Source organism: Musca domestica, unplaced genomic scaffold (genome assembly GCF_030504385.1).
Source record: "Musca domestica strain aabys unplaced genomic scaffold, Musca_domestica.polishedcontigs.V.1.1 8, whole genome shotgun sequence".
Lineage (NCBI taxonomy): Eukaryota > Metazoa > Arthropoda > Insecta > Diptera > Muscidae > Musca > Musca domestica.
The window spans coordinates 13,647,765-13,787,310 of NW_026712409.1; the positions used below are offsets into that span (position 1 = coordinate 13,647,765).

Below are 139,546 nucleotides of genomic sequence, written 5' to 3' on the forward strand. Positions count from 1 at the left end.
GTTTGGAGTATTTTGCAAGGTTACCACTAAAAATACCAAAGTGTCCTTCTCAAGCAATCGCTTCGCCGGGAATGGGTCAAAATACCGCAGAGCAACATTCGGGCAGCTTGTGACAGTTTCATTGGCCGTTTGAAAGTCATAATTCGTTCCACAGGTGACCAATTCAAACAAATCTAATGCGAATAGATTCCCTATGAGCTCACCTATGGAAATAGGTTCCCCAAGCGGCTTACCTATGGAAATAGGTTCCCCAAGCGGCTTACCTATGGAAATAGGTTCCCCAAGCGGCTTACCTATGGAAATAGGTTCCCCAAGCGGCTTACCTATGGAAATAGGTTCCCCAAGCGGCTTACCTATGGAAATAGGTTCCCCAAGCGGCTTACCTATGGAAATAGGTTCCCCAAGCGGCTTACCTATGGAAATAGGTTCCCCAAGCGGCTTACCTATGGAAATAGGTTCCTCGAGCGGCTCACCTGTTGAAATAGGTTCCCCAAGCGGCTCACCTATTGAAATAGGTTCCCCAAGCGGCTCACCTATTGAAATAGGTTCCCCAAGCGGCTCACCTATTGAAATAGGTTCCCCGAGCGGCTCACCTATTAAAATAGGTTCCCCGAGCGGCTCACCTATTGAAATAGGTTCCCCGAGCGGCTCACCTATTGAAATAGGTTCCCCGAGCGGCTCACCTATTGAAATAGGTTCCCCGAGCGGCTCGCCTATTGAAATAGGTTCCCCGAGCGGCTCACCTATTGAAATAGGTTCCCCGAGCGGCTCACCTATTGAAATAGGTTCCCCGAGCGGCTCACCTATTGAAATAGGTTCCCCGAGCGGCTCACCTATTGAAATAGGTTCCCCGAGCGGCTCACCTATATAGGTTCCTCAACCGGCTCACCTATTGAAATAGGTTCCCAAAGCGGCTCACCTATTGAAATAGGTTCCCCATTGGCTTCCCTATGCGAATAGGTTCCCCAATGGCTCACCTATTGAGATAGGTTCCCCAAGCGGCTCACCTATTGCAATAGGTTCCCCAATCGGCTCACCTATTGCAATAGGTTCCCCGACCGGCCCACCTATTGAAATAGGTTCCCCAATGACTCACCTATGGAAATGGGTTCCCCTATGGAAATAGGTTCCCCTATGGAAATAGGTTCCCCTATGGAAATAGGTTCCCCATGTGTTCCCCTATGGAAATAGGCTCACCTATGGAAATAGGTTCCTCTATGGAAATAGGTTCCCCTATGGAAATAGGTTCCCCTATGGAAATAGGTTCCCCTATGGAAATAGGTTCCCCTATGGAAATAGGTTCCCCTATGGAAATAGGTTCCCCATGTGTTCCCCTATGGAAATAGGCTCACCTATGGAAATAGGTTCCCCTATGGAAATAGGTTCCCCGTGGGTTCCCCTATGGGAATAGGTTCCCCTATGGAAATAGGTTCCCCATGTGTTCCCCTATGGAAATAGGCTCACCTATGGAAATAGGTTCCCCTATGGAAATAGGTTCCCCTATGGAAATAGGTTCCCCATGGGTTCCCCTATGGGAATAGGTTCCCCTATGGAAATAGGTTCCCCTATGGAAATAGGTTCCCCTATGGAAATAGGTTCCCCTATGGAAATAGGTTCCCCTATGGAAATAGGTTCCGCATGGGTTCCCCTATGGAAATAGGCTCACCTATGGAAATAGGTTCCCCTATGACTCACATATTAAAATAGGATCCCCAATGGCTTACCTATAAAAATATTAAAATATATTAGGTTCTCCATGGGCTCACCTATTGAAATAGGTTCCCCAATGGCTCACCTATTGAAATAGGTTCCCCAATGGCTCACCTATTGAAATAGGTTCCCCGACCGGCTCACCTATGGAAATTGGTACCCCGGGGGGTTTCCGATGATTTTTTTAGGGTCCTGCCATAAACAGGATATTCATTAGCAATTTTCTTTTCTTTAACTTCCAAAAGGTTAGATCTTGTTCACTTACTCTCGGACCATTGCAATTCCATTTTTTTTTTTTTTTGAAAATCTCCGAATGATATCTATAATCCATTCACACTTTTACATATTTCTTTTCTCTTGGGTAATTCCTTTAAAACAAAAACTCTTTAATTTAAATAAAATTTTCTCTTTGAACTAACAACACAAATAAAATCGAATTTTCAAAAGGCAACACACATTTTTGTGCCACAGTATTTCATAGAACGTTTATCTCATCGCACACGAAGCACTCTATTGCCGATCTCGTCAATAAATTAGACGAAAATTGTGCTCCCCCAAAACAATAGCAGCATCAGCAGCAACACCAACAACCACTTGCAAGTAAGCAAACATTTTTTCACAATTTTCTTTTTCATCTATCTTCCTATGTGTGTGTGGTTGATTTTTGTTGTTATTGTGGTTGTTGTTTTTGTTGCAATAATTAAACATTTTTTTTTAATGATTTCATCCATGTCTACGTCAAGGTTGCGTTAGTCACACTCCATTCATCGTTCGTTCGTTGCCTCGTCCAGCCGAAATTATGGTCGCCACCACCACAGCCCCTCCGCCCGCCTACTTTGCCGTCGGCCCCAAACCACACGAAGTCTGCTGTCCGTATTGTAAACAAAAGGGTAAAACAATCACGAGACGCTTCCTCCTGAGCTGTTGCATGCGTCGCCAGTATTGCTCTTCGTGTGGCGAATATTTGGGCACCTATAGACGTCCGAAATTGTAGAAGATTTGTTGTGATTGTTTTGTTATTTTTTCGAATGTGAATATTTTATTTTTCTTAAATAAATAAATTAACATTTACTAGCTGATGTCTTTTGTTTGAATACATTTTAATAAATTCCTTAAAAAATTTGGAGAAATTGTATTTTTTTGCAAATACTACTCGGTATGACCAAGAAAAGCATTAGGGCAGCCATATCTGTAGTGGGATTCTCAAACTCTGCCGTTAAATTGTCTTAGAATTATATGCTGATCCTAAGAATATATGTACGACGAATTTTTAAATGTGTTATAAACGGAATTACATATTTTATATACCCTTCTTCCTATAGTGAAGGATATAAAACGCACATTTTAAATCCAGCAATTATGCGAGCTTATGCAAAAATCAAGTACAAAGAGTCATTTTAAAAGGATGACGTTAAACAAAATTATTCTGCATCAAATTTCACTATCACTAGTCACCAAGGAAAAGACCTCTCTACGTCCATTACATATCAAGCAAATTTGAATCAATATTGATAAAAAACAAGTAAGCAAAGGCTACAGTCGAGCGGGGCCGACCGTTGAATACCCTACAACACTATAATAAACCATATTGTTTATATAGGCGAGATACTCGAAAGAATTCCACAAGATATTGTGACAAATAATAAAAGAAAACCATCAGGTTTCGTTCTCTAATTTTCGAATAATAGTAACTTAAACTAATTTAAATGGTCTTCCTAGATCTGGAACCAATATTTCCTAAAGACCCATAATCTCTCAGAAGTGGCAAAAGAATAACATTTATTATTGGTTTTTGACTGAAATGCATCTATATGAGATACAGCCATTTGACTATATTCTTCCACGAAATCAGCGTTAACGAAATAGTCAGAAGTGCGTCTTTCCTGTATTTGTGAATTCTCCAAAGAGTCACTGGAATGGACATTTTCGTATTTTGTCTACAAAAGTTGGCAAACTATTTCACACATTGAATATTTTTGGATGGCCATCCAAAACTGCTTGGCTTTTGCAATTTCCGGTAACCCCCATTCAAATGTGCGTGAGGATCGGGCGATAATTACGACCTGCTGACAATTTTGCAGTTTTTTGGTCCATTTCAACCCCTAAATATATGGCGATCATCTCCAAAAAGAGTAGGCTTCTATTCTGACCCTCATCTTATCCCCATGCAAAATTTTGTAAGGATCGGGCCATAAATGCGATCTGTATATGATATCCTGATATCTCAACTACTTAGTTTTGTTAGCTGTAGAAATATTACCAAATGTTTAATTCAAAATGAAAATATGACAAAATTGAAAAAATATGAGAAAATTTTACAAAATCAATATTTTCATCTTTAGTGAGATATTTTTATGCGATTTTTTAGACGTTTTTTCTTTCCTGTCAAGAGGCCATTCTGAATTAATGAGAACTGTCGAAATCAGTTCAGCCGTTCTCGACATATAAGAGATTATTCAAGCATATCTTCTTTGATAGACATATATATCGCACATATTTTGCTATATATCCGATTTGTTGGATGTTAACATCAATGTAAAGATCAGAAGTAACCTTGTCATGGCTTTGTGATTTCGCCGGGATTTAAAATATTCGCGGTTCAATGAAAAATTTTGAATTTTTTCAACACAAAAGATATGGTCTATTTTACCCGCTAAATATTATCCGATGACCACCCATATTGGTAGGCTTCTTCCCCGCCCTAAATTCTAGCTACATGCGAAATTCCGCGTCGATTGGTCTATAATTGCGACCTGTATAGCTACTGCAAAATCCGACATTTTTTCAGTATTTGGTCCATTTTAACCCCTAAATATTATGCGATCATCTCCAAAAGAAATAGGGTTCTATTCTGACCTAAGCCCCACCTCCATTCTAAATTTGAAGATCGGGCCATAATTGCGACCTGTAGAGTGATTACAAATTAACATGGACAGCTCGGCGAGCTAGGAAGATCCATATATACTTTCGTATATGGGAAACCAATATTTCGAGGTGTTACATAAATTCTGGCCCAATCAAACTTATAATACCCCCAACACATAGTGTTGTAGGGTATAAATAATATCAGAAAATATTTCCTAATTTTTTTCCATCAAATTTTCCCCGGACTTTTCTCGAGTTGATGCATGAAAGTAGCGTAAAATTTCGTTTTAAGCAGAAAGTATCAAAAGAAGAAATATTCTTTACAAAATTTAACTATAAATCTCAGAATAAACCTTATATCTAGGTTCAATAGTTTTTAAGAAAATTACACTCAAAATTCATATATTGCAAATGGTAATTATATGTTGACGGTTTATACTTTTAATTTAAGACTTTTCGATTCTAAGTCAAAATCTCCCATAAAACTCAGTTTTTGGAGGTAAACTTCAAAGGAAGAAATGTTCAAAATCGAATTTCAATATGAGTTTCAGAACAAAACAAATTCTAGGGCCCATGGTAAAATTTTAGGACAAATAATTTTGTAAAATATTTGGATTTGCTATGATGTCGTTTAGAGAAGTTTTTTTACCATATTAAAACAAGTAAGCAAAGGCTACAGTCGAGCGGGGCCGACCGTTGAATACCCTACAACACTATAATATAGGCGAGATACTCGAAAGAATTCCACAAGATATTGTGACAAATAATAAAAGAAAACCATCAGATTTCGTTCTCTAATTTTCGAATAATAGCAACTTAAACTAATTTGCTCGTTTCCAATTTATTGGTAGATGTTGCACGTAAATGGTCTTCCTAGATCTGGAACCAATATTTCCCAAAGACCTATAATCTCTCAGAAGTGGCAAAAGATTAACATTTATTATTGGTTTTTGACTGAAACGCATCTATATGAGATACAGACATTTGACTATATTCTTCAACGAAATCAGCGTTAACGAAATAGTCAGAAGTGCGTCTTTCCTGTTTTTGTAAATTCTCCAAAAAGTCACTGGAATGGACATTTTCGTATTTTGTCTACAAAAGTTGGCAAACTTTTTCGCACATTGAATATTTTTGGATGGCCATCCAAAACTGCTTGGCTTTTGGAATGTCCGGTAACCCCCATAATTACGACTTGCTGACAATTTTGCAGTTTTTTGGTCCATTTCAACCCCTAAATATATGGCGATTATCTCCAAAAAGAATAGGCTTTTATTCTGACCCTCATCTTATCTCCATGCAAAATTTCGTAAGGATCGGGCCATAAATGCGATCTGTATATGATATCCTGATATCCTAACTACTTAGTTTTGTTAGCTGTAGAAATATTATCAAATGTTTAATTCAAAATGAAAATATGCCAAAAATATGAAAAAATTGAAAAAATATGAGAAAATTTTACAAAATCAATATTTTCATCTTTAGAGAGATATTTTTATGCGATTTTTTAGACGTTTTATGTTTTCTGCCAAGAGGCCATTCTGAATTAATGAGAACTGTCGAAATCAGTTCAGCCGTTCTCGACATATAAGAGATTATTCAAGCATATCTTCTTTGATAAACATATATATCGCACATATTTTGCTATATATCCGTTTTGTTGGATGTTAACATCAATGTAAAGATCAGAAGTAACCTTGTCATGGCTTTGTGATTTCGACGGGATATAAAATATTCGCGGTTTAATGAAAATTTTGAATTTTTTCAACAAAAAAGATTAGGTCTATTTTACCCGCTAAATATTATCCGATGACCACCCAAATGGGTAGGCTTCTTGCCAGCCCTAAACTCTAGCTACATGCGAAATTCCGCGTCGATTGGTCTATAATTGCGACCTGTAGAGCAAGTGCAAAATCAGGAATTTTTTCAGTTTTTGGTCCATTTCAACCCCTAAATATTATGCGATCATCACCAAAAGAAATAGGGTTCTATTCTAACCCTAGCCCCACCTCCATTTTAAATTTCGTGAAGATCGGACAATAATTGCGACCTGTAGAGTGATTACAAATTAACATGGACAGACGGACAGACGGACAGACGGACGGACGGACATACATAGCTAGATCGACTCAGCTCGACGAGATAGGAAGATCCATATATACTTTCCTATGTGGGAAATCAATATTTCGTGGTGTTACATAATTTTTGGCCCAATCAAACTTATAATACCCCCAACACATAGTGTTGTAGGGTATAAAAAGAACCAAAAAGACCCCATTGATAACTCGCTTGAGCGTAAAAAATGTTTACCAAAATAATCCGCGTGCTTTTAACTGCAATATTGCCGAAGACACTAAATACCTAACATCAACGGATTCCCAGAATTCCTTATCCAAAATTTTCAAAAAAAAAAAAAAACGCAGAATAGGGGGAGCTTTTCTTTTCTATTTTGCTTACTTTTCAATGTTAGCTCTCAGAACACCGATACACATGTTTTCTATTTTTTAGGTCTAATTTCATAATCGGCTAGATATTCTATGTAATTTTTAATTATGTTGCACAGTGTAATACCTTCATAAATTCGAGCCCCTTGGTAGGTCTTCTATCCATAGAGTCCTCAGAAATTTGGAAGTTTTATTAGAGAAACGGGAACTAAAGGCCTTCTCCCAGCCAACATATATACATACGATTTTTAGTAGGCTAACACCGAACATAGAAATCATAGCTTTGAAAAGTATTTTATCTTAGGAAGACCTCTGACCTCAAAAACCAGATCTATAGAATATTATATATTTACCTACCTATTTTTATACCCTTAGCCATATGGCTAGAGGGTAAATATCATTTGATATGGCCAAACATGTCTCATCGAAATAACGGTTTTAGACCCCAGGACTATTTCGACAAAATCCGTTTCAGGACATTTGTAGTCGATCAGTGAAGTCCGTCCATATGCCTACCTGTCTGTCTGGTGCTCACGATAACTCTTAAAGGGAGTATCCGATTTGGTCCGAACTTGGTACATCGAAATATTATTATCAAACTTAGATCGAGTTCGGACATAGATAATATCGGTCCACCCCTTCTGGTACCCACAAAAGGTCAAAAATTTCAAAGAAAATATTTTACACCAAGTTTGAAAATCCTAATATTGGCATCAGTGCTAGGTCAGGTGTGAAAATGGAAAACATCAGTCTACTCCATCACGTACCTCCCCCACAAAGGGTAAAAATTTTGATTAGCCATGTAGCTCACAAAACGCGAAACGAGCACCCGATTAATTTCAAACTTTGCACATCCCAATATTCCTATAAACACAAGATTAAGTGGGAAGATTCCCCCACAAAAGGTCGACATTTTCAAACAAGGTTTTTTACTGCACAGAAAGAGAAAGAATAATCCGATTTTTCTCCAACTTCCTAATATTCGCATCAGTGCTAGGTCAGGTGCGAATATTTACAATATCGGTCCACTCCATCACATACCTCACAAAGGGTCAAAATTTTGAATAATTATAACTATTATAAAATGTGATGTAGGGGTCCGATTATCTTCGAATTACATATATTCCAATTTTTTATTAACCCAAAGTCTGGTGTGAATAGGGAATATATCCGCTCAATTCTTCTTTTGAATAACCAAAACTATTATAAAATCCAAAATAAGCATTCGGTTCTCTGCATATTTCACACATCCCGTTATTTCTACTAACACAAGATCTTTTGTGGGATGGGATATATCGGTCCACTCCTACTGGTGCCTCCCGCACAAAGGGTCAAAATGTTGAATATCCATGAAGCTCATAAAACGCGAAATTAACATCCGACTCCATTCAGACTTGGCATATCTCAATATATCCATGAACAAAAGGTCTCTTATAAAGATGTTAGAGATTGGACCATTTCTTCTGGTACCTCCTCCACAAAAAGGGTCAAAATTTTGAATATCCAAGGAGCTCATAAAACGCGAAATTAATATCCGATTCCATTCAGACTTGGCACATCTCAATATTTCTATCAGCACCAGATCTTTTACAAAGATGGTAGAGATCGGACCATTTCATCTGGTACCTCTCCCACATAGGCTTTATATCTCATAAAAAGTGAAGGAAGTAACCATTATAGGCCAAACCTGACTGGTAGAAATATTTATTTATTTAGGTCCGATACGAAATTGACAATATAGGCCCATTTCTTCGGAACCCACTTCAAACAGGGTCAATAACTTTAATAATCATTACAAAAGTCAAAATATATTTAATTAATCGAATATTGGCTGAGGGTCTACATCTATCGGCAAAACCGATTGATACTTTTTAACTTGTTCTTTTTATCTTCAGTACGTCCTTACAAGGACAGATTTTATTGTGCGCATTAAGGTGTCCAATTGCCCTATTCTTCACAGAATGTCTTTTAAAGGCCTCTCCTTCCCCACTTAAAATTTAGCCGTTTTCTCATCAACTTCGTTTTACCTATTTTAGTTTATTTCGTTTATTATTCGTTATTACAAAAAGAAGAAAAAAAAAAGGCTTTCTTAAAATTCGTTAACAGCCACCTCATATCGCCTTTCTTATTTTTCCCAATTTACCGCCACACTGGCTGCAGTAGAGGCCCTTTGTGTTCCACTCGCCATTGCAGCCACACCAGGTACAGAGACAGCACAGCCAAAATATCGGAAATATACTACAAGAGAAATAACAACAAAAACAATCAAATAAATAATTTGAAATAAACAGTTTCACATGACGACGCCATTGTCATCTGTCAAAACACAAAAATTCAAGATTTTTTCTCATTTTCTCTCTCTCTCTCTCTCTCTCTCTTGCCTTCTAAATTGACTTACCATGACAACAACGATAGACAACAAGTGGCATCTTTACAGGTGGCGCCACGCATGACACAGGCATTGGCATTCTGATTGCACAGCGGACATTTGATTTTGAACGATGACGGACCGACGGCATAGTAACGTACTCGCGGCTTCTCTTCCTTTCCCGCCGCCCGCTGACTTTGTAATTGTTTGACACTGACCGCCGAAACTACTGCCTCATCGATATAGGGTAAATCAATGTCTGTGGCACCCTCAACACCGTTATCGTCTTCCGAGTCGTTGACCACCACCAAATTTGCCACGACATTGCCGTTACTGCTGTCGCCACCCTTGGCCGGAACTAGTCGCAATTTGATGGGACTTTGTTTGACATCTATCGTCGTCGTATCCATAACTCCCGCCGCCACGTGTTGCCGAACCACACAGTTAAAGTTGCACGCGTTTACTAAGCGCCGAGTACAATAATTACTGGTCACGAAGTGTACTGCTACAATACAACTCACAGCACAATTGGGGCAAGTTAACAGATCAAAACGAAAAAAAAAAACAGAAACAAACAAATTGCACAGATCATACGTAGTCAAAATTTTGCTCACCGATTCTCTTTTGCTCTTTGTTGGGTTTTGAAAGAGTAATTCTTAAGAGAATTCAAAAAGAACGTTGCTGCGCCAAATTTCCACTTATTTAATAATTTTCAAACAAAACCGGCAAGAAAAGTAGGGCAGGGCCGACTATGTGATACCCTACACCACTATGCATATTTAGTAGAGCTCCCGTAACAAAAGAATTTATTTGAAGTAGATCATATCACCTATCAACGTGCGACTGTAGAGCAGTTATAATTTGGTTTCAGAGGGGAAGTCATATCCAATTCTGAATCGGTTTTCACCGAATTTGATGGAGACATTTTTATCTTTTATACCAAATAAAATTGCTATAGGGTGCATGATATCACTTCGAGAAGGATTATATTGAAACAAGTAAAAAAGCTGAAAATACCCTCAACGAATTTGGCAATTTTCAAAAAAAAAATCGTTAAAAATTCTGTTAAAAAATACCGAATAAAGCCGCTATATTAGGGTCTATATGACGACGTGGACCTGCATTGGCAACTTTTGTTATAAGCCATTAAAATATTCAAATGCGAAACTCGAAAAAAAATTAAGTAAATAATCATCAAAATACCGAATTTCGGGCGGTACTTATATGAGGGCTATACGAAGGCGTAGATTTGCACGGACAATTTTCTGTCATAGGCTGTAGTATCCATTACGACCTTCAAATACCAAATTTGAAACAATTCCCGTGAAGAATGTCGCTAAAATCATCGAAATACCGAATATCGGGAGTTACCTTTAAATGGGGGCTATCGAAGGCGTGAACGTGAATGGACAATTTTTTTTAAAGGCCGTAGTATCCATTACGAACTTCAAATACCAAATTTGAAATATTTCGGGTGAATAATTTCCATAAAATCATCAAAATTCCGAATATCGGGGGTACCGTTATATGGGGGCTATACGAAGACGTGAACCTGCACGGACAATTTTCTGCCATAGGCTGTAAGATCCACTACGAACTTTAATTACCAAATTTGAAACATTTCCGGTGATTAATGTCGCTAAAATCATAAAAAAAACCCGAATATCGGGAGGTACCGCTATATGGAGGCTATACGAAAACGTGGACCTGCACGGACAATTTTCTGCCATAGGCCATTACGAACTTCAAATACCAAATTTGTAACATTTCCGTTGAAAAATGTCGCTAAAATCATCAAAATACCGAATATGGGGAGGTATCATTATATGGAGGCTATAGCAAAACGTAGATATACATGGCCCATTTTCAATACCCAAAGTCCTGCAGACATAATACACATTTGAGTAAAATGTTATTAACCTACTTCATTTCGTTCGAAAGCTAGAGTGATTTTCACAGACAGACAGACATCACTTAATCGACATAGAATTATATGCTGACTAAGAATATACAGGGTGAGATAAAAAAAAACTGCAACAAAGTCAAAGGCCATAATTTTTACATTTTTTAATTTTTTCTTAATTAAATCAAAAAATCGGAAATGGCATCAAATTTTAGAATAAATTTAGATTTGTTCGAATTGGTTATCTTTGGTACGAATTATGGCCTTCAAACGGCCAAAGAACCCGTCACACGCTGCCCGAAAGTTGCTCTGCGGTATTTTGGCCCATTCCCGGGGAAGCGCTTGCTTGAGTTGATCGTATTTTTAGTGTCAACCTTGCTTTACAAAATACTCCAGACACAATAGTCCAACGGATTGGTATCCGGAGATCTTGGTGGCCATTGTGCGTTGGAAATGGACAATTTTGTAACCATTCTTGGGTGAAGCGTTCTGATTGCGATGGTGCTGAATCCTGTTGGAATGTCTCAGGTCTGCCGCCAAAATGTTTGCGTGCCCAAGGCTTTAATATACCCTTCAGAATATTTTCGCGATAATATTCGGCATTTATTCTGATACCACGGTCGATTAATACGAGCGGATAGCAACCATCGGCTGTTATGGCGACCCACACCATCACCATGGCTGGCTTGAGGCTTGAGTTGTGGTGGCCAACCGGTGGTGTACATTTTCAGCTGTCCTCTTTGGCAAGTAAACACGATAATTTTGTTTATTTACAAACTGCTGGACAACGAATGTTTTCTAATCGGAGACCGAGAAAATCAAATTCGGCTGTTCACCACTTTCTTCCAAGCGAGGCTACTCTTTAGCTCTTTTGAGTCTATTTTCTTCCTGTTGCGGTGTAAGTTCTTGCACTTTGTGGAATTTCAATGGCCTTACTACGAGCTCATTTTTCAATATTTGCCGAATGAAATGTTGCGATATGTTCAGCTGACGAGCCATTTTTCGGCCACTTCGACGCGGGTTCCGATCGCTTCGTCGCTTCTTTGCTTTTCGAACCATTTCTGCTGATGTTGCTGTTCTCTTTCGTCCACTTCCTTGATGTCGGGCTACGGTAGCGAGCGATGGTACGAGACACAAAAGATTTATTCACATTTAAATGCTGGAGTGCTCTAACGATAGCCACTTGTGGTTCTCCAGCCAAATATAAAGAAATCACACTAACGCGCTTGAATTCCATCACCAATAACTTTTTTCCGGAAAATTCTCACCAAAATGATTTTGTACGCTTGTAAACAATATAATAAGCTGTCACTGGAATAATTTTAACATCTGTCGGACAAGTGGCTTAGAAACGACAGCAGTCGGAAGTTGTTTTTTTCATCCCACCTGTTTTAGCCATTATTTGCACAATAAACCTGAAATCGGATTATCGACATATATGGGAGCTATATCCCAATCTTAGCCGATCTCGATAAAATTTGTCAGTGTATTTTCGAGCTCTATAAGATATCTGGTACCAAATATCATTGCTGTCGGATACATATTACGGATGATACATTTATAGGGAAGTTATAGCAATATATGAACCGCTTTTCACCAAGTTTGATGTACTTGCTTCTAGACTGAGTTCGGTCGGACGTGTCGACCATATCACTTGAACTTATATTGGTCATTTGGTGCACAATTAACCCCAAATCGGTTGAAGATATATATGGAAGCTATATATAAATCTGAACGGATCTAGATAACATTTGGCAGAGGTAATTCTGGGCTGTATCTGATATCTGTTACCAAATAATATTCTTGTGGAGTGCATATTACGAATGTGAGGGACTTTAACACCAAATCGGATGAAACATATATATATGGGATCTGTAACTATATTTAAATCAATTTTCTCCAAACTTGATTTCGGACTTGCCTAAATTCAGGACAATTTGTGCATAACTAACCCGTAATAGGTTGAAGATATATATACGAGCTATATCTAAATCCAAACCGATCTTGGTAGATGTTGGCAGAGGTATTTCTGGGCTGTATTTGATATCTGATACCAAATATCATTTCTGTGTAACGCATATTACGAATGTGATGGACTTAAACACCAAATCGGATAAAACATGTATACGGGAGCTATAGCTATATCTGAACCGATTTTTTTTACAAAATTTGATGTATTTGCTTTTAGCCTGAATTCGGTCTGAAGTGCCACAATTCACTCCATTTGGGCTGATATTAGTCGTTTGGTGCACAATTAACCCGAAATCGGTTGAAGATATATGTGGGAGCCATACCTAAATTTGAACCAATTCTCACCAATTTCAAAGGGATTCGTCCTTGGGACAGACAAATATTGTTTGGAAAATTTCATCTTAATCGGATAATAAATGCGACCCGCATTTTGTTCACAAAAATACATGGTCAGACGGACGAACATACGGACTGCCATGCATAAATCGTCTCAGAATGTGATTCTATGCAGATCCTCAAAAGTAAGCATGGGTCTATCTCGCTTCATTCTCCATGTTACAAACAAAAGCACAAAGACATAATACCCTTACCACTATGTGACATAGGGTAAATTAAATTAACAAAAACAATATTTTAGAGAAATAATTGTTGAAATTTATTCGCATGTGTCTGTTTATTTATGTTTTAATCATGTCAGAGAATAAGAGACATAAACGCCAGCCTGCATAATAGCTTCCAAAAAATTTTGAGTTTTTTTTTTTAGAGAGGAAATTGTTCAAATCATTTGCCGGAAAATCTATGCTGATACTCTCCGCCCAAAATCTTTGTTTGATGTCTGAGAGCATTCTCTTATATTAACTCTCTTTTAGAGAATTTTAGTTTAAGAGCAACCGTAGCAACTCTTAAGAGAATGAAAAATTATTGTCAATCGTTGTATGCGTTATATTGTGGCGTAGCGTATTTTAATGCTATTAACTTTGAGTATATTTTAAATAATTAAAAATTAAATTCATCTATTTTTGTTCGGATTATGACGAGAGAGCATTTTATGAGTACAAGTGTACCAGCAATAACAACCTATTGCTCTTCGTGGGTATGACGATTTCTCCTATGATTTTTGAGTAATGCGTGAGATCACTTTTCAGGAATTTACAAGAGATTTACAATGATGACGAAATTAAAATAGTATTCTTCTTTTTTAATGGTTTTGTTTGAGATATTTGAGATTCTAAGGCATTGCACGAATTCGGTGAATTTGAAATTTGGATTTCCGCTAATTGAAATAAAATAGATGAGGGAGATGACTCAGAATACCAGTCAAAATAGTATAAAATCACAGTATTTTCTGTGCGAACATGGATTATATCGCTTATTAAAATAAAGAGTGTTTCAAATCTTCGTTTTCGGGAAAAAAAATAATTTTAAGTTATTGATTAAAAGTTTACTTCTCCAATGAATAAGAATCTTACCGAAAAGGTATTTTTTAAGTATTTAAGTGTATCACAAACTACGTTTTATTGATTTTTGACAAACTTCAAGTAAACAAGCCGACAGAGGTATACCCTCAGCCAATGTTCAATTATTTAAATATATTTTCACTTCAAAATAACTATTCAAATTGTTGACACTCTGTGTAGTAGGTTCCGAGGGTATGAGCCAATATTGTCCATTTTGTATTGGACCTAAATAAATATGATATAAATATTGCGACGTGCCCGGTTGGGACTTTATCGACTATTTCCTTCACTTAATATGAAATATATGATATGTTTAGAAAATTCCAAAATGTCAGGTACCAGGTATAGTCGACCGAAGTATTCCATTTTCATATTTCATTTAATACAAATAAAAATATTGGAATTAGCAAAATTTCAAGAAATTCGAACATTTATATCCAATTTATGGATAATCATAAATTCCCTATTCATCTCGGGTTTCTGATTGAGAAAAAATTTTAGATATAGCAAACTTGCACAGAATCGTTGACTTGTTTCTCATGTTATGACAGACTAAAGTATTGAAAATTGTGACCCTTTATGGGTGAGGTACCAGAAAGTGCTCGCAGATTTATATATGTACATCAACTTCACAAGGGATCTTGTGTTAGCAAATATGTTTGTATGTTTGAAATTTGAAGAGAACCGTATGCTTATTTCGCGCTTTATGAGAGTTTTGTTTATCTTGAACCCAATGTGGGGGAGGTACCAGACCCTTTGTGGTGGACCGATATATCCCAACTTCACAGCAGATCTTGTGTTAGTAGAAGTATTGAGAAGTCTGAATTTTGAAGAGAATAAGATGCTTATTTTGCTTTCTTTGAGCGTTTTGTTTTTCAAAATCTTGAAGCCTATGTGGGGGAGATACCAGAAGAAATAGTACGATCTCTACTATCTATACAGCATATCTTGTGTTGATAGAAATATCGAGATTTACCAAGTGCGATTGGAATCGGATGTTAATTTCGCATTTTATGAGCTTCATGGATACTCAAAATTTTGACCCTTTGTGGGGGAGGTACCAAAAGGAGTGGACCGATACATTCGATCTTCACAGCAAATCTTGTGATAGAAAACACGTCTATGTGTGTGAAATTTCAAGAGAACCGGCTGCTTATTTCGATTTTTATAATCATTTTGGTTATTCAAAGCGTTGACCCTTTGTGGGGGAGATACCAGAAAGAAGGAAGGTCCGATCTCTACCATTTTTATAACAAATCTTGTGTTGATAGAATTATTGAGATGTGCCAAGTCTGAATGGAATCGGAACCATTTCGCGTTTTATGAGCTTCTTCACACCAGGTGGGCTAGCACTGATGCAAATATTAGGACTTGCAGAGTTGGGGCAAAATCGGATTATCCTTTCTCTGTCTGTACTGTAAAATGTTTTTTGGAAAATTTCGACCTTTTGTGGGGTATGTACCAGAAGGAGTGGACTGATATTGTCCATCCTCAAACTCTATCTCAGTTTGACAATAATATTACGATGTACCAAGTTTGAACCAAATCGGATACTCCCTTCGTAAGTTATCGTGCGCACCAGCCAAACAGACAGACGGACATTGCTAGATCGACTCCAAATTTCCGGAACCTCATTTGGTCCAAAGAGACCTAGAGTCTAAAGCCGTTATTTCAATGAGGCACGTTTTCGCCGTTTCAAATTTACCCTCTGTAGCCATGTGGCTGAAGGTATAGAAAGACCTATAAAAGATCTGCTATAAATAGAATGTCTAAAAACTACAGAAGTGCCTTTTCAGATCTTCTAGCTGTGGATTAAAAAATTAACAAATTTTAATAAATCACTGACCCCAGAAAAAAAAGTAAAAAAGCAGTTTAGTTCGGCCGGGCCAAACTTTTAATGCCACCCACCATTTTGAAGAAAATTGAGAAATTTCCAAAAATTTCCGTCGACTCGTTATATGGGGCCTTAGGAAGACATAGGCTTTAGTACCCATTACGTACTTTAAATACGAAATTTAAAACAATTCCAGTCAAAAATATCGGTAAAATCATCCAAATACCGAATAAGGGGAGGTGCCATTACGTGTGGGCTATATGAAGACGAAGGACCCACATAGGCAATTATCCGTCATAGGTTATAGTACTCATTACAAGCTTCAAATACGAAATTTAAGATAATTCAGGTGATTAATGTTGCTTAAATCATCAAAAAACCGAATATCGAGAGGTACCGTTGTTTGGGGGCTATACGATATCGTGGAGCTATAAATACAATTTTCTCCGGGATGGTGTTTATTTTCAGACAATTCCATTGAAAAATTTGCTATAATCATAAAAATACCGAATATTGAGAGGTAACGTTATATGGGGAATATACGATATCGTGGACCTTATATTATTGCCGTTATATGTGGGCTATATAAAAACGTGGACCTACATAGACAATTTTCCGTCATATGTTATAGTACTCATTACGAGCTTCAAATGCGAAATTTGAAATAATTCCGGTGAATAATGTGTTTAAAATCATTAAAATACCAAATATCGGGAAGTACCGATCGGGAAGTGCTTTTACGAAGACGTGGTCCTGCATACGCAATTTTTTGTCATAGGCTATAGTACCCATTATGAACTTTAAATACGGAATTTAAAACAATTCTGGTTAAATATGTCACTAAGATCATTAAAATACCGAATATCGGAAAGGACCGTTATATGGGGGATGTACAATGAAGAATACTTTTTCAGGAAGTAAAGTACTCACAAAGAACACCTAGTGTAGAATTTCAGACAATTCCATTAAAAAATGTGGCTAAAATCATCAAATAACGAATATTGGGGGCATTGTTATATAAGGGCTATATGATATCGTGGACCAATGTAGCCCATCTTTGTTGTTGACCTGCCTGAAGACAAAAGACTGAATGACTGATTTTTAGCTTCCTATCTTAATTCGTTTTGACTCTAGCCTGATTACAACAGACGAACAGACGGGCGGACGGACCGGGCTAAATCGTTTTAGAATTTTACGCTGATCAAGAATATATATACTTTGTTGGGTCTAAGCTTATTATTTCGACGAACTTAGTATACCCTCCATACTATGTAGAGTGGAGGGTATACAAATCCTCGAAATTTTTTTAAAATGAAGTCCTTAAAAATATCCATGGTTTTGGTAAAGAAATCCTTGATCAGCATCAACACAGTGCTTAAAGCGTTCCTCATAAATTAAATCTTAGAAATGTACCTATTAAGCCTACATATTTTGGGGAGGAAGTCCAAAAAAAGTTCACCCAAAATTTACTATTCTATATATTCTACGAATTTTTATATTTTCTTGGCTCTCACCTATGATTCTTTAAGTTAAAATATAAATTTATATTCCTTTTTTCTCCGAGAGAAAATTCATAATATTTGCTCATGCTACACACAATTATTTTCTTCAGACAATACATTTTTTTAATCCGACACATATTGATAAATAAACAAATATATGTTTGGTCTATGTATAACAAGCGATGATGTATTGAACTCAAAATAAATAAAATGATATACAAAATATTTAACAAAAAATTATTATTTCAAAATCAAAATAAAGAAAAAATGTTTTTTCTTCTCAAAGTTGCGTGGCATTGTTTGGCACAGTGGTTGCACCATAGGGCGAAGTCTGACCCGACTGCTGTTGTTCCCTCAAATTGTTTGTGGCCCGATCCACCATATTATCGACCATGTGATTTATTTCCAATTCCATTCGCTTCGCTCGCAACATGCGTCGTTCGTTCCAACCCAACGAAATGTAGCGGCCAATGTAGCAGCCACACTCGGAACAGAAGTGATTGTAATCGAAGCGGCCTTCCCATTTAATGGCATCTTTGCTGTAGGGGAGAGAAAGAACAGAAATAGATATTTTTTTATGAAAAAAAATCATAGATCTTTATACAGGGTCCATATCAGTCCACAAAAGTCAGGTTTTAAATGAAGGTATACGGAAGGAAATTTTTAAAGAAAAAAAAAAACTACAGAAAGTGTAAAAAGGGTATAAATAGGGGACTTCCAGAAATCGAAGACCAGCAAAGGTTTCTCCTAACAATAAAAGCTATATAAAACGTCCTCTGATGAGATATTTTAAAAGATTTCTATCTTTAGAGAACCTATGGAATGTTCCTTATAAATAGAGGACCTGTAGCAGGCCTTTTATCCATGGAAGATGTTTTTAACTTAGACGACTTCTTCTAATCGTAAAGATATAAGGAAGATATTGGTTGGATTTAAGTATATATTCAATGGATCTTTTACAGGGTGAGATAAAAAAACTGCAACAAAGCCACAGGCCATAATTTTTACATTTTTATACCCTCTACCATACATAGTATTAAGGGTACATTAAGTTCGTCATTCCGTTTGTAGCTGATCGAAATAATTATTTTAGACCCAACAAGGTATATATATTCTGGATCAGCGTAAAATTCTAAGATGATTTAGCCATGTCCGTCCTTCCGTCTGTTGTAATCACGCCACCGTCAAAATTTAGATAGGAAGCTATAATTTTGCAATTTCTGCATGCAGGTCAAGTTTGAAGATGGAATTATCTGAAATTCCACATAAGGAGTTCCCTGTAAGTACTTTGTCCCCTGGAAAAAAATTATCTACATATAGGTCCACGATATAGAGGTACTCCCCGATATTCGGTATTTTGATGATTTTAGCCACATTTTTCAACGGAATTTTCTGAAATTCTACGCAAGAAGTTCTTTGTGAGTACTTTATATATTGTACTTGTCTATATGTCGGCACCTTCCGATATTCTACCCAGCCGAACTTACAGTTTTTTGATTTTTTTTTAAATTTTATTGAATGAAAGCAAAAAATGTCGGAAATGGCATCAAATTTTAAAATAAGCTTAGATTTGTTCGAATTGGTCACCTTTGGCACGAATTATGGCCTTCAAACGACCAATGCAACCGTCACAAGCTGCCCGAATGTTGCTCTGCGGTATTTTGGCCCATTCCCGGCGAAGCGCTTGCTTGAGGTGACTGACACTTTGGTATTTTTTAGTGCCAACCTTGCTTTCCAAACTACTCCAGACACAATAGTCCAACGGATTGGTACCCGGAGATTTGGGTGGCCATTTTGGTGGCTGGAAATGAAGCGAGGAACCTCATTTTGTAAAAATTCTTGAGTGGCGCGTGCTTAGTCCTGTTGGAATGTCCAAGGACTGCGGCCAAAATGTTTGCATGTCCAAGGCTTTAATACACCCTCCGCGATAATATTCGGCATTCATTCTGATGCCACTGTCGATTAATACGAACGGAGAGCGACCATCGGCAGTTATGGCGGCCCACACCATCACCATGGCCGGCTTGAGGCTTTTGTTCTGGTGGCCAACCGAAGCTGCACATTTTTTAACTTTAACAGCTGTCGGACGAGTGGCTTAGAAATGACAGCAGTCTGAAGTTGGTTGCAGTTTTTTCATCTCACCCTGTATTAGGATCTTTTTTTATTGGCGAACTGGTAAAGGTAGATCAGTTTTATAAAATTCTGGGTCGAAGTAATAAAGTTTTTGCGCTTTTCACATTATTCAATAATCAATTGCTGAATTAAATTCTCAGCAACATTCTCTTCTTCTCAAACATATGGATGTTCATCTGTTCTCATTTTGGTCGATCCTGGTCTAAACCGAACACAAAGAGAGTGTGGACACACACACTTTTCCCTTTTAAAGTACTCCAATTTCTTTACTTCTCAGCTCCCATGTCTACCCAGAATCTTCGTTTTTTGCCCCGGCCAAAGTTCTTTTGGGGGAATCTCCACTTCGTGGTTTTTGATTCGTTCTTCTTCTACACTTTAGTAGGTTATTTAATGCTCTTGTTCATTTTTAGGGTTTCACACAGCTCAGCGACGGAGTAGAAGAAAGTCTCAAAGACTTCCAAGGAGCATCCTGCTTAGGCACCTTACTTTCTGTCCGATTGATCCTAATCTTGCGCCCTCGAATCCCTTAGGCAAAGAATTCACGACGATCTTTTCTAGAAGACTTTTGTTTCTAAACTTTGGAAGATTCGATCCTCTTCTTAGAGAAATGATCCCCTTCGTCGCTACTAACGCCTTACAAACAACCTGCTTTGATGCCTTTTCTCTTACCCTAACCTTACCTGTTTCCTATCCAAACTTAAAGCATTTGAAGACTATAGTCTTATATAGCTTTTATAAGATCTGTGTTTCGTTCCGTTTAAATTCGCAGTTGTCTGTCCTTCAAGTTATATGATTGTCTACAGCGTATCCAAGTGAGTGGAGTGCTGCAAAAACCTAGGGAGCATCCTGTTGTGTAATTGCACTCTTTTCTCCGTTCATTCTAATCGGGGCCCTTTGTGAATTCCCCCTGAACTTCTCGGTCAACTCGTCGCTTATTTCCCGTAGGCCGCCTATTTGTAGTGTAAAAGTCGAAACCAACACAACCTAGTCTGGACGAGATCGGGTATAAAGACATTGTCCCGTCAGCAAAGAACCTCCACTTTTTTGAGTTTTTAAAGCTCTGCACCGAAGTATTATGCAGCCTTAAAAATCAATCAGTTAAATATCAATTTCGGACTCTCTTCGGACTTTCTTGGATTTTCCCTTCAGCGAAAACCCCGTTTTTGACTTGTCATACCAAAATCGGTTTAAATCGAAAAGAAAAGAAATAAAACAGATAAAAAGACATTAAGTTCGACCGGGCCGAACTGCTTATACCCTCCACCATTGGATAAAGAAAACATTTTTATGCAAAAGTATTTGAATTCAAACGTGTTGCACTTTTAACTACTAACTCCAGTAAGATCGGTTGGAGAATGGCTTGTGCTGTTATATGAGGGCCATACGAAGCCTTTACAGACAATTGTATACGATTGTAATCTATTGCGAGTCTTAAATACCAAATTTTACATAATTTCGTAAGTAAATGTAACTAGGATGACTAGGTCCATATTGGTGCTATGTTTTGACGCTGGTTTACAAAAATCTGTTAGAAAATGTGGCTTAAATCGTGAAAATACCGATGGAACCGTTATATGTGCGCTACGACCAGAGTTAGAACCCATTACGAATTTTTAGACAAATCCATAGAAAAATGGGAGAAAAAAATTCATTTAAATTCCGAACATCGGGAGGTACCGTTTTACGGGGGCTATACGAAAACGTGCACCTATATGTACAATGTTCCTCCATTGGATCTACAACCCTTTACGAACTACAAATACGTTTTTTTGGCAAATCTGTTGAAAAATGTGGCAAAAGTCTTCCGATGGAACCGTTGTATGTGCGCTATAGAAAAAACGTAGACCTAGATATTCCATGTTCTGCCACCAGAGCTAGAACCCATTACGAACTAAAAATAAGAATTTTTAGACAAATCCATAGAAAAATGTGAGAAAAAAATCCATTTAAATTCCGAACATCGGGAGGTACCGTTTTACGGGGGCTATACGTTTTTTTTTTAGGCAAATCTGTTGAAAAAAGTGGCAAAAGTCATGAACATACCGAAAATCGGGAAGTACCCTTATATGGGAGCTATACGAAAACGTGGACCTATATATACAATATTCCGCCACCGGAACTAGAACCCGAAACGAACTACAAATTCCAATTTTTAGGCAAATCCCTGGAAAATGTGGCTAAAACCATCAAAATACTGAATATCGGGAGATACCGCTATATGGGGTCTATCCCAAATTTTAAACTCAAATAATGTGAGCTGTATCGTGATTTCAACATGAATATATACCTTACGATCATACATATATACGTTTTGGAGAGTATTTCCAAGAGACCTCAAGAATCTCTTCCACTTTAAGTAACTATATAAAAAGTCTTCTGTAAATATCAAAAAGATATTCTGCCTATAGGGAACCTGCAAGGAACCGTCTATTTTTATACCCTCAGCCATATGGCTACAAAGGGTATATATCATTTGATACGGCCAAAACGTGCCTAGTCGAAATAACGGTTTTAGACCCTAGGTCTCTTTGGACCAAATCCGTTTCAGAACATTTGGAGTCGATCTAGCGATGTCCGTCCGTCCGTCCGTCCGTCTGTCTGTCTGTCTGTCTGGCTGGCTGGTGCGCACGATTACTCTCGAAGGGAGTATCCGATTTGGGCCGAATTGGCTACAACGTAATATTTTTGTCAAACTTAGATCGAGTTCGGAGATGGACAATATCGGTCCACTCCTTCTGGTAACTCCCCCACAAAAGGTCGACATTTTCAAAAAAAATATTTTTTGCACAGGAAGAGAAAGGATAATCCGAATTTGCTCCAACTTTGCAAATCCTAATATTTGCGTCAGTGCTAGGTCAGGTGTTAAAATGGGCAATATCGGTCCACTCCATCAAGTACCTCCCCCACAAATGGTCAAAATTTTGAATAATTACAACTCTCATAAAATGTTATGTAAGAGTCCGACTGTCTTCAAATTTCACACATCACAATATTTATATTAACCCAAGGTCTTGTGTTAAGATGAACAATATCGGCCCACTCCTTCTGGTACCTTCCCCACAAAAGGTCGAAATTTTCAAAAAAAAAAAAAAAACAAATTTTTTGCACAGAAAGGCTAATCCGAATTTGCTCCGACTTTGCGAATCATAATATTTGCGTCAGTGCTAGGACAGGTGTGAAAATGTACAATATCGGTCCACTCCATCAAGTATCTCCCCCACAAAATATTGAAATTTTGAGTACCCATGAAGCTCATAAATCGCCAAATTAACATCCGATTCCATTTAGACTTGGCACATCTGTCGAAATATTTATATCATATTTTGGGTCCGATAGGAAATGGGCAATATTGGCCCATTCCTTCGGGATCTGCTCAATAGAGGGTCAAACGTTTGAATAACCTTAACACTAGCCAAAATATCGAGGGTATATCTCTGGCGGAAATACCGACTGATACTTTTTAACTTGTTTAGTAATTCGTTCAAAGCCTTCATCCCATGGAACCCCTAAATAAAATCTTATTTGCATATTTGACCCGCATCTGTCATTTATTCTAATTCCCTTCTATTCTGATCCAACATACTCACCAACAGCAACACAAAGCATTTATGGCCGCCACAAACATTTGACAAAAAGTCACAGCTGTCTTATGTACCCGGGTCATGTTACGTTTATGACAGGCTGGGCAGTCGATTTCCACCGGTTCTTTCAGAAGATGACCCACATTTTTGGGAATGTCTGGTTTGCGATCATCAATAATTCGGCTATCGCGGGGATTTGTAGAACCCGCAGCAGATGCTGCAACAGCAGTGGGACTATTATTATTTGTTTGGGCCATATCGAAAATCGATCGAAGAAATTTTGCGCGTGTGGTTTGACGCCTTTGGGGGTGATGCGACACAATTTACTACACACTTGACACTGGGTGAAAAAATAAACACAAAGATGCCACGAAGTGCTTTGAAAAACTGAGAAAACATACAAAACAAAAATTCGATTTTATTTTTCTGCTTCTTTGCCATTGGGAGGGCATTTAGTCATCGGCATTAGCTCATGTTTAAGAGAGAAACGATTGTTTGGCATTATTCAAAATCGTCCGCTGATCACAAATGTCTCCCATGAAATAGTAACGAAATCCAAAAACAAAAAGAGATCATGCTGTGTGTGTTTGGTCACCGGCCAAACGCACTCAAACAATTCCACTACAACAAACAAAAAAATCCAATTAATATTTTTTTTTTAATTTCAAAATAACAAATTCTTTATTAATGAGAAAAAATTGTAAACAAATTTCGATAATAATTTATTCAAAATCGCCACCACCGGCAATAAAGGAGACGTCTACTCTACTGGGGCCGGGCATAGTAACCCAAGTGGCCACCACATTTGGTGCAGCATTTTCGATGATCCGTAACAATATCCTGGCAGCACATAGTGTACAGACACGAGAGAGTGAAGATGGGGAAACAGCTGGAAAAACAGAATGGGAAATAAATATAATATATTTTTAAAAAAAAAAATAAGATTTCATTTTTAAATCTCAAAAAAGAAATGAATTTTTTTAATTAAAAATAACGCAAATGTATGGCCACCAACGAAATGACTGAGTGGCGTACTGATTGCCTATGATGTCAATAGGCGAAGATCAAGTAGAAATGATTTGGATTTTTATTATTTTCTTAAATATGCAAAGTAAATTAAATACACATATGTGTGTATTAGGGTGTACCGAAAATAAATTGTTGATAAACATTCGATTTCTTTATAAGGGGAAAAATAATAAAAACTCTTTAGGGTTCGTAATCGTAATATAACACAAAATATGTCCTCTAGGGTGTATTAGGGTGTACCGAAAAATGTGCAAATATGAATCATATGACTATATATTAAACAAGTAAGCAAAGGCTATAGTCGTGCAGGGCCGACCATGTGATACCCTACAACACTACAATATGTTCGAAGTCTCTTTATATCCAAATCCATTTTGGAAGGTTTCGTTTTTGAAATAATGTCAAAGAGCCCTGCCCTTAGGTTTTTGATTCGGGGAATTTCGCCAATATTCACGTGCTCCATCGTGTTGTTTTCAAAACAATTTCACACAAAAATTGTAGTCCGTTTTATAGTTAAATATAATCCAATAGTCACCCAAAATGCTAGACTTCTTCCCTGTCCATAACTCTCTTCTGATGCGAAATTTCGAGAGCGACAACAAATTAGAAAAATTTAAATTTTTTAAGTGTTTGTTTTCTCTTTCGAGACGAGCTTAATGATCTGAAATTTGCAGTGAAAAGGAAAGCCAGATAGACACTATCACACACTCACCACTATGCGACGCGTTTCGCCGTTGGTTAAGCGGCTCATCAGGCATATTTGATGTGGATGATGGCTTACAAGGGCCGTTCTCTGGAAAGTAGTATATATTTCGAACTTATTGCAAATTAGCATATGCGAATTATACACTAGAAATTCTCCAGGTTCGACTCAAGTTCTATTGGCAGATCTTTTTCACAGCAACGTTTTGTTTTTGTAGTGATGGATTTTTTGTCCACAACAACTACATTGCTTCCAATGCATACACTTGTTTTAGTGCTGCTTTAGGAAGACGGGTTAATGGCTCTGAACGTAGAGACGGCAACTTCTAGTTGGCTGCAAACAGAGGTCCGCGGTTCAAATCCCACAGCCAGGCTCGGCTGAATTTTTGAGTTTTGCCTTATTAAGGCGAAGATCATGTGTTTTATGATTTAAGTGTTTGTTTTCTCTTTCGAGACGAGCTTAATGATCTGAAATTTGCAGTGAAAAGGAAAGCCAGATAGACACTATCACACACTCACCACTATGCGACGCGTTTCGCCGTTGGTTAAGCGGCTCATCAGGCATATTTGATGTGGATGATGGCGTCGCATATTTAAAGTTCGTAATAGTTATTCGGCTTAAGACAAAAAAATTGGCCATGTAGGTCCACGTCTTCTTATAGCCCCATATAACGGTACCCACCGATATTCGGTATTTTGATGATTTTAGCGACATTATTTACCGGAATTATTTCAAATTTTGGAATTGAAGTTCGTAATGGATGCTACAGCCTATGACAGAAAATTGTCTGGGCAGGTTCATTTATAACCTCCATGGTACCTCCCTATATTCGGTATTTTGATGATTTTAGCTGCATTATAAACAGATTTTTTTCAAGTTTCACATTTGAATATTTGAAGGTCCAAGTCGTCGTACAGACCCTAATATACGGCGACATTCGGTATTTTTAAGATTTTAACAGAATTTTTAACGGATTTTATTTTTTTTGAAAATTGTTAAATTTTTACCAAATGGTGGAGGGTATTCAAAGTTCGGCCCGGCCGAACTTCCAGCTTTTTTACTGTCAATTTCGTGAGGGTCGGGCCATAATTGCGACCTGTAGCTTGATTACAAATTAACATGGACAGACGGACGGACGGACTTACATAGCTAGATCGACTCAGCTCGGCGAGATAGGAAGATCCATACAAACTTTCCTATGTAGGAAATCAATATTTCGAGATGTTACATAATTTTTGGCCCAATCAAACTTATAATACCCCCAACACATAGTGTTGTAGGGTATGAAAATTAATATTAACTTGTAAATCCCAAGGGTATATTTTTTCTATATCAAATACTTGAGATTTCAAAAGTGTGATCTCAGGGGAGATCTAATTTTCTGTAGTAAAAATTATTTAATTGTCGAATTAAACAAGGAAAATAGTATCAGTCGGTTTTGCCGCCTGATTTACACCTCCAGCCTTGAGCTATGATTATTCAAACTATTGACCCTTTATGGGCCAATATTAACCAATTGGTATGTGACCTAAGACAGATAAAAATAGTGCAACGTTCCAGATTTGGACTATATCGACAACTTCCTTCACTTTATATGAGATATGGGCAAATTTTTGGAAAATGTGAAAATATTCGTGAGGTAACCGTTATAGCGAACCGAAATATTCCACTTAATCTAATACAGATAAAAATTTTGGCATGTGCAAAATTTCAGCAAAACGGACATTTATATCTCATTTTATGCGAAATCATAAATTTTCGATAAATTACATATTCATATCAGATTTCTGGTTAGGAGAAATATTCAGACATAGCAAGTTAAGATAAGCAAACTTGTTTCGCAGGTTATGACAGATATAGATATTGGACATTTTTACCCTTTTTGGGTGAGGTACCAAAAATGATTGACAGGTGTATATCATCTTCGCAGCAGATCTTGTGTTTGCAAACATATTTGGATGTCCGAAATTTGAAGAAAGTTGGATGCTTATTTCACAGCCTTGTGTTAGTAAAAATAATGGCATGTGTGAAATTTAGAAAAGACCGTATGCTTATTTCGGATTTTATAATGGTTTTGTTCATGCAAAATATTGACCCTTTGTGGGGGAGGTACCAAAGGAACTGGCCCGATTTTTACCATCTTAGTAACAGATCTTGTGTTGATGGAAATATTGAGATGTACCCAGTCTGAAGGGTATAGGATATTAATTCCGCGTTTTATGAGCTTCATGGATATTCAACATGTTAACCCGTGTGTGGAAGGTACCAGAAAGAGTGGACCGATATATTCCACCTTCATAGCAGATCTTGTGTTAGTAAAAATAATGTAATGTGTGAAATATGAAGAGAAGCGGATTCTTATTTTGGATTTTATGATCGTTTTGCTTATTCAAAATCTTGAAGCCTATGTGGGAAAGGTACAAAAAGAAATGGTTCGATCTTTACTATCTTCATAACAGATCTTGTGTTGATAGAAATATTGTGATGTGCCAAGTCTGAAGTCGCATTTAATGAGCTTCATGGATATTCAAAATTTTTACCCTTTATGGAGGAGTTACCTGAAGAAATGATCCGATCTCTCCCATTTTTATAACAGAGCTTACGTTGATGGAAATATTGAGATGTACCGAACCTGAATTGAATCGAATGTTACTCTCGCATTTTATGGGCTTCAAAGATATTCAAAATTCTGATTTTGTGGGGAGTTACCAGAAAGGGTTACCAGAAGGGATGGACCGATATATTCCATCTTCACACCAGACCTTGGGTTAATATAAATATTGTGATGTGAGTAATTTTAAAACAATCGGACTCTTACATCACATTTTAAAAGAGTTATAATTATTCACAATTTTGACCCTTTGTGAGAGAGGTACTTGATGGAGCGGACCGATAATTTCCATTTTCACACCTGACCTAGCACTGATGCAAGTATTAGGATTTGCAAAGTTGGAGAAAAATCGGATTATTTTTTCTCTTTCTGTGCAAAAAATATATTATTTTGAAAAGTTCGGGGAGGTTCCCGAAGTAGCGGACCGGTATATTCCATCTTAAACCAGACCTTGGGTTGATAAAAATATTGGGATGTGCGAAATTTGAAGACAATCGGACACGTACGTCACATTTTATAAGAGTTTTAATTATTCAAAATGTTGACCCTTTGTGGGGGAGAGGTACTTGATGGAGAGGACCGATATATTTTTAATTTTCACACCATTGTCCATTTTCACAAATATAAGTTATAACAAAATCGGACCATCCCTTCTCTTTCTGTGCAGTAATTTTTTTTTCTATGAAAATGTTGACATTTTTTGTGGGGGAGGTACTAGAAGAAGTGCAACGATATTGCCCATTTCCGAACTCAATATAAGTTTGACAATAATATTACGATGTACCAAGTTTGGATCAAATCGGCTACAAGCTTCGAGAGTTATCGTGGGCACTAGCCAGCCTGAGAGACGGATGGCGACGGACATCGCTAGATCGACTCCAAATGTCCTGAAACAAATTTGGTCCAAAGAGACCTAGGGTCTAAAACCGTTATTTCAATGAGGCACGTTTTGGCCATATGAAATTGTATATACCCTCTCTAGCCATATGGCTCGGTGTATAATAAAAGTGGTTGGAATAAAATCCCACATCGGAATATTTACATCAACCTTTGGTCAGTTATAATCAAAAACCAGTAAGGAAAGCTCAAAAGTCGGGCGGGGCCGACTATATGATACCCTACACCACTATGCATATTTAGTAGAGCTCTCGTAAAAAGGTTTATACAGGGCATTTCAGAGCTCTATGAGATATTTGGTACAAAACCAAAATCTATCTAATTCTATCGTGCATTTTACGAACTATAGCTATCTCTGAACCGGGTTTCTCCAAATTTTACGTATTAGCTTCTAGACTGGTGATTTGGACTGATATTGACCATTTAGTGCACATTTAACCCGAAATCGGATGAAGATATATATGAGAGCTATATCCAAATCTGAACCATTTTCAATAAAATTTAAAACAGCTATTCCTGTGCTCCATCTAATACCTGGTATCAAATATCAAGGTTGTGGAGTGAATATTACGAATGTATGGGACTAAACTCTAAATCGGATGAAACATATATATGGTTGCTATATCTATATCTGAACCGATTTTCACTAAATTTGATATACTTGCTTCTAGGTCGAACTCGGTTGGGTGTGCCAAAATTCAGGTAATTTTAACTGATAGTGGACATTTGGTGTACATTTAACCCGAAATCGGATGAAGATATATATGGGAGCTATAGCTGTTTCTGAACCGATTTTCTCCAAATTTGTTGTATTTGCTTTAGGGCTGATCTCGGTCACATGTGCCAAAATTCTGGCCATTTGGGCTGATATTGGCCATTTGGTGGTCAATTAACCCGAAATCGGATGAAGATATATATGGGAGCTATATCCAAATCTGAACCGATTTCTATAAAATTTAAAACAGCTATTTCTGTGCTCCATCTAATACCTGGTACCAAATATCATTCTTGTGGAGTGCATATTACGAATGTGAGAGGATTAAACACCAAATTGGATGAAAGATATATATGGGAGCTATAGCTATATCTGAACCGATTTTCTCCAAATTTGATATACTTGCTTCTAGGCCGAACTCGGTTGGGTGTGCCAAAATTCAGGTAATTTGGACTGATAGTGGATATTTGGTGCACATTTAACCCGAAATCGGATGAAGATATATATGGGAGCTATATCTAAATTTGATCCGATTCTCACCAATTTCAATAGGGTTCGTCCTTGGGCCAAAAAAATATTGTTTGGAAAATGTCATCTAAATCGGATAATAAATGCGACCTGCATTTTGTTCACAAGAATACATGGACAGACGGACGGACGGACAGACGGACTGACATGCATAAATCGACTCAGAAAGTGATTCTATGAAGGTTCTCAAAAGTAACTATGGGTCTATCTCGTTCCTTCTCCATGTTACAAACAAATGCACAAAGACATAATACCCTTACCACTATGTGGTGTAGGGTATAAAAATCGGATCATTTCGTCTGGTACCTCTCCCAGCAAAGAGTCAAAATTTGCAAATAATAACATTTCTACTAACACAAGGTCCACAAGGAAATCAGGATCTATTAGCTCACTCCTTCTTGCACGTCGTCCACGAAGGTCAAAGAATTAGAATTATAAAAACCCTCAAAAAAGAACAACTTTTTAAACTACATACATCTGAATATTTTTGCCAATATTGGCTTTTAATACCCTCCACCATTTTGAAGGAACTTGAAAAATTCCAAAATTGTTCGTCGAAATATAGTGGTCGTAGTACCTATTACGAGTTTCAAATACTAAATTTGCATCAATTTCGTTGAATAATGTCGCTAATTTCATCCAAGTACCAGAAATTCCGGGGGGGGGGGGGTATAAGGGGCCACACGATGTCGTGGACCTATATAGACAATTCTCTTCCAGGAGGTAAACTACTCAGAAGGAACTTCCAGGAGGTAAACTACCCAGAAGGAACTCCTTGTGTGGAATTTCAGACAATTCCATTGAAAAATGTGGCTAAAATAATTGAAATACCTCTGGAACCTTAAAACATAACTCAGATCTCCAATGTGTTACGAAAAAGGTCATCGCTAAATTTGGATTTATTCTGTAGAAAAACTTTCATTCCCCTCAATGCTCTCACTCACCACGACAGGCAGGACAACAGACAATTTAGACTATCAAAAAGACTCGAAGAACTCAAATCCACTGCATCCGATTTTTCCTTGCACAATGGGCAAATAATATTCTTGGTTTTGGGCCCGACAGAATAAAACCTCAAATAGGGTTTGCCATTATTTTCCTCTGTTTGAACTCCAGCCGCATTGAATTGGGGCACTTGACTTGGGTCCGGTGTACGGGGTGAGTCTAAACGAATTTCAACCATTTCATTTTGTGATTGTGGCTGGGGTGTTCGGGTGGCCATTTAAATGCAGCTATCGCTTTGGGCGTTTTGTCGTCCGACTGTCTTCTTATTTTAGAACGAAGCGAACTTATTTCGTTTTTGTCACAACGCGTCTTTTAACAAAACTAAAAACATTTCAAACCAAAATTCTATTCGCCGAGAGAGAGGCTAATGAAAAACCGGCAACAACAACAAAAATAGCAACAAGGCGGCAGCACTAATTTGTTTGGGGTGACGAAGGATGGTTTTTTTATTATTTTTTTTATTGGCATCAGTGTTGTTGTTGCATAGACAAGATTCACTTTTTAAGAAAAAAAAATGAATTTGGCGAATTCCCAGAATTTTTGAAAAATCTTGCGTATCCAAAGAGAGGGCGTTTGAAAATTGAAAGTGTTCGATAAGAGGAAAAGATCAAGGGAGGGAGAATAAAAATAATGATTTGAGAATTTGATGCCTCTCACAGAGATGGACACTTGAGAAAAAAATGAGATATTTTTGGTGCAAAAATAGCAACCAACCCTGATAGTCCTCGAAACACTATCCTTAACGGACAGGCTTGTTGGTATGACAGTCCTTGAAACAAATAACCTAAAAACTTTAAATAAGTTTTCTTATGTTCCACAATAAAAAATACTACAAAAGTTCTCTATAAATTTTCAAATCTCTATTTAATATTATCAAGTGCCCGCTACTTCGTCAAGGAAAAGTCCACCTTGAAATTTAAGATTCGTAAGGCTTTTTATACCCTCCACCATACTATGGAGGGTATATTAATTTTTGTCATTCCGTTTGTGATTCCTCGAAATACTCATGTCAGACCCAACAAAGTATATATATTATTGATCAGCGTAAAATTCTAAGATGATTTAGCCATGTCCGTCTGTTTGTCTGTCTGTCTATCTGTTGTAATCACGCTATCTTTCAAACAAATTGAGATAGAAGGCTAACATTTTGCACACATGTATATTTTTCCAGTAGGCAGGTTAAATTCGTAAATGGGCCATGTAGGTCCATGTTCTCATATAGCCCCCATATAACGGTACCTCCCGATATTCGGTATTTTGATGATTTTAGCGACATTATTCACCGGAATTGTTTAAAATTTGGCATTTAAAGTTCGTAATGGATACTGCAGCATAAAACAGAAAATTGGCTATGTAGGTCCACGTCTTCGTATAGCCCCCATATAACGGTACCTCCCGATATTCGGTATTTTGATGATTTTAGCGATATTATTTAACGGAATCGTTCCAAATTTGGTATTTGATGTTCGTAATGGATACTTTATCCTAAGTCAAAAAAATGAGTCATGTCGGTCCACGTCTTCGTATAGCCCCCATATACCGTAGCCCCCCGAAATTCGGTATTTTGATGATTAGAACGACATTATTTACGGGGATTGTTTCAAATTTCGCATGTGAAGTTCGTAATGGATAGTTCAGCCCATGCCAGAAAATTGTCTGTGCAGGTCCATGTCTTCGTATAGCCCCCATATAACAGTACCCCCTATATTCGGCATTTTGATGATTTAAGCTACATCATAAACAGATTTTTCTTCAAGTTTCGCATGTAAATATTGTAGTACCTTATGACAAAAGTTGCCTATGCAGGTCCACGTCGTCGTATAGGCATTCGGTATTTTTAAGATTTTAACAGAATTTTTCACGGATTTTATTTATTTATTTATTTATTTATTTATTTTTTTTTTTTTTTTGTTGTGGGAATCGCCAAATTTGTACCAAATGGTGGCCTGGCCTGGCCGAACTTACAGCTTTTTTACTTGTTAGTACTCAAATGTACAGTTCTTTCACTTTGACAAATTTTACATTTTTACATTTTAGGACTTTCAAGGCATATACAAAATCTTGAAAGTCCTAAAATGTACGATGTATGAAGTTTGGATTAAAAATTTTGTCAAACTGAACAAATTGTGCGTTTGAGTACTAAAAAGGCCTTATACGAACTTTTGGAATCAATCTTAAACTTTAAGGTGGACTTTTTATTATTTAAGTTTTTCCAGTTTTGGAGAGAATAATTGGAAAATATGTAGATTTTACACCAAAAAGTCTTCAAAATGTAGCATCTCGAAATTTACCGAGCAGGATATTAGTAAGACCATTGGAAAATGGACCCATATCCAATTTTTCTGTCCAAAACTATTTCAACGTCTCCATATGCAAACCCCGAAAAATCAGAAGTTGACTTCAATATCAAATTTCAGGATACCGGCTTTATATTTTCTCCCATTAACAAATTCGAGCTCGTTTTTTATTAAATTTACATTTGTAACAATATATAATAAAGGTCGAATTAAATATCTAAAAATCAAATAATCAAATTCAGTAATATATAGTACGCATTTTCAGAAAAATCTATATCTCTTCAGTACCATTTAATGTTTTTTTTTTTCGAACAATTATAGTACGCAAAACCACCTCCACATCTACTCAACACCAGATAGCAAGACCTCAATATCAAATTTAAAGATACCAGCTCTATTCCTTCACCCAATACCAAATTAAGTACAATTTAGTACTTTTCGTGCACTTTTAGTACACATATCTAAAATCACCTCCACATCTACTCAACACCTGATAACAAGACCTCAATATCAAATTTCGAGATACCAGCTATATCTTTTCACCCAATACCAAATTAAGTACAATTTAGTACTTTTCGTGCACTTTTAGTACACATTTCCAAAATCACCTCTACATCTACTCAACACCAGATAGTAAGACCTCAATATCAAATTTCGAGATACCAGCTCTATTCCTTCACCCAATATCAAATTAAGTACAATTTAGTACTTTTCGTTCATTTTTAGTACACATTTCCAAAATCACCTACATAACTCAATTCCAGATAACAACAAAGATCTCAATATAAAATTTGATGATTCTAGCCCTATCCCTTCACCCAATACCAAATTTAGTACTATTTAGTATTTTTCGAACAATTATGGTACACATGTCTGAAACCACCTCCATATCTTATCCACAGATACCAAAATTGATATCTATATCATATTTCAGGATTTCAGCTCTATACCAAATTTAGTACCATTTAGTACTTTTCGTACAAATATAGGACGCATTTCCATAAACGCCCTACTTTTCCCAATCCCAGATACCAACAGAGACCTCGATATCAAATTTTCAGTATTCCAGCCCTATCTCTTCACCTAATACCCAATTTAGAACTTTTCGTGCAGATATTAGACGCATTTACAAACCACCGCCAAATCTGAAACACAGACACCATCAATAACTTAAACATCAGGATTCCGAATTTTATCTCTATTCCTTCATTCTATACCAAATATAGTACTTTTCAGTACATATTGTACAAAATATAGTACTGTTCATGCACTTGTAGTACATTATTCCAAAACCAGTTCCATATCTCAATCCAATATACCAACAGAGACCCCATACCAAATTTAGTACTTTTCGTACGAATATAGAACGTGTTTCCAAACCACCGCCAAATCTCAAATCTATACTAGCATAGCATAATTATTGATACCCTTTTATGCGATTTTTTTACATTTTATTCCTTTATGACAAGAGGGCATTCTGAATTGACAAAATTTGTCAAAATCGGTTCAGCCATTCTTGAGATATAACCATTCTAACTTACATCCCCTTCCTTTGTATATACACATTGTATATATTTCGCTATATATAACCGATATATTTACTATCGGCATCTATGTAACAGTCAGAATTGACCTGTTCGTCTATTTGTGATTTCGCCGGGATTAAAAATATTCGCGGTTGAATGGAAATTTTGACTTTTATTTAACACAAATGTTGTGGCTTATTTCACCCACTAAATATTACCCGATGACCATCAAAATTGGAAGGCTTCTGCCCAGCCCTAAGCTCTAGCGCCATGCTAACTTCCGCGTCGATTGGTCTACAATTGCGACCTTTAGAGCAACTGCAAAATCAGGATTTTTTTCAGTTTTTGGTCCATTTCAACCCCTAAATATTATGCGATTATCTCCAAAAGAAATAGGGTTCTATTCTGACCCTAGCCCCACCTCCATTCTAAATTTCGTGAAGATCGGGCCATAATTGCGGACGGACATACATAGCTAGATCGACTCAGCTCGGCGAGCTAGGAAGATCCATATATACTTTCCTATGTGGGAAACCAATATTTCGTGGTGTTACATAATTTTTGGCCCCATCAAACTTATAATACCCCCAACACATAGTGTTGTAGGGTATAAAAATAAAAAATACCAAAGTGTCGATTACATCAAGCAAGCACTTCGCCGGGAATTGGCCAAAATACCGCAGAGCAACATTTGGGAAGCGTGTGACGGTTTTGGCAGTTTGAAGGTCATAACTCGTGCCAAAGGTGACCAATTATTCTTATTCTAAAATTTGATGCTATTTCCGAAATTTTTTGCTTTCATTTAATAAAATAAAAAAAGTAAAAATTATGACTTTGTTGCAGTTTTTTTATCTCACCCTGTATATATAGATTAGATTACCGCCCTCCTTTGTCTTATCAATGAAATGCTTCCTTTTTCCATTTCATTTCCTCAATTTGCACCAAACGCAAGAGGCCAATTGCAAACAATTTCCAAGATGAGCCACTTGAGAAAAATAAAACTTCAAATTGTTAATAGGCCTCTTCATTTTGTTACTGTTATTTATTTCATCTTTTGTACCGTTAATTATTATTACGATTTTGGTAAATAAATTTAATAACAAAAACTTAACTTTTTTGCACCATTGAAATACTTCTGCTGGAAAACAAAAACTGCACTTGACTTTTACCATACCAAGTGGTGGGGCTGCATCATGAATGGTCATGGCCAAGTTAACGCCAATGGATAATTCAATTGTTTAGAAAAAAATACCAGACCAGACAAACAAAAACACACAGACACAAATTTTGTGGAGATACGAAAAAAACTCATAAACAATTACAATTTAAAAAATTATGATTATTTGCCAAATCACTGCAAGGTGTAGGTGATATTTTTATATGTTTTGTATTTTTTTTTAACCTCCACCATAGCATGGAGGGTATATTAAGTTTGTCATTCCGTTTGTAACACCTTGAAATATACACTTTAGACCCCACAAAGTATATATATGTTTGATCGTCATAAAATTCAATGTCGATTTAGCAAAGCCCGTCGTCTGTCCATCTGGGGAAATCGCACTAGCTTCCAAACGAAATGAAGTAGGTTGATCAAATGTTACTCAAATATGTATTATGTATGTAGGACTTTTGGTATAGAAAATGGGTCATGTAGCGCCACGTCTTCGTATAGCCCCCATATAACGGTACCTCCCGATATTCGGTATTTTGATGATTTTAGCGACATTATTCACCGAAATTGTTTCAAATTTTGTACTTGAAGTTTGAAATAAATAATACAGCCTATGACAGAAAATTATCTGTTCAGGTCCACGTCTTCTTATAGCCCCCACATGACGGTACCTCCCGATATTTGGTATTTTTAAGATTTTAGCGACATTATTTACCGGAATTGCTTCAAATATGGTATTTGAACTTCGTAATGGATACCAAATCCTAAAACAGAAAATGATCCATGTAGATCCACGTCTTCGTATAGCCCCCATATAACGGTACCTCCCGATATTCGGTATTTTGATGATTTTAGCGACATTATTTACCGGAATTATTTAAAATTTAGTACTTGAAGTTCACAACTAATACTACAGCCTAAGACAGAAAATTGTCTGTGCAGGTCCACGTCTTCGTATAGCCCCCCTATAACGGTACCTCCCGATATTCGGTATTTTGTTGATTTTAGTGACATTATTTACCGGAATTGTTTCAAATTTGATACTTGATGTTCGTAATGGATACTACATCCTAAAACAGAGTATGAGCCATGTAGGTCCACGTCTTCGTATAGCCCCCGTATAACGGTTCCTCCCGATATTCGGTATTTGGATGATTTTAGCGATATTATTTACCGGAATTGTTTCAAATTTGGTACTTTAAGTTTGAAATAAATACTACAGCCTATGACAGAAAATTATATAACGGTACCTCCCGATATTCGGTATTTTGATGATTTTAGCGACATTATTTACCAGATTTGTTTCAAATTTCGCATTTAAAGTTCGTAATGAATACTACATCCTATACCTCCCGATATTCGGTATTTTTGATGATTTTAGCTACATTATTCACCGATTTTTGTATAAGTTTCGCATTTGAATAGTGTAGTGGCTTATGACAAAAGTTGCCTATGCAGTTCCACGTCTTCGTATAGACCCTAATATACGGTTATACGGTTATATTCGGTATTTATAAGATTTAAACAGAATTTTTTACAGATTTCATGTTATTTATTTTTATACCCTACACCACAAGGTGGTCAGGGTATCATGTCTTTGTGCATTTGTTTGTAACATGGAGAAGGAAGCGAGATAGATCCATAGTTACTTTTGAGGATCTCCATAGAATCACTTTCTGAGTTGATTTATGTATGTCCGTCCGTCTGTCCATGTATTCTTGTGAACACAATGCAGGTCGCATTTATTATCCGATTGAGATGAAATTTTGCACAAATCATTTGTTTGACCCAGGGACGAACCTTATTGAAATTGGAGATTATCGGTAAAAATTTAGATATAGCTCCCATATATATCTTCGTCCGATTTGCCTTTTATTGTGCACCAAACCTGTAATATCAGCCCGAATAGTATGGAATTTGGCACATACAATCAAAATAGACCTGAAAATAAGTATGCCAAATTTGATCGAAATCGGTTCAGATATAGCTATAGCTCCCATAGATATTGTTTATCCGATTTGTTATTTTTGTCCTCCGCAGCCGTAATATGCACTCTGTAACAAAAATATTTGGGGAAATATATCAAATGCAGCTCAGAAATACATTTGCTAAATTTTATCGAGATCGGTTCAGATTTGGATGTAGCTCCCATATATAACTTCGTCCGATTTAACTTTTATTGTACAGCAAACGTCTAATATTTGCCCAAATGGGATGGAATTTGGCACATGCGACCAAATTGAGTCTAGAAGCTAGTATGCCAAATTTGGTGAAGATCGGTTCAGAAATAGCTATAGCTTCCATATATATTGTTCATCCGATTTGTTGTATTTGTTACCCACAGCCGTAATATGCACTTCGTAACAACGATATTCAGGGAAATACATCGAATACAGCTCACAAATATATTTGTCAAATTTTATCGAGATCGGTTCCGATTTGGATATAGCTCGCATATATATCTTTATCCGATTTCAAATTAATTGTGCACCAAATGGACAATACAAGTCCGAATTTAAAAGATACAAATGCTTCGGCATATTTAGTCTTTTGAACTTTAAATTATAATTATAATCATAGGGTGTATTATTAAATTCTCCCATAAAATATTTTAATTGTTATGTGGAGCTCTACAAAATTAGCAAAGTGGTGTAGGTAATCATAAAGTCGACCCCGACCGACTTTAGGACTTTCTTTACTGGTTTTATTTATTTATTTTATTTTTATTTATTTTTATTATTATTTTTTTTTTTTTTTTTTTGAAAATTGCCAAATTTGTATTTGGTGGAGGGTATTCAAAGTTCGGCCCACAGCTTTTTTAATTTTTTTTTTTTTTTTGTTTTGATCAAAAAAACTGAAAACTGTTTTCATGGCCCCATGATTGACCACTTATTTTTTTCACAAGCAAAAATATAGCTTTTCACACAAGTCATCCAAATTGCCTTTAAAATAGTATCATAATAGTACCAGACACAGAAATTTTGAGTCCCGTGATATTGAAATAAGGTTAACTCCATTTTATTTTTTAATTGTTTTTTTTCTTTTTCTCTTTATTTTATTACAAAATTATAATCACTACTTCTTCTTCTTTTTGGCTTACACATTAATTAAATGAGGCATTAAACAATAACTTAAAACTACACTGGCAACAACAAAATGGTCATTTCATAGTTTTTTTTTTTTTTTTTGTATTTGTTAATGATCAGTTTCTTTTACGATCGTTTCCAATAGCCCAAATTACTGCCACACTTGTTGCAGATCACTTTGCGTCCCACCGCTCGTTTCAGACAGCATTGGTAGACAGTCGTCAGCGGGAATAATGGCAGACAGCTGCGGAAAAGGGGGGAAAAAAAATAAGACAAATGAAATATTTCATCTTTGACAAAGGTTAAATGGTTAATTATATTTGTTACGTTTTGGGAATTGATTGATATTGAAATATTTTGAAAAAAACTTTTTTTGAAAAAAAAAATTGGAAAAAAACAAAACAATTTTTTTGAAATGAAAACCAGTAAAAATGTATCGGTCGGTTTTGCCGACAGATGTCTACCCTCAGCCAATCTTCGATTATTTAAAAATGATTTTTCAAACTCTTGACCCTCTATGGAGTGGGTTTTGAAAGAATGGGCCAATGATGTCCATTTCGTATCGGACCTAAATAAATATGATATAAATATTGCGACGTGCCAGGTTTAGACTAACATCCTTCGCTTTACATGTGATAATTTTTAGAAAATGTCATCTAATGCAGATAAAAATATTGGTATGGCCATAATAATAAGAATATCGAATATTTATATCAAATTTATGGGAAATCATAAATTCCGTAGCAAGTTATAAAGAATCGCTGAACTGTTTCGCAATTTATGACAGATAAAAGTATTGTTAATTGTGACCCTTTGTGGGTGAGGTACCAGTAGGGGTTAGCAGATATATAGCATCGTCACACCAGATTTTGTATTAGCCAAAATGTTTGTATTGATGAAATTTGAAGAAAGTTGTATGCATTTTTCGCTTTCTTCGAGTGTTTTTTTTTTTTTTCAAAATCTTGGCAGCAAACGAAATGGTCCGATCTCTACAATTTTTGTAACAGATCATGTGTTGATGGAAATATTGACGTGTAACAAGTCTGGAATAGAATCTGATGTTGATTTCGCTTTTTATGAGCTTCATGGGTATTCAAAATTTTGAGCATTTGTTGGGGAGGTACCAGAAGAAGAGGGCCGATGTATACCTTCACAACAGATTTTGTGTTAGCAAAAATGTTTGTCTGTGTGAAATATAAAGAGCAACTGATGTTTTTTTTCGGATTTTATAAACGTTTTGGTTATACAAAACTATGATCCTTTGTAGCAGAGGTACCAGAAGGAATGGTCCGATCTCTGCTTTATAATAGATCCTGTGAAAATAGAAACATTCAGATGTGCCAAGTCTAAATGGAATCCGATATTAATTTCGCGTTTTATGAGTTTAATGGATATTCAAAATGTTGACCTTTTGTGGGGGAGGTATCAGAAGTAGTACACCGATATATTCCGTCTTAATACCAGATCTTGGTTTATACAAATATTGGGATGTGTGAAATTTGAAGACAATCGGGCTCTAACATCACATTTTATAAGAGTTGTTATTATTCAAAATGTCGACCCTTTGTGGGGGGTGTACCTGATGGAGGGGACCGATATTATCCATTTTTGCACCTGACCTAGCACTGACGCAAATATTAGGATTCGCAAAGTTGGAGCAAAATTGGATTATTGCTTCCATTTTTGTGCAGAAAATATTTTTTTTAATTTTGAAATTTTGTGGGGGAGGTACCGGAAGGTGTGGACCGATATATTCCCCCTTAATACCAGATCTTGGGTTCATAAAAATATTGGGATTTGTGAAATTTGAAGACAGTCGGACATCACATTTTATGAGGGTAGTAATTATTTAAAATGTTAACCCTTTGTGGGGGGTACTTGATGGAGTGAACCGATGTTGTCCATTTTCACGCCTGACGCAAATATTAGGATTTGCAAAGTTGGAGCAAAATCGGATTATTATTTTTATTTCTGTGCAAAAAATATATATCTTTTGAAAATTTCGACCATTTGTGGGAGAGGTACCGGAAGGAGTGGACCGATATACTCCATCTTAACACCAGACCCTGGGCTAATTAAATTATTGGGATGTGTGAAATTAGAAGACAATCGGACTCTTACATCACATTTTATGAGAGTTGTAATTATTCAAAATTTTGACCCTTTGTGGGGGCGTTACTTGATAGAATGGACCGATATTACCCATTTTCGCACCTAATCTAGCACAGATACAAATATTCGTATTTGCAAAGTTTGGGCAAAATCGGATTATCGTTTCTCTTTCTGTGCCGAAAATTTATTTTCTGAAAATTTCGACCTTTTGTAAGGGAGGTACCAGAAGGAGTGGACCGATATTGCCCATTTTCGACCTCGATCTAATTTTGACAATAATATTACGATGTACCAAGTTTGGACCAAATCGGATATTCCCTTCGAGAGTTATCGTGCGCACCAGCCAAACAGACGGACTGAAGGACGGACATCGCTAGATCGACTCCAAATGTCCTGAGACGGATTTGGTCCTAAGAGACCTAGGGTCTAAAATCGTTTTTTTCGGTATATTAGGCACATTTTGACCCTATCAAATGATATATACCCCCTCTAGCCATATGGCTGAGGGTATAAAAATGCCTTGATTTCAATTCTGATTGTCCTGCAAAAACGTGTCTTAAAAATGCAGCCATCACAAATAATCCCCCTGAAATTATTCTCCTTAAAAAAAAAAACAAACTTACCACGCCAGTAGAGATTCAAATCGCACACTGTCCTTATCCAAACGCTGCTTGCAGTCGGGGCAATACATTTGTCTCAGACAGCTAATGTTTGGGCTATCCAATTGCTTGGCCCCGGCACTACCAACTCCCTTTACACCACCAATTGTGGCATATTTTGGTTGGGATTTAATCCTGGGGTGCAATGCCCTATCCTTGAGGTCGGCAATGCTGAATGATTTGGTTAGGCAGGATGGTGTGGTTGTATCATGCAACAGATTCGAACCCATTGATGTTGAGTTCAAGTTGATTTCGATCATGTCTTTATCGTCGATCATTATGCTATAGCACTATAAAACACTACTATCACTTGGGCGCCAAGTTATCAAACGTTGTGGATTAGCTGACAATCCGGTCGATATTTGTTCAATTGTTTGAATTTTTTTTTTGAACTGAACAACAACAACTTTGTAACACTTTGCCCTGACCTAATTAAGGGATTTGAGAGAATGCAGTCGAAAATTTTGTTTTGTTTGCTAGGTATTGTTTTTTTTTCTATTCCGTCTTTGTTTGGCCGAACTGAAATCAATCACTTAGTAGTCGTTCAAACGGTTGAAATGCGACTGCCTTAGATGCCATCATTTGATTTAAGACGAAGTTTTGGGTTTCGCTTTGGCTTAAACCGGCCTAAAAAGACCAACAACAACAAGCCGCACGGGGTGAATGCTTTCAATCCAACTCCAATAAACCCAAAAAAGCAGACACACTTGCACACACACACATACAACACAACTCTACATAACTGCAACGGTCATCCATCCAACCTGCTAACCAACCAGCCAACCAATCATGCGCACACAGAGGCAGCTCAAAAACAATTGACCTTATTGTTGTTATTATTAACCAAAGTTGTTGTTATTTGTTTACCAACCAACTTCAATTGTTTTTATAGACTGTGTTGTTGTTGTTGCTTTTTCACATTTTCAATTTTTTAATTTTTTACCGTTAACTTTATTTAATTGTGTAGTTCGTTCGCTCGCTCGTTCACTTTTTCTTTAAGCGGAACATTTCCAGGGAAGTTCTATGTGAATGAGTGGTAAAGTTGGAAATATGGTCTTCGTGACCCCCTTTACTTTCAGTTTTTATTAGTCCCCACAGTGTCAACATAATCCGAATGACCCTTAAACAACCAGGGCTAATGTTGCGAACGTGTGTGCACTCAAAGTGAATGTTCCGCACATTAATTGAGAATGCATAGCATGTCTTCCGAAAACAAAATACGTAACGGGTTTCACATCACTAAATGCAAAGCTTAACAAAAGCTTTGATGTTAAGTTTGAAATAAAGCTTTTTGTTTGCCGGACAGAGATGGGAATCAACTGAGCAACAGTACTATTTTGTACTATCTATGTATAATAGAGAGATAGAGAGAGGGAGAGAGAGAGCAGTGAAATAACTGGCTGACTAACCGAGAATCAACATTCAGACGAAATAGCTGAAGCTGAAATCTCAAAATTTTGTACGAGATTCAGTCTGGGTTGTTAGAAATTCGTACAAAAAAAGGAAAAGTACTAAAATGTAATAAAAATTCAATACTTTGTATTGGACAGACTGAAAGAGGTAGGGTATATTCATTTTGTCATTCCGTTTGTAACTAATCGAAATAATGATCTTAGACCCAACAAAGTATATATATTCTTGATCAGCGTAAAATTCTAAGACGATTTAGCCATGTCCGTCTGTCTGTCCGTCTGTCTGTCTGTTATGATCACGCTGTCTTACGAACGAATTGAGATAGAGGGCTAAAATTTTGCACACATATCTATTTTGCCAGTAGGCTGGTCAGGTTCGCAAATGGGCCACATAGGTCCACATTTTCATATAGCCCCTATATAACGGTACCTCCCGATATTCGATATTTTGATGATTTTAGCGACATTATTCTCCGGAATTGTTTCATATTTGGCATTTGAAGTTCGAAATGGATACTACAGCCTGAGATAGAAAATTGTCTATGCAGGTCCACGTCTTCGTATAGCCTCCATATAACGGTACCTCCCAATATTCGGTATTTTGATGATTTTAGCGTCATTATTCACCGTAGTAGTTTCAAATTATGTATTTAGAGTTCGTAATGGGAACTACAGCCCGTGAAGAAAAATTGCCTATGCATGTCCAGGTCTTCGTATAGGCCCCATATATCAGTACCTCCTTATATTCGGTATTTTGACGATTTTAGATACAATACTCACCGAAATTGTTTGAAATGTCGTATTTGAAGTTCGTAATGGAACCTACAGCCTGTGACAGAAAATTGTCTATGCAGGTACAGGTCTTCGTATAGATCCTATATAACGGTACCTCCCAATATACGGTACTCTGATGATTTTAGCTAAATTATTCACCGTTTATTTCACGTTTCGAATTTGAATATGGTAATGGCTTATGACAAACTATGCTTATGTAGGTCCACGTCGTATAGACCCCAATAAAACGGCTGTATTCGGTATTTTTAAAATTTTAACAGAACTTTTAACGGATTTTATTTTTTGAAAATATCCAAACTCGTTCCAAATGGTGGAGGGTATTCAAAGTTCGGCCCGGCCGAACTTACTGCTTTTTAACTTGCTTGTTTTTAGAAATTCGTACCAAAAAGATACGATAAGTACTAAAATGTACTAAAAATTGAATACTTTGAATTGGACAAACGGAATGAGCTAGAATTCGGAAAATTGAAATGGAGTCACAGATGGAGTGCTATATAGATGTACTAAAGGGTTCTTGGAAATTAGAACTTTAAGGTTACGAAAAGTTCTAAAATGGTACTAAACTTCTACAATGGTACCATTTAGTATTTGGATAGACTAAAAACTTTTAAATTTGGTATGAGAAACAATTTTGAAAATTATGTTTGACATACGAAGATGCTTTCGGAAATAGTACTACAAATGCACGAAAAGTAAAAATTGGTACTAAATTTGGTACTATTTGGAATTGTCAGAATGAATAGAGTAAAAAACTTGAAATTTGGTATGAGAAGCAATGTTGGAAAGAAAGTTTCACATATGAAGGTGGTTTTGAAAACGGTGCTACAAATGTACGAAAAGTAATAAATAGTACTGACTGTGGTACAATTTGGTATTATGTGAATGGATAGAACTAAAAACTTGAAATTTGGTAGGAGAATCAAGGTTAAAACGTAAATTTGATACATTAAGAAGAACTTGGAAATTTGTACGAACTGTACTAAATGGTACTAAATTTGAAAAAGTTTGCTTTAAAGCGAACGGATGAAGCTGAAATTACGATATATTACAATGGGATCCCTGTTGGTGGCAGTTTTGTAATAAAGAGGTGGTTTCGGAAACATGTACTACAAGTATACGAAAAGTACAAATAGTACCATATTTGATACAATTTGGTATTGGGTGAACAGATAGTGTTTGAAATCTGAAATTTGGAATTCGGATAGCTGTTCATGTGTAGCCTTGACATATGAAGGTCGTATCCTAAATGTATACTATAATTGTACGAAAAGTGTACGGTTTTGGTTACTGATGGTATTAGCCTTTGAAATTTGGCGATAGTTTTGAAATGCGTTTTACATTTGTACGAAAAGTTCTAAATGGTACTAAATTTGGTATTCTAGGGCTGGAATCTTTGAATTTGATATTATGGTCTTTGCTGCTATCTGAAATTGATATTTGTAGGTGGTTTTCTTTGCCTTCACCTATACCAAATTTAGTAAACTTTAAGGACGCATATCCAAAACAATCAACTTCTCTTTATCCTAAACACCAACAGTGATCCAAAATTGTACCAATAAGTACTTTTTAAAAAAGTATACTAACAGAGGACTCAATGTCAAATTTCGGAAATCAAGCTCTATCCCTTCACCTAACTTAGGACCACTTAGTATTTTTCGAACAATTATAGTACACATTTCCAAAAACCAGCTCCATATCTTAACCACAGACACTAAGAGTGACATCTATATCACATATCAGGACTTCAGCTCTATAATTATCCCATCACCAAATTTCGTGCAATTATATTGCTCTCAAATTTGATATGGATGTCACTGCTGGTGTCTCTGAGCAGTGACATACATATCAAATTTCGCCACATCAGCTCTGTACCAAATTTGAATATTAAATTTTGTAACATTTAGTACTTTTCTTATAATTTAAGTACTCATTTGCAAAGCCGTTCCATATATCCATTCTAGACACCAAAATTTATCGAAATATAGAATTTCACGTTTTCAGCCCTATCAACCAACAGGAATGCTATCATTAGAAGTTAGAAGAAGAAGTTTATTACCATTTTAGAACTTTTCGCAACATTAAAGTATGAATTTCCAAAGACCCTTTGGTACATAAATACTGCACTTTATCAGTTACACTCATTCCAAACCCTCGTGCAAAGTGTCAAGATTCTAGTTTCAGCCGTTTCGCCTCAGCGTTGATTCTAGTTCTACTTTTTTTGCTTATAGATAAAAGATAGTTCGAATTCCAAAGTTTTTATTTTCCATCTCTGATGTTAAGTATAATGGAAAGCTTTAGTTGGCAGAAAACTTTTGGCAAAAGCTTTATTAAAGTTTTTCCCCGATAATAAAATATATAGCATGAGATATTTTATTTTCACTTGTTATAAAATAAACATTTCTGAAACAGCTTGTCCTTTACAACAAGCGGTGGCCTAAATATTTAAAAGAAAAATTGTAGGCTGGGCTATTAAAAAGTATAGCCAAGATACCGCCTCAGGGAAGAACAAGTTCTGGAAACAATGTTTGGAGTCTCTCAAATTACATCAGGACTTGTTTGTGTTCGAAATCTTATAGTGGTTTGATTTGGCTTAACGAGCACAAAAATTGTTATTGATTGGTTTATGTACTGATCTTGTGTTGTGTCTTGAGGCGGAGTTTAATTTTGAACCATTGGCTAAACCTAACCTATAATCAATAAACATTTAATTTTTTAATTTGTTGATCCATCCTTAATTCCAGGATATCATATCGGTCCATTTCCCTGTAAATGTAAATTAAGTTCCTTTAAGGCATTTTGTGGTGGATATACCCGAAACAGTAGGCCAAAAATATTCCATATTTGAACAAAATCAATGTTTGATGAACAAAATCAATGTTTTGATGGAAAAGGGGACTCTCGTAGTTGTATATGAAGATTATCCTTTCTGATCCGTTGTGTGGAAGGTACCATCAACAACAATGAGGTGAGGCAGATTCGAAAAAGATGGAGCTAGACAATTTTCTGTCACAGGCTGTAGCTTCCATTACGAACTTTAAATACGAAATCTCAAACAATTTCGCTGAGTATTGTACCTAATATCGTAAAAATACGGAATATAAAGAGGTACTAATATATGGGGCCTATACGAAGACCTGGGCCTGTATAGATAATTTTATGTCACTGACTGTAGTTCCCATTATGGACTTCAAATACCAAATTTGAAACAATTCTGGTGAAAAAATGTCCATAAAATCATCAAAATACCGAATATTGGGAGGTACCGCTATATGGAGGCTCTACGAAGACTTGGACCTGCACAGACAATTTTCTGTCATAGGCTGTAGTATCCAATACGAACTTCAAATACCAAATTTGAAACAATTCTGGTGAAAAAATGTGCATAAAATCATTAAAATACCGAATATCGGCAGGTACCGCTATATGGAGGCTCTACGAAGACGTGGACTTGCATTGACAATTTTCTGTCATAGGCTGTACTATCCGTTACGAACTTCAAATACCAAATTTGAAACAATTCTGGTAAAAAAATGTCCATAAAATCATTAAAATGCCGAATATCGGGGGTAGGGTACCGTTATGTGGGGGCTATACTAAGACGTGGACCTGCAAAGACAATTTTCTGTCATAGGCTGTAGTATCCATTACGAACTTCAAATGCCGAATTTGAAACAATTCCGGTGAATAATGTCGCTAAAATCATCAAAATACCGAATATCGGAAGGTACTGTTAAATGGGGGCTACACGAAGACGTGAACTAGCAGAGACAATTTTCTGTCTTAGGCTGTAGTATCCATTACAAACTTCAAATACCAAATTTGAAACAATTCTGGTGAATAAATTCGCTAAAATCATCAAAATATTGAATATCGGGAGGTACCGTAATATGGGGGCTGTAGCAAAACGTGGAGCTACATGGCCCATTTTCTGTCTTAAGCCGTAGCATCTGTTACGAACTTTAAATTTTAATTTTGAAACAATTCCGGTAAAAAATGTCGCTAGAATCATCAAAATTCCGCATATCGGGAGGTACCGTTATATGGGGGCTATAGCAAAACGTGGACCTACATGGCCCATTTTCAATACCAAAAATCCTGCAGACATAGCATACATTAGAGCAAAATTTTATCAATCTACTTCAATTCGTTCGAAAGCTAGAGTGTTTTCCACAGACGGATAGACGGACAGACGGAGGGTCATCGCTAAATCGATATAGAATTTTATGTTGAATTTTATGCTGTATATATACTTTGTGGGGTCTAAAATGTGTATTTCGAGGTGACGGAAATGGCAAACTTAAAATACCCTCCATACTATGGTGGAGGGTATAAAAATAGAGGACTGATATAGCCCACATATGTTGTCGTAAATACATATTTCCATGTGTCAAATTTTTTTACCAAATGCCATTTACATACTTTCTGAAGCCATAAGGCCAAGGGCAATACATTTCCACGCCCGCAATTTTGTTGCACAGGATAATAAAAGCCTTTCAAGAACTTCACACATAAAGACATATACCAATTAAAGGTAATTTTTATTGATGTTCTTTTTTTCATTCTCCGACCACTCTATTTGATGGCATATTCGAGAGACTCTTCGAAGTACTTATAACAAAAAAAAAAACTCGGCCTTAATAAGTGGAGGTCTGGCGACATACATATACCTACCTTTCTTTCCAAATATTTCCGCTTTTATGTTCCTTTCTTCTTAAAGGTCATACGCATGGCTACACACGGAGAAAAATCAATTACTCACCTACTTTCTTTTCTTATCTACAATATGTATTATTAACGATTACAATAATTGTCGATAAATAAAGTGGTATTTTCTCCGACCAATACCACAAAATGTTAAAGAACTTAATTTTGCCACACGTTTTCGAGTTATCACAAATGTCTGTTGGCCGCAAATGATTCATAATGTTTTTTTTTTTTTTGTACTCCATTGTATATTTATATTTCCCCCCACCACAAATTTACCTTTTCATTATCTAAAACAATTTATCTCTGGAAAAAAATAAAAATGTCACAATAAAAGTGTGTGTGTGTGTGTTTTTTTTTCCAGACAATGTACCCCCATCTCTCCTGGCCCATCTATGGCCAGTGGATTTATATGATTGCAAAACTTTTCTTTCTTATCTCTCTTGTGGATTTATCACAATCTGATTTTTTTTCATTTCAAAAAAAAAGTACAAAAAATTGAAGTAATAAGCACCGAATTCTTGACTGTATCAATCGCCGTGAATCAACACCCAATTGAAAATATTTGAACTTAGAGGGATTTTTTTATGAAATGGGGTTCCCAATATAATCTCACAATCATATCAAATTCGATATTGCCATTATAAAAGAACTCCTACTGCTTTATATTGTGAAATATAAAAATGTATTTTTTTATTTTCAAATCATATCAAAATAACCGATTTCAAATTCTTCTTTAGATAAAAGAAGTGTACTAGGGGTTAATTTCATTATGCAGACGAAAGTTGTACCATTTTTATATCCTCAGCCATATGACTATGAAAGGGCAAAATGTGCTTTATCAAAATAGCGGGTCAAAATTTTCAAGATTCATGAAGCTCATAAAAGGCGAATGTAACATCCCATCCCATTCAGACTTGATACATCTCAATATTAACATCAACCCAGGGTCTATTATAAAAATGGTAGAGATCAGACCATTCCTTCTTGTACCTCCCCCACAAAAGGTCAAATTTTTGCTATAACCAAAATGATTAAAAAATCCGAAATAACGTCGCATTATTTCTACTGCTGCATAGATGGTAGATATTGGACCAGAAGGACCAATCCTTCTGGTACCTCCCACAAAGAGTCAAAATTTTGAAACTCCTAGACTACGAAATTAACATCCAATTCCATTCAGGCTTGACATATCTCAAGTTTCCATCAACACAAGATCTGCTTTAAGAATGGTAGAGATCGGGCCATTTCTCCTGGTGCCTTCCCCCCTTCTACACCAAATACTCTTCCAAATCTTTGATTTTGAAGATTACTGGGAAGGATATTAGTTAAACCATTGCACAATGGACCCGCATCCAAATTTGCTGTCCAAAAATATTTTAACATCTCCATAGAAACCAATAATGATCTCAATGTCAAATATCAAAATTTCAGCTCTATCCCCTCACCCAATGCCAAACAGAGACATCAAAATCAAGTTTTAGGATTCAGCCCATCTTTTCATTCATTGCCAAATTTAGTAATACATAGTACTTTTCCTACAAATATAGAACAAATTTCCAAAACCACCTTCATATCTCTATCCCAGATACCAACAGAGACCTCAATATCACATTTTGGGATTCCAGATATATCCCTTCACAAATACCCAATTTAGTACCACTTAGTACTTTTCGAATATTTATAGTAGGCACTTCCAAAAGAACTTCCATATCTTAGCCCCAGATACTAATACAGACCCCAATATCAAATTTCAGGATGTCAGCTCTGTAATATCAACCTCTGCCAAATCTGGTACTTTTCGTACAATTTTAGTACACATTTCCAAACCAGCTATATATCTCAATTCTAGATATCAAAGTTATCTAAATATTAAATTTCAGAATTTTATCTTTATCTTTATCAGTCATTCTGTCAGAAATCCCTCATAGATAAAATACCTTCAATACGTCCTCCTTCTATCAGAGACTCTCCAAAACTCATGTTTACATCGAGATTCTTCTAGGTCTTCTAATAATAAAGCGATGTCTGCATCACTCTTACTTTTAATAATCGCAGAGCCTATTTCTTGTCTCCATTCTATCTTCTGATTACTTTTAGAAACTCCAAGAGAGAGAGAGAGAGAGAGAGAGAGAGAGAGAAATATTATGTACACGACATACGCACAAAGGCCTATTATTATAAGAAGATATTTTCAAATAACTTTCTTCTAAGTCTAAGAAAACAGAAATCTTTAAGATTTTGTACTAAAATAATACGAATAGTACCAAGAAGGTACTAAAAGGGTGCAAAAAAAGCAAAAACATATTTTTTTAAGAAAATCAGGAAAAAGAAGAAGTATTGTGGAATTTAGTTTACCGTTTTGAATAGGAAAAATCCATCTTTGCATCGATATATATAAAAATAATTTTGCATTGTGTTAGCAATGGATGTTCTCTGGAATCCGTGAACTGATTTGAAGTCTGCAAACTTTATATGAAAGGTGACGTCAATACCTCAGTTTATATTTATAAACAGCTCCTAAGTTGCAACTTTAATAGTGAATTCTGCATTGATATCCAAATATATATTTTGAAAATATTTCAGTGAGTATTTGATGGACTGGTATAAATGTTGGTATGTAGTGTGAAGTTTTGGACTGAGCTTTTAGAAATTCGAAGTGTAAGTGTACAGGGCAGCAAAATACCAAAAAACATTAAATTTGGTACAATTGGGCATTATGTTGTCGGATTGAGCTGAAGCATTGACATTTGACATACAATTTTGTTTGGGAGGAAATTATGTCTCCAAACGGGTATAGCTGGCAATTTTAAATGTTGTTATTCAGATCACTGCAGTTGCGTATATTAAAAATAAATAGTGGACTGCGTATTAAAAGTATATGAAAAGTACTAAATGGTACTAAATTTGGTATTGGGTGAACGATTAGAGTATCAAATCTGAAACTTGGAAATTTTGATCATTGTTAGTGTGTAGGGTTGAGATTTGGAGGTGGTTTTTGAAATATATGCTAAAAAAGGCACGTCAGGTGTTGAGAAGTGAGTAAATAGTATCTTCTGTAGATAGGACATTTTAGAGGTATTCTCATGTGCCACTTCTGTAGCTACATTTAGATGGGCCATCTATTGATAGAAGATCCTTTAGAGGTATCTTTATTTATATGATCTTCTAGAGGGCTTTAATAATTAGGTAAAAATTTTAATACATTTTATAGGTACAGAGATGGATTTCCACTTACAAAAGACCTTCAATTGCCATACTGCGGATGGAAACCATTTTAGGGTTATTCAACAGATAGAAGTCAATTTTGACACGAAAAACCAATCTGAAATTTTGATAGCTATTTATTTCACGCCGAATTTAATCTGCGCCCAACATATGCTCATAACAACTTAATCATATTAATATAACCTCCGCGTGCCTCTAAAAAAGCAATGTCTGACATAATGCCATTATTTAAAGGTATTGTTCAAATAAATATTAAATCAAATTTTTATACATCAACCTAAGAATACAACGCACAACGTTGGGTATTAGAGATGTTTCAATAGGTTTTATTTTCGTTTTTACGTACTTTATGCACTCACAATCTGAAAATTGGGATCGCGACTGATAAACGAATCATGACAAAATGATAAGATAACTAACTAACCGTTGGTATTATTCACTGTTCCAATAAATGTGTTTATCAACAACCATAAAGAGAAGGTGGAAGAGAGAGAGAGGGAAAATAAAATCGATGCATTTGTTGCCATGGGTTGCCGCAAGGACATTGATGGTATTACGCAGGACATTTAATTAAACAAATAAATAAACACATTTAGTACTTTCGTACAATTATAGTACACATTTTCAAAACAACTTCCATATCCCAATTTCAGGTACCATTCGAGACCCCAATATCAATTTTGGGGATTCCTTCACCCAATGCCAAAAATATTACAATTTAATATTTTTCGTACAAGTATAGTACACATTTTCAAAACCACCTCCATATCTCACCTCCAGATACCAATATACAGGATGAGATGAAAAAACTGCAACAAATTTAAGACTGCTGTCATTTCTAAGCCACTCGTCCGACAGCTGTTAAAATTATTCTAGTGACAGCATATTATAATGTTTAAAAACGTACAAAAGCATTTTGGTGAGAATTTTCCAGAAAAAAAGTTGTTCGTGATAGAATTCGGAAGAAAACAGCAACATCAGAAGAAATGGTTCAAAAAGTAAAGAAGCAACTTCGCAGTGGCCGAAAAATGGCTCGTAAACTAAACTTACACCGCAACAAAAAGAAAATATACTCAAAAGAGCTAAAGAGTTGCTTCGCTTGGCCGAAAGTGGTGAACTGCCGAATTTTGTATTCTCCAATGAGAAAACATTCGTTGTCCAGTAGTTTTTAAACAAACAAAATGATCGTGTTTACTTGCCAAAGAGGTCAGCTGAAAATGTGCACCTTCGGTTGGCCACCAGAAGTCGAGCCTGAATCCGGCCATGGTGATGGTCTGATTCAGTGGCCGCCATAACAGCCGATGGTTGCTCTCCGCTCGTATTAAGCGACCGTGGCATCAGAATAATTGCCAAATATTATCGCGAAAATATTCTGCAGGGTGTATTCAAGCCTTGGGCACGCAAACATTTTGGCCGCAGACCTTGGACATTCCAACAGCTCTCAGCACCAACGCACTCAGCACGCGCCACCCAAGAATGGTTACAAAATGAGGTTCCTCGCATCATTTTCAGCGCACAATGGCCACCAAAATATCCGGATACAAATCCGTTGGACTATTGTGTCTGGAGTATTTTGGAAAGCAAGGTTGGCACTAAAAAATACCAAAGTGTCGATCACCTCAAGCAAGCGCTTCACCGGGAATGGGCCAAAATACCGCAGAGCAACATTCGGCTAGCGTTTGGCGGTTTCATTGGCCGTTTGAAGGTCATAATTCGTGCCAAAGGTGGCCAATTTGAAGAAATCTAAAATTTGATGTTATTTCCGACGTTATTCGCATTCATTCAATAAAATAAAAAAAAAATCTAAAAATTATGGCGTTTGACTTTGTTGCAGTTTTTGTTTTATCTCACCCTGTATACATAAAATGCACGGATTCCTAGGAATCTTCATCCGAAAATATTCCAAAGTGTGGAAAAGAGAGGAACTTTCTTCAAGCATTTTGGTTATTTTTCGATGCAAACCTTCAAAACGCCGGTGCAGGTGTCTTTTTTAGCTCTGCACAGTGTTGTAGTATACATTTTCAAAACCGCTCCTTCTCTCAACCACAGACACCAACAGCAGCTTCCATATCAAATTTTAAAATTTCAGCCATGTTCCTTCTCCAAATACAACATTTAGTATTTTTCGTACAATTATAGTACACGGAGTCAAAACCACTTCCATATCTTAACCACAGACACCAACAGTGACATCTGTACCAAATTTCAGGATTCCAAATATATTTCTTCACCCAATGTCACATTTAGTACGATTTAGAACTTTTCGTAAAATTATAGTACACATCTTCGAACATATCACATCGCGGCTACACCTGACAATCCACTCTAATACCAAATTCAGATCTCAAGCACTATCTGTTCACCCAATACCAAATTGTACCAACTTTAGTACGCATTTCCATCAAATCACTTCCATATCTCAATCCCAGATACCAATAGAGACCTCAATATGAAATTTTGAGGATTCCAGCTATATCCCTTCAACCAATACAAATTTTGGTATCATTTAGTACTTTTCGTAATCTCAAACACAAATACCATCTAAATATCAAATTTAAAAAATTTAATCTCTATCCCTTCACCCAATACCAAATTTAGTACTATTTAGCACTTTTCGTACAATTATGGTACACATTACCGAAATCACCTCCATATGTCCTGGCTAAAGATTTCAAGCAATATCTACTCACACAATACCAAATTGTATCAAAAAATATATAGTACTATTTAGTACATATTTCCAAAATTACTTCTTTATCACACCACCTACCACCAACGGTCATCTTCCTCCGTGCATCCTTAACCAAAATGTTCCAATTTTAGTACTATTTAGTAAAGTTGGCACACTTCGTACCCATTCCTAAATTTGTACAAAAAATTGCACTATTTAGTACTTTTTGTACATTTGTACTAAATATTTCTAAAACAGCTCTTTATAGCAAATTTACCATTAATACGGACAGCAATACAAAATTTCAAAATTTTACCTTCATCCTTTCAATCCAAACTGTTCCAAATTTAGTACTACTTGGTACAGTTCGCCCACTTAGTACACATTTCCAAAACCACATTTAAAATTACTCCTTACATCCTTAATTATCATACCGAATTTCAAGATATTAGCTCTTTGCGTCCACATAATATCAAATGGTACCATTTTAGAAATTTAGTATCATTTTAGAAATTTTCCTAACCTAAAAGTTCTGATTTCCCTTTGATTACCCTTTGGTACATCTATCCTGCACTCCATCAGTGATTCACATTCTGAATTTCAGATTTCTTGCTCATTCCGTTTGTCCAATACAAAGTATTTAATATTTAATACATTTTAGTCCGAATTTCCGAAAACCCCTTGTGCAAAATTTCAAGATTCTAGCTTCAGCCGTTTCGTCTGGGCATTGACTCTTAGTCAGTCAGTTATTTCACTAACCTTTTACACACATAGATATATATATAGGCCTTTATTTTCCACACAGTGCTTTTGAAAAAAAAAATAGACCTACCTTGGCAACCCATGAAGATGTGTGCTCTCATTCTCTCTATATCTCTCACACACTCTCTCATTACACACAATGATGTGTACTTAGACATGTATAAAAGCTTTAAGTTCAGCCGGGCCGAACTTTGAATACCCTCCACCATTTGGTACAAATTTAACATTTTTCAAAAAAATAAAATCCGTTAAAAATTCTCTTAAAATCTTAAAAATACCGAATATATCCGTGGGCAATTTTTGTCACAAGCTACTACAATATTCAAATGCGAAACTTGAAAAACAAATCTGTTTATAATGTAGCTAAAATCTTAAAACTACCGAATATCGGGAGGTACCATTATATGGGGGCTATACGAAAACGTGGACCTGCATAGCTCATTTTCTGTCATAGGCTGTAGTATTAATTACGAACTTCAAATACGACATTTGAAATAGTTTCGGTAAATAATGTCGCTAAAATCATCAAAATGCCGAATACCGGGGGGTACCCGTATATGAGGGCTATTCGAAGACGTGGACCTACATGGCCCATTTTCTGTCTTAAGCCCTAATATCTATTATGAACTTTAAATACCAAATTTGAAATAGTTCCGGTAAATAATGTCGCTAAAATCATCAAAATACCGAATATCGGAGGGTACCGTTATATGGGGGCTATACGAAGACGTAAACCTTTATGGCTTATTTTCTGTCCTAGGATGTAGTATCTATTACGAACTTCAAATACCAAATTTGAAACAAATCTGGTAAAAAAAAATCGCTAAAATCATCAAAATACCGAATATTTGAAGGTACCATTATATGGGGGCTATACGAAGACGTGGACCTGCATAGCTCATTTTCTGTCTTAGAATGTAGTATCTATTACAAACGTTAAATACTACATTTGAAATAGTTCCGGTAAATAATGTCTCTAAAATCATCAAAATACCGAATATCGGGGGGTACCGTTATATGGGGGCTATACGAAGACGTGGACCTACATGACTCATTTTCTGTCTTAGGATGTAGTATCCATTACGAACTTTAGATATCAAATTTGAAACTATTCCGGTAAATAATGTCACTAAAATCATCAAAATGCCCAATATCGGAAGGTACTATAATATGAGGGCTATACGAAGACGTCGACCTGCACAGACAATTTTCTGTCATAGGCTGTAGTATCCATTACGAACTTCAAATGCGAAATTTCAAACAATTCCGGTAAATAATGTCGCAAAAATCATCAAAATACCGAATATCGGGGGGTACCCTTATATGGGGGCTATTCGAAGACGTGGACCTGCACAAACAATTTTCTGTCATAGGCTGTAGTATCCATTACGAACTTAAAATACGAAATTTGAAACAATTCCGGTAAATAATGTCGCTAAAATCATCAAAATACCGAATATCGGGGGGCACCGTTATATGGGGGCTATACGAAGACGTGGATCCGCACAGATGATTTTCTGTCATAGGCTGTAGTATTAATTACGAACTTCAAATGCGAAATTTGAAACAATTCCGGTAAATAATGTCGCTAAAATCATCAAAATATCGAATATCGGGTGGTATCGTTAAATGGGGGCTATACCGAGACGTGGACCTGCACAGGCCATTTTCTGTCATAGGCTGTAGTATTCATTACGAACTTCAAATGCGAAGTTTGAAACAATTTCGATAAATAATGTCGCTAAAATCATCAAAATACCGAATATCGGGTGGTACCGTTATATGGGGGCTATACGAAGACATGGACCTACATGGCCCATTTTCTGTCTGAGGATGTATTATCTATTACGAACTTTAAATACTAAATTTGAAATAGTTCCGGTAAATAATGCCTAAATCATCAAAATACCGAATATCGGGGGGTACCGTTTTATGGGGGCTATACGAAGACAGGTCCACCTGCACAGACAATTTTCCGTCATAGGCTGTAGTATTATTGACGAACTTCAAATACTAAATTTGAAACAATATCGGTAAATTATGTCGCTAAAATCATCAAAATACCGAATATCGGGAGGTACCGTTATATGGGGGCTATACGGAGACGTGGACCTACATGGCCCATTTTCTGTCTTAAGGCCCAATATCTATTAAGAACCTTAAGTACCAAATTTGAAATAGTTCCGATAAATAATGTCTCTAAAATCATCAAAATACCCAATATCGGGAGGTACCGTTATATGGGGGCTACACGAAGACGTAAACCTTCATGGCTCATTTTCTGTCTTAGGATGTACCATTCATTACAAACTTTAAATACCAAATTTGAAACAATTTCGGTAAATAATGTAGCTAATATCATCAAAATACCGACAAACTTAATATACCCTCCATACTATGGTGGAGGGTATAACAAGATCGTCACTCATTATTGGCACAAGTACACATTGAGAAAATAAAAAACATTATTTTTGTGAATTTTTCTTAGTTGACAAACTTTAACAGTAGAACACACACACACACATACACACCCAAACCCTCCCTCACACAGCGATACGCAAGCAGGCAAGAAAACCAGCACTCTGCTTTTCTGCTGCCCATATAGCCAATGATAGGTTGAATCCAACATTTTAGTCGGCATCTAACTGCCCAAGTATTGAGACACAACGAACGAAAGTGGTGAGTCAAACACTGCACCCCGGTTATCGCGAGAAAAATAAACACAAGTGTTTTTTTCTCTCCACTTATCTGCTATCTTCCAGCAAAGCAAAAATAGATAGCAAACGAACGAAAAAACAGAAGAAATCGTATATAGAATAACCCAATAAGAATATAAAGTAGTAATAGCCAATTTCCGGTTATACTTTCGACAAAAAAGAAGAAGACAAAACAAACGCCACTTTAAAAACCATGGATAAGTCACAACCTCCACCATACACCGAAACTCAGCCAGGCTATACACCTGCCAGTTACTACCAACCGGGCCAACAGCAACCGAATCTATATCCCCCAATGCCCCAGCCAGCACAAAATTATCAACCCCCACCACCACAACCCCAGGTGCAACAGCCACCAACGGTGATCATTCAGACCCGTCCCCAGCTGATTGGTTTGGGCAACCAGCCGACACGTATGCAGTGTCCTTCGTGTCATGCCGACATCATGACAACGGTGAAACATTCAGCCAATTCCAGGACCCATTGTTGGGCGCTGTGTCTGTGCTTGTTCATGTAAGTATTTTGAAAGTATTTTTTTCCTCCATGGCATCGGGGATTTCCATGAAATCCAAAAAAAAAAATGAATAATTTGCCATAAAAATTGATTATGAATATGAGTATTGAATTGAGACAGGAGAATTTATTTTGTTCGCTGAATTAATCACCTATACGATAACTTCAGCTACTGTCGAGGGGTTTTGATAGCTGATAATCTAATCAACGGGTCGAACAACATCAGGGTGAATTACTTGGAAATTTGTTGTTCATTTCGAAAATGGAATTTGAAAAAAAAACAACAAAACAAAGTTTTATAAATAAAAGTGAATTCAATTCATTAGTGGAAATATTTTCACAGTCGCTAGATAAGATCCTCTAGCGATGATAGGAATTCAGGATGTGTGTTTAGACCCTCCACCAGAAAATGGAGTTAATATGAAATTTGCTAATTGCTTTGCAACACATTGTTAATATTTCTCAGAGAGAGAGAGAGAGAGAGTGGGAGAGAGAGAGACAGCAGGGTGAGAGATAGTGTTAAAAAAATTAAAATTGAATGATCTGTGTGCCACAGAGAGAGAGAGAGAGAAAGAGAGAGAGCAGAGTGAGAGAAAATACTAAAAAGGTACTTAAACGGACAGAGCTAGAATTGTGAAATTTTGAATGACGATCGCTGATTGGGTATTGGATAGATGTATCAAATTGGAAACCATGACTTATAAAAAAGTACTGAATTGTACTAAACTTGTTGGAATAGGGCTGTACTTATCAATTTCGCTATGAGGATAACTATGGATTCAATAATGGGCGCAAGGAAGGAAGAAAAGTAGTAGATTCGTTATGAAGAGTAGGAATGGAGCAGGAAATATAAAGTCTTCAATCCCTTGAATTCTTTATCTAAAGGCGATCTCTCCAAAGGTCATTTATGGGACCTTATATCTTTAAAAGGCGCTTAAAATATAGAAGAAAACCTTTTGAAAGCCTTCCAACCGAGACTTGTTAAAATACCTATTTAGGATCTTCAATTTCCAAATATATCTATTTATAGAAGGTTTTCTGTCTACATAAATTCTCAAAATTAACTTCTCTTTATAAGAATTTCAGAAAATGTCATATTTCTTCTCTACAAGTTACTTCCATATGAAGTTGCCTCTGGTGGACCCTCCAAATATAGAAGAGGGCCCCTTCAAAAGTTTGTCCTCTTTTGTCTTCTAAATAAGGGAGATATCTCCCTTAGCCTTCTTTACAGAAAATTCCTTGAAGTCATTTCATCTACAGAAGACCTTCCGAATGGGTTCAAATATACTAGAGGATCTCTTTAAAGCCTTCCATCTCTTAAAGGTTATCTGGCTATTAAAGACCTAAACATTTCGTCCTCCAGAGGTCTTCTATATGTTCAACATTTAGACTTCTTCTAAAATATCGTCAAAATATAGAAGAGGTCGCTCGTGAAAGCCTACCATCTTTAGAATATATCTGAGATTTATGCTACATAGAAAATTCACCCAATATGCAAAACCTCTAGACAGATTTTCTCTATAAGACACCCCTTTTTCAGCAGACCACTACTTGAGGTTCGACTAAATACAAAAATATCCGTTTAAAACTCTTGGAAGAGATCAAAAAAGTCTTCTTTGAATAGATATCTCTATAGCCTATAACAATTGTCCCTAAAATGGAGGACCTCGAAGAGCCTTCCTCCCTGCAGGATCTTCACTGAAAGCTCTTTTTAATAAGAATGATCTTAAGGAGGTCTTTTAAACAGATGTACTCAAAAATGTCTACAAAATTAAAATAGCTCTGGAAGGTTTTCACAGAGGACCTTTAGAGAGAGTTCCGCTATTTGAGAACTCTTAAAGGATTTCCATCTACAAAATACCTTAGAAAGACGTTTTGAATTAAAAAAAGACCACTAGCCTCTCTTTAAATATAAGGAACACCTTGAAGGTCCAAAATCTATAGAGAGCCTCTACAATGTACTCTTAATAAAATAGGTCTCGGGAAGGTCTTCACAATACACAGAGCCTATAGACAGGTTTTCCTTTAAGGAGATCTCTTAAAGGCTTTGCTCTCATAGAATATCCATCAAAAGTCTTTGAAATAAAAGAGACCTCCAGAGGGTCTTTAAAATATTAAGGATCTTCACAAAGTCTTCCAAAAATAGGACATCCTTTAACGGTTCTCTGCAGTTTTTTTGCCTTGAAGGCCTGCCATATGTAGAAGACTTCTATTAAAAATGAAATGTATAGAAAATAAAAATAGAAAAGACCTCCATTGAGAACCTCTCGACAATCTTCGAAAACCAAGGCAATCTGGAAGAACAGTTTGAGGCCTTCTGTTTGGCAATGACCTTCTCGAAATTTTCTATAAAATATAATGGGGTCTATTGCGAATAGGAGGCCATCCGGACGTTATGTTGTTAATCAATAGATAAATAGATCCTGCTTCCCTCGGTGAATGAAGCCATCTGTTTAAAAATGGCCTCCTCGAGATTTTATATAGAATATCAGCTGGGGGCAAATAGCAGACCATCTAGAGGTTCTACTTTCTGGAGGTCTTCCATGCATAAAGGTTTCCTAGATGGACTTTTGCATACCTTCCACTAGAAAAATCATCTTGAAGACCCTTTATGCATAGAAGAACTCCAGAAAGTAGAATTTCCATGGTAGAACCTCCAGATCGTCAGCTATATGCAAAAGATCTACAGATGATATTCTAGAGAAAATGTCGAGAAGTTCATTTCTAAACAGAAGGCCTCAAAAGGTATAGCTGAGATCATTCTAATAAGACCTCAAGCAGATCTCTGAATTGTATACCCTCCACCATTCTATGGAGGGTTCATTTAGTTTGTCTTTCCGTTTGTAACTTCTTGAAATATTCATGACAGACCCAACATAGACCCAAAAAAAAAAAACAAGAGAGAGAAGTTAAAATTTTGCACACGTGTGTATTTTGCCAGTAGGCAGGTTATGTTCGGGTCATGTCGGTCCACGTCTTCGCATAGCCCCATTTATAACGATACCTCCCGATCTTCGGTATTTTGAAGATTTTTGCGACATTATTAACCGGAATTGTTCCAAATTTCGTAGTTGAAGTTCGTAATAGGTACTACAGCTTAGAGCAAAAAATCGGGTATGCAGGTTTAACGTCTTCATATAGCCCTTATATAACGATACCTCCCGATATTCGGTATTTTGACGATTTTAGCGAAATTTTTTAACGGAATTGTTTCAAATTTCATATTTGAAGTTAGTAAAGGGGACTACAGTCCAAAATAGAAAATTGTCTATGAAGATCCACATCTTCGTATAGCCCTCACATACCTGCCGATACCTGCCGATTTTCGGTATTTTAATTAGCAGCATTACTCGCCGGATTTTTTTTTTCAAATTTCGAATATTAAGCTCGAAATCGGCACTACAGCCTATGACAAAAAATTACTTATGAGGGAACACGACTTCGTATAGCCCCCATGTCATTTTGGAGGTATATTTTTCTCGGATTTTTTTTTTAACACTGTAACGACTCAGATTCCTGCGTTTGCTGAGGTTAGCTCGCGGTGGCCAGAGTTCGTCACAGAAATTTATTTCTGTCAGCGACGGAAGTAAGGAAAATACGAGTCTCTCTATTAATATTGGATCACCCCGGTTTATTATTCTCCGGTTAAATATATTTACAATCAGGATATCGCATAGAGTCCTTGGAGGGATCTCGAATATTCGTTCGGCTCCGAGATAAGTGGACTCCCAGCAGCTTCCCCTGTTCTTATCCCAGTGGCTTTGTCAACTCACTGGATTTGGCCCAGGTGTTCTTGAGCGGCTTTTGACAACTCGCTCTTTCCCCTTCCTGGTGGCTTTACCAACTCACTCAGGTATCTCGTTGTCCTGGACTTTTTTCGCTTCGGCGGTCGCGTTTCCAAGATCTTTGGTTTCACTTTACTCACCTGAAGTTACAAAAATACAGAATAGGCTGCTTCCTTGATCTAGGCTCCTGTTGGCCTAGTGACTCTCAATCAAGTTCCTTCAAAATGGAAGTACGGCCAGGATAAAAGTTAGTTTCGTTTTTACTTGTTTTTTTTTCGGTCGTCTGGATACCTTGTAACGGCCTTTTGAAGGTTTTGCAATCCTATGAGAATTTATCTGTAGGAAATCCCCATTATTAACACTGTGCAACAGCCAATGTGAATGGCCCTTAAAAAATTGTTGGCCTCGGAACCCAAAGCCCTTTTGGGATTTTGATCTACTAACCAAATACTATAATCTCCAAATGAAATTTCCCACTTGCCACACAATGACTGGGAAATTGTAGCACAGGCTTGTTTTTCGTATTACCCATCCAAAAAGTGCCACCTATCGAAACCCTAGAAGGTCTTTCGGAATAAAAGTATTTTCCAATATAAAGTGTATTACAAATCCATTTAAACTTTTTAAACATAACCCCCCCCCCCCCCTTTCGAGGGGCCCAATATCCTCCCAATTTTAGATTCTAGCAATTGGTGTTTCAAAATACGAACTTGTATGCGTAATTGTTTCCTCTTTTACGACATTGCACCATAAGCGCAACCAGCAACAATGCGACAAAGAGCCATTACTTATTTTCACAACAACCACTGATGTTTACAATCGCACTTTTGCAGTGACTCATAGCAAATTGAAATTAAATCAAAGCAATTGTACAACGTAAGCCCCGCCTCCCCCTAAATTCATTCATCTCCATCACAATCATACACATCAACAAGTGGTGGCGCTTAAGGGTCAGTTACTGATAATTTGTGACGCATGACAAAGGCCAAATGGAAATTAGAATATTTTTTTTCTCAAATTACACATTTAAATACGCCTATGGGAATACCCTAACAAACAGCCACAATTAAACATACATACATCCGACATATATATTTGCAATTTGTACTCAGAATTATTTTCATGAAATGTTTTTGTGTTTTTTTTTTTTTTTTTTTTTTTTCGAAAATGTGTTTTACTTCAGCTAACACTCATCCGACGTATGTTTTAGTCGAATGTTTATAGAAAATATGTATGTACGTATGTGCAAATGTTTGTATGCGACGGCCGCCACCGATCGATTTCTAAACATTCTGCTGTTCAAACAACTGACTGATAGTGCCAGTAACAACGAACGAGCAAATGAAAAACTTGGAGCATTTCAAAACTTGTAATTGTGGATTTGTTTGGTTTTTCTGTTTCGAATTATAATTAACACAGTTCGGTTAGTGGCAGCACTTGGTTATAGGGCTGCCTAATTTAGCAATTTTATGACGAAATAAGTGTTTTGAGAAAATATATTTTCAAATGCAGAATTTTCAAATTCCACGATCTTATCACCAAATTTTTTGATAATCCACAAATAAGTAAAAAAAAATATATTTTAAACAAGTAAAAAAGCTGTAAGTTCGGCTGGCCGAACTTTGAATAAAAACAAGTTAAAAAGTATCACTTGGTATTGCCGCCAGATATATACCCTCAACCTATGTTCGATTATTTAAATATATTTTGACTTCTGTTAAGATTAATCAAACGTTTGACCCTATATGGAGCAGGTCCCGAAGGAATGGGCCTATATTGACTTGGGAATGGGCCAATATTGACCATTTCCTATCGGATCCAAAAATATGATATAAATATTGCGACAGATGTGCCAAGTCTAAATGGAATCGGATGTTAATTTGGCGTTTTATGAGCTTCATGGGTACTCACAATTTCAATATTTTGTTGGGGAGGTTCCAGAAGGAGTGGACCGATGTATTCCCCCTTCACACCAGACCATGGGTTAATACAAATATTAGGATGTGTGAAATTTGAAGACAATCGGACTTTACATCACATTTTATGAGAGTAGTAATTATTCAAAGTTTTGACCATTTGTGGGGGAGGTAATTGAGGGAGTGGACCAATATTGTCCATTTTCACACCTGACCTAGCGCGGACGCGAATATTAGAATATGCAAAGTTGGAGCAGAATCGTATTATCATTTCTCTTTTTGTGCACAAAATATATTTTTTGAAAATGTCGACCTTTTGTGGGGAGGTATCAGAAGGAGTGGATCGATATTGCTAATCTCCGAACTCGATCTAAATTTGACAAAAATATTACGATGTACCCAATTTGGATCAAATCGGATACTCCCTTCGAGAGCTATCGGGCGCACCAGCCAGGCAGACAGACGGACATCGCTAGATCGACTCCAAATGTTCTGTAACGGATTTGGTCCAAAGAGACCTAGGGTCTAAAACCGTTATTTCGACTATGCACGTTTTGGCCGTATCAAATGATATATGCCCCTGTAGCCATATGGCTGAGGGTATAATAAAATCCGTTAAAAATTCTGTTAATATCTTAAAAATACCGAATGTAGCCGTATATTAGGGTCTATACGCCGACGTGGACCTGTATAGGCAACTCATAAGCCATTACAATATTCAAATGCAAAACTTAGAAAAAAAATCGGTGAATAATGTAGCTAAATTCATCAAAATACCGATTATCTGGAGGTACCGATATATGGGGGCTATACGTGGACCTGCACAAACAATTTTCTGTCATAGGCTGTAGTATTCATTACGAACTTCAAATTCTAAATTTGAAACAATTCCGGCGTATAATGTCGCTAAAATCATAAAAATACCGAATATCGGGAGGTACCTTTATATGGGGGCCATACGAAGACGTGGACCTGTCTTAGGCTGTAGTATCCATTACGAACTTCAAACACCAAATTTAAAACAATTCTGGTAAATAATGTCACTAAAATCATCAATACCGAATATCGGGAGGTACCGTTATTGAACCATTTCTGCTGATGTTGCTATTTTTTTTTTTCGTCCACTTCCTTGTCGTCGGGCTACACTACCTGTATCACGGTTACGAGCGATGGTACGAGACCCAAAAGATTTTTTCACATTTAAATGCTAGAGTGCTCTAACGATAGCCGCCTGTTGTTTTCCAGACAAATATAAAAAAATCGCACTATCAGGCTTGAATTCCCTAACAAATAACTTTTTTTCTGGAAAATTCTCATCAAAATGCTTTTGTACACTTGTAAACAATTTAATGAGCTGTCACTGGAATTATTTTAACAGATGTCGAATGAATGGCTTAGAAATGACAGCAGTCAGAAAGTGGTTGCAGTTTTTTCATCTCACCCCGTATATATACTTTGTGGGGTCTAAAATGTATATTTCGAGGTGTTACAAACTTAATATACCCTCCATACTATGGTGGAGGGTAAAAAAAGAATCCACAATTATAAACCCGATATCTTCTTCAGTTTCTCCCCCGAAAAACTCTCAATAAAATCTACTATTATAACCCTTGTATATATATGTATGTATGTATGTAAGTAGGGTCTCTCCACATCATCACATGACAACTGCAGCTGAGTGTCATAAACAACTTCGTCAACGACAAATGCATTCGTCATTCAGATTAAAGACAAAACCAGTAACAGAAAATTGTTTACACTGACGACCAATGAACTCTAGAAGGGGCATAAAGACATGAGTAAGCCGTTTATAGCATTTTGACCAAAAGTGTGTTAAGTAAAACCGGCTAATATTAATACGAAAATATTACAACTCAACAGCATTAGCCAAGAACAAAAAATACAAGATAAAGCTATTTAAAATTTTGAATTGGATACTGATATTCATCCAAATTTATATTAGGTAGTTAAAAATTTCACAAATGTCAGTTTTTAGATACGAGAGGTTGTTAAGAAATAAAGTTTCTCTCTCCTCTCCTCTCTCATCAAAAAATGGCAATTGGGAGAATTATCAATTGCATAGATGGGCAAAATAATGAGATATGAATTCTTAAGAGAATTTGAAAATAACTTTCCAGCTTTGAATTTTATTTATTTATTTATTTATTTATTTATTTTTTTTTTTTTTTTTTTTGATAATTTTAAGTCGGTTTTGTCGGTTTTGCCGACAAATGTATACACTCAGCCGATGTTTGACTATTTAAATATATTTTGACTTCTGTTACGATCATTCAAATTATTGGTCCTCTTTGGAATAGGTTCCGCAGGAATGGGCCAATATTGACCTATTAGTATCGGACCTAAATAAATGTGATATAAATATTGCGACGTGACATGTTTGGACTTTATTAGTAACTTCCTTCAATTTATATGAGATATGTCATAATTTTTAGAAAATGTGAAAATGTGCGTGAGGTATCAGGTATAAGCAACCGAACCATTTCATTTTCATACTTCCTGTAATACAGATAAATATATCGGAGTGAAAAATACAAGAAAATCGAACTTTATATCCAATTTTATGCGAATTCATAACTTCCATCTCAGGTTTCTGGGTGAGAAAAATATTTAAATATAGCAAGTTGTAAAGAATCGCTGACTTGTTGCGCAAGTTATGACAGATAAAATAATTGGAATTGTAACCCTTTGGGGTGAGGTACAACAGATCCTGTTCTATCAAAAAAGCTTACTTCGCTTTCTTTAAACATCATTTTATTTTTCAAAATTTTGACCCTATGTGGGGAAGATACCAGAAGAAATGGTCCGATATCTATATCCGATATCTTTATAACAGATTTTCTGTTGACAGAAATATTGTGATGTACCAAATCTGAATGGAATCGGATTTTTATTTCACGTCTTATGAGCTTCATGGATATTCAAAATTTTGACCCTTCGTGGGGGATGTACCAGAAGGATTCTAACGATATATCCCATCTTCACAGCAGAAATAGTAGAAATAATAGAATGTGTGGAAAATGAAGAGAGCCAGATGCTTATTTCGGATTTTATATAATTGTTTTTGGTTATTTAAAACTTTGACCCTTGTGCGAAAGGTATCAGAAGAAATGGTCCGATCCCTATTATCTTTATAACAGACCTTGTGATGATCGAAACATTGAGATGTTCCAAGTCTGAATCAAATTGGCTGCTAATTTCGCGACTTATGAGCCTCATGGATATTCAAAATTTTGATAATTTGCGAGGGAGGTACCAAAAGGAGTGGGGGAGGTTCCAGAAGAAATGGTGCGATCTCTAACATCTTTATAACAGATCTTGTGTTCATGAAAATATTGAGATGTGTCAAGTCTAAATGGAATCGGTTGTTAATTTCGCGACTTATGATCCTCATGGATATTCAAAATTTTGACATTTTGCGGGGAAGGTACCAGAAGGAGTGGACAGACCTTGGGTTAATAAAAATATTGTCATGTGTGTAATTTGAAGACAATCGAACTCTTAGATCACATTTTATAAGAGTTATAATTATTAAAAAATTTTATCCTTTGTGGGGGAGGTACCGGAATAAGTGGACCGATATTGTGCATTTTCGCACTTGACCTAGCACTGAAGTAAATATTAGGATTTACAAAGATGGAGCAAACTCGGATTATCCGTTCTGTTAATGTGCAGTAAAATATTTTCTTTGAAAATTTCAACCTTTTATGGAGGAGGTAGCAGAAGGAGTTGACCGATAGTCCCCATCTCCGAAGTCGATCTAAGTTTGATAATAATACTACGATCAACCAAGTTTGGATCAAATCGGATACATCATTCGAGAGTTATGAAGCGCATCAGCCAGACAGACGGACGGCTGGACATCGGTAGATCGACTCCTGAAATGTCCTGAAACTTATTTGGTCCAAAGAGACCTGGGGTCTAGAACCATTATTTCGATGAGGCACGTTTTGGCCGTATGAAATGATATATACCCTCTGTAGCCATATGGCTAAGGGCATAATAAGCCATTGAAATTCCAAAAAGTGCAACTGAAAGAAAATAGACTCAAAAGAGCTAAAGAGTTGCTTCGCTTGGTCGAAAGTGGTTAACTGCGGAATTTAGTTTTCTCCGATGAGAAAACATTCGTTGTCCAGCCAAAGAGGTCAGCTTAAAATGTGCACCTTCGCTTGGCCACCAGAACTCAAGCCTCAAACCGGCCATGGTGATGGTGTGGGCTGCCATAACAGCTTTATTAACCGCTTGGCATCAGAATAAATGTCGAATATTATCGCGTATTATATATTCTTGGGCATACAAACATTTTGGCCGCAGACCTTGAACATTCCAACAGGACTCAGAACCATCGCAAGAATGGTTACAAAATGAGGTTCCTCGCTTCATTACCAGCGCACAGTGGCCAGCAAAATCTCAGGATACCAATCCGTTGGACTATTGTCTCTGGATTATTTTGAAAAGCAAGGTTGACACTAATATATTCTAAAGTGTCGATCACATCAAGCAATCGCTTCGCCGGGAATGGGCCAAAATACCGCAGAGCAACATTCGGGCGGCGTGTGACGGTTTGAAGGCCATAATTCGTGCCAAAGGTGACCAATTCGAACAAATCTAAACTTATTCTAAAATTTGATGCTACTTCGGACATTTTTTGCTTCGATTCAATAAAATTAAAAATTATGGTATTTGACTTTGTTGCAGTTTTTTATACCCTACACCACAAGGTGGTCAGGGTATTATGTCTTTGTGCATTTGTTTGTAACAGGCAGAAAGAAACAAGATAGACCCATAGTTCCTTTTGATGATCTGCATAGAATCACATTCTGAGTCGATTTATGCATGTCCGTCCGTCCGTCTGTCCATGTATTTTTGTAAACAAAGTACAGATCGCATTCATTGCGACCTATTGAAATTGGAGATAATCGGTCAAAATTTAGATATAGCTCCCATATATATCTTCATCCGATTTGCCTTTTATTGTGCACCAAACGTGTAATATCAGCCCGAATTGTATGGAATTTTGCATATGCAGCCAAGTTAGGCCTAGAAAAATGTGTGCCAAATTTGATCGAAATCGGTTCAGATTTGGATATAGCTCCCATATATATTGTTCATCCGATTTGTTATTTTTGTCCACCGCCGCCGTAATATGCACTCTGCAACAACAATATTTGGGGAAATATATCAAATACAGCTCAGAAATACAATTGCTAAATTTTATCGAGATCGGTTCAGATTTGGATATATATAACTTTGTCCGATTTGCCTTTTATTGTGCACCAAACGTCTAATATGTGTCCAAATGGGATGGAATTTGGCACTTACGACCGAATTGAGTCTAGAAGCTAGTATGTCAAATTTGGTGAAGATCGGTTCAGATATAGCTATAGCTCCCATATATATTGTTCTTCCGATTTGTTGTATTTGTTACCCACAACCGTAATATGCACTCCGTAACAACGATATTCAGGGAAATACATCAAATTCAGCTCAGAAATATTTTTGCCAAATTTTATCGAGATCGGTTCAGATTTGGATATAGCTCCCATATATATCTTTATCCGATTTCAAATTAATTGTGCACAAAATGGGAAATACAATTCCGAATTTAAAAGATACAAATGCTTCGGTATATTTACTCCTTTGAACTTTAAAGTATAATTATAATCATAGCCTGTATGACTGAATTCTCCCACAAAAACTTTTAATTGTTATGTGGAGCTCTACAAAATTAGCAAAGTGGTGTAGGATATCATAAAGTCGGCCCCGCCCGACGTTAAGACTTTCTTTACTGGTTTTTATCTCACCCTGCATTGTTGTGTTTAAATCATGACAGAAAATGAGAGACACAAACGCTCCAATATAAATCAGGAGTTATGTGATGTTTATTTTATGATGCGTATTAAATCTGTTCACCCCATTTTTATGGGAATTTCTATTTGATTGTTTTTTTTTTGCATTTCTTTATTCAAAAAAATTCTATAAATTATTTTTAAATATATTAATAATAATCTCTTTTTTTCTTTAATTTTCCAGTTGCTGGCCTTGTGTCTGTGTGCCATACTGCATGGATTCGTGTCAAACTGCCAACCATACCTGTCCAAATTGCAATTCCTACATTGGCTCTTTTGATAACTGATTTCCATTGATTTTTAACTTACAAGTATTATTATAAAAAAAATACCAAAAAAACAACAAACACAATTTTGTAAATAATAATATAAAAGAATGTGCCAAATAATCCAACGCTAATCATCTACAGGAAATAATAATAAAACATTATGATTTGTAAGTTTATTATTTTTATTATTTAAATAAAGATAAGCCATAAAATAGTTTCATTTTACGTAAAACTTAGATAAGTCAGAGACAGAAAACAAAGAGGAAAAAAATAGAATAAAAAATTATTATGATTGTTCTCGAGGCACAATTAAAAAATGTTATTTATAAAATGTACATGTTTTGTACAAAAAAAAAAGATAAAAATGCACTCTCCGATAAACTGCTACTGACATAAAAATAGGGGCTGTGAAATTACTTGATATTCAGAGCTGCACTGACAAGAATTCCAGCTAGTTACCCTTGTAAGAAAGGTTTGTAAAATTTAGAAATCTACAAAATATCTTCAAATGTCTCCTATCCATATCACTTCTGTCTATAGAAGGCCATTTGATGGTCTTCTCTTTATAGAAGACAAGTTAAGTTGTACTGTCTGTAGAAGACTTCTGGAAGATCTTCGGTCTACAGAAGTACTGCTGAAGGTGTCATATTTATGAAGGACCTATTTAAAGTCTTCGGCCTAAAGAAAACAATTTGCTGGTCTTTTAACTAGAAATGATAGCTTAAAGGTATTCTTTTTATACCCTACACCACAAGGTGGTCAGGGTATTATGTCTTTGTGCATTTGTTTGTAACAGGCAAAAGGAAACGAGATAGACCCATAGTTCCTTTTGATGATCTACATAGAATCACATTCTGAGACGATTTATGCATTTCCGTCCGTCCTTCCGTCTGTCGCATTTATTATCCGATTGAGATCAAATTTTCCAACAACATTTGTTTGGGCCAAGGACGAACCCTATTGAAATTGGAGATAATCGGTCAAAATTTAGATGTAGCTCCCATATATATCTTCGTCCGATTTGTCTTTTATTGTGCACCAAACCTGTAATATCAGTCCGAATAGTATGGAATTTTGCACGTACGATCAGATTGGACCTGAAAATAGTTATGCCAAATTTGATCGAAATCGGTTCAGATATAGCTATAGCTCCCATATATATTGTTCATCCGATTTGTTATTTTTGTCCTCCGCGGCCTTAATATGCACTCTGTAACAACAATATTTGGGGAAATATATCAAATACAGCTCAGAAATACATTTGCTAAATTTTATCGAGATCGGTTCAGATTTGGATATAGCTCCCATATATAACTTCGTCCGATTTACATTTTATAGTACACCAAACGTCTAATATTTGCCCAAATGGCATGGAATTTGGCACATACGACCGAATTGAGCCTAGAAGCTAGTATGTCAAATTTGGTGAAGATCGGTTCAAATATAGCTATAGCTCCCATATATATTTTTCATCCGATTTGTTATTTTTGTCCTCCGCAGCCGTAATATGCACTCCGTAACAACGATATTCAGGGAACTATATCAAATACAGCTCAGAAATATCTTTACCAAATTTGATCGAGATCGGTTCCGATTTGGATATAGCTCCCATATATATCTTTATCCGATTTCAAATTAATTTCGCACCAAATGGGCAATACAAGTCCGAATTTAAAAGATACAAATGCTTCGGCATATTTAGTCCTTTGAACTTTAAATTATAATTATAATCATAAGGTGAATGATTGAATTCTCCCATAAAAACTTTTAATTGTTATGCGGAGCTCTACTAAATTAGCAAAGTGGTGTAGCGTATCATAAAGTCAGCCCCGCCCGACTTTAAGTCTTTCTTTACTGGTTCCAACAATACTTCTTAACGTCTAATTTCCCTGGAAGACCATTTGAAGGTCTACGGATTTTTTGTCTATAGACGGCACATCAAAATTCTGCTGTCTTCTAAAAGGTATTTTCTTTATTGAAGGTATTCTGTCTATAGAAGATTTTTTAATGGTATTTTTCGAAGATCGCTTAAAGGTCCTCTGTCTACAGAAGACCTGTTAAAGTTCCTTCATAAGTGGAAATTCAGGTGAAGGTCTTTAGATGACCTGCTAATGGTGTTCTGTCTATAGTAGGCTTCTTAGAAGCCATACAAGACCGACAGTCTACCTCCTATGAGAGATCTGCATTATAACCCTTCCAAAAGAAAAAATTATGATTATAGCCATTATAGGCCTACCGATCCAAACTTATACACATGATAGAGCTTGATAAAAATCTTTTATAATCCACAACTTAAATCCCTACCGAATCCACGTGTTTAGCCATAATTAGCGTCCAAAAAAGTGTTTTAAGAATTCACATTCACATTACAGAACCGACAGGTCTACAGGTAAAAATGTTTGTACAAAATCTCAGGAAAATGAGCCCCCAAATGAGCCCCAGAAAAAGTCAAATATTATAGCCCAGATAGGTTCTGGAAAAAAATACATGGGTTTAAAATCCATGATTGTAGCCCAGAAAAATCACTAAAATAGGCCTAAAGAAAAAGGCCCTAAAATGTCAAAAGTCAAATCCACGCTTATAGCCTAAATAGATCCAAGGAAATCTTAAACAATATAAAAGCAGTAAATTCGGCCGGGCTGAACTTTGAATAACCTCCACCATTTAGAATGAATATGGAAATTTTCAAAAAAAAAATAAAATCCGTTAAAAATCCTGTTTAAACCTTAAAAATACCGAATGTAGCCGTATATTAGGGTCTAAACGACGACGTGGACCTGCATAGGCAACTTTTGTCATAAGCTATTACAATATTCAAATGCGAAACTTGAAAAACTATGATCATAATGTAGCTAAAATCACCAAAATGCCGAATATAGGGAGGTAGCTTGGGGGGGTATAAAACGTGGACCTGCACAGACAATTTTCTGCCATAGGCAGTAGTATCCATTACGAACTTCAAATACAAAATTTGAAATAATTCCGGTACAAAATGACGCTAAAATCATCAAAATAGCGAATATCGGGAGGCACCGTTATATGGGGGTTATACGAAAACGTGGAACCGCACAGACAATTTTCTGGCATAGACTGTAGTATCCATTACGAACTTCAAATGCGAAATGTGAAACAATTCCGGTAAATAATATCGCAAAAATCATGAAAATACCGAATATTGGGGGCCGCCGTTATATGGGAGCTATACGAAAAAGTAGACCTCCAAAGACAATATTTGTCATAGGTTGTTATATCCATTACGAACTTCAAATGCGAAATTTGAAACAATTCCGGTAAATAATGTCGCAAAAATCATCAAAATACCGAATATCGTGGTCCACCATTATATGGGAGCTATACGAAAATGTAGACCTCTAAAGACAATTTTTGTCATAGGTTGTGGTATCCATTACGAATTTCAAATGCCAAATTTGAAACAATTCCGGTGAATAATGCCGCCAAAATTATCAAAATACCGAATATCGGGAGGTACCGTTATATTGGGGCTATACCAAAACGTGGACATGCACAAGCAATTTTCTGTCTTAGTCTGTAGTATGCATTACGAACTTCAAATACCAAATTTGATTGATTTGATGATTCGGTGATTTATGTCGCTTAAATCACCAAAATACCGAATATCGGAAGGTACCGTTATATGGGGGCTATACGAAGACTTGGGCCTGCACAGACAATTTTCTGTCCTAGGCTGTAGTTACCAATACGAATTTCAAATACCAAATATGAAACAATTCCGGTGAATAATGTCGCTTAAAACATCCAAATACCGATTATCGGGAGGTACCGTTATATGGGGAATATACGAAGACGTGGATCTACATGGGTCATTTTCAATACCAAAAGTTCTGCAGACATACATAATATATTTTTGAGTAAAATATTATCAACCTTTTTCGTTTTGTTCGGAAGCTAGCGTGATTCCCACAGAAGGACGGGCATCACTAAATCGACTAGAATTTTATGCTGTGGGGTCTAAAATGTATATTTCGAGTTGCTACAAACGGAATGACAAACTTAATATACCCTCCATATATAGCCCCAACAGGTTCCGGAAAATCCCATTATCTACGGTTACAGCCCAGATTGGTATCAGGATTATTTTGCCGAAAGTGACTGTTACCTAGCAAAAAATTTATTTTCCTATTCTCAAAGGGGTTCGTGACCCAGGGCCACCAACCTGTGTACAACCCTCACCCCATTTTTGGTAATTCTATATATTTCACCACATTTTCAACCTACATCGATACTGTATGGTTTACGTGTCCTCCGTCCCACCGCAAAAAAGGCATATTCATAAAAAAAAAAAAAAAAAAAAAAAACACAAACACAAACATAAAAAACCCAATATTATTATTTAATGGATAATGGCTTCCATGGACTTGAAAATGATAAATGGAAAGGACGTCGAAACTTCTTTTGCCACACAGTTTCCTACGTCAAACGCTCTCAACATACATTCCGACAATTAGCAATTAATTATTAACATTCATCCAAATAAAAACATATTTGTTAACACAAAATGTCACTTCATTATTGATTTCCCCTCAATTTCTCTCCCGCCCTCCCTCTCTCTCTCTGTCTCTCATGCTCACACTTTCCCTCTGAAAATTCCATTAAATATTCATAACTCTGTGACAAATGCTTGTCATTGCGGGTCACTAATAACTATTGCCGGACATTTGTAATTAAATTGACACTGAGATTTTTTAGCAAAGATAAGAGGGAAATAAGTCAATGTTAATGAAAAAAAGAGGAGTTGGGGTTTACACCTAACCCTCCCTCAATCCCTCCAACAATAGCAAATAAAAATAAACGACAACTCTATTTCGATACTTTTTTTTTGTTTGGAATGTAATCACACCGCAGCCAACTCCGGCCGAACTCAGCGAAGTGACAATGCAATGCTAACGGTATTGTTGTAGCCGGATGATGCAGTTTTAGTTCGACAACTACCACCAGCATGGCTGCACCGATGGGTCCTGACTCGCAAACGGCATTCTGTCCGAACTGCAATCAAAGCATCCAGACAAATGTGGAGCAAAAGGCGACAACAAAGACTCACATCTTGGCCTTGGTGTTGTGTGTCTTTGGGTGAGTTGACATGCAGGACACCTTTATGTGTAGTTATGTTGGAAAATTCCTTTGCTCTTTCTTTTTCTTTTTCATTGCAGACTATGCCCCTGTGCCTGTTGCCTCTATTGCACCGACTGTGCCCGCAATGCCGAACACTACTGCCCCCTGTGCAATGCCTTCTTGGGGGTCTATGAGCGATAGAAAGTGTGATTTTTTAGATTTTAATTTTAAATTATTTTTTGAAATAAATAAAAAGATTTTTTCGCTGTTGGTATTTATATTTAGGTATGTAAGAAGCTTTGAGAGCACCACAAATAAAATGTTTTCACTGTTGTAAGCGATTGGAAAATTTATGGAAATTTTAGAAGTGTTTAAGGGAAAGATAATATGATTCTTGTAAAGAATCCTTGAAAAAAATAAATTTAAAGAAATTTTATTCAAGGATCTTCTGGTTCAAATTGTTGCTGTCAGAAAGTCTCCGGAAAAATATATATTTTTTAAAAATCAAAAATTTTCGAACAGGAAGTTATAAAACAACAAACGATTCAAGATTAAAAAAAAATATTTAATAATATATTTACAAAGGACAACAGCTGGGGATCTCTAAGGAACGCTTTTTTTTTTTTTTTTTTTTTTTTTTTTTTTTTTTTTTTTTTTTTTTTTTTTTTGAAGGAACTCCTGACTGAAAATCGTAATTTTATTATTTTTTTTTTCTGATTATTTTCAATATTTCCTAACCAAATACCATTTTTTTTGCAACGACATAGAGGACTTCTGGTCATGAAATCTTAGATTTTGGAAGGAATCCTTGAATCAAGGATCTCCTGACTGAGAGTCTTTTTTTATTTATTTATTTATTTTTTTCGTTTTTGAATATTTTTAATATTTCCTAACCATTTTTTTTAATGACTTCGAAGTTATAATCTTAAATGAATAAAGAATCCTTCATTTTGCTTAGCTAGCTTAAAAAATATATTATTGCCACAATGCATTAGACTGCAGTTTTTTTTCAGGAAGTCCTTTAGAAAGTCTTTCTTTGAAAAATCATGTTTTTAATATTTGTTCAAGGATCTCCTGACTAAAAATCGTCAATGTTTTAAAAAAATTGTTAAGATTTTTTTAAATAATGAATTATCAACGGTATTTTTTAAGTTTTTATTTTTTTAAGGACTTGCTAACATTTGTGTTTTTTTTAAGTTTTTTTGCGAATTTTTGCCAAAATATCGATTGGGGACTAACTGGCTAAAAAAAACGCAAATATTTTATTTTCAGGACTTATGTTTCAAAAATCTTGGATTTCAACTAGGATTCCTTGATAAAACTTTTTTTTCCGGAAACTGCTGAATAGCATCAGGCTCAAGTTTTATCAGTTTTTTTTTTATGATTTTTTATACCCTCAGCTATATTCTAGAGAGGGTATACAGGGTGAGATGAAAAAACTGCACCCAACTCCAGACTGCTGTCATTTCTAAGCCACTCGTCCGACAGCTGTTAAAATTATTTCACTGATAGTTTATTAAATTTTTTTAAAAGCGTACAACAGCATTTTGATGAGAATTTTCCAGAAAAAAAGTTATTCGTGATGGAATTCAAGCGTGATAGTGTGATTTCTTTATATTTGGCTGGAAAACCACAAGTGGCTATCATTAAAGTACTCCAGCGTAGCCCGACGTCCAGGAAATGGACGGAAGAAAACAGCAACATCGACAGAAATGGTTCGAAAAGTAAAGAAGCGACTTGATCGAAACCCGCGTAGCAGTGGCCGAAAAATGGCTCGTGAGCTAAACATATCGCAATATTCCATTCGGCAAATATTGAAAAATGAGCTCAGGGTAAAGCCATTGAAATTCCAAAAAGTGCAAGAACTTACACCGCAACAGAAAGAAAATCGATTCAAAAGAGTTAAAGAGTTGCTTCGCTTGGCCGAAAGTGGTGAACTGCCGAATTTGGTTTTCTCCGATGAGAAAACATTCGTTGTCCAGCGGTTTGTAAACAAACAAAATGATCCGCTCGTGTTTACTTGCCAAAGAGGTCAGCTGAAAATGTGTACCTTCGGTGGGCCACCAGAACTCATGCCTCAAGCCGGCCATGATGATGGTGTGGACCGCCATAACAGCCGATGGTCGCTCTCCGCTCATATGAATCGACCGTGGTATCAGAATAAATGCCAAATATAATCGCGAAAATATTCTGGAGGGTCTATTAAAACCTTGGGCATGCAAACATTTTGACCGCAGACCTCGGACATTCCAACAGGACTCAACATAATCGCACTCAGCATCTGCCACCCAAGAATGGTTACAAAATGAGTTTCCCCGCTTCATTTTCAGCCCACAATGGCCACCAAAATCTCCGGATACCAATCCGTTGGACTATTGTGTCTGGATTATCTTGGAAAGCAAGGTTGGCACTAAAAAATACCAAAGTGTCGACCACCTCAAGCAAGCGCTTCGCCGGGATTGGGCCAAAATACCGCAGAGCAACATTCGGGCAACGTGTGACGGTTTTATTGACCGTTTGAAGGCCATAATTCGTACCAAAGGAGAACAATTCGAACAAATCTAAACTTATTCTAAAATTTAATGCTATTTTCGATATTTTTTTGTTTTCATTCAATAAAATTTAGAAAAAAAATGTAAAAATTATGGCGTTTGACTTAGTTGCTACCTCGTTCAGGTAGAACTAAAGCATAACAAGTGGAGAAAGATGTAAACGTTTATCAGTGCGGTTGTAAGATTTAGAAGATTTTCCAAAAGAATTTTAGTTTTATTTAATTCTTTAGTTCCTCTGCTATTGAGCTTACGATCTCGTCACTTGGGTAAAAAATGTTTTTTTGTCGTAGAAGTAATTTTAAAATAACTTCTGGGAAGAATATCCTAGACATAAAACAAGGGAACTGATGACGATTGGTGGCTCTTTGCGAAACCTAGGTATTCCCTGCCTTACCCCCTGGTAAACATTTCCATCGTTCTCCACTAATAAACAAACGTTGTTTTAAAAAAAAACAACAACAACAAAGGGATTAAGCCTGACAATTTTGCAACAGCAGTTGTTTTTATCTCACCCTGTAGTCCAAACCTAGCACTTCGCAATATTTATATCATATTTATTTAGATCCGATACGAAATGGACAATATTGGCCCATTGCTTCGGAACCTTCTCCATAGAGTGTCATTTCTGCTACTTATTTTGCAAAAAGACTCTGAAAACCGATTTTTGATAGAAAACGATTTTTTATCAGAAAGTCTTTAAAAATATGCTCTAAAAAATGATGATGTTTTAAGGAAGCCCTTGCAAAGAAACTAGAATATTTTTTAACAAAACGTCCTCAAAATTAAACTTTAAAAAATTCAGTTTTTTTTTTGGTCAGAAAGTCATTGAGAATTATTTTGAGAAAACCCGTAATTTTTCATCAGGAAGACTTAAAAAAAATGATTTTAGAGCTGAAGATCTTTAAATAAATCATGGATTTTAAGGAAATCGGTTTTTGAAAATATCTCAAAAAATTTTCTGATAATAATTTTCAATGATTTTCTGGCCAAAAAAAAGTAGATTTTTGCAGAGGTTTATTTTGAGGAGGTTTTTTTTTTTTTTTTTTGAAAAATCCTGAACTTCTACAACATATTTTAAAGGACTGCTTGTGAAAAATGGCCCAAAAATACTTGATTTTTAGCAGGACTTCCTTAAGGCATCATCATTTTTTAGAATATATTTTAAGCACTTTCTGAAAAAAAAAATCGGAAATTTTTCAAGAATCTTTGGGAAGCGCTCACACTAAAACCATGACCACATGTTCAATATAATTTTGAAAAATTCATCGCCATAATATAATGACGAGGAAGTAAAACTTCCCAATTGAAAAAAAATTTGTATCTTCCCTTTACAGATTCGAATGACTTTATTAAATAAAAAATACATTTATAAACATTTGTAAAAATTTTGATTCGAAATTTAGAAAGCCCAAAAACCGTACACCAACCTTTTTCAGTTTAAATCCATTAGTTTAATTATTTCCCTCAATAATTTTTTGGTTCGAACTAACCAACAAAATCTTCTCTAGACATCACATCACTTGACCTGGGCACCCAAATAGCTATTACACTCGGGGCAATAATGTCTGGCACTTTTGCAATTGTCGAAGAGATAGGGTAGGCAACATGAACATCTGGAATTAAAAAAAAAAATTCAAAATCTCCAAAAAAGTATCCATCCTCCTTACGTGGTACAGCAAAGAATGGCGGCAATGATGTGGGTCATCATGGTACTCTGATATTCCACACGGGTCAATAATTGTGTTCTGCACGACGGGCAATAGGCCAGATGGGGTCGGGCGCCAAATTGGGCCGGTGGGTGATCTGCCGAAAAGAAACACATCATAAACTAAATTCCGGATATATTCTCTCAACTTACTAATCGGTGCCTGAACAACCGTATAGATACCATTGTCCCTTGGCGCTGTTGGTGGCTGATCGTGGGCCAGACTCGGAGGCTGCAGGACAGGATAAACCGGCGGCAGGCGATCGTTGGCCACATTGACCGGTTCACCCGGCAAATGGTTCTCCATCATTTGGATGATTTCCTGTTTTGTTGGCATTTTCACTTTCTTTCGTTCGTTCGTTAATTCGTTCGCTTTCGCCTGCAGTGACCCTGCACGTACCGCTCATTAAAATTAATGGAAAAAACTGTGTAACCCAGTCACGGGAATTCTCTGATATTTGGAGAGCAAGAAAAAAATCAGCAGCAACAGCAACAAATAATTGTTCTGTGACATGAAATGAGTGCTTTTTTTTAATAATTTTTTTGCGGTTTCCAATGATTTTAATTGTAGAGGACCGTCCCTCCAGTGACCGCTTATTAAATATAGACGACATAAACAAATGAGAAGCGTGAATGGACGATGAATGATGGATTTCAAAAGAGCTGTGGAGTGCATGGTACCGGACAGTGTTTGGAAATAGAGCTGTTGAATATAATCGGCAAAAGAATATTTTTGAAGATCTTCTCTAGAAAATCTTTATGAGGTTCTCTGATCAAAAGAGGTCCTCTCTTAAGGGTTTCGAAGTATAGAGATCCTTTATGGGTTAGCTAAAGATATAATGATCTATAGGCTGAACACCAAAGATGAACAAGTAAAAAAGCAGCTAAGTTTGAGCTCTCTGATAGTCCTTTGATGAATATTCAAAAAAATCTAAGTTTGGATATTTGAAAGTCCTTGGGAAAATATCCTTAAAAATCCCCATTGATAGATTAGATAGTCCTTTGAAAAATATTTTAAAATATCTACGTTTAAAGCTGTCCTTGGAAAAATGTCCCTAAAAAATTCCCATTTTAATGTTTAGCTCTGATGGTCCTTGGACAAATATCCCAAAAAAATCACCATTTATAAGAGATAGTCCTTTGAATAATTTTCTAAAAAGTCTACATTCGACGCTTGAAAAATATCCTTAGAAAATCACCATTAATAGCTCAGATAATCCTTTTAAAAATATTCCTAAAAATCAAAGTACAGAGCTCTAAGAAAATATACTTATCCACATTTAAAGCTCTGATAGTCCTAGGAAAAAGATCTAGTCCTCTGAAGAATTTTCTAAAAAGTGTACGCTTGAGGCTCTGCTAATCCTTCAAAAAAATATTTTTAGAAATCACCATTAATAGCTCAGATAATCCTTTTAAAAATATTCCTAAAAATCCATGCACGGGGCTCTTATAGACCCTTGGAAAATATCCTTAAAATCGAAATTTAAAGCTCTGATAGTCCTAGGAAAAATATTCTTAAAAACTTACCTAATAGTCCGTTGGAAAGTGTCCTTAAAAATCTGATATTTCCTTGAAGAATATTGTTAAAAAATCCAAATGTACAGCTTGGGAAAATATCCTTAAAAATCGCCACTGATACCTTAGATAGTCCTTTGAAAAATATTCTTAAAAATTCTCAAAAATCTGACCTTGAAAAATATCCTTAAAAATCGCCATTTTTATTTTAGATAGTCCTTTGAAAAATGTTCTTAAAAAATTCTTTAAAATCTAACATTTAAAAATATACTTCAAAAAATTACCCACTTGGAGCACTGATAGTTCTTTGAAAACTATTCTTTAACAAATTTACGTTTGAAACTCCAATGGTTCCACGAAAAATTTAAAAAAAATCCTTGTTGTAAAATCTAATAGTTCCTTGAAAAACATCCATTAATAGCTCAGATAGTCATTGGAAAAATTATTTTTAAAATTCAAGTTTGAAGCTCTTATAGTCCTTCGAATAATATCCTTAAAAAATCCCTATTTATAGCTCAGATAATCCTTTTAAAAATATTCCTAAAAATCCATGTACGGAGCTTTTATAGACCCTTGGAATATATATTTAAAATCAGCATTTAAAGCTCTGATAGTCCTTTGCAAAATATTTTTAAAAACATTGCTAATAGTCCATTGGAAATTGTCCTTAAAAATCTGATGTTTGGAGCTCTCATTGTTCCTTGAAAAATATTCTTAAAGAATCCACATTTAGAGCTCAGATAGTCCTTGAAAAACTATTCTTAAAAACTACCATTGATGGCTTAGATAGTCCTTTGAAAAATATTTTTAAAAATTCTTAAAAATCTGACCTTGAAAAATATCCTTAAAAATCTCCATTTTTAGTTTAGATAGTCCTTTAAAAAATGTTCTTAAAAAATTCTTAAAAATCTAACATTAAAAAATATCCTTAAAAAATTTCCCACTTGGAGTACTAATAGTTCTTTGAAAAATATTCTTTAACAAATTTACGTTTGAAACTCTAATGGTTCCACGAAAAATTAAAAAAAAAATCCTTGTTGTAAAATCTGTTAGTTCCTTGAAAAACATCCGTTAATAGTTCAGACAGTCATTGGAAAAATAATTTTTAAAATTATAGTTTGTAGCTCTTATAGTCCTTCGAATAACATCCTTAAAAATTCCCTATTTATAGCTCAGATAATCCTTTTAAAAATATTCCTAAAAATCCATGTACGGAGCTGTTATAGACCCTTGGAAAATATTCTTAAGAATCCACATTTTAAGTTCTGATAGTCCTTTGCAAAATATTCTTAAAAAACTTAGCTAATAGTCTGTTGGAAAATGTCCTTGAAAATCTGATATTTGTAGCTCTCACAGTTTCTTGAAAAATATTCTTAAAAAATCCACATTTCGAGCTCAGATAGTCCTTGGAAAAATATCCTTAAAAATCGCCATTGATAGCTTAGATAGTCCTGTGAAAAATATTCTTAAAAATTCTTAAAAATCTGACCTTGAAAAAAATCCTTAAAAATCGCCATTTTTAGTTTAGATAGTCCTTTGAAAAATATTCTTAAAAATTTAAATTGATTCTTTGAAAATAATTCTTCAACAAAAATATAAACAAAATCTTCGTTTTAAGATCTGAAATTTCCTTGAAAAATGCCCATTAATAGCTCAGATAGTCCCTAGAAAAATATTCCTAAAATTCAGGTTTGGAGCGCCGATAATCCCTTGAAAAATATCCTTAGGAAACCCACCTTCAAATCTTCAATTATTTCATCCTCCATAACCCTTATGCAGAAATATCCAAATTTACACCATCCCCAACCACTGTGTCTCAGATACATATATCACAGATTTTTAAATAAGATATAACTGCAAAATTATTATAAAACATGAAACACCATGAAGAAGCCAGAATGCAGCCACTAATAATTTTCAAATGAAAATTTGTCATTGGAGCTTTTTTTTTTGTGTGTGTGTGTGTTCGGAAATTTTGCCAACGTCCACAACAATTGCCCCCATGTAGAATAATTTTCATGTAAATAAGGTTTATGATACACAAACACACACACTTCACCATACCATATGTTCGTTCTGTCAACAATACAGAAAAAATAACCCACCCTCTCCCCCAAGTAGACACTCATTCCCCAGCCCAACTCCATTCATCCCCGTCATAGACTTCAATGTTAACAAAAAAACACCCAACTGTTTTGAGGTGAAAAAGCTTTCGACTGATAACGCAAATTATTGCGTTACGCTATTTGTTAAGTTCGTGGTTGCCATGTTTCGGCAAATTTGCTGAATAGCCAAAAAATCTCCCCAAAATTTAGCTCCCTTGGATATTTTATAGGAAGAAGATTGCTAATGCATTTCTATAGATTAATGATTTCTAAGCTACTCATCCGACAGCTGTTAAAATTATTCCACTGATAGGTCATTATATTGTTTTCAAGCGTCCAAAAGCGTTTTGGTGAGAATTTTCCAGAGTAAAAGTTATTCGCGATAGAATGCAAGCGTGATATTGTGATTTCTTTATATTTGGCTGGAGAACCACAAGTGGCTATCGTTAGAGTACTCCAGCATTTAAATCTAAATAAATCTTTTGTGTCTCGTACCATCGTTCGTGACCGTTACTGTGATACTGGTAGCGTAGCCCGACATATGTCAAGAAAGTGGACGGAAGAAAACAGCAACATCAGCAGAAATGATCTGAAAATTAAAGAAGCGTCGCAGTGGCCGAAAAATGGCTCATGAGCAGAACATATCGCAATATTCCATTCGACAAATATTGAAAAATTAGCTCGGGATAAAACCATTGAAATTCCCAAAAAGCGCAAGAATTTACACCGCAACAAAAAGAAAATAGACTCAGAAGAGCTAAAGAGTTGCTTCGCTTGGCCGAAAGTGGTGAACTGCCGAATTTGGTTTTCTCCGTCTTCGATGAGAAAACATTCGTTGTCCAGCAGTTTGTAAACAAACAAAATGATCCGCTCGCGATTACTTGCCAAAGAGTTGAGTTGAAAATGTGCACCTTCTGTTGGCCACCATAACTCAAGCGAAAGCCATGGTGATGGTGCGGGCCGCCATAATAGCCGATGGTCGCCCTTCGCTCTTATTAATCGACCGTGGCATCAGAATAAATGCCGAATATTATCGCGAAAATATTCCGGAAGGTGTTTTAAAGCCTTGGGCACGTAAACATTTTGGCCGCAGACCTTGGATATCCGAACAGGACTCAGCACCATAGCACTCAGCACGCGCCACCCTAGAATGGTTACAAAATGAGGTTCCTCGCTTCATTTCCAGCCACCAAAATGGCCAACAAAATCAAAGTGTCGATCACCTCAAGCAAGAGCTTCGCCGGGAATGGGCCAAAATACCGCAGAGCAACATTCGGGCAGCGTGTGACGGTTTCATTGGCCGTTTGAAGGCCATAATACGTGCCAAAGGTTACCAAATCGAACAAATCTAAACTTATCCTAAAATTTGATGCTATTTCCGACATTTTTAGACCCTCCACCATAGTATGGAGTTTGTCATTCCGTTTGTAACACCTCGAAACATACATCTTAGACCCCACAAAGTATATGTATTCTTGATCAGCATAAAATTCTATGTCGATTTATCAATGTCCGCCCCTCTATCCGTCTATCCGTCTGTGGAAATCACTCTAGCTTCCGAACGAAATAAAGTAGGTTGATAAAATTTTACTCAAATGTGTACTATGTCTGCAGGACTTTTGGTATTGAAAATGGGCCATGTAGGTCCACGTTTTGCTATAGCCCCCATATAAGGGTACCTCCCGATATGCGGTATTTTGATGATTCTAGCGACATTTTTTTGCCGGAATTGTTTCAAAATTAATATTTAAAGTTCGTAACAGATGCTATGGCTGAAGACAGAAAATGGGCTATGTAGGTCCACGTCTTCGTATAGCCCCCATATAACGGTAACTCCCGATATGCGGTATTTTGATGATTCTAGCGACATTATTTACCGGAATTGTTTCAAATTTCGCATTTGAAGTTCGTTATGGATGCTACATCCTAAGACAGAAAATGAGCCATGTAGGTCCACGTCTTAGTATAGCCCCCATATAACGGTACCTCCCGATATGCGGTATTTTGATGATTCTAGCGACATTTTTTTACCAGATTTGTTTCAAATTTGGTATTTGAAGTTCGTAATAGATACTACATCCTAGGACAGAAAATGAGCCATGCAGGTCAACGTCTTCGTAAAGCCCCCATATACCGTACCCCCGATATTCGGTGTTTTGATTATTTTAGCGACATTATTTACCGGAATTGTTTCAAATTTCGCATTTGAAGTTCGTAATGGATATTACAGCCTATGACAGAAAATTGTATGTGCAGATCCACGTTTTATAACCACCATGGTACCTCCATATATTCCGTATTTTGATGATGTTAGCTACATTATAGACAGATAGATAGACCCTAATATAATAGCTACATTCGGTATTTAAAATTCTAACAGAAGTTTTAACGGATTTTATTGTTTTTGAGAATTGCCAAATTCGTTCCAAATGATTTAAGGGTATTCAAAGTTCGGCCCGGCCGAACTTACAGCTTTTTTACTAGTTTTGCTTTCATTCAATAAAATTTGAAAAAAATTTAAAAATTGTGGCGTTTGACTTTGTTGCAGGTTTTTTTTTATCTCACCCTGTATATGTGACTTCTAGAGATAAAATACCTCCTATAGTTCATCTACACATATGGAAGACCTCTCATGCTTCTTTTATATATAAAAACGTATAGCCTAGCAACATAAAAAACCGAAAAAAATTTTACAAATTTTTATTCAAAAAAAAATGGCAACCCTGCCATATAACCTCCCTGCTGTTGCTATTGCTTTTGTTTATATAAACTTATTCATCGTCGAATTAATACTTCAACGCTTGTTGGTGGCCAAGAGTCGAAGCGCAGAAAAAAAACTTTAACCGCAGCGCGCTTTGAATCAGTACGAAACGAATAACGCCAGAGAGTAAAAGATCACGAGAACGAAACAGGCAAACAAACGCCAAACCAGAACAAGTGAACAAGCAAATAAAAATATATATTCACATATCTATTTAAATAGAAATTAATAATCAAAACAAATTAACAAATTCGATACCAAAGACCAGCAATAACTCGGAGATTAACAAAAAAATAAAAAACAAAATATTTCGGAATTCAAAAAACCTTAACTCGCCTTCAAAACCTATTTGTCTAATGGAAAAATCCTCTTACGCTGCTGGCCTAAATAACGGACCTCGTCGTGCTCCCGAAGGAGCTGGTACCAGTACCCAGAGTGGTGTAACCGTATATGAACCCTCGACGGGTATGAATCATCCTCCACCACCATCGTATGATCAGGCTACCGGTGCTGCACCGGCTCCAGCACCAGCTGCCACAACCGTTACCCATAATGTTTCGTACAATACAACAACATCCACACAGTGGGGTCAAGCGCCTGGACCCATTACGGCCAGTACCCAATATGTGACCTATACCACACCGGCATCATCCTCCACCACCACCTATCATTATGCACCGGTACAGCCACCACCACCGCCGCCACCAACCCATCAGCCCCATGTCCATCAACAACAACCGGGTCAAGCCTCTGTTGTGATAATACAACGTAAGTTTTATTCGATTTATTTGTAATTTAACTTACATTTTTCTTTGAGTGTAAGCGAGAAAGGGAATTTTCTAGATCCATGTGTATTATTATTATTATTATCGTGGAGATAAATGCGTTCCTTATCTCAGTACCTTTAGCATTACCATTTGTTCGAAGAGATAGTGAGGTTTTATTTAGATCTACAAAATATTAAAAAAATTAGAATGACTCATTGTGTTTTGGTGGATATCTTTGGGAAGTATCAGAGAGGTCTTCTTAAGATTACCTAAAATTAAGAGATATTTTAAAGATCTCATGTGGTTTGAAGACCTTTCAAGAGCCAGGACTATAGCTCGGATAGTCTTTCAAAAATGTGATTGATGAAAGCCACAATTGTAGGTCATATAGGCCTTCATAAATATTATATTAAAAGTCCAGATTGGCTACAGAAGCTCTATTTTAAAATCCAACATTATAGCTCAGAAAATCCTTCAAAAATTTTATTAAAAAATTCCAAGATTAAATATCCCCATAAAATATTCTAGAATCTACGAAAATAGCTTTGACAAGTAAAAAAGCTGTAATTTCCTCCGAGCCGAACTTTGAATACCCTCCACCATTTGGAACGAATTTGGCAATTCTCAAAAATAATAAAATCCGTTAAAAATTCTGTTAAAATCCTAAAAATACCGAATGTAGCTCTTATATTAGGGTCTATACGACGACATGGACCTGCATAGGTAACATTTGTCATAAGCCATTACAATATTCAAATGCGAAATCTTAAAAAAATCGGTGAATAATGTAGCTAAATTCATGAAAATACCGAATATGGGGAGGTACCTGCACATAGGGGGCTATACGAAGACGTGGACCTGCACAGACAATTTTCTTGTTTAGGCTGTACTACCTACCAAATTTAAAACAATTCCGGTGAATAATGTCGCTAAGCTCAGGAACATACGAATATCGGGAGGTACCGTTATATGAGGGCTATACGAAGACGTGGACCTGCACAGCCAATCTCCTGTCCTAGGCTGTATTAGCCATTACGAACTTCAAATACCAAATTTGAAAAAAATTCCGGTGAATAATGTCGCTAAATCGTAAAAATAGCGGTTTTGCCGACAGCCCCTCAGCCCATGTTCGATTATTTAAATAAATTTTGACTTATTTTATGTTTATTCAAATTGTTTACCCCCCTGTGGAGTAGGTTCCGAAGGAATGGGCCAGTATTGTCCATTTCATATCGGACCTCAATAAATATGATATAAATATTGTGACGTGCCAGGTTAGGACAGATATGTGATACTTTTTAGAAAATGTTAAAATGTGCGTGAGGTACCAGATATAGTCGACCGATTTATTCCGATTTCATGCTTCATTTAATACAGATAAAAATATTGGTAGTAAATATTTATATCCAATGTTATGTGAAATCATAAATTCCGATAAATTCTAGGTTCATATCAGGATTTGGGTTGGGAGACATTTTTAGATATAAGAAGTTGTAAAGAATCGCTGACTTCTTTCACAAATTATGGCAGATAAAAGCATTTAAAATTGTGACCCTTTGTGGATGAGGTACTGCCCAAGGGTTGGGAGATATATATCATCTTCGCAACAGATCTTGTGTTAGCAAAAATGTTTGTATGTGTGGAATTCGAAGAGAGTTGAGCGTTTTGTTTTTAAAAAATTTTGAACCCTATGTAGATGAGGTACCAGAAGAAATGGTCCGATCTCTACCATTCTTTTACCATATCTAGTTTTGATGGCAAAATTGAGAGGTGCCAAGTCAGAATGGAATCGGATGTTAATTACGCGTTGTATGAGCGTCATGGATATTCAAAATTTTGATCTATGGTGGGGGGGGGGGGGGGTAGTACAACAAGAAGAGGCCCGATACATCCCATTTTAACCCAGACCCAAGGGTTAATATAAAAATTGTGATGTATGTAATTTGAAAAGAACCAGATGCTTATTTCGAATTTCATGATCGTTTTGGTTTTTCAAAACTTCTGACCCTGAATGGTCCCATCTCTACCATCTTCCTTACAAATCTTTCGTTTATGGAAATATTGAGAAGTGTCGTTCCCTTCAGAGAATAGGATTTTAATTTCGTTTTTATGAGCTTCATGAATATTCAAACTTGTGACACTTTGTGGGGGAGGTACCACAAGTTTTGGCCGATATATTCCATCTTCACAATAGATCTTGTATTAGTACAAATAATGGGATGTGTTGAATATAAAGAGAACCAGATGCTTATTTCGCGTTTTATGACCTAGGAATGATCCGATCCGTACCGTTCTCATGGCATATGCCGTGCTGATGGAAACATTCAGATGTGCAAGTCTAAATTAAATCGGGTGTTACTTTCGCATTTTATGATCTTAATGGATATTCAAAATTTCGACCTTTTGTGGGGGGTGTTATAAGAGTTATAATTATTCCAAATTTTGACCCTTTGTTGGGGAGTTAATTGATGGATTCGACCGATATTGTCCATTTTCGCACCTAGCACTGATGCAAATATTAAGATTTGCAAAGTTGGAGTAAAATCGGATTATCCTTTCTCCTTATGTGCAGTAAAATATATTCCTTTTAAAGTTCGACCTTTTGTGGGAGGAGGTTCTACTCGATCTAAGTTTGACAATAATATTACGATGTACAAAGGTTGGACCAAATCGGATACTCCCTTCGAGAGTTATATACGCACCAGCCAGACAGACGGACGGACATCGCTAGATCGACTCCAAACGTCCAGAATCAGATTTGGTCCAAAGACACATAGAATCTAAAACCGTAATTTCGATGAGGCACGTTTTAGCCGTATCAAATTAAAAATTCTGTTAAAATCTTAAAAATACCGGATGTAGCCGTTATATTAGGGTCTATGCGACGACGTGGACCTGCATAGGCAACTTTTGTCATAAACCATTACTATATTCAAATGCGAAACTTGAAAAAAACATCGGTGAATCATCAAAATACCGAATATCGGGAGGTACCGCTATATTGGGGCTATACGAAGACGTGGACCTGCACGGACAATTTTCTGTTTTAGGCGGTAGTAACCAATACAAAATTTAAAATAATTCCGGTGAATAATGTCGCTAAAATCAGGAAAATAACGAATATCTGGAGGTACCGTTATTTAGGGGCTATACGAAGATGTGAACCTGCACATCTAATCTCCTGTCATAGGCTGTAGTATCCGTTACGAACTTCAAATACCAAATTTGAAACATTTCCGGTGAATAATGTCGCTAAAATCATCAAAATACCTAATATCCGGGGGGTAACGTTATATGGGGGCTATACGAAGACGTGGACCTGCACAGACAATTTTCTGTCTTAGGCTGTAGAATCCATTACGAACTTCAAATACCAAATTTGAAACTATTCCGGTAAATAATGTCGCTAAAATCATCAAAATTTCGAATATCGGGAGGTACCGTTATATGTGGGCTATACCAAAACGTGGACCTACATGGTCCATTTTCAATACCAAAAGTCCTGCAGTCATAACATACATTTGAGCAAAATTTTATTAATCTACTTCAATTCGTTCGGAAGCTAGAGTGATTTCCACAGACGGACGGACATCGCTAAATCGACATAGAATTTTATGCTGATTAAGAATATATACTTTGTGGGGTCTAAAATGTGTATTTCGAGGTGTTACAAGCGGAATGACAAACTTAATATACCCTCCATACTATGGTGGAGGGTATAAAATCCACTTTTATAGCTCAGGTATTCCTTCATTTTTTTAGCCGTACCCACCGCAAACTCCAAATTCCGAATTTGAATAGTTCGGGTGAAAGGTGTGTCTAAAATCGTCACAATACCGAATATAGGGAGGTACAGTTATATGGAACATGTGTATCTGTGTAGGCAAATTCCTGTCATGGGAGATAGCACCCATTACAGACTCCAAATACCAAACTTGAAACACTTCCGTTAAAAAATGTGACACAAATCCCTGAAAATACTTAAACTCCAGTGGTAGAGATTAATGGGGTCTATACTAAAATTTGGACCTATATAGACAGTTCTTCGCATATGTTTCCTACATACGGGGAACACAAACTGCCAATATACCGTAAATTCGGTTTAAAATTGTAACTCAAATGCCCAAATCACATTAAATCTTACGGTACATTAATAAGGCGTCCTATACTATAACCTGGGCCTATATGGCCAATTTTCAAAAATTCCATCGCTCTAAAATGCATCTCCACACAATTTTATCAAAATACTTCATTTCGTTCGGAAGCCAGAGTGATTTCTATAGACGGTCGGACATGGCTAAATCGACATAGAATCGTATGCTGTTCAAGAATATATATTTCGTGCGGATTTCGAGGAGTTACGAACGGAATAACAAACTATATATAATTTACCATCCAGTTTATGTGTGGTGGAGGGTATAAAAATCCACAATTGTAGTCCAAATGGCCATTCGAAAGTTTCATTTTTATAAAAATCCTTAGTTGTGGCTCATTATACCTCAGATTACTCATTACGTGGTAATGAGATTTTTTTGCGGAGAATGGTCTATTTCCTTTAGATGTAAAAGGTCAACAATTATTCTCCGGAATACGTAGCATTTACTTTATAAGTATCTGCAATTAAAAATATTTTTTCTTTTTTCCTCTTACAGAACCCATGCTGCCACTGGGTCCCGAACCCGTCTACATCACCTGTCCGGCTTGCCACGTTCAGAAATTGACACGCATTGAATATGAGCCAAGTTCAAGAACACATTTAATGGCTGCACTGCTATGTTTGTTCGGGTAAGTCCCCTCATTGCGTAGGATACACTCGAGAAAAAAATTATCAGTTATGAAATACAAATTACAATTCTAATAAAAAAAAAGGAAAAACAACAAATTTTGACAAAAATAAAATGACAACATTGGTTGGATACAACAACAACAACAAAATCTTGATAACCATATCACCAGTAGTTCTTATCAATGTTTACTTTGTTATTTTTTGGCCTGTATTTTTATCTCCACATTGTTGTTAATGTATTTCATGTGTTTCCCTCTTTTTTCCCCTCTCCCCATCTCTTTTAGACTCTGGTGTTGTGTCTGTCTGCCGTACTGTGCCGGCAGTTGTATGAATGCCCAACATTATTGCGGAAATTGTGGCAAATTCCTGGGTACCTATGGTAACGCCTTGTAGCTGAGTTCCTCGTTTATGGTGAGGAAATTTTGTTGCCGTTTACGACAGGGCTGTGCAGTTTTCAAAATCTTATACCATTTACAACTTATCTACATGTATATATGTATAAATATACATACCTACACATATTTTATACATTTGATCATGGTTACGAGGACCTCAAAAGAAGCCAATTTATTTTTAATTTATTGTAACAGAAAATAAAATATTAATAACCCCTTCAGACTTTTCAAAACCGGGTCTGAGTGTACCTTAACTAGTCATGTGTTAAAAATTTATTGTAAATAAAAAATAAAAATAATAATGAATTTTTAATATTTTTATGGTTGTTATATGATATGCTTATTTGTAACATAAAGATCGAGGGGTGGAATAGGAAGATTGATTGGCGTGTTTAGATGGTGGCTTCCTAAAATTGGACCTTTACCTGGCAACATTAGACGTCAACAATTTAACAAATCCAATGGAAGAATATAACATAAAGACTAAATTACACGTTATGTTAACGTCATATGTAAAGTGACTTTTTCACATTTGATATTTAAGATTTTACAGCATACTTTCAGGCGCCCCACCATTGTTTAAACTTAAAAGCAACGCTACCCCATATAATATGTATACGATACAATACTTTATATTTATTTTTTTTTTGTACCCTCCACCATAGTATGGAGGGTATATTAAGCTTGTCATTCCGTTTGTAACACCTCGAAATATACATTTCAGACCCCACAAAGTATATATATTCTTGATCAGCATAAAATTCTATGTCGACTTAGAAATGTCCGTCCGTCTGTGGAAATCACTCTAGCTCCCGAACGAAATAAAGTGGGTTGATAAAATTTTACTAAAATGTATGTTATGTCCACAGGACTTTTAGTATTGAAAATGGGCCATGTTGGTCCACGTCTTCGTATAGCCCCCATATAACGGTACCTCACGATATTCGGTATTTTGATGATTTTAGCGACATTATTTAGCGGAATTGTTTCAAATTTGGTACTTGAAGTTTGAAATAAATACTACAGCCTATGACAGAAAATTGTCTATGCAGGTCGACGTCTTCGTATATAACGGTACCTCCCGATATTCGGTATTTTGACGATTTCAACGACATTATTCACCGAAATTGTTTCAATTTTGGTATTTGTGGTTCGTAATGGATACTATAGCCTATGACAGAAAATTGTCTGTACAGGTCCACGTCTTCGTATAGCCCGCATTCGCATACCTCCTGATATTCGGTATTTTGATGATTTTAGCGACATTATTTTCCGGAATTGTTTCAAATTTCGTATTTAAAGTTCGTAATGGATACTACAGCCTATGACAGAAAATTGTCTGTGCAGGGTCACGTGTTCGTATAGCCCCCATATAGCGGAACCCCCGATATTCGGTATCTTGATGATTTAAGAGACATTATTCACCGGAATTGTTTCAAATTTCGCATTTGAAATTCGTAATGGATGCTACATCCTAAAACAGAAAATGAGCCATGTAGATCCACGTCTTCGTATAGCCCCCATATAACGGTACCTCCCGATATTCGGTATTATGATGATTTTAACGACATTATTTACCGAAACTATTTCAAATTTAGTATTTGAAGTTCGTAATAAATACTACAGCCTATGACAGAAAATTGTCTGTGCAGGTCCACGTCTTCGTATAGCCCCCATATAACATTACCCCCCCCCCTCATATTCGGTATTTTGATGATTTTAGCGACATTATTTACCGGAAATGTTTCAAAATTGATATTTGAAGTTCGTAATGGATGCTACATCCTAAGACAGAAAATGAGCCATGTAGGTCTACGTCTTCGCATAGCCCCCATATAACGGTACCTCCCGATATTGGGTATTTTGATGATTTTAGCGACATTATTTACCGGAATTGTTTCAAATTACGTATTTGAAGTTCGTAATGGATACTACAGCCTATGACAGAAAATTGTCTGTGCGGGGCCACGTGTTCCTAGAGCCCCCATATAACGGAACCCCCGATATTCGGCATTTTGATGATTTAAGCAACATTATTTACCGGAATTGTTTCAAATTTGATATTTGAAGTTCGTAATGGATGCTACATCATAAGACAGAAAATGAACCACGTAGGTCCACGTCTTCGTATAGCCCCCATATAACAGTACCTCCCGATATAGGGTATTTGGATGATTTTAGAGACATTATTTACCGGAACTACTTCCAATTTGGTATTTGAAGTTCGCAATGGATACTACAGCCTAAGACAGAAAATGAGCTATGTAGGTCCACGTCTTCGCATAGCCCCCATATAACGGAACCTCCCGATATTCGGTATTTTGAGGATTTTAGCGACATTATTCACCGGAATTGTTTTGAATTTCATATTTGAAGTTCGTAATGAATACTACAGCCTATGATAGAAAATTGTCTGTGGAGGATCACGTGTTCGTATAGCCCCCATATAACAGAACCCCCGATATTCGGTATCTTAATGATTTAAGAGACATTATTCACCAGAATTGTTTCAAATTTCGCATTTGAAGTTCGTAATGTACCCTACAGCCTATGACAGAAAATTGTCTGTGCAGGTGCACGTCTTCGTATAGCCCCCATATAATGGCACCTCCCGATATTCGGTATTTTGATGATTTTAGCGACATTATTTACCGGAATTGTTTCAAAATTGGTATTTAAAGTTCGTAATAGATACTACATCCTAAGACAGAAAATGAGCTATGTAGGTCCACGTCTTCGTATACCCCCCATACAACGTTACCCCCCGATATTCGATATTCTGATGATTTTAGCGACATTATTTACCGGAATTATTTCAAATTTTGTATTTGAAGTTCGTAATGAAAACTGCAGCCTATGACAGAAAATTGTCTGTGCAAGTTCACATTTTATAACCCCCATGGTACCTCCCTATATTCGGTATTTTGATGATTTTAGCTACATTATAAACAGATTTCTTTTTCAAGTTTCGCATTTGATTATTGCAGTAGCTTGTGACAAGAGTTGCCTATGCAGGTCCACGTCGTCGTATAGACCCTAATATATCGCTACATTCGGTATTTTTAAGATTTTAACAGAATTTTTAACGGATTTTATTTTTTTGAAAATTGTTAAATTTGTACCAAATGGTGGAGGGTATTCAAAGTTCGGCCCGGCCGAATTTACAGCTTTTTTATTTGTTTTTATTTTATTTTTGTAAGTTTTTTTATTATTTATTCCAATTTTATAATACATTTTCATTTTGTTTTTTTTTTTTTATTTTAACATTTCTTATCATTAATTATTATTTTTTATTTTGTTTATTTTAATTTATTTTATTTTTTTTATTCTTTATTATTTTTTTTAATTAATTTTAATTTTTTTTTCTAATAATTTCCCTCAAAAAAACAGTAAAGCACCACCTATTGGTCAATAGTAAACGAACTCCATCACCCTCTCCCCTAGAGGGAGCCTGCATTTTATTCCATCAATAAAATTAATATACTCACAAACCACAATACTTTCTCCCCTCCATATCGCCCCTTACCCCTTTCTGTGACACACATTTAATGTTTTCTTTACTCTGTTTATATTCCCTTTTCGAAATCGATAAATACCATGAGGATTTGTTATATTTTTTCTGTTGTTGTTATTGTTGTTGTTTAATTGATAAGAAATGCTATTAACAACTCATTGAAGAGACGACAACACAACGACAGAGTAATTCTATTTAATTTTATATCGGAGTGTGTTTTTAGTTGTCTTACGGTGGCGGCGAAAGAAACATAAAAAGTGAAACTCCAAGACGCCAAGAGGAAAATAATGAGTGACGAAGCCAATAAACGGGTCTATCCCTCAGCACCACTAGAGGAGGTTGTGCATACGGAACAGCAGCAACACTTGTTGGCCAAACCAGCACCGCCATCCTATGATCAAGCCATTGGAGCAGAACCCATCACACATCAACCTGGTCAACCTACAACTGCCGGCGATCCCCATGTGGTGGTCATAACACGTAAATAAGAAAGGAAGTACTTTTTATTTTATTTATATAAATCAAGTTTTTGCTGTCCTTAGAACCCACCACTGTCTATGGACCCACGCCCGTCGATGTCCAGTGTCCCTATTGCCACAATATTTGCCGTACCCGACTACGTGCCAAACCCAATTCCCGTACCCATTTGTTTGCCCTGATACTTTGTTTGTTGCAGTGAGTAGAGGAACTCTAAATGAGTCATTGATAAATCATAATCTCAATCTCTCTTTTACTCTCACTCTCTCTCTCCCCCCTAGGTTGTATTGTTGTGTTTGTCTGCCCTACTGCATTGCCAGTTGCATGGATACGAATCATTACTGCGGCATGTGTGATCGTTATTTGGGAACATATCAGAGAGCGTGATAAGAAAGTATTTGAAATAAATGTGTATATATTAGGGTGGTCCATTACAAAAAAGTGAAAAATCGAGTTTGTTTTTGGGCGGGACAGCGAGAGATCACTCTTATTTGTCATCAGTAAAAGATATTTCAAGAAGTGTTTATCTCTTGAATATCTTCCCTAAATGAAAGGCCTAGTGAGGGTCCCCTGAAGATGGGAGATCTCCTAAAAAGCCTCTATAGGGAAAAGACATTTTTAAGGTCTTCTAAATTTAGGAGGCTTAATCAAAGTCCTACATAGCCCTCTAGAATAAAATTCGTTCTAAAAGACTTATGTAGTCAGATGACCTCCTTAAGGTCCGCTATATTTGAAATATCACCTAAATGTCATTTAAAGACAGTAGGCCAAAAATGGTTGCTGAAGGTCTTCTAAACATGGAAGGACTCCTAAGGATCTTCTACAAATAAAATACCTTCCAGATAAACTATTTAACATTGCCTGATTGTCTCTTTTGGAGATCTTCTATAGATAGAAGATCAATTCTGGGTCCTTCTATAGAAGGATGACCTCTCAAGGATATTCTGTTCATAGAAGATTCATTCAGGGTCTTATACAGATAAAAAAGGGACTTTTATAGGTTGACTACGTTCTTAGGATTTTCTCTAGACAGAAAACATTCCAATAGTCCTCAGTGACCTGAGGAATTTTTTTCTATAGAAAAAACTTGCCTCAGGGAACTGAGGAATTTTTTTCTTTAGAAAAAACCTGCCTCAAGGACCTGAGGAATTTTTTTCTATAGAAAAAACTTGCCTCAGGGACCCGAGGAATTTTTTTCTATAGAAAAAACTTGCCTCAGGGACCCGAGGAATTTTTTTCTATAGAAAAAACTTGCCTCAGTGACCTGAGGAATTTTTTTCTATAAAAAAAACTTGCCTCAGCGATCTGAGGAATTTTTTCCTTTAGAAAAAACTTACCTCAGTGATCTGAGGAATTTTTTCCTTTCGAAAAAACTTACCTCAGTGACCTGAGGAATTTTTTTCTGTAGAAAAAACTTGCCTCAGTGACCTGGGGATTTTTGTTTCTATAGAAAAAACTTGCCTCAGGGACCTGAGGAATTTTTTGTCTATAGAAACAACTTGCCTTAGGGACCTGAGGAATTTTTTCTATAGAAAAAACTTGCTTCAGGGACCTGAGGAATTTTTTGTCTATAGAGAAAACTTGCCTCAGGGACCTGAGGAATTTTTTGTCTATAGAAAAAACTTGCCTCAGGGACCTGAGGAATTTTTTGTCTATAGAAAAAACTTTTTTCTATAGAAAAAACTTACCTCAGTGTCCTGAGGAATTTTTTTCTATAGAAAAAACTTGCCTCAGTGTCCTGAGGAATTTTTTTCTATAGAAAAAACTTGCTAGTTTTTTCCATAGAAAAGATTCCTCATGCCCCTGAGGTAAGTTTTTTCCATAGAAAAAAATTCCCCAGGACACTGAGGCAAGTTTTTTCCATAGAAAAAAAATTCCTCAGGACACTGAGGCAAGTTTTTTCCATAGAAAAAATTCTTCAGGACATTGAGGCAAGTTTTTTCCATAGAAAAAAATTCTTCAGGACACTGAGGCAAGTTTTTTCCATAGAAAAAAATTCTTCAGGACACTGAGGCAAGTTTTTTCCATAGAAAAAAATTCCTCAGGACACTGAGGCAAGTTTTTTCCATAGAAAAAAATTCCTCAGGACACTGAGGTAAGTTTTTTCCATAGAAAAAAATTCCTCAGGACACTGAGGTAAGTTTTTTCCATAGAAAAAAATTCCTCAGGACACTGAGGTAAGTTTTTTCCATAGAAAAAATTCCTCAGGACACTGAGGTAAGTTTTTTCCATAGAAAAAAATTCCTCAGGACACTGAGGTAAGTTTTTTCCATAGAAAAAAATTCCTCAGGACACTGAGGTAAGTTTTTTCCATAGAAAAAAATTCCTCAGGACACTGAGGTAAGTTTTTTCCATAGAAAAAAATTCCTCAGGACACTGAGGTAAGTTTTTTCCATAGAAAAAAATTCCTCAGGACACTGAGGTAAGTTTTTTCCATAGAAAAAAATTCCTCAGGACACTGAGGTAAGTTTTTTCCATAGAAAAAATTCCTCAGGACACTGAGGTAAGTTTTTTCCATAGAAAAAAATTCCTCAGGACACTGAGGTAAGTTTTTTCCATAGAAAAAATTCCTCAGGACACTGAGGTAAGTTTTTTCCATAGAAAAAAATTCCTCAGGACACTGAGGTAAGTTTTTTCCATAGATAAAAATTCCTCAGGACACTGAGGTAAGTTTTTTCCATAGAAAAAAATTCCTCAGGACACTGAGGTAAGTTTTTTCCATAGAAAAAAATTCCTCAGGACACTGAGGTAAGTTTTTTCCATAGAAAAAAATTCCTCAGGACACTGAGGTAAGTTTTTTCCATAGAAAAAAATTCCTCAGGACACTGAGGTAAGTTTTTTCCATAGAAAAAAATTCCTCAGGACACTGAGGTAAGTTTTTTCCATAGAAAAAAATTCCTCAGGACACTGAGGTAAGTTTTTTCCATAGAAAAAAATTCCTCAGGACACTGAGGTAAGTTTTTTCCATAGAAAAAATTCCTCAGGACACTGAGGTAAGTTTTTTCCATAGAAAAAAAATTCCTCAGGACACTGAGGTAAGTTTTTTCCATAGAAAAAAATTCATCAGGACACTGAGGTAAGTTTTTTCCATAGAAAAATTCCTCAGGACACTGAGGTAAGTTTTTTCCATAGAAAAAAATTCGTCAGGACACTGAGGTAAGTTTTTTCCATAAAGAAAAATTCCTCAGGACACTGAGGTAAGTTTTTTCCATAGAGAAAAAATCCTCAGGACACTGAGGTAAGTTTTTTCCATAGAAAAAAATTCGTCAGGACACTGAGGAAAGTTTTTTCCATAGAAAAAAATTCCTCAGGACACTGAGGTAAGTTTTTTCCATAGAAAAAAATTCCTCAGGGCACTGAGGTAAGTTTTTTCCATAGAAAAAAATTCCTCAGGACACTGAGGTAAGTTTTTTCCATAGAAAAAAAATCCTCAGGACACTGAGGTAAGTTTTTTCCATAGAAAAAAATTCCTCAGGAAACTGAGGTAACTTTTTTCCATAGAAAAAAATTCCTCAGGACACTGAGGTAAGTTTTTTCCATAGAAAAAAATTCCTCAGGACACTGAGGTAAGTTTTTTCCATAGAAAAAAATTCCTCAGGACACTGAGGTAAGTTTTTTCCATAGAAAAAAATTCCCCAGGACACTGAGGTAAGTTTTTTCCATAGAAAAAAATTCCTCAGGACACTGAGGCAAGTTTTTTCCATAGAAAAAAATTCCTCAGGACACTGAGGCAAGTTTTTTCCATAGAAAAAAATTCCTCAGGACTCTGAGGCAAGTTTTTTCCATAGAAAAAAATTCCTCAGGACACTGAGGCATGTTTTTTCCATAGAAAAAAATTCCTCAGGACACTGAGGAAAGTTTTTTCCATAGAAAAAAATTCCTCAGGACACTGAGGCAAGTTTTTTCCATAGAAAAAAATTCCTCAGGACACTGAGGTAAGTTTTTTCCATAGAAAAAAATTCCTCAGGACACTGAGGCAAGTTTTTTCCATAGAAAAAAATTCCTCAGGACACTGAGGCAAGTTTTTTCCATAGAAAAAAATTCCTCAGGACACTGAGGCAAGTTTCTTCCATAGAAAAAAATTCCTCAGGACACTGAGGCAAGTTTTTTCCATAGAAAAAAATTCCTCAGGACACTGAGGCAAGTTCTATCCATAGAAAAAAATTCCTCAGGACACTGAGGCAAGTTTTTTCCATAGAAAAAAATTCCTCAGGACACTGAGGCAAGTTTTTGCCATAGAAAAAAATTCCTCAGGACACTGAGGTAAGTTTTTTCCATAGAAAAAAATTCCTCAGCTCCCTGAAGCAAATTTTTTCCTTAGCAAGTTTTTCCAATAAATAAAAAAATTCATCAGGCCACAGAGGTAAGTTTGTTCTATAGAAACAATTTCTCAGGCTACAGAGGCAAGTTTTTCTTTAGAAAAAATCCTCCGGCGACTGAGGCAAGTTTTTTCTCTTTTATAGAAAAAGTTGCTTTATTTCCCTTTTCTTTACTTATCTCCATAAACTGCCACTGTATCTTATCTGCGAACAAAATCTCACAAATTCCCTTCCAGTATCTAACATTATCTGTTTTGGACCAAAAGGTTTCATTTGCCAACATTACTCATAGATACAAACCCATAGATAACAAGGTAATTAGACGATCCCCAAAAAAGATCCGAGGTAGATACAGATCCCGAATTGACTAGGTCTAATCTACCAGGCAAGCAGACTCTTATCAGTTTGTTACTAATTGTCTGAACTCTGCTCTCTTCTCCACAATAGAGATGTTCCAAGCGATCTCTATTTGACTGGTTGGTTGCTTGTCTGCCTTATGACGTCACAAAACACAATTAGCAAAGCGAGCAAGCCAAGCAGAGAATTTAACAAACAAACGTAAATTACAACAACAAAACAGTCAAGGGGGAAACGCAACCGAAAAAACCTGCATTGAAAACTCAATTTCGAACTTTGCTTCTTTAGTTGTTTTCAAGCGTTTTAGGTGATCGTAACGTAGATCGCGTGTTGTATTTTTTTTTCGTTTTTAAACCAAAAGTGATTGTGCGATGCTTGAAGTAAAAGAAAAATCAGACAAAAAAATAAGTTTTGGCAATTTAATCCGATACAACGAATTCTCGTTTTGAAAATAAAAATCAATCCGGTTCTGAAAATTTCCTGCTGACCATGGATCAAAAACACGCCATGCTTTATCCCGATCCAAACTCAATGCCAACAGATCAACGCACCTCGGCTGCTGCAGCCATTGGTTTGCCCATTGAGGCTCCTCCATCCTACGATGTTGCGGTTGGTGAGCACCAACCTCAAACTTCCCAACAGAATATTGGTTGGTCTTCGCCACAGGCTCCCTATGGAAATCCCACAGCTCCAGCAATGTCAAGTCATGCGGCAGGGGAACAAATCATCTATCCGCCAACTCAAGTAATAACAAATCAGCCCACTGTGCCAACCGCCACTCCCCACCAGCAGCCATACGATTCTGCTCCCAGCACCACGAACGCTGCTGCTGCAGCAGGTAAGTGCAACAAACTTTGCTGTGTGTGTTACGACACCATCCAACCAAGCAACCGACCACGAAGAGCAACAATAACAACGACGACGACAATTACGACCTGGCCTAGACAACATTAGGAAAATTTTAATGTTTGATAATTGTTAACGGTTTTCGACGTGTTTTTATTTTGGCTCAAAACTAAAGTTATGCAATTTGGGGTTTGCACAGGTGTACAATGTTGCCAAGATCCACGAGGCAACTTTTTAATGTAGAAAAAAAATTTCTCAGGTGTCAGGCAAGTTTTTTCTACAGAAAAAATTCCTCAGGCCACCGAGGTAAGTTTTCTCTATAGAAAAAAATTCCTCAGGCCAATGAGGAAAGTTTTTTCTATAGAAAAAAATTCCTCAGGCCAATGAGGAAAGTTTTTTCTATAGAAAAAAATTCCTCAGGCCAATGAGGAAAGTTTTTTCTATAGAAAAAAATTCCAGGCATCTGAGGCAAGTAGAAAAAAATTCCTCCGTGGCCTAAGGTAAGTTTTTTCTATAGAAAAAATTCCTAGGGCCACTGAGGCAAGTTTTTTCTATAGTAAAAAATTCCTAGGGTCACTGAGGCAAGTTTTTTCTATACAAAAAAAATTCCTCAGGCCACTGAGGTAAGTTTTTTCTATAGAAAAAAAATCCTCAGGCCACTGAGGTAAGTTTTTTCTATAGAAAAAAATTCCTCAGGCCACTGAGGTAAGTTTTTTCTATAGAAAAAAATTCCTCAGGCCACTGAGGTAAGTTTTTTCTATAGAAAAAAATTCCTCAGGCCACTGAGGTAAGTTTTTTCTATAGAAAAAAATTCCTCAGGCCACTGAGGTAAGTTTTTTCTATAGAAAAAATTCCTCGAGTCACTGGTGTAAGTTTTTTCTATAGAAAAAAATTCCTCGAGTCACTGGGGTAAGTTTTTTCTATAGAAAAAATTCCTCGAGTCACTGGGGTATGTTTTTCTATAGAAAAAAAAATCCTCGGGTCACTGGGGTATGTTTTTCTATAAAAAAAAAATCCTCGGGTCACTGAGGTAAGTTTTTTCTATAGAAAAAAATTCCTCAGGCCACTGAGGTAAGTTTTTTCTATAGAAAAAAATTCCTCAGGCCACTGAGGTAAGTTTTATCTATAGAAAAAAATTCCTCAGGCCACTGAGGTAAGTTTTTTCTATAGAAAAAAATTCCTCAGGCCACTGAGGTAAGTTTTTTCTATAGAAAAAAATTCCTCAGGCCACTGAGGTAAGTTTTTTCTATAGAAAAAAATTCCTCAGGCCACTGAGGTAAGTTTTTTCTATAGAAAAAAATTCCTCAGGCCACTGAGGTAAGTTTTTTCTATAGAAAAAAATTCCCCAGGCCACTGAGGTAAGTTTTTTCTATAGAAAGAAATTCCTCAGGCCACTGAGGTAAGTTTTTTCTATAGAAAAAAAATTCCTCAGGCCACTGAGGTAAGTTTTTTCTATAGAAAAAAAAAAATCCTCAGGCCACTGAGGTAAGTTTTTTCTATAGAAAAAAATTCCTCAGGACACTGAGGTAAGTTTTTTCTATAGAAAAAAATTCCTCAGGCAACTGAGGCAAGTTTTTTCCATAGAAAAAAATTCCTCAGGCCACTGAGGCAAGTTTTTTCCATAGAAAAAAATTCCTCAGGCCACTGAGGCAAGTTTTTTCCATAGAAAAAAATTCCTTAGGCCACTGAGGCAAGTTTTTTCCATAGAAAAAAATTCCTCAGGCCACTGAGGTAAGTTTTTTCTATAGAAAAAAATTCCTCAGGCCACTGAGGTAAGTTTTTTCTATAGAAAAAAATTCCTCAGGCCACTGAGGTAAGTTTTTTCTATAGAAAAAAATTCCTCAGGCCACTGAGGTAAGTTTTTTCTATAGAAAAAAATTCCTCAGGCCACTGAGGTAAGTTTTTTCTATAGAAAAAAAAATTCCTCAGGCCACTGAGGTAAGTTTTTTCTATAGAAAAAAAATTCCTCAGACCACTGAGGTAAGTTTTTTCTATAGAAAAAAATTCCTCAGGCCACTGAGGTAAGTTTTTTCTATAGAAAAAAAAATCCTCAGGCCACTGAGGTAAGTTTTTTCTATAGAAAAAAATTCCTCAGGCCACTGAGGTAAGTTTTTTCTATAGAAAAAAATTCCTCAGGCCACTGAGGTAAGTTTTTTCTATAGAAAAAAATTCCTCAGGCCACTGAGGTAAGTTTTTTCTATAGAAAAAAATTCCTCAGGCCACTGAGGTAAGTTTTTTCTATAGAAAAAAATTCCTCAGGCCACTGAGGTAAGTTTTTTCTATAGAAAAAAATTCCTCAGGCCACTGAGGCAGGTTTTTTCTATAGAAAAAAATTCCTCAGGCCACTGAAGCGAGTTTTTTCTATAGAACAAATTTTCTCAGGCCACTGAGGCAAGTTTTTTCTATAGAAAAAAAAATCCCTCGGGTCACTGAGGTAAGTTTTTTTCTAATTTCTGACGACATCTTAATACACATTTTCCAATGATGTATATTCTAAATGTTTTGACTGAGTCATCGAATTTGAATATTGATAAGATGTTTGCATTTTTTTCATCCAGTTCACATTCATTTTCTGAATTTTGCCAAGACTCCATCTTCTATTATTGCGTATTTCAAGTCTTTGTGTTTTCACTTTTACTTTCCATTGATTTTCCGTTATTATTATTCGCAAACTATTTTAATAGCTCGTCAAGAAAGTGAAACATTATTACTACCCTGATTCCATGGCCTCCCATGGTGGGAGTGATTTCCGCATAACCAGACATTGTAAATTTTACTCCACAGCTCTGGAAGAGAATAATAATTTAAAATAAAATAAAAGTAAAAAAATAATATTTTTCATTGCATTTTGCGGTCAAAAGTTACGCTTGAATGAACGCTGTTTTTTTTGCCTTTCGTTGTAACATCTAAGCCGAAGTAGCTAAGCAAAGCAACCGCAAAAATAAAAATGAAAAACCAACTACCGATACCGTGTTAAGTGAAACGCTGATCTGTTGAAATAATTTTCAATTTGTGATGTAGTCGAGGAGAGGTGGGGAATGGAAGGAAAAGAGGGGGTGTTCCAATTTTCCAGCTTATAATTACGTGTGCAGATTCTCGTTTGCGGAGTCTCTCGAGAGAAGGGAAAAAACTCATTTCAAAGTATATACGTCGAAAGGCTTGGATGTGACTGAAAATTGTATTTATATTAATGATTGGAATGGTAATAATAAATAATAACCTCGAAAAAAATACTGGCGATATAAACATGATTAAACATGTTTTCTGATCTTTAAAACTGTGAACAAACAATCAATTAAAAATTAAAATTACAAAAGAAATCTGAAAGACCACACCGAAAACTTCAGACATGATCTATGATATGTTATTGTAGACGATACAATTGCAGCGTTAGCCTTCAGGAGCCTCAACCTCAAATATTTTCATCTAAATCGTTGACCCCAGGTGTTCCATTTTCGAAATATGAAATACAAGAATCTCGATGCATATTTAAGCATAGCAAGGGTCTCCAAAGGCCCTTATAGAGCCTTATAGGCTGTATATAAATCTCCGCCCTTTGTAGAATTCAAAAGTTATTTATGTAGATCAAAGCCCTGACTGCCATTAGGGTATAGTAGTTTGTCTCTATAAACCGCAGGGATATGAAAAAAGCCATGCGGTACTAATCGAAAACTTATTATAGAATTGTAATATTTACAAAGGTACATGCTTTGTGGATGCGGCTGCCTTTTATGGAGAACATAGTTTTTTAATAGAGACCATAAATTTCTCATAGATACCAAAATACAAAGGTCTTTACAGGAACTTAATAGGGTCAATAGATATTTATATTTTCTTAAAAATGTAACAGCAGCCTTGCTCTAGAAAAATGCTCTTTAGAGTAAGATCCTTACATAGACCACAAGATATCAATAGTTTGTAGAGAAAACACTGTTCTCTTTACCACACACAGGTCATTTAAAAACTCACAGAGACCTTGCAGAAACCTCATATTCTTAGCGAAGCCACAGACCCTCATGAATACCATAACTCCTTGAAGATATCAGCGAGATTTCTGATGTCCCTATGATGATTATTAGTTTTTATACAGGTCACAAATCCATAGCTGCGCAATTCGCCTACAGGGTGAGATGAAAAAACTGTAACCAACTTCAGACTGCTGTCATTTCTAAGTCATTCGCCCGACAGCTGTTAAATTTATTCCAGTGACAGCTCATTATATAACCGCTTCATTTCCAGCGCACAAAGGCCCCCAAAATCTCCGCATACCAATCCGTTGGGCTATTGTACCTGGAAAGCAAGGTTGGCACTAAAAAATACCAAAGTGTCGAACACCTCAAGCAAGCGCTTCGCCGGGAATGGGCCAAAATACCGCAGAGCAACATTCGGATGTGTCCTATCATCCTATAAAGTTAGAAAAACATGGAAGTCCTATGAAGAATTTCATATCATGTAACCCGTTACGTATAGATATACTTTTAAATAAGAAGTTAAAAAGCAGTAAGTTCAGCCGTGCCTAACTTTGAATACCCTCCACCATTTGGAACAAATTTGGAAATTTTCAAAAAAAATAAAATCCTTAAATCCTTCTGTTTAAATTTTAAAAATATCGAATCGGGTCCGACGTGGACCTACATAGGCATTGTTTGTCATAAGCCATTACCATATTCAAATTCGAAAACTTGAAATAAACGATGAATAATGTAGCTAAAATCATTAAAATATCGTATATAGGGATGTACCGTTACATCGGAGCTGTGCGAAGACCTCGGCCAGCATAGACAATTTTCTGTCATAGGCTGTAGCATCCATTACGAAGTTCAAATACGACATCTTAAACAATTTCGGTGGATATTGTACCTAAACTCATCAAAATACCGAATATAGGGAGGTACTGATATATGGGACCTGGACCTGCATAGACAATTTTCTGTCACAGACTGTAGATCCCATTACGAATTCTAAATACATAATTTGAAACAATTCCGGTTAACAATGACGATAAAATCATCAAAGTACCGAATATTGGGAGGTACCGTTATATGGAGGCTATACGAAGACGTGGACCTGCATAGTAAATTATCAGTCTTAGGCTGTAATATTCCGGTGAATAATGTCGCTAAAATCATCAAAATACCGTTATATGGGGGCTATACGAAGACGTGGACCTACATGGCCCATTTACGAACTTAACCTGCCTACTGGAAAAAAACATGTGAGCAAAATTTTAGTCTTCTATCTCAATTCGTTCGAAAGATAGAGTGATTATAAAAGACAGACAGACAGACAGACAGACGGAAATAGCTAAATCGACTTAGAATAATATATCTGATCAAGAATATACATATATACTTTGTTGGGTATGACATGAGTATTTCGAGGAGTTACAAACGGAATGACAAAGTTAATATACCCTCCATATTGTGGAGGGTATAAAAATAGTAAAACTTGCAAAAAACTCTTGACCAGTTCGCTGTATCCCTCTCGTAATAATAATTATTCTCACAACGGGTCTCTCTCCTTTCAAAAGAAACAAAAAATAGAAAGTCTTTCAATACTTTGAAACCGTATTAATCTTTTGAGGAAAATAAAATCTCTGTTGGCATTCTAGGACGCCCAAGTTCATTTTTTTTATAATAATATGACCTTGGCCTGAATATCATTAGAAGATGTTCCAGTGGAGTATGCTATTATTTGTTTTTATTACAACTTAATGAGTACTTTTATTTACCCCATTTGAACTAGAGCTACGATATTCTCCCTCGAATACAAAAATTGAGTGAAACTCTCTGAAACTTGAATGGGAGTTTTTTTTTTTTTTTTTTTTGGGAGTAAAGAAAGAAATTTACTGTACTCGATTTTTTATACCACTCGAATAAAAACGAGAATATGTTACTCGTTTCCGAGTGGGAATAAAATACGCTCAAAGATGAGCAGAATCTATTTTCTCTTCTTGGTATACCTAAAGTCTCTGATTATGAAATAAATAACTTTTTTATAAATACATTTTCATTTATGCTTTTTTCAGGTCAATCAACAATACCGCTATCAGCCCAGCTGGGTCCAAATCCATCGAAGGTGACATGCCCCGCATGTGGAGCTTCGAAAGTTTCGCGAATGGCTTATACTCCAAACTCTAAGACACATTTGTGTGCCTTCATTTTGTGTTTAGTAGGGTAAGTATGGCGAAGTCGATTGTGGTTATTATAAACCTTTATTTTAAGGAACGAAAAACTAGTAAAAATTTCAAAACTAGATGGCATGGATTCAAGATAAGCAATTAGCTAACCAGTTGTTATAAATGTACCTTTCTTCCAAATTCGACAGAAAACACTTAAAACATCGGTAAAACATTAGAAATTCACACAGTGTTACTTCCGAGTTCAATCCGTAATCGGATCGGATAATTTCCCTATGAATATCCGTGCGAGTTTAGCCCGACTTAGGTTCGAAAGTTGGCTAAAAGTTCAGACTTTCATCCGAACTCCTTTCCGACAACCCTTCAACCACTCCATATAACATTTGGTCAGAAGCCGGATTGAATGCGCATCTGAAATCAGAAGTTTCATCTGACCGAACTCAGACAGTTTGGTACGCTGGGTATTTTTTACTTGACAACCTTCGACATTTGTCTATTTTATACCTTCCACCATACATAGTATGGAGATTAGTCTTTTATCTGCAGGTAGGTTAAGTTCGAAAATGGGCTATATCAGTCCACGATATTGAATAGCCCCGACATAACGATACCCCTGATATTCGGTATATTGATGGCTGTAGCCAAATTTTTAAATTGCATTTTCTGAAATTCAACACCAGAAGTTCTTAGTGAATACTTTTTCCCCTAGATTTTCTATACAGGTCCACGATATCGGCTATCCCCCATATAACGGTACCTACCTATATTCAGTATTTTCATGATTTTAGCCATATTTGTCATTGGAATTGTCTAAAAATCCACACAAGGGATTCCCTCCGAGCACTTTATTCCTTGGAAGAAAATTATCTATATAGGTCCAGGTTCACGATATCGACTATCCCCCATATAATGGTACCCACCGATTTTCGGTATTTTCATAATTTTAGCCATTTTTTGTCTAAAAATCAATACCAGAACTTGTTTTTAGGCACTTTACTCCCTGGAAGAAAAATGTCTATATAGGTCAACAATATCGCATGACCCCCATATAACGGTACCACCCGATATTCGATATTTTGATGATATTATTCGCCGGAGTTGATTTATTCGCCGGAGTTGTTACAAATTTCGTATTTAGAGCCTATGACAAAAAAATCGTAGGTAGGTCCACGTCTTCGTATAGCCTCCATATAACGGTACCTCCCAATATTCCGTATCTTAATGATTTCACCAACATTATTCACCGGAATCGTTTCAAATTTCGTATTGGAAGATCTTAATAGGTACTAAAACCTATGGCAAAAAATATCGTATACAGGTCTACCTCTTTGTATAGAGCCCGATATTCGGTATTTTGATGATTTTAGCTATATTATTTCAAATTTTGTTTGGAATTGTTTCAAATTTCGTATTTGAAGTTCGTAATGGATACTACAGCCTATGACAGAAAATTGCCTTTGCAGGTCCACGTCTTTGTATAGCCCCCATATAAGGGAACGGTTGCGATATTCGGTATTTTGATGATTTTAGCGACATTATTAACCGGAGTTGATTCAAATTTCGTATTTAGAATTCCTAATGGGTACTACAGTCCATGCCAAAAAAAACAGGTCTTTGTATAGGCCCCATATAACGGTAACTCCCAATATTCGGTATTTTCATGATTTCAGCTACATTATTCACCGGAATCGTTTCAAATTTCGTATTGGAAGATCTTAATTGGTGCTACAGTATATGACAAAAAATTTCGTATGCAGACCCACGTCTTCGTATAGCCTCCATATAACGGAACCTCCCAATCTTCTGTATTTTGACAATTTTAATGATATTATTCACCGAAATTGTTTCAAATTTGGTTCGTAATGGATACTACAGTCTATGACAGAAAATTGTCTATGCAGGTCCAGATCTTCGTATAGGATCCATATATCAGTACCTCCCTTTTATTCGGTATTTTGATGATATTAGCGACAATATTCACCGAAATTGTTTGAAAAATTCGTATTTGAAGTTCCTAGTAGGTACTACAGCCTGTGACAGAAAACTGTCTATGCAGGTCCAGGTCTTCGTATAGGCCCCATATAACAGTACCTGCCGATATTCGCTATTTTCATAACTTTAGCGACATTTTTTACCAGAATTATTTTGAATTTCGTAATGGGAACGACAGTCTATGACAAAAAATTGTAAATGCATGTCCAGGTCTTCGTATAGCCTCCATACAACGGTACCTCCCTATATTCGATATTTTGATCATTTTAGGGAGTTATTTGAAATTTCGTATGTGGAGATCTTAATGGGTACTAAAGCCTCTGATAATTACATATGCACGCTCACGTCTTCTTATAGCCCCCATATTACGGTTTTCACCTAAGCGGTATTTTTCGGATTTTTTCTTTTTTAATTTTCAAGTTCCTTGCAAATGGTGGAGGGTATTAAGAGGTCGGCCCGTCCGAACTTAGCTGCTTTTTTACTTGTCTCTTTATGATATTGAAAAAAATGCAAACTTAGTAGATTCTTGCAGAATATGGAACGTAATGGAAAAACAAGACCGTTTTTTTTTTTTTTTTGACGCAGGCTAAAAATTAATTTAAAATATAAGTCTTGAGATATAGCTCCAATAAAAATTTATTCCAATAAATCAATTGATTATAATCACAATCGATGGCATTATTTATTTTTTAATAAAAACAATTATTTGAGCTTGAGGTCAAGCTCAAATAATTGTTTTTATTAACTATCCAAAAGGTCGAAAAACCAGTGAAAATATTTATTTATTTTTTTATCTAAATTTTTATCTAAATATCCCGATTTTAACATTTTCATATTTTTTTCTTTGTTTTACTGACATATAGATGGTGCTGCTGTGCCTGTGTGGTGCCCTATTGCATGAATAGCTGTCGCACGGGTAATCACTATTGTCCCAAGTGTAATACCTTCCTTGGTGCCTATAATCCCCGAAACAATCTGCTTTGATTTAAAAACAAGAGATGAATTTAAATAATTTAATATCTATACCATCAGTCTTAGGTTTAAGTTAGGCAACGCATAACTCTATACCATATTTGTAGTCATTATTATGGCGAACATTTTTGTTTTGTTATCATCTGTTTTTCGCTTTCTTTTTCATTTCTTCTTTTTTGTGAACAACTTAATGTTTGCTTTATTGTTTTAGATAATTACGTTTTTTTTTTCAGTTTCTCAACTGTGATTCAAAGAATCTGTTTATTGTAGTTTGCTGCCGGTTTTTTTATGATATGGTTTGCTTATATAAATACGGGTGGACCAGGTTAAGACAAATAATTGGTTTTATGAAAAAAGAGAAAAAATATTGTATATAAGACTTTGGGATAAAAATTAATTTACCTTAAAATTCATATTTAAATTTAAATTATTTTCCTTTTTAAATTATTTTTTTCGATATTCGAGCGAAAAAAAAGCCCCATCTCATGTTGCTGGCTATCTCTCATAAAAATCATAAAAAAAACATGTTTATTTGTCTACTTATGACTATTATCTCTGTTATTATGTATTTAGTTTAATAAGATAACACAATTATAAATATTTGTTGTTGTTTATTTTTAAAAATATTTATTACGAAAAAGAAATATAAATTTTTCTTTATCAGAAAAAAATTTCAAAGAAGTTATTTTATTTTTTTTATTAAAAACAAAAAAACCTGCGTAGGCCTACTTCATGGTGTCAATTATTATTTTATGAAAATGTAAAAAAAAAAACATTTTTAACAGCTGGCACGTTGATCTGCTGTAATATCTATTAATTGGGCGCCACCACGGTGCAACCAACTTCAGACTGCTGGCATTTCTAAGCCACTCGTTCGACTGCTGTTAAAATTATTCCAGTGACAGCTCATTATATTGTTTACAAGCGCACAAAAGCATTTCTGTGACAATTTATCAGAAAAAAAATTATTCGTGATGGAATTCAAGCGTGATAGTGTGATTTCTTTATGTTTGGCTGGAGAACCACAAGTGGCAATCGTTGGAGTACTCCAGCATTTAAATGTGAATAAATCTTTTGTGTCTCGTACCATCGCTCGTTACCGTGGTAGAGTAGCCCGACGCCAAGGAAGACGGGCGGAAGAAAACAGCAACATCAGCAGAAATGGTTCGAAAAGTAAAGAAGCGACTTGATCGAAACACGCAGACGCAGTGGCCGAAAAATGGCTCGTGAGCTGAACATATCGCAATGTTCCATTCGGCAAATATTGCGAAAATGAGCTCGGGGTAGAGACATTGAAATTCCAAAAAGTGCAAGAACTTACACCGCAACAGACACAGAAAATAGACTCAAAAGAGCTAAAGAATTGCTTCGCTTGACCGAAAGTTGTGAACTGCCGAATTTGGTTTGGTTTTCTCCGATGAGAAAATATACGTTGTCCGGCAGTTTGTAAACAAAAAAAAATGATCCGCTCGTGTTTACTAACCAAAGAGGTCAGCTGAAAATGTGCACCCTCGGTTGGCCACCAGAACTCCAGCCTTAAGCCGGCCACGTTGATGGTGTGGGCCGCCATAACAGCCGATGGTCGCTCTCCGCTCCTATTAATCGACCGTGGCATCAGAAAAAATGCCGAATATTATTGCGAAAATACTCTGGAGGGTTTATTAAAGCCTTGGGCACGCAAACATTTTGGCCGCACACCTTGGACATTCCAACAAGCTGACCGATATTGCCCATCTTGTGAACAAAATGCAGGTCGCATTTATTATCCGATTGAGATGAAATTTTCCAAACAACATTTGTTTGGCCCAAGGGCGAGCCCTATTGAAATTGAAGATAATCGGCCAAAATTTAGATATAGCTTCCATATATATCTTCGTCCGATTTACCTTTTATTGTGCACCAAACGTGTAATATCATCCCGAATAGTATGGAATTTTGCACATACAACCAAATTAGCCCTGAAAATAAGTATGCCAAATTTGATCGAAATCGGTTCATATATAGCTATAGCTCCCACATATATATTGTTCATCCGATTTGTTATATTTGTCCTCCGCAGCCGTAATATGCACTCTTTAACAACAATATTTGGGGAAATATGTCAAATGCAGCTCAGAAATACCTTTGCTAAATTTTATCGAGATCGGTTCAGATTTGGATATAACTCCCATATATAACTTCGTCCGATTTACTTTCTATTGTGCACCAAACGTTTAATATTTGCCCAAATGGGATGGAATTTGGCACATACGACCGAATTGAGTCTAGAAGGTAGTATGCCAAATTTGGTGAAGATCGGTTCAGATATAGCTATATCTCCCATATATATTGATCATCCGATTTGTTGTATTTGTTACCCACAGCCGTAATATGCACTACGTAACAACGATATTCAGGGAAATATATCAAATACAGCTCAGAAATATCTTTGCCAAATTGGTTCAGATTTGGATATAGCTCCCATATATATCTTTATCTGATATAAAATTAATTTTGCACCAAATGGTCAATACAAGTCCGAATTTAAAAGATACAAATGCTTCGTCATGTTTAGTCCTTTGAATTTTAAATTATAATTATAATCATAGCGTGTATGAATGAATTCTCCTGTAAAAACTTTTAATTGTTATGTGGAGCTCTACAAAATTAGCAAAGTGCTGTAGGATATCATAAAGTCGGCCCCGCCCGACTTTAGGACTTTCTTTACTGGTTTTTTTATTAAAATGTTTATTCCAAAACAACCAAAGAAGTTATTTTTTTTTTTTTTTTTTCATAAAAATCAAAAGGCCCGGAAAACCCTGATGCAAATCTTCTGTTTGTGAGGGAGGTACAAGAAAAAAAATTAAATACAAATAAAAAATTAATATAGAAACAACATTTTTGACGACTGCCACATTGATCAGCTGTTCTTGCTGGTAGGTGTATATATTGGGCGCCATCGTGGCGCAATCAAAAAGTACTCTATTTAACGACCATGATCATTTAGACGAGTAATAATTTTTGAAGACGTAATAAATTTTGACATTTTCGTCTGTAGAATATCCTAACTTTATATTTATATTTTCAATTTTACCTCATAATCCAATTTTAAAATATATTTTTGTAGAGAAATAATTTTTTATTTCATATTTTCAAAGAACAAAAATCTTCAATTTCATCAAATCAATAGAAAACTGTTAAATCTCTTCAATATTTACACCAAAAATCGGCATCAACAATCCGTTTGTTATTAAATCGTTTTTTTTTTTTTTTTGTTATTTTATGGTGGCGTTTGTCTTGGCCTTAATTACTGCCTGCATGGCTGCTGACGTGCTGCTTGCTCTATGCCTCTTAATACTGCTCGCGATTGCGTGGGTTCTTTCAACTGGTATTCACAATTTAATGAAGATTTTATGGTTTTCATATTTTTTTTTTTTGTCACTTGGTCCAAATATGGTAACCTGTAAAAATCCAAAAAAAAAAACGTTTCTTTTGATTACATTAAATCGATTATGTTTTCGGGTTAACAAGTGTCAGCCGTAAGCCGTAGATGTGCCAAATATAAGAAATAACATAAATTAAAAGAAAATAAATATTTTCAATATTGTGTTGTAAATTTCCGGAAGTTCAATGTGCTCCCAATACAAGGTCTTCACAGATGGAGTAGAAGTGAGAAAAGAGACAATGGAGGGTCATCTTTAACTAGAAGGCAAAACTTCTATACAATTATAGCGTAAATAGCGTACTAAAAATAACATAATTTGGTGAAATTATATGGAGAACACTGTCGAAACTTAAAAAAAATGCTTGAAACAGGGGTTTTCCTGACATGGGGTTCATATATACCAAAAAATGAGCCAATATGACAGATTTGCTGTACCAATATTTTTGGAGGTAATCCAAAGTTCCCCACCAAATTTCAAAGCTCTACCTACATAGGCATTGTTTGGCATAAGTCATTACCAAATTCAAATTCGAAACTTGAAATAAAATAAAAAAAATAAATAAAATCATCAAAACACCGTATATAGGGAGGTAGCGTTATATCGGAGCCGTGCGAAGACCTGGACCTGCATAGACAATTTTCTGTCATACCCTGTAGCATCCATTACTAACTTCAAATACGACATCTCAAACAATTTCAGTGGGTATTGTACCCAAACTCGTCAAAATACCGAATATAGGGAGGTACTGATATATTTGGGGCTAATACGAAGACCTGGTCCTGCACAGACAATTTTCCGTCACAGACTGTAGTTCCCACTACGAACTCTAAATGCGTAATTTGCAACAATTCCGGTGAATAATGTCGCTAAAATCATCAAAATACCGAATATCGGGAGGTACCGTTATATGGGGGCTGTACGGAGACGTGGACCTGCACATACAATTTTCTGTCATAGGCTATAGCATCCATTTGGAAGTTCAAATACCAAATTTGAACAAAATCCGGTGAATAACGTCGCCAAAATCATCAAAATACCGTATATAGAGAAGTACCGTTATATCAGAGCTGTGCGAAGACCTGGATCAGCATAGACAATTTTCTGTCATAGGCTGTAGCATCCATTACGAACTTCAAATACGACATCTCAAACAATTTCGGTGGGTATTGTACCTAAAATCGTCAAAATACCGAATATAGGGAGGTACTGATATATGGGGCCTATACGAAGACCTGGACCAGAATAGACATTTTTCTGTCCCAGACTGTAGTTCCCATTACGAACTCTAAATACGTAATTTAAAACAATTCCGTTGAATAATGACGCTAAAATCATCAAAATACCGAATATCGGGAGGTACCGTTATATGTGGGCTATACGGAGACGTGGACCTGCACAGACAATTTTCTGTCATATGCTATAGCATCCATTACGAACTTCAAATACCAAATTTTAAACAATTCCGGTGAATAACGTCGCTAAAATCATCAAAATACCGAATATCGGGAGGTACTGTTATATGGGGCCAATACGAAGACGTGAACCTGCAAAGACAATTTTCCGTCTTAGGCTATAGCATCCATTTGGAAGTTCAAATACCAAATTTGAAACAATTCCGACGAATAATGTCGCTAAAATCACCAAAATACCTAATATCGGGAGGAGGGAGCTGTACGGAGACGTGAACCTGCAAAGACAATTTTCCGTCTTAGGCTATAGCATCCATTTGGAACTTCAAATGCCAAATTTGAAACAATTCCGGTGAATTATGTCGCTAAAATCATCAAAATACCGAATATCGGGAGGTACCGTTATATGGGGGTAATACGAAGACGTGGACCTGCACAGATAGTTTTCTGCCTTAGGCTGTAGTATCCATTACGAACTTCAAATGCCAAATTTGAAACAATTCCGGTGAATAATGTCGCTAAAATCATCAAAATACCGAATAACGTGGACCTGAATGGTCCATTTGCGAACTTAACCTGCCTACTGACAAAATATACATGTGTGCAAAATTTTAGCCTTCTATCTCAATTCGTTCGAAAGATTGCGTGATTAAAACAGACAGACGGACAGACAGACAGACAGACAGACAGACGGACAGACAGACAGACAGACGGACAGACAGACGGACAGACAGACAGATGGATATGGCTAAATCGTCTTAGAATTTTACGCTGATGAAGAATATATATACTTTGTTGAGTCTAACATGATTATTTCGAGGAGTTACAAACGGAATGACGAAATTAATATACCCTCCATACCCTCCCTCTGAAGGGTATAAAAAATATCAGGGAAAGGCGTATCTATTTCTACCCTGAAATTACACACATTTATTTCGTTTACATGGTTTTGCAAGCCAGGTTCAAAATGCGATAACAAAAAGGTCAAACATATAACCAGAACAAGCCATGTTACCATTAAAAACTGCATCGTTAAACTTATGCCCCAGTTACTCCTATACAAATGAGTAGGCTTGACATGCGACAGCTTAGTTTGACAACAAACTGTCTGGAGACTACAACACGGCCACTCAGTTATGGCACTAAACGCTTTAAAATTTCGCATCATTAAACCTAGCGATCTGGCGAAAATACAACAATTCTATATTAAGAACTTCTATAGAGATGAACCGGTTTTTAGTTCAAACCCCAAACTTATTCCCGGTCAAAAGGATCAAGAGGATATAGCCGAGTGTGTAAATCAAGGAACCAGTGTCCTGTGCTATCGAAATACCGAAGAAGGTGGCGATGAAGAAATTCTTGGCGGCCTACTATCAATGCCAAAGAATCGTTTTTATGTAAAAGATCTCTTGCAAGCATCCGAACAAGAAGGCAACACCAAATATGGCCACTATCTGAGAATGTTGGCTCTGCAACATCAAAAGGCTGATATTTGCAGGCGTTATAATGTCGATGAAGTATTTTTCACTTATATGGTATCGGTTGATCCCAAATGGCGTGGCCAGAACCTGGCTAAACGTTTACTCGATGAATCGGTAAGTTTGGCCACCACTTTGGGTTTTAGGGTCTACACGGCAGATTGTACCAGTCACTATTCGGATCGTATCTGCAGCAACGTGCCGAAGATGGAGAAATTGGTTTCGTTGAAATACAAGGATTTTGTGGATGCCAATGGCAAACCACATTTCATTGTTCCCGAACCGCATCAGGGTGTCACCACATATGCCTTACAATTGCCATGGCCGTTTAAAGCTTTCCAGGGGTGAAAAATATCTAAATTGAGATGTCAAATTATTTTCTAGGGGTTGAAATAAAAAATAAAGGCTTTGGTGGAGAAAAGCGAATATTTAAATTAATCCTTATTAATTGTTATATAGGTCTAGAGGCCCTCTAGAGGTCTTCTCCGTCTAGTAGACCTTTTAGAGGTCTGCTCGGTGTAGAAAACTTTTAGAGGTCTCCTCGGTGTAGAAAACTTTCTGGAAGTCTTTACATCTAGAAGACCTCCTAGAGGTCATCTCCGGCTAGAATAACTTCTGGAAGACCTCCTAGAGGTAGCCTAGACCTCCTGGAGTTCTCCGTAAAGTATATTTCCTAGAGGTAAACTCCGTCTAAAATACTTCCTAGAGGTCTTCAGGAGGTCTTCTAGGCGAATAAGACTTCCAGGAGGTCTTCTAGGCGAAATAAGACCTCCAGGAGGTCTTCTAGGCGAAATAAGACCTCTAGGAGGTCTTCTAGGAGTTGAAATAAAAAATAAAGGCTTTGGTGGAGAAAAGCGAATATTTAAATTAATCCTTATTAATTGTTATATAGGTCTAGAGGCCCTCTAGAGGTCTTCTCCGTCTAGTAGACCTTTTAGAGGTCTGCTCGGTGTAGAAAACTTTTAGAGGTCTCCTCGGTGTAGAAAACTTTCTGGAAGTCTTTACATCTAGAAGACCTCCTAGAGGTCATCTCCGGCTAGAATAACTTCTGGAAGACCTCCTAGAGGTAGCCTAGACCTCCTGGAGTTCTCCGTAAAGTATATTTCCTAGAGGTAAACTCCGTCTAAAATACTTCCTAGAGGTCTTCAGGAGGTCTTCTAGGCGAATAAGACTTCCAGGAGGTCTTCTAGGCGAAATAAGACCTCCAGGAGATCTTCTAGGCGAAATAAGACCTCTAGGAGGTCTTCTAGGCGAAATAAGACCTCCAGGAGGACTTCTAGGCGAAATAAGACCTCCAGGAGGACTTCTGGGCGAAATAAGACCTCCAGGAGGACTTCTAGGCGAAATAAGACCTCCAGGAGGTCTTCTGGGCGAAATAAGACCTCCAGGAGGTCTTCTAGGCGAAATAAGACCTCCAGGAGGTCTTCTAGGCGAAATAAGACCTTCAGGAGGTCTTCTAGGCGAATTAAGACCTCCAGGAGGTCTTCTAGGCGAATTAAGACCTCCAGGAGGTCTTCTAGGCGAATTAAGACCTCCAGGAGGTCTTCTAGGCGAATTAAGACCTCCAGGAGGTCTTATTCGTCTAGAAGACCTTCTACAGGTTTTCTTCGCCTAGAAGACCTCTTAGTCGTCTTCTTCACCTAGAAGACCTCCTAGTGGTCTTCTTCACCTTGAAGACCTCCTAGTGGTCTTCTTCACCTAGAAGACCTCCTAGTGGTCTTCTTCACCTAGAAGACCTCCTAGTGGTCTTTTTCACCTAGAAGACCTCCTAGTGGTCTTCTTCACCTAGAAGACCTCCTAGTGGTCTTCTTCACCTAGAAGACCTCCTAGTGGTCTTCTTCACCTAGAAGACCTCCTAGTGGTCTTCTTCACCTAGAAGACCTCCTAGTGGTCTTCTTCGCCTAGAAGACCTCCTAGTGGTCTTCTTCGCCTAGAAGACCTCCTAGTGGTCTTCTTCGCCTAGAAGACCTCCTAGTGGTCTTCTTCGCCTAGAAGACCTCCTTGTGGTCTTCTTCACCTAGAAGAAGGTCTTCTAGTGGTCTTCTTCGCCTAGAAGACCTCCTAGTGGTCTTCTCCGCCTAGAAGACCTTTTTGAAGGTCTTCTTTGTCATGAAGACATCCCAGAAGTCTTCTTCGTCTAGAAGACCTGCAACAGAAGACCTTCAACAGGTCTTCTTCGTCTTAAAGAAATCCAACAGGTTTTCGTCGTCTAGAAGACTTCCTAAAGGTCTTGTTTATCTCGAAGACCATGTCGAGGTCTTTTCCACCTAGATGACCTTCTGGAAGACTTCACCACCTAGAAGATCAGCCTTGAAGAACTTCTTCTTCTTCTAACTCCTCGAGGTCTTTTCCGACAAGGAGACCATCCTAGAGGTCTTCTTCGCCTAGAAGGTCTTCTCCGCCCAGAAGACTTTTTAGAGGTGTTCTTCGTCTATAAGGCCTTTTGGAGGGTTTCTTCGCCTAGAAGACAATTCAAAGACCTTCTCTGTCCAGAAGACCTTACAAAGGTCTCCTCTGTCTAGAAGATCTCTCATAGGTACTCTCTACGTATGGGACCTTTCACAGATCTTCTCCCCCTAGAAGATCTGGAGTTTTCTCCGTCTAGGAGACTTTTTTCTCCGTCTAGGAGACTTTTTTCTCCTTGTAGAAAAAGAATTTCAAACATTTTATTTTGTAGATTTTATTTTCAAATATTTTTCAGATCACCTTTTTTTAACAGGAAAACAAATCTTAAAAGATTTACATGATCCGCTTTGATGCCGAGTCAACAATTCATGGGGAAGGAAGGTAGTGGAGAATGGGTTATCGAAAATAGTTAATCTTTGTGGATGTGTTATTGTGTGGATCTCCCCTCTATCTCCCCCCCCCCCCCCCTCTCTCCCTCGTTTCTCTCCCACTCCAAATATCTCACTGCAATCGCTGTGCATAGGTTTCCATGGCAACATGTGGTGGCGATGGCCTAAATATCACTTCACCCTTCTCATCCAAGTAATCGGAAAACGGCACTGTACTCAGGCATTCCATGCCCAAACGTTCACACACCTGAGCACAATAATAGCTGCTGCAATCTATCGACAAGACTTCGAATTTCTTCTCTTTCCCCACCCTCATTAGCTCCCTCATCATCAGGTATGCAATATTCCTGCCTCGCTGATTGGGCGCCACCGATACCAAATACACATATAGTGTCTCCTCAACCCCATAACGATTGAATATGTCCGTTTTACACATTATCTCTCCTAATAGCTGCATTATGTAACCATGCTTGTTTTTGCCCGCCTTTTTAGCTGCCTCAAAGTACTCATCTGCCGCGGAGCGATTTTTGGGTAGAGCAATGGACACACCGATTATTTGGTCTTCCTTCATTGCCACGATGCTGCAATTATGTTTTGTGATGCCTTCCCGCAGCACCATTTCATCTTCTCGCGAGGGTATCCATTTTGGTTCACTGCCAGCCAAAGGGGCATAGGGGAAAAAGTTTTCCCAAAGGAATTTTATAACTTTGTCGCAGTCTTCGGTTGCTATAATTTTCATTTGTATATCAGCGTTTGAGGATTTGTTGTTATTCTTGTTGCCATTTCGATTTGATTGATCGCACATCGTTTTTGTTGTTTTTATTGATGCGTTTGAATTGATTGCACTGTCTGGGCGAATCGATTGCACTATTCCCGCTGGCACTTTCTTTAGGAGAATACGAACTAATACTGGATTATTTGCTGGAACAGAATAGCTAATTGGAAATGAAAATTCAAATACTCAAGAATTTTTGAATATTGGGGTGGAGAATTTGCGCTGGAATTTACATTTAAATTTGATTATTTATAGCTGACCGGGTATCAAGTAACTCAGTTTGTGCTCACCGTTTACTTCCCCAAGAGAGAGGATTATTTAAACGTTTCTCACTTAATCTGTATTCGAACCAACCTAATGTGACTTTACGCTCTCTAATACTCAATGTTTACAACGTTTGAGAATGTTTACAATCCTCTCAGAGATTTAACATTGGGGGGTTACATACTTAGTATCTAATCTAAAGAATGCTCGTAAACTGCACTCTCGATATAAATGGTGTTCTATCTATAGATAAGCTTCTCTCTTCAAAATATTTTTTGTCTACAGAAGATCCATAGAAGGACCATTATACATATAAGACCAATAAAGAGGTATCTGTACATAACACATTTTGGAAGTTCATATACGCATTGTAGATCCTGAATAGGAGATGGAGGAGATCCATAGAATGTCATTAAATTATTTTATCCATATCAGAATCTTGAGTACCTAAATGACCTATGGCAGATTTTTAATGTCAAATGGACCATTCTAAAATATTTCCTGAACCATTTCTATGAAAATCGCATTTTTATCTGTTATATGTCATCATCATTTGTAATAAGAACTCTTCACAACAAAAAGGAGATTTTCCCTTTTTTTAAATACCTTAAATAAAAAAGTACACTGGCATCCCTATTTTCCGAAAACTCACCACTTGTCATTCGCTCAGAACCAATGACGAACAGAGTTGCCACTTAATAACACTCCAACTGGTTATTGGCAGTGCTAAGCAAATGGTGTTAGTCTGGCATCGACCATAACAAAGCAACTTATTCTCTAGTTCATATATTCCCCACCAGGTGCCGCTTCATCTCATTTTTGTCATTCCGTTCAAATGTGTTTTGAACAGACAACGTATTCGCTTAAAAAATTAAACTTAATCAGTCAGTGGGACAGAAATGAAATAACGACTTAACGATAAAATTTGGAAGAAAATACTTTAAGTACATTTGGGCGCCATTTCGGCAAACTCCTAAAGTTACTTATTGTTATGTCAAAAATAATTTGCTAATATCCTCTAAATATCTTCTCGAGAAATCTTCTATTGAAGACCTGTGAGGTCTTCAGATAACCTCACAGGCAAGTTATTGAAAGGATCTAACGGCCTTTATTAGACGTCTTCTATTGAACACTTCTATACGTATTCCATTGAAAAACTTTAAAGGTCTTTCATTAAAGATCTCCACATGACTTCTATTGAAGGCCTCTAAAGGTTTTCTGCTCAAAACTTCAAAATGTGTTCTACAGAAGACCTTAAAAGTGAAGACGTTAGAAGGTCTTCCACTGAAGGCCCCTAAGGGTCTTCAACTAAAGACCTCGAAAGGTCCTCTACGGAAGACCTCTAAAGGTTCTCTACGAGAGACTTCTAAAGCGTTAGAGGTTTTCTACGAAGACTTCTAGAGGTCTTCTACTGGTCAGTAGAAGACGTTTAGAAATTTTCAGTAGAACCCCTATAGTGGTTTCAGAAGGTCTTCTATTGATAGTCTCAGAAGATCATCTATTGAAGACCTCTAATGGTCATCACTGAAGACCTTAAAAAGTCGTCCACTGAAGACCTGTAAATGTCTTCTACTGAGGTAATCTTAGGTCTTTTACCGACGATACCTAAAGGTCTTTCATTGAAGACCTTAACGATGATAGCCTCAAAGGTCTTCTACTGAAAACTACAAAGGTCTTCTACTGAAAACCTCAAAGGTCTTCCACCGAAAACCTCAAAGGTCTTCCACAGAAGACCTTTAAAGGCATTCCACTGAAGGGATTCCACCGAGGTCTTCTTCTATAGAAGAGCTCTGAACACCGAGGTCTTCTTCTATAGAAGAGTTCTGAACACCGAGGTCTTCTTCTATAGAAGAGCTCTGGACACCAGAGGTCTTCAATAATAGAGCTTTTGGACGCAGAGGTCTTCAATAAAAGAGCTTTGGACCTCTGCAGGACTTCTATTGAAGGCCTTCACAGGACTTCTATGGAAGACCTCTGAAGGTCTTCTATTTAAGACCTTCACAGGACTTCTATGGAAGACCTCTGCAGGTCTTCTATTGAAGACTTCTACAACTTTACTATTGATGACCTCTATAGGTCTTCAATTAAAGAGCTTCACAGGTCTTCTATTGAAGACCTCTAAAAGTTTTCTGCTAAAGACCTCTAAAAGTCTTCAACTGAGGACCTTTAAGGATCTTCTACTAAAAACCTCCAAAGGTCTTCGTCTGAAGATTTCTAAAGGTCTTCTACTAGAGACCTCAGAAGGTCTTCTAATTAGGAGTTATAAAGAGTATCTGGAGACCTCTCCAGAGCTCCTCTATAAAATACCTCTGCAAGTACTCTTCTATTAAAAAGCTCCGCAAGAGGTCTTCTATTGAAGACCTCTGCGTCCAAAGCTCTTTTATTGAAAACCTCTGGTGTCCAGAGCTTTTCTATAGAAGAAGACCTTGGTGTTCAGAGCTCTTCTATTGAAGAAGACCTCTGCGCCAAGAGCTCTTCTATTGAAGAAGACCTCTGCGCCAAGAGCTCTTCTATTGAAGAAGACCTCGGTGTCCAGAGCTCTTCTATAGAAGAAGACCTCTGCGCCAAGAGCTCTTCTATTGAAGAAGACCTCTGCGCCAAGAGCTCTTCTATTGAAGAAGACCTCTGCGCCAAGAGCTCTTCTATTGTAGAAGACCTCGGTGTCCAGAGCTCTTCTATTGAAGAAGACCTCTGCGCCAAGAGCTCTTCTATTGAAGAAGACCTCTGCGCCAAGAGCTCTTCTATTGAAGAAGACCTCTGCGCCAAGAGCTCTTCTATTGAAGAAGACCTCTGCGCCAAGAGCTCTTCTATTGAAGAAGACCTCTGCGCCAAGAGCTCTTCTATTGAAGAAGACCTCTGCGCCAAGAGCTCTTCTATTGAAGAAGACCTCTGCGTCAAGAGCTCTTCTATGAAAGAAGACCTCTGCGTCAAGAGCTCTTCTATGGAAGAAGACCTCTGCGTCAAGATCTCTTCTATTGAAGAAGACCTCTGCGTCAAGAGCTCTTCTATTGAAGGACACCTCTGCGTCCAGAGCTCTTCTATTGAAGAAGAGCTCTTCTATTGAAGAAGACCTCTGCGTCGAGAGCTCTTCTATTGAAGAAGACCTCTTCTGCACGAGCTCTTCTATTGAAGAAGACCTCTTCTATTGAAGAAGACCTCTGCGTCGAGAGCTCTTCTATTGAAGAAGACCTCTTCTGCACGAGCTCTTCTATTGAAGAAGAGACCTCTGCACGAGCTCTTCTATTGAAAAAGAGACCTCTGCACGAGCTCTTCTATTGAAGAAGAGACCTCTGCACGAGCTCTTCTATTGAAGAAGAGACCTCTGCACGAGCTCTTCTATTGAAGAAGAGACCTCTGCACGAGCTCTTCTATTGAAGAAGAGACCTCTGCACGAGCTCTTTTATTGAAGAAGACCTCTGAACGAGCTCTTCTATTGAAGAAGACCTCTGAACGAGCTCTTCTATTGAAGACCTTTTGAGGTCTTCTATTGAAGGAAAAACTCTACGGGTCTTCTATTGAGGGGCTGCAAGACATAAATTTTTTCCATTGCTCTTCTTTTGTAGTCGTTTAAAAGACTTCTTTTGAACTCAATCCCATTGGAGTTTTTTTGCGAATTTTTTTTTATTTTTTTTTTTTTTGTTTTTTTTTGTTTTTGAGTTCTGAAGGTGTTTTTTATTTTCCCGTTTTCGATAAATTTCCCATTACATTCTGTATCACCGAAAAAAAATCTTTCAATTGCCATTATAAGTAGCGTATCTGTTTCAAACTTTTTTTGTAATTAAGACATTTTTCACGTTCCTTTTAGCCACCCTCATTATCCTCAATCTTTGTAGTAACGTTAAGCAGAGGAATTTGCCAAGATTGCCATACTCCCATCATTCTAGGTCATCTCCCGCGAGAATAGAAAACATATCTATTTCAGGAGTTGTGTCTTAAACCCTTTTTTCCTTCTTTGGAACGGAAAGCAAAGGCAAAGCAAAACAGGATGTCTAAATCCTTTGAATATCTATTACAAGCAACACCGAAAGCCCCCCGATGATGGCGTCTCGCACCTTTCCAGGGGGGCAGCCAAAACAAACAGGAAGGTAACGCATCCTCTGGTCTTGTTGGGAAAACTAATTTTCATTTCAGTTCACGTAATGCCAACACGTTTGTCCTTAACGTTAGTGATTTTTTGCCGTTGCCGTTCTTGGTTTGCAAAATCCATAGCCGTGTTGTGTTTAAAAAAAAATTGAAACAAAAGTACGCCATGTCCCCCCCAAAGAGAGAGGAAGAGACCTATGCCCAAAAAATGCCAAAATATATTGGTCATGATATGGCCTTTGGTCGATTAACGAAATGCGAGACCGTAAAGGCGGGGAGAAAGCGGCCAGCCGCCATCCAAGCAGAAGACCATTTATAACAGGATTCATTTATATTTGAACAGGCATTTGGTCACCACTCCCTCGTTCTCTGGACCCTCTCTCGTCCTTCTCTTCCAAATATCCGAAACATGACATGGATATTTGGGGCAAAGTGATAGCTCCAGCTAACACCCAGCCAGCCACCCACCCACCTAATGGATGGCTTTCAGAGGCATACCCACATATATATGTATATGTGTATGTGTGTGTTTATTATGTACCCCACATATTTCTCTGCCATATATAGAGAGGTATATATATTTTTTTTTTATAATATTATATACCTTAAGTTAGGGTCTTTGGGTCGCATGGTTTTGCAACAGCTCACATTACATTATATAATCTGCGGAATTGTTAAGCATTACATGCGCATTATTACATGGATGAGGAGACCAAGCAAAGCGGTTGGGGGCGGGGGGAGCAAAGCTTTTCGAGGAGTGCCAACAAAACCAAATCCAGGCCATGGCAGGTGGAAATGGAAAAAAAACTGGTATGAGGTCCTTGCCAGCAAAAAAGCTTCCGTAATATTACATAAAAATGCCAACAGAACTTTTGCCAAAGAAGAAAAGCTCTTCAAGTTTTGGAGAACACCACCCTAAAGGACAATAAGGAACAGAAGAAAAGTTATGTCCACAGAGAACAGTTCTCTGGACGCATGTCCACAGAGAATTTGTTTCAAAAGGAACTCAAGAGGGTGGATTTTTCTGTGGCATTTCAAAAAACTTGGCAAACTCGTTGGTTTACTTTCAGGCGCCTCCTCCCCCCGCACCATTTTTCCTCCCCCTTCCCCCAAAATTTGTTGTTGCCCATGTTGTTGAAAATATTTTCCATATCGATTGACCCAGTTTTTGTGTTTTCTTCTTTCGGTCCCATTGCGACATTCTAAAGGACGCAGTCATCATGCGCCGTTTCATTGTTGGCTCTTTTGTTTTCTCTTCTTTATGTCCTTTTGTTCGGGGGTTTTTCTTCTTCTGCTCCAACAATCTAAGCAATTTGACAAATTTCTTTTATGCGATTCCCCAACACTCCCTCTCCACCCTTTCCACTGTGGTAAGGCATCTATTTCTAGGATTAGCACAGAATTCTCTATAACTTAAGAAGAAGTAGAAAAAAACAACAACTCAGAAATATTCAGGCCACATCTCCGAACGCCATACTGGGTAAGTAATTAGGTATACATACACCTTCACACACACACACAAATAAAAATATCCTTCGTTGTTCGCCCCAGCAACAACAACAAGGTTTATATAAAAATGTTCTTCACACAGCAAATAAGTAAAGCAGGTTGTGGTGGCCGGGGTGTGAGAAGAGATAAGTCAATCAGTCACCAACCCACACCCGCACACACACGCACACTAATGTTTACCGGAAATTCACAAAGTGTCCCAGTTTTTCCATTTCCTTTTCCTACTTTTATTCGTTCGTGTTTCGTTAACATTTCATGGAAGTGGGTGTGGAGTCCTGTTTGTGCTTGTGTGTGTGTGTGTATCTGCCACTTAGGATAATGCTATTTTTAATCAGCAGATTATAGATACTTTTTTCTTATTTGGAAATAACTTTAAAAAAAAAACTAAATAAAATCAAGGCTGTAGAAGACCTCCAGGTATTTTAGAGACAGTAAAACACATCCAGGTCTTAAAGAGGTAGTAGAAGGCCCACAGGTTTTCTAAAGGCAGTAGAAGACCTACATGTTTTCTAATTACAGTGGAAGACCTACAGGTCTTCTAAAGGCAATAAAAGACCCAGAGGTCTTCTAAAGGCAGTAAAAGACCTACAGGTCTTCCAAAGACAGAAAAAGACCTACAGCTCTTCTATGGGCGATAAAAGTCCTCCAGGTCTTCTATGGAAAATAAAAGACCTCCAGGTCTTCTATGGACAACAAAAGACCTCTAGGTTTTCTATGGACGATAAAAGACCTCCAGGTCTTATATAGACAAGAGAAAACCTCCAGGTCTACTATAGACAATAGAAGACCTCCAGGTCTTCTATGGAAAATAAAAGACCTTCAGGTCTACTATGTACAATAGAAGACCTCCAGGTCTACTATGGACAATAGAAGACCTCTAGATCTACTATGGACAATAGAAGACCTCCAGGACAGCAGAAGACCTCTAGATCTTCTGTGGACAGCAGAAGACCTCCAGGTCTTCTATGGACAACAGAAGACCTCTAGGTCTTCTATGGACAATAGAAGACCTCCAGGTCTTCTATGGACAACAGAAGACCTCTAGGTCTTCTATGGACATTAGAAGACCTCCAGGTCTTCTATGGAAATAGAAGACCTCCAGGTCTTCTATGTACAATAGAAGATCTCCAGGTCTACTGTGGACAGTAGAAGACCTCCAGGTCTACTATGGACAGTAGAAGACATCCAGGTCTTTTATGGACAGTAGAAGACCTCCAGGTCTACTATGGACAGTAGAAGACCTCCAGGTCTACTATGGACAGTAGAAGACCTCCAGGTCTACTGTGGACAGTAGAAGACCTCCAGGTCTACTGTGGACAGTAGAAGACCTCCAGGTCTACTATGGACAGTCTTCTATGGACAATAGAAGACCTCCAGGTCTTTCATGGACAATAGAAGACCTCCAGCTCTTCTATGGGCGATAGAAGACCTCCAGCTCTTCTATGGGCGATAGAAGATCTCCAGCTCTTCTATGGGCGATAGAAGACCTCCAGCTCTTCTTTGGGCGTTAGAAGACCTACAGCTCTTATATGGGCCTACAGCTCTTCTATGGACAATAGAAGACATCCATCTCTTCTATGGACATTAGAAGACCTTCAGCTCTTCTATGGACATTAGAAGACCTACAGCTCATCTATGGACAATAGAAGACCTCCAGCTCTTCTATGGACAATAGAAGACCTCCAGCTCTTCTATGGACAATAGAAGACCTCCAGCTCTTCTATGGACAATAGAAGACCTCCAGCTCTTCTATGGACAATAGAAGACCTCCAGCTCTTCTATGGACAATAGAAAACCCCCAGCTCGTCTATGGGCATTAGAAGACCTTCAGCTCTTCTATTTACGTTGGAAGAACTTTAGCTCTTCTTTGGGCAATAAAAGACCTCCAGCTCTTCCAGGGACAATAGAAGACCTACAGCTCTTCTATGGGCATTAGAAGACCTTCAGCTCTTCTATGGACGTTGGAAGACCTTTAGCTCTTCTTTGGGCAATAAAAGACCTGAAAACCCCCGACTCATATATAGACCATAGAAGATCTCCAGCTCTTTTATAGGCTATAGAAGACCTCCAGCTCTTCTAAAGGTCGTAGAAACCTCCAGCTCTTCCCTATCTTCAAAAAGCAGTATGGCGCCTTCTGGTCCTTTTATGGCTGTAGTAGACCTCCTTGTCACCTATAGTAGAAAATCTCCTTCAAAGCCATTAGAAGACCCATCTGTCGCTTTTTATGACCCATAGACGACATTTTACATAGCAGGAGAGACTCATAGTCGTACTTTCTTTTTTTTTTTTGGAAAAATCCACCTGAAATTCCCTGAAAATGATTTCATTTTCTACGAACGTTGAACAAAGTGAAAAATGAGGTAATGGACGTGCGCCCATTGTTTTGTTGTAGTTAAACAAATTAAATGAAAGCTAGAAAACTCCCCAAACAGCAGCCACAACAAAAAAGAACAGGTTTTCCCAAACTGTTAATGCCCTGCACCTATAGACCAGGAGAAAAATACCTATTCCAATCTCGGTAATCAACCTGAAAATAAAATTTCAAAATTGAAAATAACCACAAAATCCCAATAAAATAACACCACAACGAAGAACATCAACAAGGCGGTGTGATAAGGCATATAACGATGAGAAGAAAGAATGGGGGGAGAGTGGAAGATGGAGAAAAAAGCTTAGAATTTGTTGGAAAACGAAGCGACCAAGTGACACGTGCAATTGACCCACTTTCCCTTAAAAATAAAAATGTGTAGATACACAATCATTAAGGCAACAACAGTGGCAGAAGCAACAAAAACTACAAACATAATGGAAATTACAACAATACCAAGAACCACACTTGGCGCAGCAACGACGGCACACAACTTGAGTTACAGCAACAATAAACAGCCAGCACACGAATCCACCAAATACCCATAGAGAGACACAGATACATAGATACAAAATAATTAACACACACACACACACATGCCCACAAAGGCTTGGAAACACACATTCGGTGGGTTTTTTGTAGTTGCTTTTGCTGCTGTTAGATAGATGTGTACGAAGAAAAGCAACAATGTTTTTTCGTGCAAAGTAACAAATTGAGATACAAAGAGGAAATATATGTGGAGAGCAAACTAATAGGGAATAGTTCTCCCTCAGCAGGAGAATAAAAAAACTTGGGGATTCTTGCTCCACTGAGAGTACATAAGGGAAGGAGGAGAAAAATAAGGGGTATTAAATAAATAACATGAATAAGGGGAAATGAAAGCTTTTTTGAGAGGGAGTGAATATTAAAAAGTTGTGAGTAGAGAACAGTTGCTTTTTTGTGAGCAAAAAAATATTAGATGAGAATTGTGAAACAAAGCAATTGAATGGAGGAGAGAGAGAGAGAGAGATGTGTGCTTGCCTGTGTGGTTGAAAAATCAAAATTGAGGGAATATTTCTTAGAGAAGGAATAAAACTGGCAATGCATGACAATTTTTGTATGGATTTTCATACGATTTTAATTAACTTTATTACTATTTTGTTTTAATTGCAATTATTTTGCCTTTAAATTTTGTGTTTTTGCATTGGGGCCTAATAGACGAAGAAGGAGAAAAAGGTTTTCTGAAGAAATACAGTACCTAGCTTGTTATTTGCGCCAAGGTGGGTCTCTAGTACCTACTTCGATATTGGCTTCAGTGTGTTTATGTAAAGAAATCACTTTCTAGAGTCAAAAAAATATTGGAAAATATTAAAAATTCAATTGTTTCCAATCCCAAAAATGGTATTTTAGCAAAAAAAAATTCCTCCAGAATAATCCAAATCAATTTAACTATGTAGGTTTCAAAAAAAAAAAAAAATACCCCCTACCATTTGGGATGAATTTGGCAAATTTTCAAAAAATAAAATTCTTAAAAATTCTGTTAAAATTTTAAAAATACCGAATATAGCGCTTATATTGGGTTCTATACGACGTGGTCCTGCATAGGCATTGTTTGTCATAAGCCATTATCGAAACTTGAAATAAACGGTGAATAATGCAGCTAAAATCGTCAAAATATCGTATATGGGGAGGTACCGCTATATCGGATCTGTGCGAAGACCTGGACCATCATAGACAATTGTACCTAAAATCGTCAAAATACCGAATATAGGGAGGTACTGATATATGGGGCCTATAAGAAGACCTGGACGTGCATAGACAATTTTCTGTCACAGACTGTAGTATCCATTACGAACTTTAAATACCAAATTCCGGTTAATAATGTCCCTAAAATAATGAAAATACCGAATGTAGGGAGGTACCGTTATATGACACAGACAATTTTCTGTCATAGGGTGTAGTATTAATTGCGAACTTCAAATACCAAATTTGAAACAATTCTGTTTAATAATGTTCCTAAAATCATCAAAATACCGAATATCGGGAGTTACCGTTATATGGGGGCCATATGATGACGTAGACCTGCACAGACAATTTTCTGTCATAAACTGTGGTTCCCATTACGAACTCTAAATACATAATTTGAAACAATTCCAGTGAATAATGACACTAAAATCATCTCAAATCATATTGGGAGGTTCTGTTATATGGGGGCCATACGAAAACGTGGACCTGCACAGACAATTATCTGTCATAGGCTGTAATATCCATTACGAACTTCAAGTACCACTATTTGAAAGACTTCCGTTTAAAAATGTTCCTAAAATCATCAAAATACCTTATATAGGGAGGTACTGATATAAGGGGCCTATACGAAGACCTGAACCTGCCTAGACAATTTTCTGTCACAGACTGTAGTATCCATTACGAACTTGAAATACCAAATTTGAAACAATTCCGGTGAATAATGACGCTAATATCATCAAAATACCGAACATATTGGGAGGTACTGATATATGGGGGCTATACGAAGACGTCGACCTACATGGCCCATTTTCAATACCAAAAGTTCTGCAGATATAATACACATTTGAGTGAAATTTTTTCAACCTACTTCATTTCGTTCGGAAGCTAGAGTGATTTCCACAGACGGACGGACGTAGCTAAATCTACATAGAATTTTATGCTGATCAAGAATATATATACTTTGTGGGGTCTAAAATGTATATTTCGAGGTGTTACAAACGAAATTACAAACTTAATATACCCTCCATACTACAGGTCTTCTCACATGGAATATCATGCATAAGTCTTTTGGGAAACCTTTTGCAGAATGAATTTCTTATATCCTCAGCTATATGGCTACAGAGGATATATGATTTGATGATGTCATTTGACATTTTGACGCTAGGTCTCTTTGGACCAAATCCGTTTCGGAACATTTGGAGTCGATCTAGGATTGTCCGCCCGTCTGTCTGTTTGGCCGTTGCGCATGACACCTCTCGAAAAGAGTATCCGATTTGGCCCAAACTTGGTACATCGTTATATTATGGTAAAAGTTAGATCAAGTTCGGTGAAGGGCAATATCGATACCTCGCCCAGAAAATAATTAACTCTGTAGAACAGGAGAGGATCATTCGATTTTGTGTAAATTTTGCGAATCGTAATATTTGGATTAGGTAATTTCATCAAGTACCTCCCCCACAAAGTGTCAAAACTTTGGATAATTATAACTCTTATAAAATGTGATGTAAGTGTCCGATAGTCTTCAAATTACAAACATCATGATATTTTTATTAACCCAAGGTCTGGTGTGAAGATGGAATATATCGGTCCACTGCTTGTGGTACGTCCCACAAAGGGTAACAATTTTGAATATTCATAAAGCCAATAAAACACGAAATTAAAATCCGATTCCATTCAGACTTGGTACATCTCAATGTTTCCATAAACACAAGATCTGTTATAAAGATGATATAGATCGGACAATTGCTTCTGATACCTCACCCACAAAGGGTCACAATTTTCAATAATTTTATTTGTCATAAGCTATGGCAAAAATGGGCTCTTTAATAATGGGCCAAGAACATCCTAGAGCTTAAAAAAGGAATTCGTCTATTGATACAACATCCGAAAGGGCCTTTAAAATATGGGTGTTATTGTATAGTAAGAAGGCCTAAATAAGATATGGATATTTTTTCTACAATTGACCAAAAAGCTTGTTTTTTTTTGTTTTGGGCGCCAAAAAAACACCTGAAACGAGCCACGTAATTTTCCGTCGATCATGGCTAGTTTTTTTCACATTTGCTTATTTGTTTGTTTTGTGGCTTTTTTTGAAGAAAAATTTCCTCTTACACATTACAATGCATAAAACTACAACAACAAACATCTTCAACAACAACAAAACTAACTCTTTGACTATATTCTACGCGCTATAAAAGATAGGCAAGCTAGCAGATTTACAACATCGGACAAGCATTGGCGTTCTTCTGTTTTCATAGATTTTTTCTTGATTACAGTTTGTTTTTTTTTTTTCTTCTCATTTGTGTACACAAATGTAAACGAAGATGATGATAAAGCAAACACAAGGAAAGGAATATTACAAAAAAAAGTGTACACACAAATAAAAACAACGAAAACAAGAAGAAGAAGAAGCAGAAGAAAACGGCGACCTATTTATTATACAAATAGTCTCATAATGAAAAGCTTTTTTTCTGTAACCCCCCAAAAACCCTCCCTCCCCCCTTTCAATTTTTTTCTATACTTTGTTGGCTCTTTTCATACGGCATGATAACAATTCACATACAGGCAAACGCAATTATTACATGATGACATACACACACACACACACGTCAATACATACTCATTAACCATACAACAGTTCCAACAATTCACATCCATCCACTGACGTTGTTGTCATGCCGTCGTTTCTAATGATTTCAGTCGTTGGCTACATTTTTAATGGGGCTCTCAGTTTTACTCTCTTGGCCTCACATGAGTTCCCCTTTTACATATGCTGACACACTCACACAGAAATACACAAGCTCTCACGCACACACTCTCCCATTTGAATAAAGCTGCTTTGAGGCGCGTTGCTTTTTTTGTTTTGTCGTCGCAGCCATTAGAAGTGTTGTTCAAACATGACGTTATAACTGCAAAGCTACAAAAAGCCATAAAGCTATGGCAACAACTACAACATGGACAACCACAACAAAAACAACAACATTTTTCTCACCATCAGCAGCAACGGCAGTGAAGGCAAGTTAATAAAAAATGTAGGTATCCATTAAAAGCCTTAGTGCTACGTTGTTGTTGTTGATTGTTTCCATTGGGGGGGGTAGGGGGTGGTGTTTTTTTTCCTACGTCCCCCCAATGTCCATTCAATCAAGCCAAAACCAATCATTTATTCATTGCTGTTCTTGTTGTTGTTGGTAGTTATTTGGTTATTCCTTTTTTTAAAGTCGAATGGTTTTAATAATCAATTTGCATTCCATCATTTAAACATTTTTTGCCATCCATCTATGATTGAGTACAGTTGGGAGAGCCTAGAGCGAGAGAGAGAGCTAGAAAAACAAATTTATCAAACCTTACCACAAGAGAGCCCCATACACCAGCCACCGCAGATGCCCGTTACAACATTGCGAACCTACATAGAAATTAGAAATTGAATGGTAATCAATATTTTTCTGTCGCATTCAATAAAATCGTCCGTTAATGACTGAATTATAGTCGTGTCAGGGCAATGCAACAGCGGCAGCAACGAATGCCACAGGAAATCAATTCGGATGATTAGTCTTTTTTATGATTTTAGGAAACAAATGCCGGTATACAAAAGGGAAACTTAGGTCTCCAATAGACCTCAGAAAAGTCATTTGGTTCTCAGACCTTAGAAAAATAGAAGACCTCACTTCCTTACTGTAGAAGACCTCATTACCTCCTTTGACTGATAGAAGACCTCAAGACCTTTTATGGACTTTCGAAGACCTCAAGGTCTTCTATGGAACTATAGTCGACCTCAAGATCTTCTATGGTCTATAGAAAACCTCAAGGTCTTCTATGTACGATAGAAGACCTCAAGGTCTTCTATGGACAAGAGAAGACCTCAAAGACTTTTATGGACAATGAAGACCTCAAGGACTTCTGTGGACTATTGAAGGCCTCAAGGTCTTTTATGGACCATATACGACCTCCAAGACTTATTTTGACTATAGGAGACCTCAAGGGTTTTTTTATGGATCAAAGAAGACCTCAAGGCCTTCTATTGACAATAGAAGACCTCATGGTTTTCCATAGACTATGGAACATATCCCGGTCCTCTTAGGAATAAAGAACGCCTCTAGGCCTTCCATGGACTATAGAAGACCTCAAGGTCTTCTATGGACTATAGAAGTCTTCTATGGGCATTAAAAGACCTCAAGATCTTCTATGAACCATTAAAGGCCTTATTGTGTTCTATGGACTATAGAAGACCCCAAGGTCTTCTGTGGACCATAGAAGACCTCACGGACTTCTATTGACTATAGAAAACCTCAAGGAGTTCTATGGACTATAGACAGCCTCAAGGTGTACAAAGGACTATAGAAGACTTCAAGGTCTTCTATAGTCCATAGAAGATCTCAAGGTCTTCTATGGCCTATAGAAGAGCTGAAGGTCTTCTATGGCCTATAGAACAACTGAAGGTCTTCTATGGCCTATAGAAGAGCTGAAGGTCCTCTATGGCCTATAGAAGAGCTGAAGGTCCTCTATGGCCTATAGAAGAGCTGAAGGTTTTCAATGGTTCTTCTATCACTTAAGGGCATTGGAATGATTTCAATGGACTATTTAAAAAAAATGGCCTAGAGATTTCTACCTCGTTCATAGAATATAGAAGGTTTCACTTTTGTATTTGTATTTACATACGATTTATGAACTATTCACAATAGGAGTTTATAAATATTATTTTCATTGTTACTTTTTATTTTCGACACAAACCATCGCGTTGTGAGGTTGTTGTCGATGGTAGAAAGTTGTTGTGAGTCATTCACATAAATACAGGGAAATATAGGGGCTGTTGATAGTGGATGTGTATTCTGTTAATGACATTAAGTCAGCAATATTGAAAAATTAACAAAACAAAATCGTAGGAATAATTACACTATTTTTTAAAAATAAAATCTTTTGGAAAATATTCTGTAAAATTCAATTGAAAGTGGAATGTAAATGTTGGTGATGCACAAAATTAAAAACTTCTTTTGTTTGATATTATTGAAAATCCATGACTATGTATTTTGCTGATATGTCCTTGAAATATATTCTTTCACAAATCAACTATTATTGGATATTCCTTGAAATAACATTTAAAAAAATACCACAAACAAATCCATGACTATTAGTCGAAGAGTCTTGGAAGAAATACTTGTGGAAAGACGCTCGTTTTTAGTTCTCATAGTCCTCATAGTTTAGTTCTCATAGTCCTCGGAAATATCAATATAATTTAAATCTATGGGCCTAAATTCAACTAAAAAAATATTACAAAATTATGTGATTATGCCTCAATTATCTCTGAAAAATTTAATTCCAAACACACGAATAAGACACACACACGTATTATCCATTAAGTTTCATTTGCCATTGATTAGGGAGGGCGAGAGAGAGTCCCTTATTACTACATATACAGGGTGAGATGAAAAACTGCAACCAAATTCAGACTGCCGTCATTTCTAAGCCACTCGTCCGACAGCTGTTAAAATTATTCCAGTGACAGCTCATTATATTCTTTACAAGCGTACAAAAGAATTTTGGCAAGAATTTTCCAGGAAAAAATTATTCGTGATGGAGTTCAAGCGTGATAGTGTGATTTCTTTATATTTGGCTGGAAAACCACAAGTGGCTATCGTTAGAGTACTCCAGCATTTAAATGCGAATAAATTTTTTGTGTTCCGTACCATCGCTCGTTACCGTAGCCGTGATACTGGTAGCTTAGCCAGACGTCAAGGAATTAGACCGAACAAAACAGCAACCTCAGCAGAAATGGTTCGAAAAGTAAAGAAGCGATCGAAACCCGCGACGGTGTGGACGAATAATGGCTAGTGAGCTTAACATATTGCAATATTCCATTCGTCAAATATTGAAAAATGAGCTCGGGGTAAAGCCATTGAAATTCCAAAAAGTGCAAGAACTTACACCACAACAGAAAGAAAATAGACTCAGAAGAGCTAAAGAGTTGCTTCGCTTGGCCGAAAGTGGTGAACTGCCGAGTTTGGTTTTCTCCGATGAGAAAACATTCGTTGTCCAGCAGTTTGTCAACAAACAAAATGACCGTGTTTACTTGCCAAAGAGGTCAGCTGAAAATGTGCACCTTCGGTTGGCCACCAGAACCCAAACCTCAAGCCGACCATGGTGATGGTGTGGGCCGACATAACAGCATTTCGCATCAGAATAAATGCCGAAAATTATCGCGAAAACATTCTGGAGGGTGTATTAAAGCCTTGGGCATGCAAACTTTTTGGCCGCAAACCTTGGACATTCCAACAGGACTCAGCACCATCGCACTCAGCACGCACCGCCCAAGAATGGTTACAAAATGAGGTTCCTCGCTTCATTTCCGCGCACAATGGCTACCTAAATCTTCGGATACCAATCCGTTGGACTATTGTGTCTGGAGTATTTTTGAAAACAAGGTTGGCACTAAAAAATACCAAAGTTTCGATCACCGAAAGCAAGCGCTTCGCCGGGAATGGGCCAAAATACCGCAGAGCAACATTCGGACAGCGTGTGACGATTTCATTGGCCATTTGAAGCCCACAATTCGTGCCAAAGGTGACCAATTCGAACAAATCTAAACTTATTCTAAAATTTGATGCTATTTCCGACATTTTTGCTTTCATTCAATAAAATTTAAAAAGATGTAAAAATTATGGTGTTTGACTGTGTTGCAGTTTATCGAGGATAAAGTCCTAGATGGTCCTAAAACAGCTGTTCCTAAAAATACACATTTAAATTTCTTTATGATTCTTAAAATAATTTTATACAAGTTGAAGTTAGAGCACTAGATGATTCTTAAAAAATATTCCTAGAAATCGAGAATTAAAAACGTTGAGGGTCTTGGAAAAAATATTTTTTTAAAAATCTATTCAAAGCCTGGAAGTTATTGTATAAAAATCCACTTCTGGAAAAAAACTATTAATTAAAATAGAACAGTGTGGCTTGTTTGTTCAGGATACCGTAGTATTTTGTTACTTGCCAAAGAAGAAACTCGGATACCAATCCGTTGGACTATTCTATCTAGAGTAATTTGGAAAGCCAAGGTTGGCACTAAAAAATACTTGAGTGTCGATCAGCTCAAGCAAGCGCTTCTCGGGGAATGGGCCATAATACCGCAGAGCAACATTCGGGCAGCGTGTGACGGTTTCATTGGCCGTTTTGAAGGCCATAATTCGTGACGAAGGTGATCAATTCGAACAAATCTAAACTTATTCTAAAATGTAATGCTATTTTCGACATTTTTTGCTTTCATTCAATAAAAATTTAAAAAAAATGTAAAAATTATGGCGTTTTACTTTGTTGCAGTTTCTTTATCTCACCTTGTATATGTGTATGTGCATGTATGTATAACATCAGAATCTAGTATGAGATTGAAAACATTTCTGTAATTTTCACTCCGGGGAAATTCAAAAGTTTTCCATCGCTGTCGCTTTAAATTGGGAAAGTCGTGGCATAAAATAACCGATTATCAGAAATCATTCTCTCGACTTTGTATTCGAGTGTTTGATCAATTACGAACCGAATAAAGGTAATGTTGTTCGCTGGATGATGAATTATTTTGAGGTAAGTGTATTTGTTTATGTACATCCTTCATTACCATAACCCCTAATCCATTCATATAACCTGTTGCAATCACCATGTACCTGCCAACGCATACTTTCTGCCCTTTAGTTCTTGGAATGAGAGTGTTGCGTTCTAATGACGAGGGCGTTTACTTAACAATCCATCCCACCTCCCCACCCCAAGAATTGTGGTATAATTAGAATTGGAGCAAACGTTAAGTATTATTTTCTATTGAGGGTTGCTCAACACGCTTTGCTTTTGTTGGTGTCAGAAAGTAGGTAATAGAATGACGAATAAAAATAATCAATAAAATTAAGTTTTATTGAAACACAAATAAAAATTATTCTATGTGAACACTAAAGGAAACGTGATTGAAACATGCAATGATTTTCGTAGACAAATATTCCAAAGGTCTCGGTGGTCTCTAATTGTATTTATATGTAACCAGATCCAAATACCGAAAAATTACACGGCTTTGAAAAATGATAGGTTAGTAGATTGATTTGTAAGTAGTTACGTTTGAAAATAACAGCCCAGAAACACCCCAAAATGTCATTTTAGTTCTTCCTTCCTTAGATCCCCCTAACAATTTTGTTCAACCCTTCATGTTGACCACTCCTAAAATAGTTCTTAAATTAGAAAAGCTTGTCCTGTACAAGCCTTTTTTTTTGAAAAAATAACTCCCTAAAGACAAACGTATGCGCCGCTACTTAAAAATGTCATACATATGCAATTAGAGGCGCCATATGTTTTACAAGGCATTCATTCATTGTCCCTTGAAGGATATTGTTCGAAATAACATGCTGCGCCCATGTGTTACCCATAAGCCAAACATATCGCCCACAAGTAAAACCCCCACAATAAACAAACCAATGTCAACATATGTTTATAAAACGGGTAAAATCCCAGCTCTGCATCATATTTGTAAGAGAGCTAATAAGAGAGCATGAGCCTTTTTTCTTATTGTTGCAAACTAAAGAGAAAAGACAGTCAGGTAGAAGTGGTATTCAGAAGTGGACATTCAGAAATGGTAATCTCATAAGAGAGTTAATGTGGGAGATAGCTCCTAATTATGAAATAAAAGAGAAACACCTGAAGGCGGGGATGGAAAGTCAA

The 139,546-nt window shown here is 36.7% G+C and overlaps 13 protein-coding genes across 14 annotated transcripts; 7 read left to right on the top strand and 6 right to left on the bottom strand.

The window, feature by feature from the left end:
* The first annotated feature begins 2,146 nt into the window (after window positions 1-2,146).
* LOC105262129 (uncharacterized) lies at window positions 2,147-2,789 on the top strand. Its single transcript, XM_011296197.3, has 2 exons — window positions 2,147-2,310; window positions 2,454-2,789. The coding sequence occupies exon 2, from the start codon at window positions 2,510-2,512 to the stop codon at window positions 2,702-2,704; it is 195 nt and encodes a 64-aa protein (XP_011294499.1). The 5' UTR covers window positions 2,147-2,310; window positions 2,454-2,509; the 3' UTR covers window positions 2,705-2,789.
* A 6,247-nt stretch (window positions 2,790-9,036) lies between these two features.
* Window positions 9,037-9,907, bottom strand: LOC101901376 (uncharacterized). The gene is made up of 2 exons (XM_005188331.4): window positions 9,418-9,907; window positions 9,037-9,257 (listed from the first exon to the last, which is right to left on the bottom strand). The coding sequence occupies exons 1-2, from the start codon at window positions 9,795-9,797 to the stop codon at window positions 9,131-9,133; spliced, it is 507 nt and encodes a 168-aa protein (XP_005188388.1). The 5' UTR covers window positions 9,798-9,907; the 3' UTR covers window positions 9,037-9,130.
* Window positions 9,908-18,213: 8,306 nt separating this feature from the next.
* On the bottom strand, window positions 18,214-24,168 carry LOC101901212 (uncharacterized). Its single transcript, XM_005188330.4, has 2 exons — window positions 23,775-24,168; window positions 18,214-18,593 (listed from the first exon to the last, which is right to left on the bottom strand). Exons 1-2 carry the CDS (start codon window positions 24,023-24,025, stop codon window positions 18,335-18,337), a joined length of 510 nt encoding a protein of 169 aa, XP_005188387.1. The 5' UTR covers window positions 24,026-24,168; the 3' UTR covers window positions 18,214-18,334.
* Window positions 24,169-24,184: 16 nt separating this feature from the next.
* On the bottom strand, window positions 24,185-31,642 carry LOC101901042 (uncharacterized). The gene is made up of 2 exons (XM_005188329.4): window positions 31,196-31,642; window positions 24,185-24,657 (listed from the first exon to the last, which is right to left on the bottom strand). Exons 1-2 carry the CDS (start codon window positions 31,471-31,473, stop codon window positions 24,534-24,536), a joined length of 402 nt encoding a protein of 133 aa, XP_005188386.1. The 5' UTR covers window positions 31,474-31,642; the 3' UTR covers window positions 24,185-24,533.
* Window positions 31,643-39,404: 7,762 nt separating this feature from the next.
* LOC101900868 (uncharacterized) lies at window positions 39,405-42,970 on the bottom strand. Its single transcript, XM_005188328.4, has 2 exons — window positions 42,072-42,970; window positions 39,405-39,580 (listed from the first exon to the last, which is right to left on the bottom strand). The coding sequence occupies exons 1-2, from the start codon at window positions 42,383-42,385 to the stop codon at window positions 39,463-39,465; spliced, it is 432 nt and encodes a 143-aa protein (XP_005188385.1). The 5' UTR covers window positions 42,386-42,970; the 3' UTR covers window positions 39,405-39,462.
* Window positions 42,971-58,247: 15,277 nt separating this feature from the next.
* Window positions 58,248-70,807, top strand: LOC101900445 (lipopolysaccharide-induced tumor necrosis factor-alpha factor homolog). Its single transcript, XM_005188326.4, has 3 exons — window positions 58,248-58,358; window positions 58,442-58,909; window positions 70,662-70,807. Exons 2-3 carry the CDS (start codon window positions 58,590-58,592, stop codon window positions 70,762-70,764), a joined length of 423 nt encoding a protein of 140 aa, XP_005188383.1. The 5' UTR covers window positions 58,248-58,358; window positions 58,442-58,589; the 3' UTR covers window positions 70,765-70,807.
* Window positions 70,808-75,622: 4,815 nt separating this feature from the next.
* On the top strand, window positions 75,623-76,152 carry LOC105262128 (lipopolysaccharide-induced tumor necrosis factor-alpha factor homolog). The gene is made up of 2 exons (XM_011296196.3): window positions 75,623-75,855; window positions 75,936-76,152. The coding sequence occupies exons 1-2, from the start codon at window positions 75,725-75,727 to the stop codon at window positions 76,036-76,038; spliced, it is 234 nt and encodes a 77-aa protein (XP_011294498.1). The 5' UTR covers window positions 75,623-75,724; the 3' UTR covers window positions 76,039-76,152.
* A 3,559-nt stretch (window positions 76,153-79,711) lies between these two features.
* On the bottom strand, window positions 79,712-80,692 carry LOC101891484 (lipopolysaccharide-induced tumor necrosis factor-alpha factor homolog). Its single transcript, XM_005188362.4, has 3 exons — window positions 80,248-80,692; window positions 80,057-80,192; window positions 79,712-80,002 (listed from the first exon to the last, which is right to left on the bottom strand). Exons 1-3 carry the CDS (start codon window positions 80,429-80,431, stop codon window positions 79,906-79,908), a joined length of 417 nt encoding a protein of 138 aa, XP_005188419.1. The 5' UTR covers window positions 80,432-80,692; the 3' UTR covers window positions 79,712-79,905.
* A 5,812-nt stretch (window positions 80,693-86,504) lies between these two features.
* On the top strand, window positions 86,505-92,676 carry LOC101900281 (lipopolysaccharide-induced tumor necrosis factor-alpha factor homolog). Its single transcript, XM_005188324.4, has 3 exons — window positions 86,505-87,243; window positions 91,895-92,027; window positions 92,313-92,676. Exons 1-3 carry the CDS (start codon window positions 86,832-86,834, stop codon window positions 92,419-92,421), a joined length of 654 nt encoding a protein of 217 aa, XP_005188381.1. The 5' UTR covers window positions 86,505-86,831; the 3' UTR covers window positions 92,422-92,676.
* A 3,420-nt stretch (window positions 92,677-96,096) lies between these two features.
* LOC101891308 (lipopolysaccharide-induced tumor necrosis factor-alpha factor homolog) lies at window positions 96,097-96,863 on the top strand. The gene is made up of 3 exons (XM_005188361.4): window positions 96,097-96,417; window positions 96,480-96,612; window positions 96,696-96,863. Exons 1-3 carry the CDS (start codon window positions 96,225-96,227, stop codon window positions 96,799-96,801), a joined length of 432 nt encoding a protein of 143 aa, XP_005188418.1. The 5' UTR covers window positions 96,097-96,224; the 3' UTR covers window positions 96,802-96,863.
* Window positions 96,864-101,365: 4,502 nt separating this feature from the next.
* On the top strand, window positions 101,366-111,720 carry LOC101900974 (lipopolysaccharide-induced tumor necrosis factor-alpha factor homolog). The gene is made up of 3 exons (XM_005186877.4): window positions 101,366-101,928; window positions 107,965-108,112; window positions 110,931-111,720. Exons 1-3 carry the CDS (start codon window positions 101,580-101,582, stop codon window positions 111,049-111,051), a joined length of 618 nt encoding a protein of 205 aa, XP_005186934.1. The 5' UTR covers window positions 101,366-101,579; the 3' UTR covers window positions 111,052-111,720.
* Window positions 111,721-114,220: 2,500 nt separating this feature from the next.
* LOC101901764 (arylalkylamine N-acetyltransferase-like 2) lies at window positions 114,221-121,060 on the bottom strand. 2 transcript variants are annotated; one of them, XR_002194908.2, is made up of 2 exons: window positions 120,058-121,060; window positions 114,221-114,479 (listed from the first exon to the last, which is right to left on the bottom strand). XR_002194908.2 is itself a non-coding variant. In XM_005186882.4 (1 exon), the coding sequence occupies exon 1, from the start codon at window positions 120,949-120,951 to the stop codon at window positions 120,259-120,261; it is 693 nt and encodes a 230-aa protein (XP_005186939.1). In that variant the 5' UTR covers window positions 120,952-121,060; the 3' UTR covers window positions 120,016-120,258. The 2 variants fall into 2 exon arrangements, 1 of the variants encoding a protein (XP_005186939.1); XM_005186882.4 differs by lacking the exon at window positions 114,221-114,479 and having other exon boundaries at window positions 120,016-121,060.
* LOC101901594 (uncharacterized) lies at window positions 117,006-117,714 on the top strand. The gene has a single exon (XM_005186881.2). It carries the CDS (start codon window positions 117,010-117,012, stop codon window positions 117,697-117,699), a length of 690 nt encoding a protein of 229 aa, XP_005186938.1. The 5' UTR covers window positions 117,006-117,009; the 3' UTR covers window positions 117,700-117,714.
* Window positions 121,061-139,546: the final 18,486 nt, after the last annotated feature.

What these genes read in the sequence shown, in the direction of transcription:
- LOC101901376 (XM_005188331.4), bottom strand. Translation starts at nt 9,797, where the DNA reads ATGGATACGACGACGATAGATGTCAAACAAAGTCCCATCAAATTGCGA. An exon ending in TGTCTATCGTTGTTGTCATG is followed by an intron (nt 9,258 to 9,417) that starts GTAAGTCAATTT and finishes TTTCTCTTGTAG; the next exon opens with TATATTTCCGATATTTTGGC.
- LOC101901594 (XM_005186881.2), top strand. Translation starts at nt 117,010, where the DNA reads ATGGCACTAAACGCTTTAAAATTTCGCATCATTAAACCTAGCGATCTG.
- LOC101900974 (XM_005186877.4), top strand. Translation starts at nt 101,580, where the DNA reads ATGGATCAAAAACACGCCATGCTTTATCCCGATCCAAACTCAATGCCA. An exon ending in GAACGCTGCTGCTGCAGCAG is followed by an intron (nt 101,929 to 107,964) that starts GTAAGTGCAACA and finishes TGCTTTTTTCAG; the next exon opens with GTCAATCAACAATACCGCTA. An exon ending in TTCATTTTGTGTTTAGTAGG is followed by an intron (nt 108,113 to 110,930) that starts GTAAGTATGGCG and finishes ACTGACATATAG; the next exon opens with ATGGTGCTGCTGTGCCTGTG.
- LOC101901764 (XM_005186882.4), bottom strand. Translation starts at nt 120,951, where the DNA reads ATGTGCGATCAATCAAATCGAAATGGCAACAAGAATAACAACAAATCC.
- LOC105262129 (XM_011296197.3), top strand. Translation starts at nt 2,510, where the DNA reads ATGGTCGCCACCACCACAGCCCCTCCGCCCGCCTACTTTGCCGTCGGC.
- LOC105262128 (XM_011296196.3), top strand. Translation starts at nt 75,725, where the DNA reads ATGGCTGCACCGATGGGTCCTGACTCGCAAACGGCATTCTGTCCGAAC. An exon ending in TTGGTGTTGTGTGTCTTTGG is followed by an intron (nt 75,856 to 75,935) that starts GTGAGTTGACAT and finishes TTTTCATTGCAG; the next exon opens with ACTATGCCCCTGTGCCTGTT.
- LOC101900868 (XM_005188328.4), bottom strand. Translation starts at nt 42,385, where the DNA reads ATGATCGACGATAAAGACATGATCGAAATCAACTTGAACTCAACATCA. An exon ending in TTTGAATCTCTACTGGCGTG is followed by an intron (nt 39,581 to 42,071) that starts GTAAGTTTGTTT and finishes CCTTTTCCGCAG; the next exon opens with CTGTCTGCCATTATTCCCGC.
- LOC101891484 (XM_005188362.4), bottom strand. Translation starts at nt 80,431, where the DNA reads ATGCCAACAAAACAGGAAATCATCCAAATGATGGAGAACCATTTGCCG. An exon ending in GGTTGTTCAGGCACCGATTA is followed by an intron (nt 80,193 to 80,247) that starts GTAAGTTGAGAG and finishes TCTTTTCGGCAG; the next exon opens with ATCACCCACCGGCCCAATTT. An exon ending in GCCATTCTTTGCTGTACCAC is followed by an intron (nt 80,003 to 80,056) that starts GTAAGGAGGATG and finishes TTTTAATTCCAG; the next exon opens with ATGTTCATGTTGCCTACCCT.
- LOC101900445 (XM_005188326.4), top strand. Translation starts at nt 58,590, where the DNA reads ATGGATAAGTCACAACCTCCACCATACACCGAAACTCAGCCAGGCTAT. An exon ending in CTGTGTCTGTGCTTGTTCAT is followed by an intron (nt 58,910 to 70,661) that starts GTAAGTATTTTG and finishes TTAATTTTCCAG; the next exon opens with TTGCTGGCCTTGTGTCTGTG.
- LOC101891308 (XM_005188361.4), top strand. Translation starts at nt 96,225, where the DNA reads ATGAGTGACGAAGCCAATAAACGGGTCTATCCCTCAGCACCACTAGAG. An exon ending in CCATGTGGTGGTCATAACAC is followed by an intron (nt 96,418 to 96,479) that starts GTAAATAAGAAA and finishes TGCTGTCCTTAG; the next exon opens with AACCCACCACTGTCTATGGA. An exon ending in CTGATACTTTGTTTGTTGCA is followed by an intron (nt 96,613 to 96,695) that starts GTGAGTAGAGGA and finishes TCTCCCCCCTAG; the next exon opens with GTTGTATTGTTGTGTTTGTC.
- LOC101900281 (XM_005188324.4), top strand. Translation starts at nt 86,832, where the DNA reads ATGGAAAAATCCTCTTACGCTGCTGGCCTAAATAACGGACCTCGTCGT. An exon ending in CTCTGTTGTGATAATACAAC is followed by an intron (nt 87,244 to 91,894) that starts GTAAGTTTTATT and finishes TTCCTCTTACAG; the next exon opens with AACCCATGCTGCCACTGGGT. An exon ending in GCACTGCTATGTTTGTTCGG is followed by an intron (nt 92,028 to 92,312) that starts GTAAGTCCCCTC and finishes CATCTCTTTTAG; the next exon opens with ACTCTGGTGTTGTGTCTGTC.
- LOC101901212 (XM_005188330.4), bottom strand. Translation starts at nt 24,025, where the DNA reads ATGGCCCAAACAAATAATAATAGTCCCACTGCTGTTGCAGCATCTGCT. An exon ending in AATGCTTTGTGTTGCTGTTG is followed by an intron (nt 18,594 to 23,774) that starts GTGAGTATGTTG and finishes TCTCCCCTACAG; the next exon opens with CAAAGATGCCATTAAATGGG.
- LOC101901042 (XM_005188329.4), bottom strand. Translation starts at nt 31,473, where the DNA reads ATGGCCACCCGAACACCCCAGCCACAATCACAAAATGAAATGGTTGAA. An exon ending in CTGTTGTCCTGCCTGTCGTG is followed by an intron (nt 24,658 to 31,195) that starts GTGAGTGAGAGC and finishes CTGTTTTTCCAG; the next exon opens with CTGTTTCCCCATCTTCACTC.